Source organism: Chlorocebus sabaeus, chromosome 2 (genome assembly GCF_047675955.1).
Source record: "Chlorocebus sabaeus isolate Y175 chromosome 2, mChlSab1.0.hap1, whole genome shotgun sequence".
Lineage (NCBI taxonomy): Eukaryota > Metazoa > Chordata > Mammalia > Primates > Cercopithecidae > Chlorocebus > Chlorocebus sabaeus.
In genome coordinates, this window is record NC_132905.1 from 7604991 (window position 1) to 7726886 (window position 121896).

General features: G+C 46.3%; 4 protein-coding genes and 1 non-coding gene across 6 annotated transcripts; 1 reads left to right on the forward strand and 4 right to left on the reverse strand.

Annotated features, from left to right (window-relative positions):
• Positions 1-41344: 41344 nt before the first annotated feature.
• On the reverse strand, positions 41345-45319 carry LOC103243877 (protein FAM209B). The gene is made up of 2 exons (XM_008013464.3): positions 44975-45319; positions 41345-42378 (listed from the first exon to the last, which is right to left on the reverse strand). Exons 1-2 carry the CDS (start codon positions 45221-45223, stop codon positions 42112-42114), a joined length of 516 nt encoding a protein of 171 aa, XP_008011655.2. The 5' UTR covers positions 45224-45319; the 3' UTR covers positions 41345-42111.
• A 14614-nt stretch (positions 45320-59933) lies between these two features.
• Positions 59934-61413, reverse strand: LOC103243851 (protein FAM209A-like). Its single transcript, XM_008013441.3, has 2 exons — positions 61020-61413; positions 59934-60271 (listed from the first exon to the last, which is right to left on the reverse strand). The coding sequence occupies exons 1-2, from the start codon at positions 61395-61397 to the stop codon at positions 60008-60010; spliced, it is 642 nt and encodes a 213-aa protein (XP_008011632.2). The 5' UTR covers positions 61398-61413; the 3' UTR covers positions 59934-60007.
• Positions 61414-67584: 6171 nt separating this feature from the next.
• Positions 67585-119853, reverse strand: RTF2 (replication termination factor 2). 2 transcript variants are annotated; one of them, XM_008013434.3, is made up of 9 exons: positions 119703-119853; positions 115050-115144; positions 113654-113747; positions 110987-111126; positions 104020-104098; positions 73249-73362; positions 69482-69536; positions 69270-69362; positions 67585-68375 (listed from the first exon to the last, which is right to left on the reverse strand). In XM_008013434.3, the coding sequence occupies exons 1-9, from the start codon at positions 119769-119771 to the stop codon at positions 68197-68199; spliced, it is 918 nt and encodes a 305-aa protein (XP_008011625.3). In that variant the 5' UTR covers positions 119772-119853; the 3' UTR covers positions 67585-68196. The 2 variants fall into 2 exon arrangements, with proteins under 2 accessions (XP_008011625.3, XP_008011610.3); XM_008013419.3 differs by having other exon boundaries at positions 69270-69365; positions 119703-119851.
• LOC103243819 (beta-1,3-galactosyl-O-glycosyl-glycoprotein beta-1,6-N-acetylglucosaminyltransferase 7) lies at positions 82394-94649 on the forward strand. Its single transcript, XM_037982624.2, has 4 exons — positions 82394-82498; positions 86919-87885; positions 89189-89284; positions 92295-94649. Exons 2-4 carry the CDS (start codon positions 86979-86981, stop codon positions 92519-92521), a joined length of 1230 nt encoding a protein of 409 aa, XP_037838552.1. The 5' UTR covers positions 82394-82498; positions 86919-86978; the 3' UTR covers positions 92522-94649.
• On the reverse strand, positions 112687-112787 carry LOC119618702 (small nucleolar RNA U13). Its single transcript, XR_005235073.1, has one exon. It is a non-coding gene; the product is annotated as a small nucleolar RNA U13 (small nucleolar RNA).
• Positions 119854-121896: the final 2043 nt, after the last annotated feature.

Here is a 121896-nt window from a genome sequence, read left to right on the forward strand (position 1 = left end):
CAGAGTACTGGGATTACAGGTGTGAGCCACCGCGCCCGGCCTGAGAAGTCTGGCTTTCTACCTTGTTTTCTCTGAGCCTCAGTTTCTTCCTCCCTAAGATAAAGTGGTTAGACATTTACTTATTTATTATAATTTTTTTTAATTTTTTTTAATTTATTTTTTTAAATAGAGATGGGGGTCTCACCATGGTTCCCAGACCGGTCTCAAACTCCTGGCCTCAAGCAATCCTCTTCCAAAGTGCTGGGATTACAAGTGTTTGCCACTGTACCCAGCCCCTATTTTTTGAGATGGAGTCTCACTCTGTCACCCAGGCTGTAGTGCAGTGGAGTGTTTGCCACTGTACCCAGCCCCTATTTTTTTTTTTTTTTTGAGATGGAGTCTCACTCTGTCACCCAGGCTGGAGTGCAGTGGTGCGATATTGGCTCACTGAAACCTCTGCCTCCCGGGTTCAAGCAATTATCCTGCCGCAGCCTCCTGAGTAGCTGGGACCACAGGCACACGCCGCCACGCTCAGCTAATTTTTTTTTTCTTTTTTTTTTTTAGAGATGGGGTTTCACCATGTTGTCTAGGCTGGTGGCAAACTCCTGAGCTCAGGCAACCTTCCTGCCTCGGCCTCCCAAAGTGCTGGAATTACAGGCTTGAGCCACTGCGCCTGGCCTTTTTTGTTTGTTTGTTTTTGAGACAAGTCTCGCTCTGTCGCCAGGCTGGAGTGCAGTGGTGCAATCTGGCCTCACTGCAACCTCCGCCTCCCGGGTTCAGGGATTCCCCTCCCTCAGCCTCCCAAGTAGCTGGAACTACAGGCACGTGCACCCACACTGGGCTGTTTTTGTTTTGTTTTGTTTTGTTTTGTTTGTATTTTAGTAGAGACAGGGTTTCACCATGTTGGCCAGGATGGTCTCAGTCTCCTGAGCTTGTGATCCGCCTGCCTCGGCCTCCCAAAGTGCTGGGATTATAGGCATAAGCCACCATGCCTGGCCTATTTTTTTTTTAATTTTAAATTTTTTATTTATTTTTGAGACAGAGTCTTGCTCTGTTGCCCAGGCTGGAGTGCAGCGGTGAGATCTCAGCTCCCTGCAACCTTCACCTCCTGGGTTCAAGCAATCCTCCTGCCTCAGCCTGTCAAGTAGCTGGGACTAAGGGAGGTCAGACTTAATGATCCCCCAAATCTAGGATTAGGCATCCAAACTACCTGGGCATCTTATTTTCTTGTTTTATGGTAACACTGAAGAAGGATATTCTTATTTATGCCTCAGAAAAATAATACCCACCAACCAAACAGGAGTTTTTACCACATGCCGTGACAGCCGCCATTTCTTTTCTTTTTTTTTTTTTGAGACGGAGTCTCCCTCTGTCGCCCAGGCTGGAGTGCAGTGGCGCGATCTCGGCTCACTGCAACCTCTGCCTCCAGGGTTCAAGAAATTCTCCTGCCTCAGCCTCCCAAGTAGTTGGGACTACAGGCTCCTGCCACCACGCCCGGCTAATTTTTTGTATTTTTTAGTAGAGACGGGATTTCACTGTGTTAGCCAGGATGTTCTCGATCTCCTGACCTCATGATTCACCTGCCTCGGCCTCCTGAAGTGCTGGGATTACAGGCGTGAGCCACCACCCCCGGCTGACAGCTGCCATATCTTACTGGGTCTTCACTGTGAGAGATGAGTGTGTTGCTGTCCCCATGAGTTGGAGACAGAACCTGAATCCTCTTTGGTCATATGGCTGGGAGTGCAGGAACCGGGACTTGAACTTGGGCCTGTAGACCCTGGACTTCGGTGGGAGGAGAGACCTGGGTCCAAATCCTGTCTCCACAACTACATGGAGCCCTGGGGATAGCAAGATGGAAGATGTGCAGTCCTTAGGTTTGGCCACACGATGGCAAGCTGACCCCAGGCATGTGCTCCTAGGCCTTGCCATTAAAGAGGCACAAATGCATGTCACAAATGTGTGTTGATCCCCCAGCCCATACCTTACCTTACTTTCTCTCTCCAGTCCTGGATCTGGTTTTGCAGGGATTGCAATGATCTTAAAAGAAAAGAAAAGAAAAGAAAAGAAGATCAGGCATTATGTTAAAGTCTCCCGGGACTTCTCATCGTATTGAGAATAAAATCAACAAGTCAGGTAAGACCTGGCCCCTGCACACCTCTCCTCCTCCACATTCTTCCATCCTACAGGCAGCCTGCCTGCTGTGGGTGAGCAATGGCTTAGCTGGCTCAACTGGTAAATTTGGAGGTTGGGCCCTGCGTGGTCCAGGGATTCTCCCATCCTGCCATCCTATAGTTCCGCGATTTAGAGACTGAGAGTCTTGTGTGTGCTGATAAAATTAACCACTGGCCAATAACATGAAACTCAAAGCTCTGGTTTGAGAGTGATTTCATTCTTTCATTCATTTATTCATCAAATTCTTTTTTTTTTTTTTTGAGACTGAGTTTTGCTCTCATCACCCAGGCTGGAGTGAAAGGGCGCGATTTTGGCTCACTGCAACCTCTGCCTCCTGGGTTCAAGCGATTCTCCTGCCTCAGCCTCCCGAGTAGCTGGGACTACAGGCATGCTCCACCATGCCCAGCTAATTTTTTTTCTTTTTTTTTGAGACGGAGTTTTGCTCTTGTTGCCCAGGCTGGAGTGCAATGGCGCAATCTCAGCTTACTGCAACCTCCACCTCCCGGGTTCAAGTGATTCTCCTGCCTCAGCCTCCCAAGTAGCTGGGATTACAGGCATGTGCCACCATGCCTGGCTAATTTTGTATTTTTAGTGGAGATGGGATTTCTCCATGTTGGTCAGTCTGGTCTCAAACTCCCGACCTCAGGTGATCTGCCCACCTCAGCCTCCCAAAATGTTGGGATTACAGGCATGAGCCACTCCACCTGGCCTAATTTTTGTATTTTTAGTAGAGATGGGGTTTCACTATGTTGGCCAGGCTGGTCTTGAACTCCTGACCTTAGGTGATTCACCTGCCTCGGCCTCCCAAAGTTCTGGGATTACAGTCATGAGCCACCAAGCCCAGCCATTTATTCATCAAATATTGCTCTAGCTCCTCCTCTGTGCCCAGCACTTGAGATACCATTAATAGTGGTGCAGAGAGATGTCAAGAGGAGGTCACAGCCACACTCCAGCTCCAGCCGTGTCCTCAGGCCACCCCAAATAACTGTAGTGATAACAATAATATAAATGAAACAAAACTAGGCAAGGCTGCGTTCAAAATTCCAGGAGATGGGTTATTATTTAATTTGTGAAAAGCAGAAGCCAGTTCTGTAATCTATCATTGGAATAACTGACCACTCACAGAAGAAGGAGGAAGATGAGGAGGGAGAGGAGGAGAAGGAGGAGGAGGAAGAGGAGGAAGCGGCCAGGTGTGAGCCACCACCCAGCACTTTGAGAGGCTGAGGTGGGTGGATCACTTGAAGTCTGGGGGTGGCACTGGAGGTGGGAGAGGCAGGGAGGGGCTGGTTGGGAAGGGTTGTGAAAACCGAGTTAAGGAGGTTAGCTTCACCTGAAGAGCAATAGGGAGCGTGAAATGGTTTTAAGCAAGGGACTGGCTTGATTTGATTTTTATTCTAGTAAGATCTCAATGGCAGCAGCGTGAAAAATGGGGGATGTTGATCACTTAGAAGGCTGTCACAGTGTCCAGGCAGGAGCTGATGGTGGCCTGGCCTAGGGTGACAATGCGAGGATGAAAAAAGTGAGGTCTGAGGAGGGGAGGGTTTTGGGAGGAGGAGGAGGGAATCAAGCTTGGCAGTCGGGCACATGCTGGAAGGTTGGCACCAGTGCCTGCTCCAAGGGAGACTGGGAACAAACCAAATGTGGAAGGCCCTGGACAGTCTGGTTTAGGAAGCGCTAAGTGTGGAATGCCCAAGAGCCAGAACAGGGGTATCCAGCAGGCCAGGGACATGTGAGTTGGCAGCGAGACCAGAGTTGCAATATGGGAGTCTCAGCTTCTAGATTGTGTTAAAAACCTTGGCCACGGATGAGATCATCCCGTGAGAGTCTAGCTAGAGGGGGACCCAGGGCCAAGCCATGCAGAAAGCCAACATTCAGAGAATAGAAAGAAGAAAATTCAGAAATGAAGATTGAGAAGAGGTGGCCAGGGAGGAGGTGGGAAAGTCATGAGCGTGTTCCAGGAGAGGAGGGAGGAGAGCATCCTGGGTCAGAGGAAGGAGGCAGGAGGGTCAGAGGGAGGAGGCAGGAAAGCCATGCATGTGTCCCAGGAAGGGACGGAGGAGAGTGCCCTGGGTCAGAGGAAGGAGGCAGGAAGCCATGCATGTGTCCCAGGAAGGGAGGGAGGAGAGTGCCCTGGGTCAGAGGGAGGAGGCAGGAGGGTCAGAGGGAGGAGGCAGGAGGGTCAGCGGGAGGAGGTGGGAAAACCACGAGCTTGCCCCAGGAGGGAAGGGAGGGGAGCGCCCTGGGTCAGCTGTGTCAAGTGCAGCTGGTAAGACCCATCCAGCGAGGACATGGAAGTGCCTGTTGTACTGTGCACGGGGTATTCCTGGTGACCTTGACAAGAGTGAATCAGAGGAGGGGAGGAAAGGGGAGGGGAGGGGACGGGAGGGGAGGGGAGGGGAGGAGGGGAGGGACCATAGGTGCCAAAGCCAGCTAGAAGTGGGCTGGAGAATGGACGGGAATTTAGGAAAGGAGGCAGGGGTTGCAGAGAAGTTTGTCTCTGAGGGAAAGCAGGAAAAAAGGGTGGAGGGGGTGGTCGGAGGGGTTTCTGTTTTTGTTTTAATCTGGAAGCAGGTCTGTAGGCTGCTGAATTGCAAGGGAGAGGGAGAGATGGGTGAGTCAGGAGAGGGAGAGGATCATTAGAGACTTGAAGTCCTTGAGAAGGTCAGAAGGGGTGGGATGAGGGCGCCCATGGAGGACTGGCCTTGTGTAAGAGCAGGCGTGCTGTTTCTTCACAAGGGAGGAGAAACCAAGGTGAGAAGGGAACGCAAAGGGAAGAGAAGGCTGGGTTGGCTATGTGCCTGCAGCCTTGGGCCCTGGAACTGGGGGGAAAGCCTCTCGGCGTGATGTGGCTTGTCTCTGAAGTCTGAAGCAACTCGCCCAAGAGGTGAGTTGATTTGGCCCAAGAATGGAGACCCAGCCCAATGCAAATGCCATAGCTCACCTGCTTCAATGCTGGCAGCCTTCGGCCTACCTCCCTGCAAAGTCTGCACACACGGGGTTCCACCCAGCCAGAGGGAAGCCAAACAAGGCCCTGGAGAAACAGTTGTTACCAAGGGCATTCTTTAGCAATCCTTCAGGTCTTGTCCCTGCAGACGGAAGATGAGAAATTGACAAAGGGCCTTAATCCTCCCTTAATCCTGCCCACTGCCAACCGTGAGCAAACTGCCTGTCTTGCTTATTGAGTTACTTAAGAAAAGGTATCAACTGACTTTGGGCATTTAAAGAAGAAAGGGAGGGAGGAAGGGGCGCAGGGAGGACAGAAAGAGGAGCAAAGGAAGAAGATTCCTTAATGTCAAGATGTCTTAAGGGGAGAAGCTTCTGGAGTGATCCTTGTCCCATCCATCCACACACAGCCAAGCTCTGCAGCACTGGCAGCTGCTCGCTGGCATGGGACCACAGGCTTACCTGGGCTCAGCTTGGAGATGCATCAGTAATCACATCCTGGCGCAGTGCCTGCCTGAGCGCTGCTCTAAGTCGGGAGTAACTATCACAAGTTCCCTGTATTGAGCACCAAGAATTAGGTGCTTCAAGTGCTTCTCAACAACTCTGCAGTTACCCTCATTCTGCAGCAAGAAAACCAAGGCTCTAAGAAGGCCAATGCCTAGGCTTGCCCAGCTAGTGAGAGGCAAACCCCGAATCTGAGCCCCTCTGAAGCAGAGGGAGGCAGCTTTGCAGAGCGGTAATGGGACTCTCTGCGACGAGGCTGCCTGGGTTTGAAGCTCTCACACTTGCTGGTGTGTGGTGTTAGAAAGGCCACTGTGTCCTCACCTGTGAAATGGGGGTATTAAAAAGACCTGCCCCATAGGGTTGTGAGGAGGTTGAAATGAGTTCACACTAATCAAGTTCACAGAAAATATCACAAGTGCTATGTTGTGTTTGGCTATTATTATTGGGAGGATATTTCTCTGCCTCCCAATCTCCATCAGCACCCCCATATCAAGCCACACCAGATAAGCATACAATCTAAATAAAAAATGTATGCTTTCTGGCCAGCACCGTGGCTCACACCTATAATCCTAGCACTCTGGGAGGCCGAGGGAGGCGGATCACTTGAGGTCTGGAGTTCACAACCAACCTGGCCAACATAGTGAAACCCTGTCTCTACTAAAAATACAAAAATTAGCCAGGCATCGTGGTGGGTGCCTGCAAGTCCAGCTACTCAGGAGGCTGAAGCAGGAGAATCTCTTGAACTCAGGAGGCAGAGGTTGCAGTGAGCCGAGATTGCACCACTGCCCTCCAGCCTGGGTGACAGAGTGAGACTCTGTCTCAATAAATAAATACATAAATAAATGTATGCTTTCTAAGAAGACACGGTTTTAAGACAAATGCTCAATAGTACAAGTAGGTTGCCACCCTTAATCCCTTCTTCCTTTACCCATAGAATTTCTAGAAGTCAGTCTATTTGTATTCTCTTCACTTTATTGGCTTCCAGCCTTCTATCCAGTCAATACTGCAAGATCCATTGAAATAATTTTTTTTCTTTTCTTTTTGTTTTTTTGAGACAAAGTCTCGCTCTGTTGCCCAGGCTGAAGTGCAGTGGCATGATCACGGCTCACTGCAGCCTCAACCAGGCTTAAGCAATCCTCCTGTCTCAACCTTCCAAATAGTTGGGACTACAGGCACGCCAATATGCTTGGCTATTTTTTGTATTTTTTGTAGAGATGGTTGTGGAGGGGGGGCGGTCTTACTACATTGCCCAGGCTGGTCTTGAACTTCTGTTCTGAGCTCAAGATATCTACCTGCCTTGGCCTCCCAAAGTTCTGGGATTATGGGCATGAGTCAATGCATCTGGCCCAGCTGTTCTTTTAATTGTCTGTCTCTTTTTTTTCCCCCCATAAGGGTCTGCCCTCTTTTCTCCACTTTTCAAATACATTGTAGAGATCATTTCAGTGCAGAGCCATCAGCCTCGTTCGCTCTTTCTTTTTTTTATTTTTTAAGTTTTTTACAGAGTCTCACTGTGTCACCCTCAGGCTGGAGTGCAATGGTATGATCTCGGCTCACTGCACCCTCCACCTCCCAGGTTCAAGTGATTCTCATGCCTCAGCCTCCCAAGTAGCTAGGATTACAGACACACATCACAACATCTGGCTCATTTTTGTTTTTAGTAGAGATGGGGTTTCACCATGTTGGCCCGGCTCATCTCAAACCCCTGAATCTCAGGTGATCTGCCCACCTCAGCCTCCCAAAGTGCTGGGATTATAGGTGTGAGCCACCACGCCCGGCCAGCCTTGTTCTTTCTTAAAGGGGCATCCTGTCGCCCCATTGACTTATGCTTTGCAGCTGGTGGAATTTAGGTGGTTTCCCGCCTTTGCTATTACAAATAGCATTGCAATTAATATCGTTGTAAGTAGAGCATCTCAGGCTTTGGGGGAACTGTCTTTAGGACGAATTCCTGTAAGTAGAACTGTCTGGTAAAGAGCTTTTGTAATGGGAATTTCACTCTAGATTGGTGTTGCATTTGTATTTTGGTTCGTATTGCATTTTGCTTTGTAATGGGAATAGAGTGGAAGCCAGCTTTGAGCACACCCATCTCTGCTAAGTCTCTGGTTTCAATCACTCAGCAAAACTGCTACTAACAGACATAAAATGGGCACATGCCATGTGCAAAGCATGGTCCCAGCTTCTGGGCAGAATATCAGGACAAAGGGAATGAAATATGAACAAGCAAAGTGGCTCAAGAAAGGTACGAAGCTCACTAAAAACTTCCATTTTGTTCATCTAGCAGCCACGCACTGGTCACCTTCTTATTCTTAATTTCTCAGCAGCCTTTGGAATTGTGGAGTGGCGCCTCTTTGAAACAATAACTTCACTTGGTTTCTTAGCATCTTTCGATCGTTTACCTTTGTTAGTTCTTCGTCTGCCCAGCTCTCCTAAATATTAGTACTCCTCGGAACTCCTTTGCACAAGGTTTTTATGAGCGTCAGGTGAGATAATGAAAGAAAGTAAGATTTCATATAGGTGTGAGCAAATTTCTAGAAATGTCAAAACATTTTCCTCTTTATCTCATTGCCCATAATTGCATTCTGTTAAAGTAAATTCGGACTGGGTGCAGTGGCTCACACCTGTAATCCCAGCACTTTGGGAGGCTGAGGTCAGGAGTTCGAGACAAGCCTGACCAATATGGTGAAACCCCGTCTCTACTAAAAATACAAAAATTAGCAGGGCGTGGTGGCATGTGCCTGTAGTCCCAGCTACTCGGGAGGCTGATGCAGGAGAATCGCTTGAACCCAGGAGGTAGAGGTTGTAGTGAGCTGAGATCATGCCATTGTACTCTAGCCTGGACAAGAGTGAAACTCTGTCTCAAAAAACAAACAAACAAAAATAATAAAAGTGTGTGGCGGTTCCCCCTTCACTATCTCTTTCTCCTGCCGCCATTGTGAAGAAGGTGCTTCTCCTTCACCTTCTGCTGATTGTCTGTTTCTTGAGGCCTCACAGTTATGCTTCCCATTAAGTTTGCAGAACTGTAAGTCAGTTAAATTAATTTTCTTCATAAATTACCCAGTCTCAGATAGTTCTTTATAGCAGTGTGAGAACAAACTACACAGAAAATTGATACCAGGAGTGGGGTTTTACCATGTTGGTCAGGCTGGTCTCGAACCACCGACCTCAAGTTATCCACCCACCTTGGCCTCTCAAAGTGCTGGGATAACAGGTGTGAGCCACTGCTCCCGGCCTCCATTAGAGACTTCAACGTAAAGCTAGCTGGGGAAAATTTCTCCCTAGAAGCAGATGATGTTCTAGACCTGGACAGCTTTTCCAAGATCAAGGCTCCTCTGCCAATCAGAAAAGCCTTATTCCCTCCCTCCCTCCCTCCCTTCCTTCCTCTCTCTCTTTTCTTTCTTTCCCTTTCTTTCTTTCTTTCTTTCTTTCTTTCTTTCTTTCTTTCTTTCTTTCTTTCTTTCTTTCTTTCTTTCTTTCTTTCTCTTTCTTTCTTTCTTTCTTTCTTTCTTTCTTTCTTTCTTTCTTTCTTTCTTTCTTTCTTTCTTTCTTTCTTTCTTTCTTTTTCCTTCCTTCCTTCCTTCCTTCCTTCCTTCCTTCCTTCCTTCCTTCCTTCCTTCTTTCTTTCTTTCTTTCTTTCTTTCTTTTTCTTTCTTTCTTCTCTCTTTGTCTCTTTCTTTCTCTCTCTCCTTCCTTCCTTCCTTCCTTCCTCCCTTCCTTCCTCCCTCCCTCCTTCGTTTCTCTCTCTCTCTCTTTCTTCCTTTCTTTCTTTCTTTTTTTTTTTGATGGAGTTGCACTCTTGGTTGCCCAGGCTGGAGTGCAATGGCATGATCTCAGTTCACCGCAACCTCTGCCTCCCGGGTTCAAGCAATTCTCCTGTCTCACCCTCAAGTAGCTGGAATTACAGGCATGCGCCACCATGCTCAGCTAATTTTTTTTAGTAGACATGGGATTTCTCCATGTTGGTCAGGCTGGTCTCGAACTCCCCCCAACCTCAGATGATCCAACTGCCTCGGCCTCCCAAAGTGCTGGGATTACAGGCATGAGCCATCGCACCCAGCATTCTTATTCTTTTCTTCCTCATTTTTTGCTGTCTTAATCTTTTCCTTTACTCTCGAGGCAAATCCATGGGACCATAATTTATGAACGGCCTTAGCTAAGGTTTGTGCTTTATGGAGCAATTATGGGGTTTACGAAGACAAGTTAGTTTCCTCGATGAAAGAGTCCAGTGAGGTTTCTGGAGGCTCACCCTTGGCACTTGTGGGGTACTAGTAGTATAGAATTTGAAACTGATCTGTAAATTGGGGAAACATCTTGGATCTTGCAGTCAGCCAGACCTCCCCACTGTTCAGAGGGGTAGAAACCACTTTCTAAAAGGTAAGTGATAATACATATGTTCAACAAAAACACCTAACAGAGCATCCTGCTTTAGATCTCCTTTAGATCTCCTTCTGTCTCAAGTTGGAGCCTTGTATTTGGTTTTTAAGGAAATGGAATGTTGTATCTATTTTTCTTTTGATTTTCCTACTACAGAAAGCTTAATTAAAAAGGTGACTGAAGCCTGGGCACAGTGGCTCATGCCTGTAATCCCAGCACGTTGGGAGGCTGAGGTGGGCGGATCATGAGGTCAGGAGTTCGAGATCAGCCTGACCAACACAGTGAAACCCCATCTCTACTAAAAATACAAAAATTAGCCCAGCATGGTGGTGTGCACCTGTAATCCCAGCTACTCAGGAGGCTGAGGCAGGATAATTGCTTGAACCCCAGAGGCAGAGGTTGCAGTGAGCCGAGATCATGCACTCCAGCCTGGGCGACAGAATGAGACTCTGTCCACCCCCCTCCCCCCAAAAAAGGTGGCTGATACTGTTGTTTCTTTAGACACTGCTACCAAATACACCAAGAAAATTTCTCAAGGCATGACCGAGTGCAGTGACTCTTTCCTGTAATCCCAGCACTTTGGGAGGCCAAGTTGGATCACTTAAGACCAGGAGTTCGAGACCAGCCTGGCCAACATGGGAAAAACCTCGTCTCTTATAAAAATACAATTAGCCAGGTATGGTGGTGTGCATCTGTAATCCCAGTTGCTCGGGCTGCTGAGGCATGGGAATCGCTTTAACCCGGAAGGCAGAACTCGCAGTGAGCCAAGATGGCGTCACTGCACTCCAGCCTGGGCGACAGAGCGAGACTCTACCTTAAAAAAAAATTAAAATTAAAAAAATAAAAATAAAAATAAATTGCCAATGTAACCACAACAATATGAAAGAAAATTTCTCAAGGAAAAGAAACAGGTGATGTGTTTATGGTCCCCGGGCCTCCTGGGTGGTGGATGGCCAGCTTGGCTCTTGCAAGGTTTTCTCATCTTCATGTTCTTTTGGTAAGTCTCTATATTATACAGCCTGTATTATCAGGCTAACAACAAAAACAGATACTTCTTTAAATCAGGCCGTTTTATACCAAACTATAGTCCTTCATTGCCATCAAATCTGGAATACAGAGCATGGCCAACTGGACTCAAATACTGATGAGCTGTTTATGTTGCCTGAACTTTTACTTGGATTAGTTCAGTTCCTACAGGGTTTTGCTAAGGAGTGCACTTCAGTCTTTTTGGTGCAACCCTCCTGACAGCCATTTTAATAGTCTTCTTGGTGCACCGTATCCTCTCAGGTCTTAAATGTTTGTTTACAATCATTCATCAAATGTTGAACGGTCTCGTTTGAACTAGATCTACAAGAAGAATTGTTCAACTGTTGTGACTTGTGGCTTGTGTACGGAGACTAAATAAGTTCCGTATTTAGTCGGATGATGGTGACAGAGAGTAGTGTCAAGGTTTTGGTCAGTCTCTTAAAATTGAGACTGACCAAAAGGGAGGAAATGTTAAATTAAACAAAATTTGGCCTGAGGAGGCTTCCATACTTTGGCCTTTACGTAATGAACTGTAACCTAACTTAATACATAAATTAACTGAGAAGCTAAATTAGGAGCATATTCTTTTAACAAATAGCTAGCTGAGCTTCAGTTAGTCACAGGCAGCCAAATGTTTAAACTGTGTTCAAATAAGGTAAATGCTGAGGTGTTTCCAGCTGGGCTCTCCTTGTATACAGAAAATTTCCTTTTCCTGTATAATCATTCCTTGGTATCCCTGGGGCAGTGGTTCCAGGACCCACTTGTGGATACAAAAATCCTTGGATTTGGCCAGGTGCGGTGGCTCATGCCTGTAATCCCAGCACTTGGGGAGGCCTAGGCAGGAGGATCACTTGAACCTAGGAGTTCAAGACCAGCGTTGGCAACATGACAAAACCCTGTCTCTACAAAAAATACAAAAATTAGCTGGGTGTGGGGTTGTGCACTCCTGTAATCCCAGCTACTGGGGAGGCTGAGGTGGGAGGATTGCTTGAGCCCTGGAGGTCAAGGCTGCAGTGAGCCATGATGGAACCAATGCACTCCAACCTGGGTGACAGCAAGATGCCGTCTCAAAAAAAAAAAAAAAAAAAAAAAAGGGTGGGGGCAGGCACAGTGGCTCATGCCTATAATCCCAGAATCCAAGCACTTTGGAAGGCTGAGGCGAGTTGATCACCTGAGGTCAGGAGTTCAAGATCAGCCTGGCCAGCATAGTGATATCCTGCCTCCACTAAATTACAAAAATTAGCTGGGCTTGTTGCACGCCTGTAATCCTAGCTACTTGGGAGGCTGAGGCACGAGAATTGCTTGAACCCAGGAGGCAGAGGATGCAGTGAGCCGAGGTGACACCACTGCACTCCAGCCTGGGCAACAGAGGAAGACACCATCAAAAAAAAAAAAAAAAAAAAAATGGAAGGGGAAAATTTGCCCTACAGTGTTATTTATTCTCTAATGATCATTTAATAATAAAAATTATAATATTATTTTAAAGGAGTTGTGGCTAAAACTCCAAAATTAAAGATTAAAAAGGGCAGTTCTGTACATTTAAACAATTAGCATAATGATAATCTTTTATCTCTTTCTGGCTTCACCAATGTGTCTGAAAGTTCCTCGGGAGGTGACAGCTGCATTTGACACATCTGAGGCGATAAATGCAGGGGTATAACTAGGTCTGAAACTCCTGAGACTCCTAGGAGAAGCACTCTTCGGGGTCAGGAGCGGAAAGGCTCCTATTTTTCAAGTGAAAATGCCACCAAGAAAACTTGGCAGTAGTCCAAGGTTACAGGGCGCAAAGACAGTAATCCTTCTTTTATAAAAATAGAAAAGCCTGAGAGGCAACACTTTCCAAACAATGACTGACCCATGGGCCCCAGGGGATTCTTGGGTGACAAAGAGCTCCGTGTCATTTGCAAATCTAGGTAGGGTTTCTACCTAAGAAAAGTAAACCCAGAAAAGAATCCGGAGAGTGCCTCGGAACTAGAAAAACTGGTTCGGAAACAGCCTCTGTCTTGAACCTTCCTCCCTGGATTCAACAAGGAGACCCCCTAACCCAGCTTGATCTTTAATGGCCCTGGGCAAGCAATAAATTCTTTGCTTTCAATAAGACCAGTTGTAAACTATAATTAAAGGGAGAAATAGATTTTAAGGAGCTTTTTGCAAATAGCTGAAAAATAGCATCATGTGAACGGGACCAGGTTACAGGAAAAGAAGAGACTGCGGGAGTCGTCTTAGGACAGGGCCGGCAGGATTGCACAGCAGGTGGCCTCATTTACAAGTTTGCAAAGTTGCAAGATCTTGGATCAGGAGAAATGACTTAGAAAATGCCCATTTTTCAGCCTGTCAGAGCTTAGACGCCAGGGCAGGGCTGGTAGAGAAGTCAGGATTTGCAGACGCTTTTCCTATTGCTATACAAAAGGCGTCTTCTCTTGGCAAATTCTGTTTCAAATGTCGTTACTAAGACAACTTTGGAAGCATCGGTGGAAGGGAAACAAAATGCAGCCGTTAAAAATGGTGGTAACAGCCTGGCCAACATGGCGAAACTCCGTCTCTACTAAAAATACGAAAATTAGCCGGGCGTCATGGCGCACCCCTGTAATCCCAGCTACTCGGGAGGCTGAGGCAGGAGAATCGCTTCAACCTGGATGGCAGAGGTTGCAGCGAGCTAAGATCACACCATTGCCTTCCAGCCTGGGCGACAGAGTGAGACTCCATCTCAAAAAAAAAAAAAAAAAAAAAAAATTGGTGGTAAGCGGTGGGGCTTGGTGATGCGCCTACAGTCCCAGCTACTTGGGAGGCTGAATGGGGAGGATCTCCTGGTCCCAGGAGTTTGTTTCCAGCCTGGGCAACATAGCAAGACTTCATCTCAAAAAAAGATGGTGTTAAGAAAGATGTTCCTACTATATGACAGGGTTGGCAAACGTCTTCTGTAAAGAACCAGATAGCAAATTTTAGGCTTTGTACTCCATATGGTCTTAAAAGCTGCCACAAATAATATGTAAACAATATGGCTGCTGTCACTACAACAAAGTCTAGCACTGTGGTAGAGAACAGATGGCCCACAGAGCCTAAAATATTTACTATTTCTGGCCAATTACAGAACAAGTGTGGTGAGAAGCTCTCTGAGTACACTGGGTGGATCACAAACCAATGAAGCAGCCACCTTGAAGAAGCCCAACCCTTTTGTCATCATCAACATGAGGGAATAAGCTCTCCACGGAGACGGAAACCACAGAACGGTGAGCCACCCAGCCTTCACCACCTGGACCAGGCATCCCCCGCAGGTGCTCTTTCTGGGAGAAAAGCCTAGATTTGGATCCAGGATACCGTGGTTCCTGATCCAGTGATTTGCTTTCTCTGGGGCTTGGACCTGGAAGATACGGGAAATGTCAGCCCATTTCCCTCAGTTGTGTCTAACTGCAAGTTGGTCTCCCTTAGAGCTGGAGGAGTTGGCTTGCTTTTGTGATCCTCCCTGATCCAGCCTCACCCTCCTCCTGAGCCTTACTTCTGCTGCTCCAGCTTTCACTTTGCATTCTCATAATTAGAGTATTTAGTGTGGTTTGTTTGTTTGAGACGGAGTCTCACTCTGTCACCCAGGCCGGACTGCACTGGCGCAATCTCAGCTCACTGCAACCTCCGCCTCCCGGGTTCAAGTGATTCTCCTGCCTCAGCCTGCCGAGTAGCTGGGATTGCAGGCGTGCACCACCACACCTGGCTAACTTTTTGTATTTTTAGTAGACACAAGGTTTTACCATGTTAGCCAGGCTGGTCTCAAACTCCTGACCTCAGGTGATCCACCTGCCTCAGCTTCCCAAAGTGCTGGGATTGCAGGCGTGAGCACCGCGCCCGGCCTCCTGGCTTTAAGGAGCAAGACCAAGAGGACTTTGTGTTGAGTGCTTGGGCTCAACTGTGTCTGGCCCTTCATTCCTGAGTCACATTTCCAGGGGAGCATCTGACTGGCTGCCCTGAACACTCAGCCACCTCTGATGGGACTGAGCAAAGCGTTCTTTTTTTTGAGACAGGGTTTTGCTCTTGTTGCCCAGACTGGAGTGCAATGGCGCGATCTCGGCTCACTGCAACCTCCACCTCCCGGGTTCAAGCGATTCTCCTGCCTCAGCCTCCTGAGCAGCTGGGATTACAGGTGCCCGCCACCACGCCCAGCTAATTTTTGTATTTTTAGTAGAGATGGCGTTTCACCATGTTGGCCAGGCTGGTCACGAACTCCTGACCTCAAGTGATCCGCCTGCCTCGGCCTCCCAAAATGCTGGGATTACAGGGGTGAGCCATCGCACCTAGCCTACTCATTGTTTTTCAAAACTGAGATTATATTAAGCATTCCTTCTTATATCTTGCTTTCCTTAGTTAACACTACCTTGTGGAAAGCTGTTACGGTCAGCTGATAGATAGCCCTAGGTTATTTTTCCTATCCTGCAAAATATTCTAAGATACAACATTCAGTCATTTCTCTATTTATAGGATTGTGTGCTTAGAAAACTCAAAACATACTAGTTAATTTTTTTAAACCCTGGAATAAATAAGAAAGTTTGGTTAGGTGGCTAGTCTCAAGATAAATATACATCAAACAAGGCTGGGCGTGGTGGCTCACTTCTGTAATCCCAGCACTTTGGGAAGCGGAGGTGGGTGGATGGTCTAAGGTCAGGAATTCCAGACCAGCCTGGCCAACATGGCAAAACCGCATCTCTACGAAAAACACAAAAATTAAACAGGTGTGGTGGTGTGTACCTGTAATCACAGCTTCTAGTGAGGCTGAAGCAGGAGAATCACTTGAACCCGGGAGGCAGAGGTTGCAGTGAGCCCAGAATAAGCGACTGCCCTCCCCTGGGCAATAGAGCAAGACTCCATCTTAAAAAAAAAAACAAAACCAAAAAACACACACAATAGTTTTCCCATACTGTAGCAACAAACACCTAGAAATTTAAATAAAAAAAGTTGTTCATTCAGCATGCAGACAGAAACTATGAAACACTTAGAAATAAATTTGGCTGGGCGCGGTGGCTCACGCCTGTAATCCTAGCACTTTGGGAGTTGGAGTGGGTGAATCACCCGAGGTCAGGAGTTTGAGACCAGCCTGGCCAACATGGCAAAACCCCATCTATACTAACAATACAAAAAATAGCTGAGCATGGTGGCGGCCGCCCATAATCTCAGCTACATGGAGGCTGAGGCAGGAGGATCACTTGAACCTGGGGGGCAGAGCTTGCAGTGAGCTGAGACTGTGCCACTGCACTCCGGCCTGGGCAACAGAGTGAGACTCTGTCTCAAAAAAAAAAAAAAAAAAAAAAAGTCATAAATTTAAGAAGAAAGTCATGGGCTTTATGAGGAAAATAATAAAATCTTACTGAATGACATGACATAAACTAGAAACCAAAAAAGAGACACAAGAGTTCTTGAGTAAGAAAAAGTCAGAGGCCAGGCACAGTGGCTCATGCCTGGAATCCCAGCACTTTGGCAGGCCGAGGTAGGCGGATCACTTGGGGTTAAGAGTTTGAGACCAGCTTGACCATTCTGGTGAAACCCTGTCTCTACCGAAAATACAAAATTAGTCGGGTGTGGTAGCACATGCCTGTAATCCCAGCTACTCAGGAGGCTGAGGCAGGAGAATCACTTGAACCCAGGAGGCGGAGGTTGCAGTACACCGAGATCACGCCATTGCACTCCACATTGGGCAACAAGAGTGGTACTCCGTCTTAAAAAAAAAAAGGAAGGAAGGAAAAAGTCAAAACCCCATCTCTACTAAAAATACAAAAATTAGCCAGGCATGGTGGCAGGCGCCTGTAGTCCCAGCTACATGGGAGGCAGAGGCAGGAGAATTGCTTGAACCCGGGAGGCAGAGGTTGCAGTAAGCTGAGGTCGCGCCACTGCACTCCAGCGTGGGCGACACAGCAAGACTGTCTGAAAAAAAAAAAGTCAAAGTCCCCAAATTATGATATAAATTGTTAAATTGAATATAATTCCAATTAAAATTTCAATAAGATTGTTTTTCTTGGAGAGGTTGTGTTAGGCATTGAATAGTTTCCCCAAAAACCTATGCTGAAGTCCTAACCCCCAGTACCTATGAGTGTGACCTTATTTCTTTGAAGATGTAATTAAGATATCATTTAAGATGAGGTTATACTGGATGAGAGTGGACCCATAATCCAATATGACTGGTCTCCTTAGAAGAAAAGGACTATAGCACTATTCACAATAGCAAAGACAAGGAATCAATCTCAATGCCTATCAATGAGAGACTGGATAAAGAAAATGTGCTACATATAGACCATGGAATACTATGCAGCCATAAAAAGGAATGAGATCATGTGCTTTGCAGGGACAGGGATGGAGCTAGAAGTCATTATCCTTAGCAAACTAATGCAGGAACAGAAAACCAAATACTGCATATTCTCACAAATGGGAGCTAAATGATGAGAACACATGGACACATAGATGGGAACAACACACACTGGGGCCTGTCAAAGGGTGAAGTGTGGGAGGAAGGAGAAGATCAGAAAAAATAACTAGGCTGGCTACGGTGGCTCATGCCTGTAATCCCAGTACTTTGGGAGGCCGAGATGGGCGGATCACCTGAGGTCAGGAGTTTGAGACCAGCCTGATTAATATGATTAAACCCCATCTCTACTAAAAATACAAAAATTAGCCGGGTGTGGTGGCACGCACCTGTAACCCCAGCTACTTGGGAGGCTGAGACAGGAGAATCGCTTGAACCCGGGAGGCGGAGGTTACAGTGAGCTGAGATCACGCCATTGCACTCCAGCCTGGGAAACAAGAGTGAAACTCCATCTCAAAAAAAAAAAAAGAAAAAACAACTAATGGATACTAGCTTAATACCTGGGTGATGGGTGATGAAATAATCTGTAAAACAAACTCCCATGACACAAGTTTACCTGTATAACAAAGCTGCACATGTACCCCGAACTTAAATATTAAAAAAAAAAAAAAAGAAAAACAACAACAACAAAAAACAAACAAACCAGAAAAGAGAAGGAGGGCCCGGCCCAGTGGCTCATGCCTATAATCTCAGCACTGTGGGAGGCTGAGATGAGTAGATCACTCGAGCTCAGGCGTTCGAGACCAGCCTGGACAACATGGTAAACTGCTGTCTCTACTAAAACTACAAAAAATTAGCCGGGCGTGGTGGCATGAGCCTGAAGTCCCAGTTACTCGGGAGGCTGACATAGGAGGATCACCGGAGCCTGGGGAGGAGGAGCTTGCAGTGAGCCGAGACTGCACCACTGCACTCCAGCCTGGGCCACAGAGTGGGACCCTGTCTCAAAAATAAAAAAAGAAAAGGAGAAGAGGCACAGTGAGGAGAGAGCCATCTGACCCCAGGGCAGGTGCTGGAGTGATAAGGCTACACCCAAAAAGTGCCAAGAGCTGCCAGCAACACCAGCAGCGAAGGGAAAGGCGTAGAAACATTCTCCCCCAAGAGCATGTGGAGGGAGAACACGGCCCTGCTGATGGTTTGATTTCAGACTTCTGGCCTCCACAACTGTGAGAGGATACATGACTGTTGGTGGTGGTGGTTTTTTTTTTTTGAGATGGAGTCTCACTGTCACTGCAACCTCCACCTCCCGGGTTTAAGCAGTTCTCCTGCCTCAGCATCCCGAGTAGCTGGAATTACAGCCGTGCGCCACCACCATGCCCAGCTAATTTTTTTTGTATTTTTAGCAGAGACGGGGTTTCACTGTTTTGGTTAGGCTGGTCTTGAACTTCTGACCTCAGGTGATCTGCCTACCCACCTAGGCCTTCCAAAGTGCTGGGATTACAGGTGTGAGCCACCACCGTGCCTGGCCACGGGTCTGTTGTTTTACACCACCCAGTTTGTGGTACTTTAGGGTTACAGCAGCCGTAGGAATCTAGTAGAGAATAGAATCAAATAACTGTTGAATGAAGTTAAATACCTGATTTCATTGGGCGGATACAAATTTTCCTCGCCAGAAAAGAGAATACAGTTGGCAAATCTTCCCCAAACCACAAAAAATTAAAATTAAAATTAAAAAAGCTGATCGGAGGGGATTATCAGCATTCTGATAATCCTGGGCTCAGAGTGGGATCCTCCCTTCTTCCACAGGATAACTGTAAAAACTGCTGCAAGAGGCCGGGCGCGGTGGCTCAAACCTGTAATCCCAGCACTTTGGGAGGCTGAGACGGGCGGATCACGAGGTCAGGAGATGGAGACCATCCTGGCTAACACGGTGAAACCCCGTCTCTACTAAAAAATACAAAAATCTAGCCGGGCGAGGTGGCGGGCGCCTGTAGTCCCAGCTACTCGGGAAGCTGAGGCAGGAGAATGGCGTAAACCCGGGAGGCGGAGCTTGTAGTGAGCTGAGATCCAGCCACTGCACTCCAGCCGGGGCGACAGAGCGAGACTCCGTCTCAAAAAAAAAAAAAAAACATAAAAAAAAAAACAAAAAAAAACCTGCTGCAAGATTTGCATCTTGGTGGGACCAGCAAGTTTCAGGAATTCATTCCCAGCAACAGTGGCTCCTCCTGCCCTGACTTCCTCGGCCACCCCAACACACCCATTCCCAGCTTGTGTTCCAACACCTCCCTTTTACGTGAACGATTCAGAGAAAGACAAAGTTGATTATATGATTATCAAAGCAGAGGGAGCTGTGACCAAGAAGAATTTAGCGTCTCACAGCCACACCAAAGAATTTTTCCTACCTGGAAATTACCAGTTCTTTCTTCTCCCTGAGATTACTCTGCCCTTGTTTCCCAGAGGCCTAAATCAAGGGAGCAGGTGTGTCTCCAATCACTCATTCACCAGCTGTGAGCGGGGCAGACAACCAGTGGTAAGTCAGACAAAGCTCAGTGCCTGCATGGAGCGTCCAGTGCACTGAAGAGTCCAGTGGGCTGAAGAGGGACACGGATTTTCTGTAAATAAACAGTATAATATCCTAATCTGATCAATGTGGAGAAAGTCAGGTGGTGTGATTAAGAATGAGTGGGGGCAGCCGGACGCGGTGGCTCACGCCTGTAATCTCAGGACTTTTGGGAAGCCGAGGTGGGTGAATCACCTGAGGTCAGGATTTCGAGACCAGCCTGGCCAACATGGTGAAATGCCATTCTACTAAAAATACAAAAATTACCTGGGCATGGTGGCGGGCGCCTGTAATCCCAGCTGCTCGAGAGGCTGAGGCAGGAGAATTGCTTGAACTTGGGAGGCGGAGGTTGCAGTGAGGCAAGATCGTGCCACTGTACTCCAGCCTAGGCGACAGAGCAAGACTCCATCTTTTTAAAAAAAAAAAAAAAGAAGAAGGAGTAGGGGCTACGTATGGTGGCTCGCACCTTAGCATGTTGGGAGGCTAAGGCAGGAGGATTGCTTGAGCCCAGGAATTTGAGAGCAGCCTGGGCAACATAGTAAGACCTTGCCTCTACAAAAAATAGAAAAAATTAGCTGGGGGTGACGGTTCAGGCCTGTGGTCCAAGCTGCCCGGGAGGCTGAGATGGGAGGAGCACTTGAGCCCAGGAGGTTGAGGCTGCAGTGAGCTGTGACCACACCACTGCAAAAAAAAAAAAAAAGGAAAGAAAAAGCCTGCACTCCAGCCTGGGCAACTGAACGAGACCCTGTCTCCAAAGAAACATGTTCATCACCTTAAAAAGAACCTCAGGGCCATTAGCCCTTCCTCTCCTGAGCTCTTGGCAATCACCATGCTACTTGGCTGCTCCATGGATTTGCCTCTTCTGGACATTTCACACACGTGGAATCAGCTAGTATGTGGCTTTTGTGTCTGTTGTAGGTTCCAGTACTTCATTTTTTTTTTTTTTTGAGACGGAGTCTCACTGTTGCCCAGGCTGGAGTGCAGCGGCACGATCCCAGCTCACTGCAACCTCCACCGCTCTTTTTCAAGTGATTCTCCTGCCTCAGCCTCCCAAGTAGCTGGGACTGCAGGCGCCTGCCACCACGCCTGGCTAATTTTTGTATTTTTAGTTGAGATGGGTTTCACCATGTTGGCCAGGATGGTCTCGATCTCTTGACCTTGTGATCCACCCCCCTCAGCCTCCCAAAGTGCTAGGATTACAGGCATGAGCCACTGCACCTGGCCCTCCCACTCATTCTTTTCTTTTCCTTTTTCTTTTTTTTTTTTTGAGACAGGGTCTTGCTCTGTCACCCAGGCTGGAGTACAGTGGTACGATCACAACTCACTGCAGCCTCAATCTCCTGGGCTTAAGTGATCCTCCTGCCTTAGCCTCCTGAGTAGCTGGGACTCCAACAGGGCACCACCACACTTGGCTAATTTATTTTTTATTTTTTATTTTTTTGTAGAGACAGGCTTTCACCATGTTGCCAGGCTGGTCTTGAGCTCCTGAGTTCAAGCAATCCTCTTGCCTCGGTTTCTCAAAGTGCTGGGATTACAGGCATAAGCCAGTGCACCCGGCCTACACAGTGCTTGAATAATTATTCTGGCAGTGTCTCACACATCCCAAGCAATATGGAGTTCTAGGGATAGTTCATGTTTGACACATGAATGACTTTGGTTGCTGAATGAAGACTAATGTAGGGTTTCTAAATACTGGCAAGCTTTGCACTCTGAGGAAATTTTTGTCTTTCTTTTTTTGAGATGGAATCTTGTTCTGTCACCAGGCTGGAGAGCAGTGGCAACATCTTGGCTCACTGCAACCTCCGCCTCCCAGGCTCAAACCATCTTTCCACGTCAGCCTCCTGAGTAGCTGGGACCACAGGTGCACACCAAAACACCTGGCTAATTTTTGTATGTTTTTAGAGATAGGGTCTCACTTATGTTGCCCAGGCGAGTCTCAAACTCCTGGACTAAAGCGATCTGCCCACCGAGCATCCCAAAGTGCTGGAATTACAAGCGTGAGCCACCATGTCTGGCCTGAATATTTGTCTTATGAGACATGATCTTGCACCATCAAAAAAGGTTAAAGGATGTTCAGTCTATTCTGTTGAAAAGGCAGGATAATACACAGTACAGTTCATAGTGCAGTTATTGTTGTATCGGCTTTTTCTTTTTTCCTTTTCTTTTTTTTTAGAGACAGAGTGCTCTGTCACCTAGGCTGGAGTGCAATGGTGCGATCTCGGCTCACTGCAACCTCCGCCTCCAGGGTTCCAGCGATTCTCCTGCCTCAGCCTCCCAAGTAGCTGGGATTACAGGCACCCGCTACCACGCCCAGCTAATTTTTGTATTTTTAGTAGAGACACGGTTTCACTATGTGTTGGCCAGGCTGGTGTTGAATTCCTGACCTCAAGTGATCCTCCCGCCTTGGCCTTCCAAAGTGCTAGGATCACAGGCAGGAGCCACTGCACTCGGCTGTATTGGCTTTTAAAAATATTTTTTCTTTGAGGTTGATTGAAGTCGAAGGCCTGAAACCCTTGAATATGGAGGGCCAACTGAATATGTTGTTTAAGCCACCTGGTTACCTAAAATGATATTTTGTTACAGCAACCCGAACAGACTAAGACGACCTTCGTTAGATGATGATTTGAGAATATTTTCTTCCATTCCCTTAGTTGTTTTTTCACTTTCTTTCCATTTCCTTTGAAGCATAAAAATTTTTCATTTTGATGAAGTCCAATGTATCTATTTTTTCCTTTTTGATTTCATGTGCTTTTTGTTGCATTGCTTTGTAATAAGAAAAAAAAAAAAGGAACATTTTATGAAAAAAAAACAAAAAAAACAGGCCCAGACGTACTGCAGCCTTTTCATGCAGCGACATTCCTGTCCACGGGGAGCTAACACTCAGTCGGCATTCCCACGGGGTTGACTCCTCCATTTGTCTTCCTCTCTGGCCTTTTTCCAGGTTGCGGGTGAAGTCTTTTATGTTCTGGTGAGCCAGATGGCACAGCAAACAGCTTTGAATTTAAGTGGGATGAGTCATCACTTAAAAGTACTTAGAAATTCTAAAATTAGTCCAGTGTAAGCCGTTTCTGCTTTCTGTTTTCAGTTTCTCTGACTGGCTGTGCCAACAGTGTTTGCTGACTGTAGAATAAACTCCAACACTGGCAGATGGTGGTTGTGCTGCGTGAAGTGGAGATCAGCAAACCCTGCCCGATCTAGAAAAACGTGTACCATATGTGTTCATAATAACAAAACATCAGGGAAGCCTAGACGTCCACCAGTAGGGAACTGGTTAAGTTAGGATACATGTAAACCAGAATAATAACAGCCAAATATATTGAGGGTAGAGAGTTGAATATGTTAAGCAGAAAAAACTTTTCTTCTACCCTCTTTAGTTCAGCACCTGGGATCTGCAAATTAAAGTAACAAAAGACAGATTAACAGGAGAAAAAACATATAATTTTTGTTAATATTTACATGCACGAGAGTTTATAGAAAAGAAGTAAAACTCAAAGAAATGGTTAGATTCAGGCTTATATAACTTTTTTTTTTCTTGACACAGAGTCTTGCTCTGTTGCCCAGGCTACAGTGCAGTGGTGTGAGCTCGGCTCACTGCAACCTCTGCCTCCCATGCTCAAGCCATTCTCCTACCTCAGCCTCCTGAGTAGCTGGGACTACAGGTGCCGCCAACATGCCCAGCTAATTTTTGTATTTTTAGTAGAGACAGGGTTTCACCATGTGGGCCAGGCTGGTCTCAAACTCCTGACCTCAGATGATCCACCCACCTCGGGCTCCCAAAGTGCTGGGATTACAAGTGTGAGCCACTGCGCCTGATCTTATATAACAAAGGAAATAAGGTTTGGGTTTCAAGCAATGATACATTGTCGGAAAGTAACCAGGAAATGAGAGAACTAATGGAAGATAAGGGCTAATTTAGTAAGGTTGGCATATGCAAATTCATATCTTAGTTTAAAAAATGTATGGAGTGGCTAGGTGCAGTGGCTTATGCCTGTAATCCTAGCAGTTTGGGAGGCCAAGGCAGGAGGATTGCTTGAGTTCAAGAGTTTGAGACCAGCCTATGCAACAAAGTGAGCCCCCTGTCTCTCCAAAAAATTTAAGAATTAACCGGGTGTGGTGGTATGCACCTGTAGCCCCAGCTACTCAGGGGACTGAAGTTGGAGGATCGCTTGAGCCTAGGAAATCGAGGCTGCAGTGAGCCAAGACCACATCATTGTACTCCAGTCTGGATGAGAGATTGAGACCGTGTCACCAAAAAAAAAGAGAAAAATTCGGTTAATGTTTTGAGGTCACATCGCCAAATTATTAGTTATATTTGTGATATTAGTTATGTAATATATAAAACTAATATATAATATTAGTTATATAATAAATGAGTTATTATAGTAATTTATTTTCATATTTTTGTATTATAGTAACTCATTTATTAAGCATTTACTGTGAGGCGGGCATTGCCTAGGCTTGGCAGTGGAGACCCAATGGTGGTGGATTCTGCCCTCCTGAAGCATCTCCTTTAATGCTGTGAGTCAGATAGAAACCCCATTGCAATGGTAACGAATGTGTCATTAAGGGCAGTGTGTACCCTTGGTGGGAAGGAGCGGAGCTCTGGACCTTTGCACGTGCTGTGCATGCTCTGTTCCAAAGTGCCCTCTTAAAGGTCTTCCCTGACCATGAAGCTCAGGAGCCCCCTCGTCCTGTGCATCCTTCTTTCTAGGCCGATCCTCTGCTGATGTGCTATTGTATAGTCACGTGTCATTGCTGTTGTCTGCTCCCCACTGTCTAACAGCCTCTAAGAGGCTGACAACTCATAGGATTCTATTACCTATGCATGCTCAGTGCTGAGAGCCTGCTTGGCTCATGGGAGTCAGTTAATATTTAGGGAATGAATGGATGTCTGGCAAGGTAGGTGGGCTGAGACCAGACTGGATGGGCAGGGTGGGGAACCCAAAGCTATGCCCACTGTCCAAGTCACACAGTTTCTGTTCTCTTTTTTTCTTTTCTTTTTTTTGAGATAAAGTCTCACTCTGTGGCCCAGGCCAGAGGGCAGTGGCATGATCCAAGTTCACTGCAGCCTCCACCTCTCTGATGCAAGTGATTCTCCTGCCTCAGCCTCCCGAGTGGTTAGGACTGCAGGCGCCTGCCACCACACCTGGCTAATTTTTGTATTTTTAGTAGAGATGGGGTTTCACCATGTTGGCCAGGCTGGTCTTGAACTTCTGACCTCAGGTTATCCGCCCACCTCCGCCTCCCAAAGTGCTGGGATTACAGGTGTGAGCCACCGCGCCCAACCTACAGAACCATTAAGTAGCTCAAACATGATCGCAGGCTGAGGACCCCCTGAAGGGCACCCTGCCCAGGCTAGTTTTCTGCCAATGGCCTCCACAGACCTTCCAGTCCGTTTCAGAGCAGTGCACAGCCCTTCCTGACTGCACGCGTGCCCTTTCTGGGAAGGAAGGTTTGTTGCCCACCACCCCCAGATTGTCAGAGCCCGCTGGGTCCAGAGTCCAAGGGTTACAGGAAAGGGGTCCCGATCCAGACCCCAAGAGAGAGTACTTGGATCTTGTGCAAGAAAGAATTCAGGTGAGTCAGCAGTGCAAAGTGAAAGCAAGTTTGTTAAGAAAGTAAAGGAATAAAAGAAAGGCTACTCCGTAAACAGAGCAGTCCCGAGGGCTGCTGGTTGCACATTTTTATGGTTATTTCTTGATGACATGCTAAACAAGGGGTGGCTTATTCATGCCTCCCCCTTCGGGTAACTTCCTGATGTTGCCATGGCGTTTGTAAACTGTCATGGCGCTGGTGGGAGTGTAGCTGTGAGCACGACCAGAGGTCACTCTTTTCGCTATTTTGGTTTTGGTGGGTTTTGGCCGGCTCCTTTACTGCAACCTGTTTTATCAGCAAGTCTTTATGACATGCATTTTGTGCTGACCTCCTATCTCATCCTGTGACCTAGAATGCCTTCACCATCTGGGAATGCAGCCCAGTAGGTTTCAGCCTCATTTTACCCAGCTCCTGTTTAAGATGGAGTAGCTCTGCTTCACACTCTCTGACACACGATCAAATCCTCTCACGATCAAATCCTGGAATCAGGTCTGGCCCGTGGTAGCCATCAGTAAGTACCTGGTGAATGGGTGATCTGTGGTGAGGGGAGTGAGCTGAAGACAGCCACCTTCTGGGCTTCTGAGGGATTTGATTTACTCTCCCACGGCTCTCCTTTCACAGGAGGACAAATCCAAAGTCCTTTCAGTAGCCTACGGGGCCTCTATGGTCCACACCCTGCTCCACTGCTGCTCATGCCTTCTCTCCCTGCACTGGTGCCTCCGTCATGCCAGGCTGCTCCGGCTGCAGGCTCTCTGCCGGCCCATTCCTCCTGCCAAACAGCCTTCCCTCCCAGTTTGTCCTTACAGTTTCCTCTCTCAGTCAGCTGCTTCTCAGTGAGCCCTTCCTAATCACATTGTTTAAGGTTGTAAACTAACTGCCCTGCTCACCACATACACACACACGCACACACACGCACACACATGCACGCTTGCACACATATTGCACACACATGTGCACATACACGCCCTATTCCCCTTCTATACACACACACATATGCACACTTGCACGCATATGCGCACACATGCACACACACACGCCCTATTCCCCTTCTCTACACACACACGCGCACATACGCACACACATGCATGTACACACGCCCTATTCCCCTTCTGTGCTCTTTCTCCATAGCACCTCCGCCCCCCGATAGAGTACGTATTTGGCTTTTGTATTTCCTGTCTCTCTCTCCCAGGAGAATGAAAGCTCTATGCAGGCTGATGGTTGTGTGTGTTTTTAAATCTCTTCATCCCAGTGTCTATAACAGCACATAGAACAAATATACACTTATTGTATGAATAAATAATCAAATGAAAAATGGTACTTGCTAATGAAAATAATGTTACTATTACTACTAGTATTACAAATGCTAGTTGTGGCCAGAGCGGTGGCTCATGCCTGTAATCCCAGCACTTTGGGAGGCCGAGACAGGAGGATCACTTGAGGCCAGGAGTTTGAGACCAGCCTGGGCAACAGAGTGAAACCCCATCTCTACAAAAAATTAATAAAATTAGCTGGGCGTGGTGGAATGTGCCTGTAATCCAGCAACTTGGGAGACTGAGGCAGGAGAATCACTTGGACTCAGAGGTAGGTAGAGACTGCAGCGAGCCAAGATCACGCCACTGCACTCCAGCCTGCGCAAGAGAGTGAGACTCTGTCTCAAGAAAACAAAAAACAAACTCCAAAACAGCTAGTTGTTGTGTTATTAGTCGTTTAGAAACATTCTATTACTTCAGCTTACACAACTGTTATCACAGGTCCATCAAGCAAAATCTGGAAAAAGGTGTGATCACTGTTCTCTGTGATGGGCTGTATCTGCCATCTAGTGGCTCTCTCTAGTAACTGCAAGCCGTATAAGCGCCGGTTCCAACATTGATGCTGCGAGGTGAGCTGTCTGCCAACTCTCCAGCCATCTAGCCACACGTCAGTCTCAACACTTGTACTAGCATCTCTTGTGAGAATGCAAATTGGCACAATCCTTTTAGAGGGAAATTTGGCAATACCTAACAAAACTGCATGGGCACTTACCTTTCTAACCTACAATCACTCTTCTAGGTATCTACCCTGAAATTACTGCTTCAGCAATAGCAAAATACATAGGCACAAGGTTAGGCGCTGCACCATTGTTTGTAATTTCAAACGTTTGGATGCTCCCTGCGTGTTCATATCTGAGAGCACAGCTGTGTAAACTATGGCACGTTCACACAACGAAGTTCTGTAAAGCTGGAAGAAAAGAAGAGAAAGACCTCTGCGAGCTGACATGGAGTAACCTCTGGACATACTGCTAAGTGAAAAGAAGCAAAGTCTGAAAGAACAGCCATAGTGTCTACTCCTTTTTTTTTTTTTTTTTTTTTCTTGAGATGGAGTCTCACTCTGTTGCCCAGGCTGGAGTGCAATGTTGAAATCTTGGCTCACTGCAACCTCTGCCTCCCAGGTTCAAGCAATCCTTGAGCCTCAGCATCTCAAGTAGCTGGGATGACAGGTGTGTGCCACCATGCTCAGCAAATTTTTGTATTTTTAGTAGAAACAGAGTTTCACCATGTTGGCCAGTCTGGTCTTGAACTCCTGACCTCAGGTGATCCACCCACCTCCGCCTCCCAAAGTGCTGGGATTACAGATGTGAGCCACCGCAGCAGGCCCATAGTATCTACTCTTCATGCAAGAAAGAAGGAAACAGAAGAAAATATATTTGTATCTGCTTGTTTGTGAAACACAAAAAGTACAGGAGGAAGAAAGCAGAAACCAAAGAGACTGGTTACTTACACTGGCTATATGGGAGAGAGGTGGGAAGGAGGGAATGGTATGGGGAGCAGGAATAAGGAAAGAGACACTTCTCTGGATGTATCTCTCCCTGGCTCTTAGGCTAATCATGATACTTCACATAACTTCACATATCCAAAAGGAACCCAAAATGAAATACAAACACTAACAAATGAACCTAACAAATAAATGAAATGAGACCCCATCTCTACAAAAAAAAAAAAAAAAAAAAAAGCCAGGCGTGGTGTTGCATGCCTATAGTTCCAGCTACTCAGGAGGCTGAGGTGAGAGGATAGCTTGAGCCTGGGAGGTCAAGGCTGCAGTGAACTATAATCATACTGCTATACCCCAGCATGGGCAACAGAGCAAGACACTGTCTCTAAAAAACCCACAAAACTACAAACAATAACAAATAAGTAACACAACCACCTGAAGGGCCAGAGAAGGAAAAACTCACTAACTAACTTTGTTTTTTTTGTTTTGAAACTGAGTCTCGCTCTGTCACCCAGGCTGGAGTGCAGTGACACGATCTCAGCTCACTGCAACCTCCACCTTTCGGGTTCAAGTGATTCTCCTGCCTCAGCCTCCTGAGTATCTGGGATTACAGGTGCGCACCACCACGTCCAGCTAATTTTTGTATTTTTAGTAGAGATGGGGTTTCACCATGTTGGTCAGGCTGGTCTCAAACTCTGACCTCAAGTGATCTGCCCCCCTTGGCCTCCCAACGTGCTGGGATTACAGGCGTGAGCCACCGTACCTAGCCACACGGAGTAACTTTGGAAAACAGCATTGTGACTGGATACTTTGAGGCTCAAGATGAAATGAGCTGTCCCCAAATATGCAGTCTAGTTAATACATGTGTTCTTAATGGGCTATGGGTCTGCAGTTCTTTATGTGTGTACTAGAATTGAACACTGTATTAGGATTGCTATAAAGAAATACCTGAGACTGGGTAATTTGTAAAGAAAAGAGGTTTAATTGGCTCACAGTTCTGCAGGCTGTACAGGAAGCATGGTGCTGGCATCTGCTGGGCTTCTAGGAAGGCCTCAGGAAACTTACAATCACAGTGGAAGGAAAAGGAGGTGCAGCTACATCACATGGCCAGAGGAGGAGACAGGGGGTGAGGGGAGGTGCCACACACTTTTAAACAACCAGATCTCACAAGAACTAACCCACAAGAACAGCACCAAGGGGATGGTGCTAAACCATTCATGAGAAATCCACCCTCATGATCCAATCACCTCCCACCATGCCCTACCTCCAACACCGGGGATTACACTTCAACATGAGGTTTCAGCGGGGACACAGATCCAAACTATATCAAACATATAAGTAAATATAGATCATTAAAGCCAGGTTTCCTGCTGTTGGAGAAAGAAGTTGTAAGGAAGGGGAAGGAGGATGGCTGGAATGAACCTGAAATGTCTTTCTAGAATTGGAGAGGTCAGCATAGAATCACGGTATTTCACATTCATATACCCAGACAGATGCAGAACCACAGCTGTGTTCGGGGAGAGGCTTCATACACCCATTTATATTTCCTACAAGATGGCCTAAGAGAAATAGCAGCCCAATAGCAACAAGCACACCTGGTAACCAGGTCCGGCTTCTAAACACCATTCTCCAAGAAAAGGAACCTGGCCCCTTGGGGAAGTGGCTGATTCCAGCATGAAGGCAGGCAATGAACCAGATGAGCGTGGAGCATCTTGGGTTGCCAGAAAGTAAGAAATTGCTCAGAAGAGGAAGGGGCTTGCTCACAGAACACAAGTGCCAACCCAGAGGAGCTCCTAATGCCAAAGGTGGTAAGGTTGAAGCCAGAAAATAACAAAAATATCAGATTTTAATAGAATAAAATAAACACCCATAAGTCCATACTGAAATCCATCCATCAATCAACAGCGAAGGAACAGCTCTTCCTTACAGCAGAATTCCAATCAACAAAAAATGTAGGAGAGGAAAATTGAAATCACCCTTAGGCAAGCACCAAACCCTGCGGAAATAATTGTCACAGCCAAGGCCCACCGATGCATGCTCAGCTTAGTGGGTAGAAGGCTAAGGAGGCAGGACTGGTGCAACCTCAAAGTAGTTCCCCTAATGCATTTATTAACAACAAGGGGAAAAATACCCTTCCAGAGCAGACATCCATCATAGCCCAGTGAACACCAGTATTGTCCAATGAGCACAGCTAATGTCCACAGTGTGAGGCACGAACACAACACGAACCCCTGGTCCGAGGCACTGAGAAGGCCACCATAGTGTTTCTCCAGTATCACTTCCACACACGCACGACCACATTCCCATCATGAAAAAACACCCTTCAAACCCACATCGAGGGACATTCTACCGAATAGCCGATCGCTGTTCTTCATTGTACAATTGACTGTTGAACCACACATGTTTGAACTGCGGGTCCACCTCTGCTCAGATTTTTTTCTTTCTCCACCACACCTGAGACAGCAAGACCAACCCCTCCTCTTCCTCTCCCTCCTCAGCCAACTCAATGTGAAGATGACAAGGACGAAGACCTTTATGATGATCCACTTCCACTTTGTGAATAGTAAATGTATTTTATCATCTTTGATTTATGAATAATTGTTTTCTCTAGCTTACTTTATTGTAAGAATATTGTATATAATCCATATAATATACAAAATATGTATTAATCAACTGTTTATGTTATCAGTAAGGCAATCAGTAGTAGGCTATTAGTAGTCACGTTTTTGGGGAGTCCAATGTTAAACATGGGCCAGGCACAGTGGCTCACGCTTATAACCCCAACACTTTGGGATGCTGAGGTGGGAGGATCACTTGAGCCTAGGTGTTCAAAACTAGCTTGGGCAACATAATGAGACCCTGTTTCTACAAAAAATTTTGAAAAAGTAGCTGGGTGTGGTGGTGCATGCCTGTAGTCTCAGCTACTCAGGAAACTGAGGTGGGAGGATAATTTGAGCCCAGGAGGTTGAGGCTGCCGTGAGCCGAGATCACACCACAGCACTCCAGTTTGGGTAACAGAGCAAGAGCAAGACCCTGTCTCAGAAACAACAAAAACCAAATGTTAAAACATGGTGGCTGGACGTGGTGGCTCGCACCTGTAATCCTAACACTTTGGGAAGCCAAGGAGGGTAGATTGCCTGAGCTCAGGAGTTTGAGGCCAACCTGTGCAACATGGTGAAACCCCATCTCTACCAAAAAATACAAAAATTAGCTGGGCGCGGTGGTGCATGCCTGTAATCCCAGCTACTTGGGAGGCTGAGGTAAGAAAATTGCTTGAACCTGGAAGGCAGAGATTGCAGTGAGATGAGATTGCGCCACTGAACTCTAGCCTGAGTGACAGAGCAAGACTGTCTCCAAAACAAAAACAAAAGTTAAACATGGATTTTTGACAGCATGGGGGCTAGGGGTGCCCTTAACTTCTGTGTTGTTCAAGGGTCCGCTGTACCAAAAAACTGATCATGATCAAGGTCATACAAGACGAGGGAAGACTGAGGACTGCTCTAGGCTGGAGGAGTCTAAGGAGGGATAAGTCAATACATTCTGGGTGCTGGTTCTGGAACAGAAAGAACATATTCATGGAGTGAATTTTATTCATGAAGGAAATTCAAATAAAATTGTTAACAGTGCTGTACAAATATCACATTTCTTGGTTTTCACGACTGTACCGCAGTTGTGTAGGCTGTTAAGTTCAGAGACAGCTGGGTGAGAGGGGCACAGGAACTCTGCACTGTTGCAACCTTTCCATAAGTCTTGACAGTTTTTAAAACTCGGCCAGGCTTCGTGGCTCACGTCTGCAATCCCAGCCCTTTGAGAGGCCAAGGCAGGTGGATCACCTGAGATCAGGAGTTCGAGACCAGCCTGACCAATATGGTGAAACCCTGTTTCTACTAAAAATACAAATACTAGCTGGGCATGATGGCATGTGCCTGTAATCCCAGCTACTTGTGAGGCTGAGACAGAGTATCCTTGAAGCTGGGAGGCGCAGGTTGCAGTGAGCTGAGATTGAGCCACTGCACTCCAGCCTGGGAGACAGAGAGAGACTGTCACTCAAAAGCAAACAAACAAACAAAAAGCAACAACAAAAAATAAGACTTTATATTGAGTACCTGTTATATGCCAAGCCCTGTCCCAGATGTTGAGACTATGGCAATAAACACAATAGATACCCTCCCTGTAACAGACAAGAGAGTCTAGGTACGGTGGCTCATGCCTGTAATCCCAGCACTTTAGGAGGCCGAAGTGGGCGGATCACTTGAGGTCAGGAGTTCAAGACCAGCCTGGTCAACACAGCAAAACCTTGTCCCTACTACAAATACAAAAATTAGCTGGGCGTGGTGGTGCACACTTGTAATCCCAGCTACTCAGAAGGCTGAGACAGGAGAATCGCTTGAGCCCAGGAGGTGGAGATTACAGTGAGCCGAGATGGCGCCACTGGACTCCAGCCTGGGCAACAGAGTGAGATTCCGTCTAAAAAAAAAAAAAAAAAAGACAAGAGAAACAAAACCATTGTTCACGCTCTCACACTTACCACATTCTACCTCTGGTGACTATAATGTATATGTGTGTGTCAGTGGGGGTGTTTCCTACACGTCAAGCAGTTCCCCAGTGGACACCAGCTGGGGGTCTTCCAATTCAATTCTGACACTACTTACCTGGAGATAGCATCAGATCCCACAGGATGAAGACTCAGTCCTCAAGACTGGCTCCCACTTCAGGCGACACCCACAAGTCCCAGGCTGACCTGAATCTCTAACCAGCCGGGTAGAGATTGAGAGTTTTCATGACCTGCTCCTCTGGCTTGATTCATTTGCCACCGTGGCTCACAGAACTCAGGGAGACACTTTCATCATGTTTTCTTGTTTGTTTGTTTGTTTGTTTGAGATGGCGTCTTGCTCTGTTGCCCAGGCTGGAGTGCAGTGGTGCAATCTCGGCTCACTGCAACCCTGCCTCCCGGGTTCAAGTGATTCTTCTGCCTCAATCTCCCGAGTAGCTGGGACTACAGGCGCCTGCCACCAAGCCCAGCTGATTTTTTGTATTTTTAGTAGAGACAGGGTTTCACCGTGTTGGCTAGGATGGTCTTGATCTCCTGACCTCATGATCTGCCTGCCTTGGCCTCCCAAAGTGCTGAGATTTTTTATATTTTTAGTAGAGATGGGGTTTCACCATGTTGGCCAGGAAGTTCTCAATCTCTTGACCTCGTGATCCGCCCGCCTCAGCCTCCCGAAGTGCTGGGATTACAGGCTTGGGCCTCCGCGCCCGGCCATCATGGTTTTTTATTGTAAAGGATATTGCAAGGGATACAGATGATCTGCCAGCCAGAAGAGGTACACAGGGCAAGGCGAGGGGGAAGAGGTGCAGAGCCTCCATGTCGTCCCCAGGCGTGCCACCCTCCAGGAACCTCCAGATGCTCAGCTATCCAGAGGTTCCTCACACTCTGTCCCTTGGGTTTTTATGGAGGCTTTATTACATAGGCATTATTGATTGCATCACTGGTCAATGGAGGTCAAAAATTTCAGCATCTCTCTCCTCCCCAGAGGTTGAAGGGTGGGACTGAAAGGTCCAACCCTCCAATCACAGATTTTTTAACGTGTGATTAAAAAATCACAGGTTATTCCATCCTGAGGTTGTCCAAGTGCCCTTAGCCACCAGACATCACTTTGGAAATTCTAAGGGGTTTAGGAGTTGGATGCCAGGACATGAGGAGGGATGAAGACCAAGTATTTATTTCTGATTATGAATTACAATATCACAGTCCCTGTCTATGGAGAGAAGGCAAAAACAAGAAACAGGTTAACAGAAAGCATAATGTCCCATAGTAACAGGTGCTGCAAAAAGAAAAAGAAAAAAAGGAAGTCGGAGGATGTGATAGGAGAGATGGGAGGGGGCCCGTTAGCTGGGTGGCCAGGGAGAGCTACCCTCAGGGGTGACCTCTGAGCAAAGACCACAGTGACAAGCCTAGTAGCTAGCAATGTGGTATCTGGAGGAAACACGCCGGGGAAGGAAGCCTGTGCAAAGTCCTGAGGCAGAAATGAGCTTGGCACATGCAGCTGGGAGGGGACTATTCACAGAGCTGGGAGGGAACTAGTCACAGAGCTAGGAGGGGACCAGGACCTGTGGGCACCTGCAGGCCAGGGGGGTGGGATTGAACACCACTATGAGCACAGTGGGAAACTACAAAGCGTTTAAATGCATTGTGATGCATCCCCCATTATAATCATTTGCATATTATAGGTACTTATGGTTTGCTGTCTATGTCTCCCATTAGAATATATTAGAATATAAGGTGAAATTTCATTATCAAATGTTGGCCACTGTGTTAGTTCATTCTCATGCTGCTATAAAGAAATCCCCAAAACTGGGTAGTTTATAAAGGAAAGAAGTTTAATTGACTCACAGTTCCACAGGGCTGGGGAGGCCTCAGGAAACTTACAATCATGGCAGAAGGCGAAGCAAACGCATCCTTCTTCACATGGTGGCAGTAAGGAGGAGAATGACAGAAGTGCAGAGCAAAGGGGAGAAAAGCCCTCACGAAACCGTCAGGTCTCATGAGAATGCAGTCGATATCATGAGAACAGCCCTGGGGAAGCAGCCCCATGATTCAATCACCTCCCACAAGGTCTGTCCCCAACACATGGGGATTACAATTTGGATTACAATTCAAGATGAGATTTGGGTGGGGACACAGAGCCAGACTCTATCAGCCTCTAATTCAAACTTTCAAAAAAATTACTGCGGGCTGAAACGCGCTTACTCCATTATCCAGAAATCGTACTTCTGGACGTTTATCCCAGAGTCATGAAGACGCGTGTCCACACGAGAGCCTGTGCGTGATTCTCCATAGCAGCTGTTTATAATACCAAAGCTTTTGGAAACAACCCACATGTCCCTCCATAAGGGGGTGGTTCAACAAGGTGGGGCACGTGGTACTCAGTGACAGAAAGGCTTGAACTCATGGTGTGGGTAACAGCCAGGATGGACCTCAAGGAAGTTAGGCTAAGTGAAAAGAGCCCCTCTCAAAAGATCGCAGACTGTATGATTCCACTTATAGAACACTCTCAAAACGAAATTCTAGAGATGGAGATTAGTGGCTGCCAGGGGTTAGGGATGCTGGGGGAAGGCAGCTTGGTGCACAGAAATCCCTGTGGTGACAGGACACTTCTGCGTCTTTTTTTCCTTCTTTGTTTTTACGTAGCCCTAACAGAAAGATCATTTTTTAACAAAAATTTTTGAGGCAGGGACTCACTCTGTTGCCCAGGCTGGAGTGCAGTGGTGCAATCTCAGCTCACTGCAGCCTCGACCTCCCAGGCTCAAGCAATCCTCCTGCACAGCCTCCTGAGTAGCTAGGACTACAGGTGCATGCCACCACGCCCACCTAATTTTTGTATATTTTGTAGAGACAGGGTCTCACTATGTTGCCCAGGCTGGTCTCAAACTCCTGGGCTCAAGTTATCTTCCCACCTAGGCCTCCCAAAGTGCTGGGAGGCGTGCACCACCGTGCCCAGCCCTTCTGTATCTTGTTGTTGTTGGTGATTACCCGAATCCATGCAGGGTATACAACGGCCCAGAGCTCTGCAGGCACACGTTGCTCCATGTCAACTCCGTGGTTTTGGGGTTGACTTACCTAAGATGCAACCACAGGAGGAAACTGGGAAGAGCACATGGGACCTCTCGGTGCCACCTTTGCAACCTTCTGTGAACCTATTATTATTTCAAAAGAAAAAGTTGGCCGGGCGCGGTGGCTCAAGCCTGTAATCCTAGCACTTTGGGAGGCCGAGACTGGCAGATCACAAGGTCGGGAGATAGAGACCATCCTGGCTAACACGGTGAAATCCCGTCTCTACTAAAAAATACAAAAAACTAGCAGGGCGTTGTGGCGGCGCCTGTAGTCCCAGCTACTCGGGAGGCTGAGGCAGGAGAATGGCGTGAACCCGGGAGGGGGAGCTTGCAGTGAGCTGAGATCCGGCCACTGCACTCCAGCCTGGGCGACAGAGCGAGACTCTGTCTCAAAAAAAAAAAAGAAAAAGTTAAGAAAAATTACTGTGGCCCAAACAAACATGGCACAGGCAGGTGAGGTTTGGTGTCTGAGCCAATAGTTCATAGCCTCTGCTTTCAAGGGACTGGGCGTTCTCATTCTTGATCCATGGCTGCTGTTTCTTTGGTCTCATTTCTCTGGTTCAGAGACCCAGTGACTAGGTCGAAGGGCAAGGTGGACGTGTCAGCTGTGGTATCAGAAGTTGCAGATGGAAACATTTTGTGTGTTTGTATGTGTGTGTGCATGATGTATTCATTTTTAATTGCTGTGTAAAAACTTCGCCATAAGTGTAGTGGCTTACAACAATGCCCACCTCTCACACAGTTTTTTTGTGGGTCAGGAGTACATGTAAGGCTGGCAGGGTTTCTGCTTAGGGTCCCACCAGGCAGAAATCAGGTATCAGTTATGGCTGCTCTACCATCTGAGGCTCAGGCTCCCTCTTCCAAGCCACTGGTTGTTGGTGGAATTCATTTCTACTATAGGTGGAATACAGTTCTACCAACTGTAGGACTGAAGTCCATGCTTTCTTCCCAGCTGTTGTCTGGGCTCTCTCTCGGGTCTTAGGAGCCACCCTCATGTCCCTACCATGGGACCCCCATGGTCTCACAATACTGCAGCTTCCATCTTCAGGCCACCAGGGAAGTCTCGTGGCTACTATGGGGTCTTATGTAAGACAATGTCATCATCTTCACAGCTCCCACCACACTCAAGGGAAAGATTACAAAAGGTGAGTGCCAGCAGGGGACGGTGGCTCACGCCTGTAATCCCAGCAATTTGGGAGGCCGAGGTGGGCAGATCATCTGAGGTCGGGAGTTTGAGACCAGCCTGACCAAAATGGAGAAACCCTGTCTCTACTAAAAATACAAAATTAGCCAGGTGTGGTGGCGCATGCCTGTAATTCCAGCTACTCTGAGGCCTGAGGCAGGAGAATTGCTTGAACCTGGGAGGAGGAGGTTGTGGTGAGCCGAGATTGCGCCATTGCACTCCAGCCTGGGCAACAAGAGAGAAACTCCGTCTCAAAAACAAAAACAAACAAACAAACAAAAAACCCCCAAAAACCAAAAGGTGAGTGCCCCTTAGGGCCATCTTAGAATTTAGCCCATCACCTGCATCCAGGTTCATGAACAAGGCCCTGTCCAGTGGCCATGTCCCCTGTCTAATGCTCAGTGTTTTGTTAGCACCAGCGCGATGCCTCCATCACCTCGTGCTGGAGCAGCCTCTTTGAAGCTGGGTCTCATTCCTGGTATTCACACCCTTGAGTGTGTTGTTTCTACCCAGTAGAGCATGGCAGAGCTTATATCCATGGCTCCCACAATGACATCACATTGTGAGGTCCCTGTTGTGTTAGTGACTCGCTCTAGAATCTTACTCTCCTTATTGGTTTTGAAGATGCAAACTGCCATGAGTCCTACAGCTGCAAGGGAATGCATGCTGCAGACAGTCTGAGCTGTCAGCCTGCTCTGATAAACACTTTAGGGTTTAGGCAACTGCAGTGATCAGCGGTTATCATTTACGTATCAACTTCTCTTTTTTGTTTTTCATTTCCTTTTCTCTTATTTATTTATTTATTTATTTTTGAGATGGAGTCTCACTCTGTTGCTCAGGTTGGAGGACAGTGACATTATCTCGACTTGCTGCAACCTCCACCTCCCTGGTCAAGCGATTCCCCTGGCTCAGCCTCCTGAGAAGCTGGGACTACAGATGCACACCACCATGCTCAGCTAATTTTTGGATTTTTAGTAGAGACAGGGTTTCATCATGTTGGCCAGGCTGATCTTGAACTCCTGACCTCAGGTGATCCACCCACCTCTGCCTCCCGAAGTGTTGGGATTACAGGCATGAGCCACCGCACCTGGTCTTATTTATTTATTTATTTATTTGAGACAGGGTCTCACTCTGTCACCCAGCCTGGACTGCAGTGGTGATATCACAGCTCACTGCAGCCTCGACTTCCCGGGCTCAAGTGATCCTCCTACCTCAGCCTCCCTAGTAGCTGAGACCACAGGCACGCACCCCCATGCTCGACCACTTTTTTTTGTTTGCTTGTTTTTCGTTTTGTTTTTCTTTTTCTTCTAACCTTTTCTCCCAAGGCTCCATTATCCAGACTAGTCTGTATATTTTTTGTAGAGTTACAGTATCACCATGTTGCCCAGGCGTGTCTTGAACTCCTAGACTCAAGGGATACTCCTGCCTTGGTCTCCCAAAGTGCTGGGATTACAGGCTTGAGACACCGTGCCAGGCCTCAATTTCTCTTTTTAAACCACAGGGTGTGGTAATAGAATTTGAGTTTATGCTGTAACAACAGAGTTGAGTAACTTTAAGTTATGGCTCCAAAAATGACAACTAATGCATTTTAACGTGAAAATACTGCATGAAATTGACTGGATCGAGAAAACACTATTTTCTAGGCAAAACTATGGTCTGCAAAGTGTGTCTTAAGTTAGGTCAAAGACATGGGGGATACCATTTTTGAGGAATTGTGAAATCCAAATGTACAGCAGATTTTGTTCTAATTTACATCCTTGGTGCACTTGCTCTAAGGAGTTTTGGCAATTTCCCCTTTTGGAGGATCCCCATCTTTAGCTGGTAGTGCCCTGGATGGAGCTATACACAAAAATACAGTTTATAGGCTGGGTGTGGGAGCTCACACCTGTAATCCCAGCACTTTGGGAGACTGAGCAGGAGGATCACTTGAGCTTGGGAATTCAAGACCAGCCTGGGCAACAGACTCTATAAAAAATATCTTAAAAATATTAGCCTGGTGTGGTGGTGCATGCCTGTGGTCCCAGCAACTAGAAAGGATGAGGTGGGGCCAGGCGCGGTGGCTCACCCCTGTAATTCCAGCACTTTAGGAGGCTGAGGCAGGCGGATCACCTGAGGTCAGGAGTTAGAGACCAGGCTGGGCAACATGGCGAAACCCCGACTCTACTGAAAATACAAAAATTAGCCAGGCGTGGTGGTGGGTGCCTGTAATCCCAGCTACTTAGCAGGCTGAGGCAGGAGAATCGCTTGAACTCAGGAGGCAGAGGTTGCAGTGAGCCGAGATCACACCACTGCACTCCAGTCTGGGCAACAAGAGCAAGACTTTGTCTCAAAAAAAAAAAAAAAAAAAAAAAAGGAAAGGCTGAGGTGGGAGGATCGCTTAAGCCTGGGAGGATGAGGCTGCAGTGCGCCATTATCATGCCACTGCACTCCAAACTGAGTGGCAGAGGGAGACCCTGTCTCAAAAAATAAAAATACAAAAAAAAATTTATAAAATTACATTTTTGTCCTCCAGACAAATATGTTTGTGAAGATGAATATATCTACTAATGAATACATTTCCTGGTTTTTGTTTTGTTTCGTTTTGAGATGGAGTCTCGCTCTCTTGCCCAGGCTGGAGTGCAATGGTGCAATCTCGGCTCACTGCAACCTCCACCTCCCGGGTTCAAGCGTTTCTCCTGCCTCAACCTCCCAAGTAGCTGGGATTACAGGCACCCACCACCCTGCCTGCCTAACTAATTGTGTATTTTTAGTAGAGACGGGGTTTCACCATGTTGGCTGGGCTGGTCTCGAACTCCTGACCTCAAGTGATCCACCCACCTCAGCCTCCCAAAGTGCTGGGATTCCAAATGTGAGCCACTGCACCCACCTTCTGCTTGTTAACATATGAGATTAGCGTAAACTAGGGGTTGGCAAACTTGTTCTGTAAAGGGCCAGTTAGTAAATATTTGTGGGCCATGTTGGTTTCTGTTGCAGTAATTCAAGCCTGCCATTGTAAGCACAAAAGCTAGAGCCATAGACAATGTGGAAATTTTGTGGCATGAAAGCAGCCATAGATAACATGTAAATGAATGAGTGTGGTTGTGTTCCAATAAAACATCATAGGTGCTAAAATTTGGATTTTATGTAATTTTCATGTCATCATATATATATATATATATATAGCCATATATACATATTTATAGCTACAGGGTCTCACTATGTTGCTCAGGCTGAACTCAGACTCCTGGGCTCAAGCAATCCTCCTGCCTCATCCTCCAGAGTAGCTGCTACTACAGGTGCACACCACCACGCTCTGCCTGATATTTTTAACCATGAAAAAATATAAAAATCATTATTAGTTCACAAGGCCATGCAAATATAGGCAGGTGGCCAAATTTGGCCCGTGAGCTGTAGCTTGCTGGCCGCAGATCTAAGTATCTACTGGCTAAATGAAGACAATCTAAAACCTGCCCCAACTTGAGATTACTGGTTACAACCAATGTTTTTTCTTATCTGGATTTCTTCAGAGTGGGCTGTGACAATAACTCACATACTCCAGTTTGCTTGAAAACACTCATAAATAATCTGGAAGGCAAAGGAAGTAATCTTGGCTCCTTCTATTTCCGCTATATCGAAAGCTGAGAGTTAAGACAAAAAGCAAAATGTTCAAGGACCTTTTACAAGAGGTCCACCTCCTACACATGGAGAAAATCATCTGTGTAGGGAGGATCCTGAAAGCCTTGTGCAAATAATGGGAGTGGACTTTGTGGTTGGCAAGGAAGGTGGCAGAGATTTAGGACTTCTCTGTCAGGCACCAGAAGTTTCGACTGAAATGAAACAAAGGATCCCACAGCTAACTGTTCTCTCCAGACATGCACAGGTGTGTCTACGAAACCATCAGGTTGGCCTTTATTTATTTATTTATTTATTTATTATTTTTTTGAGATGGAGTCTTACTCTGTTGCCAGGCTGGAGTGCAGTGGCGCAATCTCAGCTTACTGCAACCTCCGCCTCCGGGGTTCAAGCCATTCTCCTGCCTCAGCCTCCCAAGTAGCTGAAACTACAGGCACTCACCACCACACCCAACTAATTTTTGTATTTTAAGCAAAGATGGGGTTTCACCATGTTGGCCAGGATGGTCGCGATCTCTTGACTGTGTGATCTGCCCGCCTCAGCCTCCCAAAGTGCTGGGATTACAGGCGTGAGCCACCACACCCGGCCTTAGGTTGGCCTTTTAAATGAGGAAAAATGGGTTCGGGGTCAGTAGGGGCCTTACAGCCGTAAGTATGTGCAGAGTCAGCCACACTAACATGCAAAATATCCACATTTTAAATAAGTATGATAAACTACGTATCAACTGATTGGGGAGCCCCTGGTTAGCACATCTGTATCCAAAACCCCAATGATATAGAAAGCACTATTTGTTTTTCCCTTATTTTTCTAATTTAAAAATAATAGAGAAGGAATCTCACTATGTTGCCCAGGGTGGTTTCAAACTCCCGGACTCAAGCAATCCTCCCGCCTTGGCTTCCCAAAGTGCTAAGATTATAGGTGTTAGCTACCGTACCCGGCCTCTCCCTTTTCCTTAATCCAACTATTGACAAATGTAACTGCTAGTTTGGAAGAAGGAAAAGTCAGTACATGGAACCTTTGAAACCGAATGAGTGAAAGGACTCTTGTGAGAGAATCAGATGACTCTAGAATACACCCCTCCTAATTGAATCATTTTACCATTTAAAAACTATCATTAAAGCCGTCTTTTGTAATATATCAAAGATAAAAAGCAGTTCTGTATCTTGCACAGATAGATACTATAGAGAACAAGAGTTTGTATGGAAACGACGTCAGCATCTTATCCCAGATTTCCCCAGCTCCGTCATCCACCCGCCGCCATTGCACGGAAGCACGAGCTCATCACATACTATTATGTAGCTTTCGGTGCTCTTCTCACCACCCACAGCTCTAGAGGACGTGAGAGGGGCAAAAACAAAACCATCACTGCTATGGCTGCTGGTCTCACATTCACTTTTTCTTCTAGTGAAAAAGAGAAAAGAAGCAAGATCTCAAACGTGGAAGTTCTTTTCTTCAGAATACTTTTATTGATTTGCATACAGTTTGTCAACACTCAACTTTTTTCTCTCCTACTTTGACGCACAAATCCATTCAGCTAGAGCTTTCTTCTCCCCATATGTCGTAGACCGTGACATGGTATGGATCTGCAGGCATCTCTGACCTTTGAAGCTTGAGGTTACTGATATTGCCTGTTGCCATGGCACCTTTAAGACTCCGCACTTTGGACATAAATCTCACAAGCTCCACGTCGAGTTCGTGTAAGGTATTGAATGTACAGTCTTTGAAAAAAGAAGCATTTTGATTTTTCTTTAGTGGAGTGCGAAATGGGAAGCATCGAAGGCTAGGAGGACTCTGCTCCTGTCGAGAAAGATATTCAAGGTCAATAATATCATGGACTTTGCTGGTTTTGACACAGTTCCAAGAGAGTTGGGCTCATTTAAGAAAAGATGGTTCTAGCATTGCTTGAGTGCAGGCATCGGCAGACTATGGCCAAATTTGGCCCTCCACCTGCTTTTGTAAATAAAGTTTTATTGGCATACGTTCATGCTCACTCATCTGTATATTGTTTAAGGCTGCCTCATGTTACAACAGCAGACTTCAGTAGTTGCAAGGAAGACCATACTGCCCATAAAGCTGAGCTGTAAATATGCACTCTCTGGCCCTTTACAGAAAAAGTTTGCCAATCCCTCCTCTAACCAGTTTGGGCACAGGATCATGAAATGCTGGGTCTTTCTAGGGGAGAACACGCTTTCTTTCCCTTTCTCTTTCTGCTTGAAAGAGTTGTTTATGGTCACTTTGAGGCCCAGCTGTTACTACTTTACACCTTTATCTCTTGTTTTTGTTTGTTTTTTTGAGACATAGTTTCACTCTGTCACCCAGGCTGGCATGATCTTGGCTCACTGCAACCTCCGCTTCCTGGGTTCAAGCAATTATTATTATTATTTTTTTTTTGTGAGACGGAGTCTTCCTCTGTCACCCAGGCTGGAGTGCAGTGGCATGATCTCAGTTCACTGCAACCTCTGCCTCCCAGGTTCCAGCAATTCTCCTGCCTCAGCCTCCCAAGTAGCTGGGATTACAGGCACCTGCCATCATGCCCAGCTAATTTTTGTATTTTTGTAGAGACGGGGTTTCATCATGTTGACCAGGCTGGTCTTGAACTCCTGACCTCAAGTGATCCACCCGCCTCGGCCTCCCAAAGTACTGGGATTACAGGCATGAGCCACTACCCCTGGCCCGGGTTCAAGCAACTCTTATGCCTCAGCCTCCCAAGTAGCTGGAACTACAGGTGCCCACCATCATACCGGTTAATTTCTTTTCTTTTTTGAGACAGAGTCTCACTTACCCACGCTGGAGTGCAGTGGCACGATCTCAGCTCACAGAAACCTCTGCCTCCCAGATTCAAGTGATTCTCCTGCCTCAGTCTCCCGAGTAGCTTGGGATTACAGGTGTGTGCCACCACACCTGGCTAATTTCTGTATTTTTTTTTTTTGGAGACGGAGTTTTGCTCTTGTTGCCCAGGCTGGAGTGCAATAGCGCGATTTCGGCTCACCACAACCTCTGCCTCCTGGGTTCAGGCAATTCTCCTGCCTCAGCCTCCCGAATAGCTGGGATTACAGGCACGCGCCAACACGCCCGACTAATTTTGTATTTTTAGTAGAGACGGGGTTTCTCCATGTTGGTCAGGCTGGTCTTAAACTCCTGACCTCAGGTGATCCTTCCACCTCGGCCTCCCAAAGTGCTGGGATTATAGGCGTGAGCCACCGTGCCCGGCCTTTTTTTTTTTTTTTTTTTTTGAGACAGAGTCTCACTCTGTCACCTGGGCTGGAGTGCAGTGGCTCCATCTCGGCTCGCTGCCACCTCTGCCTCCAGGGTTCAAGTGAGTCTCCTGCCTCAGCCTCCCGAGTAGCTGGGATTACAGGCGCCTGCCACTACACCCAGCTAAGTTTTTGTATTTTTAGTAGAGACAGGGTTTCACCATGTTGCCCAGCTGGTCTTGAACTCCTGACTTCGTGATTCACCTGCCTCAGCCTCCCAAAGTGCTAGGCTTACAGGTGTGAGCCACCGCACCTGGACTAATTTCTGTATTTTCAGTAAAGACGAGGTTTCACCATGTTGGCCAGGCTGGTCTCAAACTCCTGACCTCAAGTGATCCATCTGCCCCAGACCTTCCAAAGTTCTGAGATTACAGGCATGAGCCACTGTGCCTGGCCTACACCTTTATCTCCTTACAGAAGTCTCATATTTTGTTGGGATGATACCATTTCCATTTAGCTCAGGAATTTGCAGTAAGTCAAACACTAGGAAAAATGTAAAAAGCAAGGGGGAACAGTGAATCTGGCCCTGTGAATAATTTTGACCTTCTAAAACACACCATAAGTTCTTTTTTTCTTTTTTTTGAGACAGTGTCTCACTTAGTTGCCTAGGCTAAAGTGCAGTAGTATGATCTCAGCTCACCACAACCTCTGCCTCCAGGGTTCAAGCCATTCTCCTGCCTCAGCCTCCCGAGTAGCAGGGATTACAGGCGCACGCAACCACACCTGGCTAATTTTTATACTTTTAGTAGAGACGAGGTTTCACCATGTTGGCCAGGCTGGTCTCAAACTCCCGACCTCAGGCAATCCACCTGCCCTGGCCTCCCGAAGTGATGGGATTACAGGCATGAACCACCACGCCCGGCTGAGTTCTTGAATCTATCCTACATTTGAAAAAATCCATCTAACAAGAGGAACTCTGAGCCAATAAGCTAGAGGTCATCTTCCACTGTTTGTCCCAGTATCTGTGGATCTGGGGACTATTGTCTTCATAAGGATACATCAGGATTGCCAACTTTGCCCAGGACCATGAGGTCAGTTCATTATACCCAGCGGTGCCACCTAGACTCACTAGAACATCCGTTTCCCTGAGACTCCTGAGATTGAATCAATATGGTGTAGAAACACGGAACCATCCTTACCTTATTCTTCTCACTGTCTCTTTGATACTTCAGTATCACAAACAGCACAACAACAAACAAAAACCAGAGCCATTTGCTCCCAAGCCAGCCTTGGGCGTACTCTGGTAGATTCTGCCGAATCCGAAAGTGCCCTCCGCACGGCACCTTCCCCTGGGGTTCGCTAGTTTTCTCTCTCCGAGAAGAGAACATAGAGGCATAGCTGCAGGTGAGGCACAGAAGCAGGACCAGGAACCATTTCAGCGTCCACATGGTGAGCAGAGATGGGGAAGGGAGATGCTCATGATGGGTTTGCTTGCCCTCGCAACTGGGAGACTGGGCACCTGGTGCCAGGCCCTTGGTGATGTCACAGAGGCCCTGAGCTGAGGCCACCCTGGCCATTGTGATGATTTCAGGACAGAGGTTAATGGGGCTCACAGGGGTCCCCCAGGAGGAGGACTCAAAGGGAGATGGGGGCCTTTCCAGCAGGCAGTGAGAGAGAGAGGATGGGCATGACGGGGTGCCAATTCCCTGCCAGGGGGCTCTTTCCAACCCTGGAGCTCTGCTGGGAGAGCCCATCATGTTTTTGTTTTTCATTTGTTTGATGCAGACATTGTGATGAGCAGAGGGAGATGCCATGTGCCCCGTGGAGCTGAATTAAATGGGAGAGAAAGGTATTAAACCACAGGCCGCCTACAAACTCAAAACACCTATGTGTTTTGTTTGGCCTACATTGTTTCTAAAAATTATTTGTCAGTACTTCAATGTTGCGGTGGGGGGCACTTCACTTTAAAAGTTCAGGTTTCTGGCTTCCTTTGAAAATATGAGAGTGTGGCCGGGCGCGGTGGCTCACGCCTGTAATCCCAGCACTTTGGGAGGCTGAGGCGGGCAGATTACGAGCTCGAGAGATCGAGACTATCCTGTCCAACGTGGTGAAACCCTGTCTTTACTAAAAATACAAAAATTAGCTGGATGTGGTGGCACACGCCTGTAGTCTCAGCTACTTGGGAGGCTGAAACAGGAGAATTGCTTGAACCCAGGAGGCAGAGGTTGCAATGAGCCGAGATCGCGCCACTGCACTCCAGCCTGGCAATAGAGCAAGACTCAAAAAAATAGAGCAAATCTCCAAAAAAAAAAAAAAGAACGAAAGAAAACAAAAAACGAAACGAAAAGAAAATATGAGAGTTCTGGAAGCACTGGGCCCACACTGTCATAGAACCAGTCTCCTGCTGCAGCCAAGTGAAGCCATCCATCCTGTGGCCATATTGCCTCCACGGTCCCCACCACTCCCTATTACCTCACACCATCATGGACAGCAGCAGTATGTGCCTGCCTTGGGTTAAGAGTACACTTTGGAGCCGGGCCTGTTGGCTCACACCTGTAATCCCAGCCTTTTGGGAGGCCAAGGCGGGCGGATCACCCGAGGTCAGAAGTTCAAGACCAGCCTGGCCAACATGGTGAAACCCCATCTCTGCTAAAAATACACAGATTAGCGGGGCATGGTGGCATGCGCCTGTAATCCCAGCTACTTGGGAGGCTGAGATAGGAGAATCACTTGAACCTGGGAGGCAGAGGTTATAGTGAGCTGAGATCATACCACTGCACTCCAGCCTGGGCAACAGAGTAGGTCTCAGTCTCCAAGAAAAAAAAAAAGAAAAAAAGACTATACAATTGGGCCAGGCGCAGTGGCTCACACCTGTAATCCCAGCACTCTGGGAGGCCGAGGTGGAAGGATCACCTGAGGTCAGGAGTTTAAGACCAGCCTGACCAACATGGAGAAACCCTGTCTCTACTAAAAATACAAAATTAGTCGGGTGTGTTGGCGCATGCCTGTAATCCCAGCTACTCGGGAGGCTGAGGCAGGAGAATTGCTTGAACCTGGGAGGCAGAGGCTGCGGTGAGCTGAGATCGCGCCATTGCACTTCAGCCTGGGCAACAAGAGTGAAACTCCCATCTCAAAAAAAAAAAAGAAAAGAAAAAAAATTGTGATAAGAACAGGAAGCTTTAGAGACTAGCACGAGGGGACTGCTCCAAACTAGGTTATTCAGGAATAGTGTCCAGAAAAAGATGGCTGAGTAGAGGAGGGGAGATGATTAGGAGTTGGTGGGTAAAATGGGAAGGGGCTGAATCCCCCAAGTGAGAAGGAACAGCTGGCTTGACAACTGAGGCCAAGGCTGGGAATAAACCTAGGACTCCACACTATACCAGAACCCATGAGTTCTTTAAAATGACATGAAACAATAAATCCTGGGTGCTGGAACGCACAGCTTGTACTTGTTCCCCTGGGTCATCTGTAGAGGTGTCTTCCCGAGGAAGGCTCTGATTCGCAGATTTACTCCCGAGGAGCAGAACTTTATGCTGCATAGGAAATAAAGGCCTGCTGGGCACCCTCGCTGTGGCTTAAATTGTGCTGAGCTCTGTGGAGTGACAAAGAAGTTCTACAAGCTGTGGCCAGAGGCAGTGGCTCATGCCTGTAATCCCAGCACTTTGGGAGGCCAAGGTGGGCAGATCATCTGAGATCAGGAGTTCAAGGCCAGCCTGGCCAACATGGCGAAACACCGTCTCCACTAAAAATACTAAAAAAAAAAAAAAATTAGCCAAGTGTGGTGTTACATGCCTGTAATCTCAGCTACTCAGGAGGCTGAGGCAGGAGAATCGCTTGAGTCCAGGAGTTGCGGCTACAGGGAGCTCAGATGATGCCATTGCACTACAACCTGGGCAACAGAGCAAGACTCCGTCTCTAAAAAAAATAAATAAATTCTGCTGAGTAGTCTAGGGGAAAAGAAAAGAACACATGTGGTATAGACCCTAGTTGCTCAATGAATCCTTCTGTAAAATTATGTCTGATCCGGCCCTTATCAACCCAGCAAACCCAGCTTCCTCCATTCCCACCTGCCCTGCCAGCGTCCTCTCTGCTCCTCCATATGACAAACTTGAGCAAACGCTTCCCTTTGTCCTGACATCTGCCTGGACCACTTTTCCACAATCCTTTTCCTGCCTACGACTTTGTCCTCCACTCCTGCTCCTTGCCAAAATGGCATACAGTATATACTCAGTATGTTGTTGAATGGATGGATGAATGGGTGGGAGGGTGGATGGGTGGGTGGGTAGATGGATGGGTGGGCTAGTGGGTGGGTGGATGGATGAATAGGTGGATGGATGGGTGGATGGTTGGATGGATGGGTGCGTGGGTGGGTGGGTGGCTGAGTGGATTTTTGTTGTTGTTGTTTGAGACAAAGTCTTGCTGTGTCACCCAGGCTGGAGTGCAGGGGCACTATGTCAGCTCACTGCAAGCTCTGCCTCCCAGGTTCAAGTGATTCTCACTCCTCAGCCTCCTGAGTAGCTGGGACTACAGGTGCATGCCATCACACCTGCTTAATTTTTGTATTTGTATTTATTATTTGTTTATTTATTTATTCTTTTTTGAGATGGAGTCTCACTCTGTTGCCCAGGCTGGAGTGCAGTGGAGCGATCTTGGCTCACTGCAACCTCCACCTCCTGGGTTCAAGAGATTCTTCTGCCTCAGCCTCCAGAGTAGCTGGGATTACAGGCGCGTGCCACCACACCCAACTAATTTTTGTATTTTTAGTAGAGATGAGGTTTCACCATGTTGGCCAGGGTGGTCTCAAACTCCTGACCTCAGGTGATCTGCCTGCCTTGGCCTCCCAAAATGTTGGGATTACAGGAGTGAGTCACCGTGCCAGGCCTGTATTTTTATTTTTTAATTATTATTATTATTGTTAGTTTTGAGATGGAGTCTTGCTCTGTCACCCACTGGGGTGCAATGGTGCAATCTCATCTCACTGCAGCCTCCGCCTCCAGAGTCCAAGCAATTCTCCTGCCTCAGCCTCCCAAGTAGCTGGGATTACAGGCACCCACCACCATGCTTCGCTAATTTTTGTATTTTTAGTAGAGACAGGGTTTCACCATGTTGGCCAGGGTGGTCTTGAACTCCTGACCTCAGGTGATCCGCCTACCTTGGCCTCCCGAAGTGCTGGGATTACAGGTGTGAGCCACCACATCCAGCCTAAGAAGATTTTTTTTCTTTTTTTTTGAAACAGGGTCTTACTCTGTCACTCAGGCTATAGTGAAGTGGCACAATATCGGCTCACTGCAACCTCCACCTCGTGGGTTCAAGAGATTCTCCTGCCTCAGCCTCCCAAGTAGCTGGGATTACAGGTACGCACACTGCGCCCAGCTAATTTTGTATTTTTAGCAGAGACGGGGTTTCACCATGTTGGCCAGGTTGGTCTCAAACTCCTGACCTCAGGTGATTCGCCCACCTTGGCCTCCCAAAGTGCTGGGATTACAGGTGTGAGCCACTATGCCAGGCCTTCTTTTGGGTTTTAATGGTGGCTTCATTAAACAGGCATGATTCACAATCATGAAGAAATGTGATTGGGCCAAAAATTGATAAGATCTCGTATTAACAGACTGGGGAACCCAGCAGGGCCTGTCCAGATTCCTCTTGGTCTCTCTGTGCAGCTTTCCTTCCTCTAGGGTATGCGGCATGACCCTCTGGAATGAGGTCTTTGTCTCCCAATCAGATTAGAGTCTGCCTTGGGCAGGGAAAGGAGGACAGAAAGTCAGAGGGAGAGATTCTGTTTCCCTAGGACTACTCCTAAGGACTAAAGCACTCCAACTTTTTTTTTTTTGGACACAGAGTCTGGCTCTGTCACCCAGGCTGGAATGCAGTGGTGCAATCATAGCTCACTGCAACCTCCACTTCCTGGGCTCAAGGAATCCTCCCACCTCAACCTCCTGAGTAGCTGGGACTACAGGTGCATGCAACCATGCCCGGCTAATTTTTGTTTTTGTTTTTGTTTTTTGGTAGAGAGGGTTTTGCGTGCTGTGCAGAGTGGTCTTGAACATCTGGGCTCCAGCGATCTGCCTTCCCCAATCTCCCATAGTGCTAAGATTACAGGTGAGAATCACTTTGCCCAGCCCCCAAACATTATTTTTATTTTGAAGACAGGGTCTCACGCCACCACCCAGTGCCATGGTACAATCATGGCTCACTACAGCCTCGACCTCCCAGACCCAAAAGAGGCTCCTACCTTAGTCTCCCAAGTAGCTGGGACCACAGGTGCACACCACCACAATCGGGTAATCATTACTTTTATTTATTTATTTTTTTGAGACAGAGTCTAGCTCTGTTGTCCAGGCTGGAGTGCAGTGGTGCAATCTCGGCTCACTGCCACCTCCACCTTCTGGGTTCAAGTGATTCTCCTGTCTCAGCCTCCTGAGTAGCTGGGATTACAGGTGCCTTCCACCATGCCCAGCTAATTTTTCTATTTTTGATAGAGACAGGGGTTTCACCATGTTGGCCAGGCTGGTCTTGAACTCCTGACCTCAGGTGAACTCCTGACCTCAGGTGGACACACCTCGGCCTCCCAAAGTGCTGGGATTACACACATGAGCCACCATGCCCGGCCACCACATTCTTATTAAAGAGTTGATTGGGGCCGGGCACAGTGGCTCACGCCTGTAATCCCAGCACTTTGGGAGGCCGAGGCGGGCAGATCACCTGAAGTTGGGAGTTTGAGACCAGTCTGACCAACATGAAGAAACCCCGTCTCTACTAAAGATACAAAATTAGCCGGGCGTGGTGGCGCATGCTTGTAATCCCAGCTACTCGGGAGGCTAAGGCAGGAGAATCGCTTGAACTCGGGAGGCGGAGGTTGCGGTGAGCCGAGATTGCACCACTGCACTCCAACCTGGACAACAAGAGCAAAACTCCATCTCAAAAATAAGAAAAAAAACAAAGTTGATTGGGAATCCGTGTCATGGATACACCAGAATTTATTAATTTTCTAGTCTTCTCATGGGTTGCATGACCTGGAAGAAGTTCGTTAACTCTATGTCTTAGTCCATGTTGTGCTGCCATTACCCAAAACTGGGTAATTTACAAAAAACAGAAACGTATTTGCTTTGAGGCAGAAGGGCAAAAGGGAGTGAACTCTGTGTCTTCCTATGGCAGAAGAGGAGAGTGCATCCAATCCCTTAAGCATTTTACAAGGGCTCTAATCCCATCTGTAAAGTCTTCACCTTTATGACTTAATCACCTCCTAAAAGGCCTCACTTCTTAATATTATTCTACTGGTAATTAAGTGCATTAGACCATTCTTGCTTTGTTATGAAGAGAAGTACAACCAGGCACAGTGGCTCACGCCTGTAATCCCAGCACTTTGGGAGGCACATGCCTGTAGTACTTGGGAGGCTGAGGCAGAAGGATCTCCTGTGCCCAGGAGATAGGGGCTACAGGGAGCTAAGATTGCGCCACTGCACTCCAGCCTGGGTGACAGAAGGAGACCCTGTTTCAAAAAAAAAAAAAAAAAAAAGGTTAAACTTACAAGGTTTGACAATATCGAGCATTGTGGGGATGTGGAGCAACTTGTATACATGCCAGGCATGAGTATAAAACATCACAAGTATGTCAGAAAACTGTGTGGCAGTTTTCCACCAATGCTAGCACACATACGTTCTATTACCCAGTGAATCCTCTACTGTTCCCAACAGAAATGCATAAATACAGCCACCAAAAACATGGAGCCACCACGCCCAGCACTTCCTTTTTTTTTTTTTTTTTGAGATGGGGGTCTCACTATATTGCCCAGGCTGGCCTTGAACTCCTGGGCTCAAGCAGTCCTCCCTAAGTGCTGGGATTACAGGTGTCAGCCATGGTGCCCCACCAGGATATAAGGCATTTGTCACATATATGTATTGTAAATATCATACCCCAGTTTTTTTTTGTTTTTTGTTTTTTCTGAGATGGAATCTTACTCTGTTGCCTAGGCTGGAGTGCAGTGGCACGATCTTAGCTCACTGCAAACTCCGCCTCCCGGTTTCAAGCGATTCTCCCGCCTCAGCCTCCTGAGTAGCTGGGATTACAGGTGCGTGCCATCAAATCCGGCTAATTTTTGGATTTTCAGTAGAGATGGGGTTTCGCCATGTTGGCCAGGCTGGTCTCAAATTCCTGGCCTCAAGTGATCCACTCGCCTCAGCCTCCCAAAATGCTGGGATTATAGGTGTGAGCCACCGCTCCTGGTCTTTTTTTTTTTATTTTAAGACAGAAGCTTGGCCAGTCACAGTGGCTCACCCTGTATTCCCAGCACTTTGGGAGGCCAAGGCGGGTGGATCATCTGAGGTCAGGAGTTCGAGACCAGCCTGGCCAACACATCTGTACTAAAATACAAAAACTAGCCAGGCATGGTGGTACACACCCGTAGTCCTAGCTACTCGGGAGGCTGAGGCAGGAGGCAGGAGAATTGTTTGAACTCAGGAGGCAGAGGTTGCAGTGAGCCGAGATTGCGCCACTGCACTCCAGTCTGGGTGACAGAGTGAGACTCCATCTCCAAAAAAAAAAAAAAAAAAAAAAAAAGAATAAGAATCTTGCTCTGTTGCTTAGGCTGAAGTCTGAAGTGCAGTGGCGATATCATAGCTCTCCGCAGCCTTGACCTCCCGGGCTCCAGCGATCCTCCTGCCTCAGCCTCTGATGCAGCTGGGACTACAGGCGTGCACCATCATGCCTGGCTAATGGGTGTGTGTAGAACTGTTCTCGCTATGCTGCCCAGTTCGTCTTGAACTCCTGAGTTCAACTGATCCTCTTGCCTCAGCCTCCAAAGCTTTTTTTTAGTCTTAATGATGTATCTCGGAGGGCAGAGACTCGGTATATCTCATTCACTGCTGAATGCCCAGGGCCCCTTACCCTGCCTGGAACGCAACAAGCCCTCGACAAATGTTTATTGAATGAATGATTATGTTGAAGTCCTGCCTCTGGCCTCATTTTCTTCCTTTGGGCATGTTACTCCCTGTCTTGCCCATTTCACAAGATTTTGTGAAGCTGCGGAAACCACAGGATCCGTTCCCCCTACCCTGGCGTTGGGTTTGGTGGCTCTCAGGCCGCGTCAGTTTTTACATTCAGAAAAGGCAGAGCTCTGTTCTTCCCCGGTAACTTAACAGCTAAGCTCCACGTGGGCGCCCCGCCCACCTCAGGGCCCGCCCACACCCAGCCACGCCCACACCTGTCAGTTGACGGGAGGGTCAGAACCACTCTCTAAGGGGCGTAGCCAGAACCCAGAACGAGGAAAAGGGTGGAGTTGCGAGGCCCCTGACCAATGAGAGCGCAGAGTTCTGGGCCGGAAAAGGCGGGGCCGCGCGCTGGAGAGGGCGGTGTCCACATTTCCATTGGGCTACCTGTCGTCGTCAGGGAAACGTGGTGTCCCGGAGTTGGGGGGCGGGCGTTACTGGAAGGCGGGGCTTCTGGGGCCGGCTCGGCTGGGACTGGACGCTTGCGGTCAGCTGACCCGCCGCCATCATGTTCGCCGTTTGCAAGTGTCCCGGAGTGGGATCGCGGACCCTGGCTAGCGGGTCGTCGCCTCTGCCGCGGTCCTTGGACGCCGCCGCCCTGGCCTGGGAGCCTGCCCCGCCACAGGAGCCGGCAGTGCAGCGGTCCACGGGCGGCGGGCGCGGCCCCCGGACCCCCTCACGGCGACCGGTCGCGGGCGGCCCGGGGCAAAAAGCCCGTGGGCAGCCGCGATGGCCCTCAAGATGGTGAAGGGCATCATCGACTGCATGTTCGACAGTAACCCGCAGGACTAGGTCCGCGGCATCTGCAACGACAAAGGAGGACGAGGTGAGCCCGGCGCGCCACAGGGGCGGCTCGGCCTGGTCACCGCCCCGGACCCGGGCCCAGCCACCAAGCATCTGTCTTCGTTGAAGGATGCCTGTGCAGCCCTTGGGCAGTGGAAGCCTTAGAAAGTCTACCCGAGTGACTGCCTGCATCCCTGCGTGGACAGCAAGGCCGGTCTGAAGGAGAGCAGCCCACTGATACCACAGCCGTCCCAATACCAGAGGCTGTGTCGGGCATGAGGTGCCAAGAGGGCAGGGAAGTTAAGGAATTTGCTTGCAGGCACCAAGTCAACCTCAGCCCATGTCCCTCTCCCTGGGAACCTGAGTTCTTGCCTTATTGTTACACTTTTCCAGAAGTGGTGTGGCTTCTCCTGCCTCTGGCTTAATGAGGTCATTTTTGTTCATCTCCATCCCCTTTCCCTTGGTTTTTATCATCTCAGAAGCTCTCCCTAACTGCTTTGGTTACAACCTGTAACTAACTTATGTACTCTTCAGATTCCTTTTGAGTTGAGGGCATAGCTAATTAGCCTGGATTTTATTTTACTGAGCGTGGTTCAGCAGATTGGAAATGTGGTTTGCTTCCTGAGAGGACTTTGTCTGCACGGGCAGGATCTTCCAGCGCCTGTCCCTGCCCCCTTCAGCGCATGTCACTGAGCAGCCTGTTCTAGGATCCTGAGGAGGAGCCACGGGGTCTGTCCAGTGGAGGACCTTACACTCTAGTCTGGGGCGTGGTTTTCGGGGGGCGGGGCTGTGTGCTTGTCTTCACTGCGAAGCCCCTGAGCCTGGGTTTCTTCCTTTGGAACTGGTGTGAGTTGATAGTGCCTTTCCACAGGCATGGGCCCATTCAAGTGGGTATTGATGGTGGAAACATTTTTAGAATAGTGCAGGGCCGTCCTTGAAAGTCCCAGGCTTCCTCGTGGGCCCTGCCGTTGGCCAGACAGCGATTCCATGCAGGACACGCGGTGTCTGGGAGCCCTGGTTTTCTCATCGGAAGACCATCTTTATGGCCTGGAGGGTCATTACTCAGGTGTTCACTTCTGATTCCAGATATTGTCTGCAGCTGCTGGCGTTTCCTGGAGAGCAGCAAATGACTGTTGAATGATAGTTCTAGTGGTCCTCCCAGCGCCCCCCGAAACTCGCTTTTAAAAGCAGCTACCCTGTAGACTCCATGCTGTAGGTTCTTCCCACCCGCTGCACCTGAAGCGAAGACTTTTGACAGTGTGCTTTTTCTGCAGCAGTATAGTTTCCAAAACAAGTTTCCATTTCACAGTAGATTTTCACTTAAAACCTGAGTGTGGCATTATGGAAACAGGGCTGAGCAATGACTTTGAAAGCTGCGTGGAAAGTTAGTGTGATCGAGTGGAAATCGCGTGAAGTTTGGGCGATCTGAGTCCAAGTGCTCCGACTGACTTAATGGGGCAGTCCACGGAGAGCCCCCTGTTCTGTCTCCTGTGTAACGTGGGGACCTAGGGCTGAGTTGCCTCCCTCCTTGCTGAAGCAGGCTGAGGATGCTGCAGCGACACATGGGTTTCTGGAAGAGCTAGAGTGCTCAAAGAGGTTGTTTAATTCACTGTTTTCCAGTCCTCAGGCTGTGACTTCTTAGTGGGTTGTAAATTCAATTTACTAGGTTATACTAGATAAGAAAAAAGAAAACAAACTCGAAAATACCCGAGTGCGGCCGGGCGCGGTGGCTCACGCCTGTAATCCCAGCACTTTGGGAGGCCGAGGCGGGCGGATCACAAGGTCAAGAGATCGAGACCACGGTGAAACCCCGTCTGTATTAAAAATACAAAAAATTAGCCGGGCGCGGTGGCGGGCGCCTGTAGTCCCAGCTACTCAGGAGGCTGAGGCGGGAGAATTGCGTGAACCCGGGAGGCGGAGCTTGCAGTGAGCCGAGATTGCGCCATTGCACTCCAGCCTGGGGCACAGAGCGAGACTCTGTCTCCAAAAAAAAAAAAAAAAAAAGAAAAGAAAAAAGAAAATACCCGAGTGCAGGCACATGCAGTAGCCGTCCTGTCTTGAAACGTTGATTTCTGCATGTGATGCTTGTGTGCATGTGTGAGCATATTGGGTTGCCATGCACAACCCATTAAAATGAGTCCAAAAAGTATGGGAAGTAGTGGTCTGATTTGCACGTGTCTTGGTCTACTTGAGTGTGCCTGAATCCTTAAGGAACAGCAAGGATGATGTTGGCAGGTAGGTGGAAATCCACCTGGGGGTGTCCGCAGTTACTAAATCTCGATAGAACTGGGACAAAAGTCAAATGATTTTTAATATTTCATTCTCAGAAGTCCTTTTCATAGTTTTGGGAAAGTTTTCTGCTTTTTTTCTTTTTATTATTTTTAAAAAATCTCCATCTTAGAGACAGGGATGAGAAAATTTTCTTAATCTTTTTCTTTACTATAAAATCTAGGCTGGGGCTGGGCGCAGTGGCTCACACTTGTAATCCCAGTACTTTGGGAGGCCAAGGTGGGTGGATTGCTTGAGCCCAGGAGTTCGAGACTGGCCTGGGCAACAGAGCAAGACCCCCGTCTCTACAAAGAAACACAAAAAATTACAAAGAAACACGTGCTGCTAGTCCCAGCTGCTCAGGATGCTTCGGAGGGAGATTGTGTGAGCTCTGAGAGGTCAAGGCTGCAGTGAACCCTAATCATGCCTCTGCACTGCAGCCTGGCAAGAGAGCCATACCCTGTCTCAAAAAAAAAAAAAAAAGGCATAAAATCTACCCGTACATTTAAAGCTTTCTTTTTAATGAGCTCAGTGTTATTAAGTAAAAAGTGAACATGTCTTCGCATCTAAATATCCCCACTCCTTCAAAGCAACCATTTCTACCGGTTTGGTGTCTACTTTTTTTTGAGACAGAGTCTTGCTTTGTTGCCCAGACCGGAGTGCAGTGGTGTGATCTCAGCTCACTGCAACCTCTGCCTCCTGGGTTCAAGCAGTCCTCCCACCTTAGCCTCCCAAGTAGCTGAGATTACAAGCCTGTGCCACCATGCCCGGTTAATTTTCATATTTTTAGTAGAGATGGGGTTTCACCATGTTGGCCAGGCTGATCTTGAACTCCTGATGTCAAGTGATCTGCCCACCTTGGCCTTCCAAAGTGCTGGGATTACAGGTGTTAGCCACCATGCCTGGCCTTTTTTTTTTTTTTAAATTTTTTGAGCCCAGGTCTCACTCTGTTGATCAGGCTGGAGTACAGTGGCACGATCTTGGCTCAGTGCAGCCTCCAACTGCTAGGCTGAAATAATCCTCCCTTCTCAGCCTTCTGAGTAGCTGGGACTACAGGCATGTACCACCATGCCTGGCTAATTCTTGTTTTGAGACCGAGTCTCACTGTCACCTAGGCTGGAGTGCAGTGGCGCAGTCTCAACTCACTGCAACCTCTGCCTCCTGGGCTGAAGTGATTCTCCTGCCTGAGCCTTCCCAGTAGCGGGGACTACAGGCGTGCGCCACTATGCCCAGCTAATTTTTTGCATTTTTAGTAGAGTTGGGGCTTCACCATGTTGGCCAGGCTTTCTTGAACTCCTGACCTCAAGTGATCCACCTGCCTCAGTCTCCCAAAGTGCTGGGATTACAGGCGTGAACCACTATGCCTAATTTTTGTATTTTTGTAGAGATGGGCTCTATGTTGCACAGGCCGATCTTCAACTTCCGGGCTCAAACAGCTCACCCTCCTCGACCTCTCGAAGTGCTGGGATTACAGGCATGAGCTACTGCACCCAGCCTGGTGTCTGTATTGTTGAAATTTTGCCCATGCATGGAGATGGCGGGTATTTCTGCGTGTGCACGATCTTGCTCGGCATTCCAGTCATCACTGACGGCTTTCTCTGCACTTGGAGGAAGACCTAGCTTGTTATTTCCAAATCCCCCCAGCATGGGCATCCCGTAGGTTTTTTCAGTCATTCCCCCCTTGATGGGCATTTCAGACAGTGTCGCTGTTCACGTTGTGGAGCATTGTCTGTGCAGATCTGTATGGGACAGATCCTCAGGCAGCGTGGGGAGTCAGAGTTCTCTGTGTCGCTGCCCATCCCCCTCTTCCTGGCTTCTGTGCTTCCAGGGCTTGGTGTCACCTCCCCGCTGGTGCCTCTTGGTAACACCAGCAATGGGTCTCCCAGACCTCCAGTCACGGAGGGCAATTGACTTGGGCCTGGTTCCCGGGCTCTGAAGCTTGTCACCTTGTTCACCAGAGGCCACACTGCCAAGGCCACTCCCACCCAGTGACAGAATACCCAGGGAGACGCAGGTAGGTCTTGAGGGGCTGTGGTCTTCCTGAGCTTCCCTTAGGCCACAGGGCCAGCAGCACAGGACGCTCTCAGGAGCATTCTCTCACTGGAGCAGTCCCTGAAAACTAGAGGCACATGCAGACCCCGCTTGGGGTCACTGCTGCTGGGGGCCTTGGATTGATCTTTCCCTTTGCACGTTTGCTGGCCCAGCTCCTGGTAGGCTGGGAGCAACCAGCTGGCACCCAGGGCTGTAGATGCATAGCTACTCCCACGGGCGTGGCCTTAGGGCAGACCTGTGTGGGGCTGCATGGAGGCTGGGCCCTCCTCTCCCCTGCCCTGGCCACTCCTTGCTCCCTGGCCCCCTCATTCCTGATCACAAACCTCCAGGGTCCTCTTTGGCGCCTTTCTCCTTGCTCAGCTTGCCTTCCCAGGCTGATAAGTGCGCCTTCCTGAGGACATATTCCCCTTGCCCCCCCCAGGAAGATGCTGCCCACCCTTCAGGGCCCGGGGTTGGGACCCTTGAGGGGTGCCTATGCCTTCGAGGCAGGGCCTCCTTCCCCTGAGGCCCCAGGCATCTGGGCTGCTCTCTGCCCTGCCTCCGTCTCCTGCGAAGCCATGGCCTCCTGCCTCATGGTCTTGGTCTTCCCTGGGCCCTGGGTGACTTGGATGCTTGTGAGGGTGACAGCACTGGTCAGCTGGGTACCGGCCCCAGAGATGCCCACGCACTAATTCCTGGGACCTGTGGGCCTGCTTTCATGTGGCAAGAGACATTTTGCAGATGAATTAGATTAAGGATTTTAAGATGAGCCTCCTGGCTCCAGGAGGGCAGGTCACCATTCTCCAAGAAAGGGAACCTGGGCCCCTTGGGGAAGTGGCTGATTCCAGCATGAAGGCAGGCAATGAACCAGATGAGCGTGGAGCGTCTTGGGTTGCCAGAAAGTAAGGAATTGCTCAGAAGAGGAAGGGGCTTGCTCACAGAACACAAGTGCCAACCCAAAGGAGCTCCTAATGCCAAAGGTGGGAAAGGTGGAGCCAGAAAATAATGAAAATATCAGATTATTTAGAATAAAATAAACACCTGTAAGTCTATACTGAAATCCATCCATCAATCAATAGCGAAGGAACAGCTCTTACAGCAGAATTCCAATCAATAAAGAATGTAGGAGGGAGGAAAATTGAAATCAAGCACCTAAGTATGTACAGAGATGCCATCAGCTGCAGTAACATGTAAAATGCCCACGTTTTGAATAAGTAGGATAAAGAACATGTCATCTAATCTGGGAGCCCCTGGTTAGCACATTTGTATCCAAAACTTCAATGGCATAGAATGAACGAATTCTTTCTCCCTTTTCTTTTTTGTTAACTTAAAATAATAGAGACGAGGTCTCACTGTGTTGCCCAGGCTGGTTTCAAACTCCTGGGCTCAATCAGTCCTCCCGCCTCAGCTTCCCAATATACTAAGATTACAGGTGTGAACCACCGTGCCCGGCCTCTTTTTTTTTTTTTTTTCTTTTGAGACAGAGTCTCGCTCTGTCACCCAGGCTGGAGTGCAATGGTGCGATCTCAGCTCACTGCAACCTCTGCCTTCCGGGTTCGAGCGATTCTTCTGCGTCATCCCTATTTTTTTTTTTTAAATCCAACTATTGACAAATGTAACTGCTAGTTTGGAAGAAGGAAAAGTCAGTACATGGAACCTTTGAAACGGAATGAGTGAAAGGACTCTTGTGAGAGAATCAGATGACTCTAGAATACACCCCTCCTAATTGAATCATTTTACCATTTAAAAACTATCATTAAAGCCGTCTTTTGTAATATATCAAAGATAAAAAGCAGTTCTGTATCTTGCACAGATAGATACTATAGAGAACAAGAGTTTGTATGGAAACGACGTCAGCATCTTATCCCAGATTTCCCCAGCTCCGTCATCCACCCGCCGCCATTGCACGGAAGCACAAGCTCATCACATACTATTATGTAGCTTTCGGTGCTCTTCTCACCACCCACAGCTCTAGAGGACATGAGAGGGGCAAAAACAAAACCATCACTGCTATGGCTGCTGGTCTCACATTCACTTTTTCTTCTAGTGAAAAAAGAAGCAAGATCTCAAACGTGGAAGTTCTTTTCTTCAGAATACTTTTATTAGTTTGCATACAGTTTGTCAACACTCAACTTTTTTCTCTCCTACTTTGACGCACAAATCCATTCAGCTAGAGCTTTCTTCTCCCCATATGTCATAGACCGTGACATGGTATGGATCTGCAGGCATCTCTGACCTTTGAAGCTTGAGGTTACTGATATTGCCTGTTGCCATGGCACCTTTAAGACTCCGCACTTTGGACATAAATCTCAGAAGCTCCACCTCGAGTTCGTGTAAGGTATTGAATGTACAGTCTTTGTTGAGGGAAGCATTTTGTTTTTTCTTTAATAGAGAGTGAAAGTGGCCGCCTCGAAGGCCAGGACTCTGCTTCTGTCAAGAAAGATACTCAAGGTCAGTAATATTGTGAACTTGGCTGGTTTTGACACAGTTCATGTTACAACAGCAGACCTGAGTAGTTGCAAGGAAGTCCATACTGCCCACAAAGCTGGAAACATTCACACCCTCCCCGGCCCTTTACAGGAACGGTTTGCCGAGCCCTGCTCTAATCAGTTTGGACACAGTATTATGAAGTGCTGGGTCTTTCTACGGGAGAACACACTTTCTCTCCCCTTCCCTTTCTACCTGAAAGAGTTGTTTGTGGTCACTCTGAGGACCAGCTCAAACTACCTTACACCTTTATCTCTTCAGTACAAGTCTCATATTTTGTTGGGATAATGATACCATTTCCATTTAGCTCAGGATTTTGTAGTAAGTCAAACACTAGCAAAAATTTAAAAACAACGGACAGTGAATCTGGCCCTGCAAATAATTTTGACCTTCTGAAACACACCATAAGTTCTTGAATCTTTCCTACATTTGAAAAAATCCATCTAACCAGAAAATCTGTGAGCCAGTAAGCAGAGGTCATCTTCCACTCTTTGTTCCAGTATCTGTGGATCTGGGGACTATTGTCTTCACGAAGGATACATCAGGAAGTGAATTTGCCAGCTTTGCCCAGGACCATGAGTTAGGTTCATTATATATAACAGTCCCGCCTAGACTCACTAGAACATCCGTTTCCCTGAGACTCCTGAGATTGAATCAATATGGTGTAAAAAAAAAATGGAGCCATCCTTACCTTATTCTTCTCATTGTCTCTTTGATACTTCAGTATCACAAACAGCACAACAACAAACAAAAACCAGAGCCATTTGCTCCCAAGCCAGCCTTGGGCGTGCTCTGGTTGATTCTGCCGAATCCGAAAGTGCCCTCCGTACGGCACCTTCCCCTGGGGTTCGCTAGTTTTCTCTCTCCGAGAAGAGAACATAGAGGCATAGCTGCAGGTGAGGCACAGAAGCAGGACCAGGAACCATTTCAGCGTCCACATGGTGAGCAGAGATGGGGAAGGGAGATGCTCATGATGGGTTTGCTTGCCCTCGCAACTGGGAGACTGGGCACCTGGTGCCAGGCCCTTAGTGATGTCACAGAGGCCCTGAGCTGAGGCCACCCTGGCCATTGTGATGATTTCAGGACAGAGGTTAATGGGGCTTACAGGGGTCCCCCAGGAGGAGGACTCAAAGGGAGATGGGGGCCTTTCCAGCAGGCAGTGAGAGAGAGAGGATGGGCATGACGGGGTGCCAATTCCCTGCCAGGGGGCTCTTTCCAACCCTGGAGCTCTGCTGGGAGAGCCCATCATGTTTTTGTTTTTCATTTGTTTGATGCAGACATTGTGATGAGCAGAGGGAGATGCCATGTGCCCCGTGGAGCTGAATTAAATGGGAGAGAAAGGTATTAAACCACAGGCCGCCTACAAACTCAAAACACCTATGTGGTTTTTTGTTTTTGGTTTTTTTGAGACGGAGTTTTGTTCTTGTTGCCCAGATGGGAGTGCAATGGCGTGATCTCAGCTCACCACAACCTCCGCCTCCCGGGTTCAAGCCATTCTCCTGCCTCAGTCTCACAAGTAGCTGGGATTACAGGCATGTGCCACCACGCTTGGCTAATTTTGTTAGTAGAGATGGGGTTTCTCCATGTTGGTCAGGCTGGTCTCAAACTTTCGACCTCAGGTGATCCACCCGTCTCGGCCTCCTAAAGTGCTGGGATTACAGGTGTGCGCCACCGCGCCTGGCCCACCTATGTGTTTTGTTTGGCCTACATTGTTTTTAAAAATTGTCAGTACTTAAATATTGGGGGGGCATTTCACTTTAAAACTCCAAATTCTGGCTTCCTTTGAAAATATGGGAGGTCCAGAAACACTGGGTCCACACCCTCATAGAACCAGTCTCTCTGCTGCAGCCAAGTGAAGCCATCCTGTCTGCGGCCATATTCCCTCCACAGTCCTCGCCACTCACTATTACCTCACACCATCATTGATCGTAGCAGTGTGTGCCCACCCTGGGTTAAGAGTCTACTTTGGGCCGGGTGTGGTGGCTCACACCTGTAATCCCAGCACCCTGGGAGGCCAAGGCAGGTGGATCACCTGAGGTCAGGAGTTCGAGAATAGCCTGGCCAACATGGTGAAACCCCATGTCTACTAAAAATACAAAAATTAGCCCAGCATGGTGGCGTATGCCTGTAGGCCCAGCTACTTGGGAAACTGAGGCAGGAGAATCGCTTGAACCTGGGAGGCAGAGATTGCAGTGAACTGAGATCGCACCACTGCACTCTAGCCCGGGCAACAGAGTGAGACTCCATCTCAGGAGGAAAAAAACAAGAGTATACTTTGATTAAAATTGTGATAAGAACAGGAAGCTTTAGAGACTAGCACGAGGGGACTGCTCTAAACTAGGTTATTCAGGAAGAATTTCCAGAAAAAGATAGTTGAGTAGAGCGGGGGAGATGATTAGGAGTTGGTGGGTAAAATGGGAAGGGGCTGAATCCCCCAAGTGAATAGGAACAGCCGGCTTGACAACTGAGGCCAAGGCTGGGAATAAACCTAGGACTCCACAGTATACCAGAACCCATGAGTTCTTTAAAATGACATGAAACAAGAAATCCTGGGTGCTGGAATGCACAGCTTGTACTTGTTCCCCTGGGTCATCTGTAGAGGTGTCTTCCTGAGGAAGGCTCTGATTCGCAGATTTACTCCCGAGGAGCAGAACTTTATGCTGCATAGGAAATAATCAAAGGTCTTGCTGGGCACCTTCGCTGTGGCTTAAAGTACTGAGCTCTGTGGAGCGACAAAGTAGTTCTGCAAGACTATGGCCAGGGTGGTGGCTCACGCCCGGAATCCCAGCACTTTGGGAGGCCAAGGCATAGATCACCTGAGGTCAAGGAGTTTGAGGCCAGCCTGACCAACATGGTGAAACCCTGTCTCCACTACAAATAAAAACAAATTAGCCAGGTGTTTTGGTGCACACCTGTAATCTCAGCTACTCGGGAGGCTGAGGCAGGAGAATTGCTTGAATCCAGGAGGCAGTGGTTGCAGTGAGCTGAGATGCCAGTGTACTCCAGCCTGGGCAACAGAGTGCGACTCTCTCTCAAGAAAAACCAAAAAATAGTTCTGCAAGACTATTCTAGAAAACCAAAAGGGGAAAATGGTGTTGGGCTCTGCTGCACAGTTTCTTCCTCCCTGAGCGTGGTACAGTGTCGGCTGGGGCTTGGGGCTTCCTGCCAGAGACTGGGCAGGGCGGAGAGATGCAAATCTCCGGGTTGATCAGAAGATGGGCACTTCTCTGCTTACAAGTGCCCACTCAGCTCGGCAGCTACTGCTTGGAATTACGCCCACTGTAGAGGCAGCTGCCCTGATGACCAGGGCCTTGGGCCACCCTGTGACCTCAGTTTGTAGGTCTGTCCTTGGCATCACGCTGCTCCCTGTCCCCAGTCTTCCCCATTCCAGCAGCTTTGAGGGATGGCTAATTATTTTCAGGGGCCCCCTGTGTCATTTTTTTAGAGATAGGGTCTTGCTATGTCACCCAGACTGGAGTGCAGTGGAATGATCTTGGCTCACTGCAGCCTCAATAATTTTTAGTTTTTGTTTTTTGGTAGAGACAGGGTCTGGATAATTTTTATTTAGTTTTTGGTAGAGACAGGGTCTCCCTGTGTTGCCCAGGCTAGTCTCAAACTCCTGGGCTCAAGCAGTCCTCCTGCCTCGGCCTCCCAGAGTGCTGGGACTGCAAGCAGGAGCCACAGCACTCAGCTAGCCTGTCTCTCAAGTCGGCTGGGAAGTTTGGTGGCTGTGGAGCAATGGAGCAGTAAGGGGCAAACAGACGTGGTTTACAGGAATGGCCCCAAACAACAGAAATGCTCGGTTTTGCCACGTGATTTTGTTATTTGGAAATGTTCACATCTTTAATGGGGAATCACTTTTTCCTATATGTATTCAAAAGTCTAGAGCACTCTCCAATAGAGCAGAACCAGTGGGAAAGCAGATCAGATCTTTGAGCCAAACTTCTGTCTGAACTGTGGGGTGGGGTGGCATTCCTTTCATTCATTTTGGCATGGCTTTCATTTCATTTGTTGGAAATGAAGTGCTGTGGTGTGGCGGGAAGTCAGGGGCCCCGAACGGAGGGACCGGCTGAAGCCAAGGCAGAAGAACATAAATTGTGAAGATTTCATGGACATTTATCACTTCCCCAGTCAATACTCTTATAATTTCCTATGCCTGTCTTTAATCTCTTAATCCCATCATCTTTATAAGCTGAGGATGTATGTCGCCTCAGGACCCTGTAATGATTGCATTATCTGTACAAATCATAAAATGTGTGTTTGAACAATACGAAATCTGGGCATCCTAAAATAACAGGATAAGAGTGATTTTCAGGGAACAAGGGAGATAACCATAAGGACTGACTGCCTGCAAGGCCGAGCAGAACAGTCATATTTCTCTTCTTGCAAAAGTGAATAGGAGAAATATCGCTGAATTCTTTTTTTTTTTTTGAGGCAGAGTCTCGCTCTGTTGCCCAGGCTGGAGTGCGGTGGCCGGATCTCAGCTCACTGCAAGCTCCGCCTCCCGGGTTTACGCCATTCTCCTGCCTCAGCCTCCAGAGTAGCTGGGACTACCTGCCACCTCGCCCGGCTAGTTTTTTGTATTTCTTAGTAGAGACAGGGTTTCAGTGTTAGCCAGGATGGTCTCGATCTCCTGACCTCGTGATCCGCCCGTCTCGGCCTCCCAAAGTGCTGGGATTACAGGCTTGAGCCACCGCGCCCAGCCTGAATTCTTTTTCTTAGCAAGGAACAGCCCTGGGAAAAGAATGCATTCCCGGGGGAGGTCTCTAAAATGGCTGCTCTAGGAGTGTCTGTCTCATGCAGTTGTAGATAAGGGATGAAATATGCCCTGGTCTCCTGTAGTGCCCCCCGGCTTGCTAGGATTGGGAAATTCCAGCCTGGTGAAATTCTAGTCAGACCGAAATTCTAGTCAGACCAGTTGTTTGCTCTCGAACCCTGTTTCCTGTTAAGATGTTTATCAATGACAATGTGTGCACAGTGGGACATGAAACCTCATCAGCAATTCTAATTTCACCCTGGACTTGTGATCTCGCTCTGCCCCCATGTGCCTTGTGATATTTTATTGCCTTTGAAGCATATGATCTCTGTGACCCACACCCTATTCATACACTCCCCCCCAACCTTTGAAAATCGCTAATAAAAACTTGCAGGTTTTGCAGCTCAGGGGCATCACGAAACCTGCTGAGGTGATGTCACCCCTGGAGACCCAGCTGTAAAATTTCTCTCTTTTGTACTCTTTATTTCTCAGACCGGCCGACATGTAGGGAAAATAGAAAAGAACCTACGTTGAAATATTGGGGGCTGGTTCCCCGGGTACTGGGGGAAATTGAATAGATGCTATTTTGGAGAATTTCAACATCTTTTCAGTTTTCTCCTCCCAGCTCCCTCCTTGGTGGAAAGCAGCTCGGGTCCTGGGGGTGGACAGGGGAGGAGGGAGAGCTAGGAGATGCTCCACTTTCCTCTTGGGCACAGCACCTGAACCCGTGGTCTCGGCGCCCTGGGTGGGAGCCTGCCGGAGCTGCCACTGATTCATTTGGTAAGGACTGAATGGGGGGAAGGTGCGGTGTGGCCAGGCAGAACTGCAATTCACCTCGCGGCTTTGGGCCTCAGGCACCTCACCTATAAAGTGGGGGATGGCCATCTTCCCATCACACTGGGTGGCTGGGGAGTCCCAGGGGGAGAAGCCTGTCAAGGGCTTGGCTGTTCAGTGAGCCCTAAAAGCAATGCGAATGATCAGCCCTCCCCAGCCGCTGGTGTACTGAGGCCTCATGCCCAGCAGGAGCACAGACCATGGATACCTTCTTCCCTCATGCTGGCCAGGAGCCTTGAAGAGCGGTGCCTTAGCAAAATATTAAAGGCCTGGCTACAAATCTCCAAGGAAGCCCTGATCCCTCCTGCGTGGATAGTCCTGAGGGCAGCTGGAGGGAAGCCCACAGCCTGTTTATTTCAGAGAGGCCCAAAGCAGAGGACTTTGAGATGCTGGAGTTTTTGTGTTGAGGATGCTGTGACTCAGTTACCAGAAAAAACTGGACACAGTCAATAAACTCAATGCAAAATCAAACTGATTCAGGCTAACATTAAGAAAACTGAACCTGGTAAAAATAATGGTCATTAAAAGAAAAAAATGCCTCACGACGGCAGAAGCTACAATTAGTAAAATGTGACTAAAAGGATTAAGTTTTCTCAGTAAAATTAAAATAGGGAAGAAGAGATAGTGATAAAAAATAGTGTTATCCAATTGAAGAAGGAACTGATTGTTGTGAAAATAAATTAACACAACAGGCGGGGTAGCTCACGCCTGTAATCCTAGCACTTTGGAAGGCCGAGGTGGGCAGAGTGCTTGAGCCCAGGAGTTTAAGACCAGCCTGGGCAACATGGCGAAACCCCATCTCTACAAAAAATAGAAAAATTAGCCGGGTGCGGTAGTGTGCACCTATAATCCCAGCTACTCGGGAAGCTGAGGTGGGTGGATCACCTGAGTCCAGGAGGTCAAGGCTATGGTGAGCCATGATCATGCCACTGCACTGCAGCCTGGATGACAGAGTGAGACCCTGTTTCAAAAAAAAAATAGAAGAAAAAGGGAAATAAGAACAATAAGAAAATGGTTGAATTTGGCTGTATAGAAAATTGGGGAAATTAAATGGCTAATTCAGGTTTGTTCTGGAAAAGTCCATGACAAAAATTCATCACTTAATGTAATTTTTATTAAAATGCTCTATACTCACAATGTCAAAATATCCTTGGGGCCAAACTTTCCCATCACTGTGAAGCCGGGAAGCACACAGGGTTTGAGAAAAAGCAGGGCCACACATGGTTCTCCCTTGCTGACCTCTCCCTGGAGTTCTCCCGACGTGTCTGTCTCCCACAGAAGCTGCCTGCTCACCTCCCACCATTCACCTCCCACAGGTCCTTCTCCTGCTTCTGAAGGAAACCCAGGGCCCCGGGGTCTGGTTTAGAGAACCAGTCACTATCTCAGTCATACCACCGTGTGCAGAAAGCCACGCAGAGGCCTGGGGCTCTTGGTTCTTCATTAGGAGTCTCATGAGAAGTTCCACTAACTACTGACGTCAACATACATTACAGGCAGATAAAATGCACCTCTTTTTGGGTACAATTCTCCCTTTACCATCTGCTGGAGGAGAGAAGGGTGGGTTCCTCTGACTTCATGGAATGACTCCTATAATCACCAATGCAGTGGCTGCAACGTTCTTACCCAAGCATGAGCAGAAGGTAGAAAAGATAAAAACACAGAGGAGGGAAGAGGCAGACCAGCTTTATTTTTGAACCCAATCACTGGGTGCTCAACTAAGACTCTGCTATCTTCAAAATGATGAGATGGGGCAGACTCCCCTAATAGTGTTTAGCTAGACCAACAAGGATCCTGGCTCGTCCCAGGGCTGTAGCAGAGGGACGAGGCTCTTCAAAGCTTCTAGTGGGCACAGTGTATTTGAAATCCATCCTTTCTAAAGCCCAGTTTCACTTGGCCTACTTAATTTATTGCTGGTAGCAATATCATTAGAATTGTAGTTAATACGTGCCAACTCTGCACCAGTGAGGACTCCGGAGTCTCTTGTTACTGCAAGCATAAAAAGTGCAGCCCACAGGGCTTCCTGGCCGTGGAAAGGACCAAATGCACCTGCAGGTGGAAGCAAGTGTGACCTCGGGCCACAGTGCAGCCCCTCCCATGTCCCCCCTGGAACCCACACGCCTCACAGCAAGAGTGACCACACCATCTCGAAGGCTGGCCAGGACAGCTTTATGACACAGAGCTAGAGAGAACACACAGCAGTGCACTCAGAGGTGCACAGCGACCTGCCTACGTGGAAACTAAACAACCTTCGGGGGCAGGAGCTGTGGCATTGTGGGCTTCAGAAGCAGTAGGACGTGTGGGTGACCCAGTGGGCGGACTCCTCCTTGGAGCGCTTGGCGGAGCTGTGAGTGGTAAAGAGGGACTTGTAGGCCTCAGATTCTTCACTGTCAGCGATGGACCTCTTTGTGGCTCCACACAGAGGCTTCCCAGCTTTTCCAGAAGAGCTCTCATTTGTTGCTAGAAAAATGAAGAGTCAAAACTGTCAGGGCTGGGATAAAGATGACTCTAAACTTCGAATCCTCAGAAGGGAAGCGTGTCAGTCACTCTGTCCCAGACGTTCTCTTGCTGGCTGTGTGAGTGCTGATGGACATCATCTTAATTGCCAACTCCAGCAAAGCAGACACAGCACGACACATCTATCATTTACTGTCCCACCAACTACTTGCTCTGTCGCAGACACTGGTCCCAGCCCCACGAATGACTTAGGTTGTCCCAATGAGGCAGGGCCTGCATTCCAGGGGAGGAAACGGGCACAGGAACCTGAGTGGCCATCCCATGTAGAGTTGGGATAGGAGCCTGTCAGCCTCCCTGGATGCTACTTAGAGCACAAGATCACACATTCTTAACAATCAATCTGTATTTTTCTTTTTGTGAAATAAATGCTATTTGAATTAAGGAGAGTGAGTTTTAGGAGAAACTTTGATCCTTGGTCAAGAGGCAGCAGAGAGGGGACTCTGAGAGCCACACGTGGAGCCCACGAAAGGCCCAAGGGTAAAGAAACTGGGAGCATTCCCCGCAGGCCCTGAGCCACAGTCCCTCTGACAGGCTCTGTAACATCTGAGCCAGTTCTCAGCACAGCCTTTTTTGCTTGGCACCAGGCACTTGCTTACTCGAAGGAATCTAAACAACTAGCATTTGTGCCCAGACCCCATCAATCCTGCCAGGGCTCCTGATGAGGGTGTGTTCAATATTTCTTAGTTACCCCCCTAAAGAGAGTTCAGTGCGCTCTCCGGAGACATGACACAGGACAGGCTTGGATTTCTCATCCGCCCACTCCCGTGAAACCTGGACTCAGCCACCTGGGTTTCCAGCCTTCTCGCAACAGCTCCCTGTAGCTATAACAGGACCCACCTGTGCTTTTGGGAGCCAAGTTGTTTTTCTTCTCTCTAGAATCAAGGCTGGTTTCTTCAGGCTTCTCTGTCTTAACTTTTGACGGTCCTGGGGCTTCTGTAAAAGAAACAAAGTAGGCAAAGCAAAAACAATGCAAAACAAAGCATGAACATATTAGCAGACTGCCTTAGAGTCGTATTTTGCTAAAACAAGGATCGCCTGAAGGATCTTACCTTCACTGACATCTGGTTTTGAAACAGACTCTGCTGCCTTGGGTTTCTTTGTTTTCTATAAAAAGAAAGAATGTTGGAGGATGTGCCCGGATTCACTCCACTTCATCGTCAGTATGGCTGCCCACTGTCCCGGGGGCCCTGTCTGACCGGCCGATGCCACTCACATGAGACAGACAGTCACCTGAAGAAGGCTTTTGAGGTTCTGTAACTCCTGAGCGTTCATCCTCTGCATGTGACTCCAGTCATGTACTTCTGCCTCACACAAAAATGTATCTGCACAGAGCTGCTCACTTTTATATTTACATCTCCCAAATCACATTTGCAAAAATTTCAAATGAGGCTGACAGATTTCAGTAATAAGGGCCAAGGTTGATGGTGACAATTGTATACAAAAGCACACTTAAATGAATAACACAGAGTATATATGGGTATGTGAAGTCCAGCCAGCATAAACACAAACTAAATCTTGCACATTCCACTAACTTTTTTTCACAGTTGTCAAACTGCTTTGGTATTTGTTATTCAAGTATAAGGCCTTGAAGTTTACATTAAAGACAGTTGAGCTAATTCTTCTAAAGTCAAAACTACTCCTGTTAGATTTCCAGACACCAGAATGCTGTTACTCATAATAGTTATTTTGATCAGCAATAATAAAATAAACCATTCTACAGATACACAGCTGTGTTGGAACTGATTTAATCGTAGAAATGACACGTAGGACTATGGTCATTCAATTTACTTTAAAATGCAATTTCCTAAGCATCCAAAAGGTGGCACTAAAGATAAGCAGCCTGATTACTTCAGCCATCCCCCAGCACCGAGCATTAAAGACAGACCTCTCAGGCCTTGAATTTGTAACACAAACATGCAATGTGATTTATAACAAAACATAAAGACCTTCTGCGCATCTCACACCTGCAATGCGAGCACTCACATCTGTGAAAACTGATACTCGGGCCTTCAAACAAGTAAGAGACCACTGTTTATTTCTAAGCCCTCCATTCATGGCTGAGGTTATTTGAAAAGCACAGGCAAGAAGGAGTTAGAGAGGAAATGTTGTATCTTGCTTCCAGCTGCAAGTGTATTTGGGAAATATTGTGGTATCCTGGCAGCAGTAGCCGTGAGGTATTCCCAGAAGCTCTGGAGAATATTTTGCAGAGAAGGGCATGTTAGTCCCACTGTTCTTTCAATTAACTTGGCAGGAAACCTGTGACAGAAAACTCACGAAAGCAAAACGGTCAACGGGAACATGAATATTTCTAGTAGCTTCCTTTAAAATGCATTTTTTCCCCATTGTGTGTGCGCGCATGTGTGTGTGTGTGTGTTTGAGACAGAATCTCACTCTGTTGCCCAGGCTGGAGTGCAGTGTTGCGATCTTGGCTCACTGCAACCTCCACCTCCCAGGTTCAAACAATTCTCCTGCCGCAGCCTCCAGAGTAGATGGGATTACTGGCGCACCCCACCACATCCAGCTATTTTTTGTATTTTTAGCAGAGATGGGGTTTCACCATGTTGGCCAGGCTGGTCTCGAACTCCTGACCTCACGTGATCTGCTTGCCTTGGCTTCCCAAAGTGCTGGGATGACTGGTGTGAGCCACGGCACCCAGCCACCCTTTTGTGCTTTTCAAAACTGAGCTTGATCAATGGTAGCAATGAAGAACAGGGAGATGGCTTTTGGCAGCTGTCCTTAGTTAAAAACTCCTCAAACTTAGTTTCCCTCTTACAATAATGAAATCATAGTAATTTAGAAAACCAACTTAGAATTAACACATTTTATATAAGATATACATGTATTTACTTTTCAACCTTAACACAGCATTTAAACGGCTAAGTGGCTTTTTTTTTTTTTTTTTTCTGAGAGAGTCTGTCAGGCTGGAGTGCAGAAGTGCGATCTCAGCTCACTGCAACCTCCGCCTTCACGGTTCAAGTGATTCCTCTGCCTCAGTCTCCCCAGTAACTGGGATTACAGGCACATGCCACCACACCTGCCTACCAAGTGGCTCTTTAAATAGTTCTTATGAACGTTGTATTAACATCTTATAATATTGTTCCATGGAGTATTTCTACTGGCATCTGAATTCAAAGTTTGGGCACAATTCCTTGAACTACAGAGCCATTTTCAGACATTATTTTCTACGTAAAGTAAGATGATGAAAGGAGAAAATACAAATGCTTTTGGCTCTTTCTGATCATTCTGGATCCATGCGTAATGATAATACTGCTACCATGTGCTCAAGCCTCGGCTTCTTTAAGCCTTACAACCATGAATTACACATTATTCCAGGGTGATACAGTCCTGTCTTATCTGTTACGATTTTTTTTTTTTTGAGATGGACTCTCGCTCTGTCGCCCAGGCTGGAGTGCAGTGGTGCGATCTCGGCTCACTGCAAGCTCCGCCTCCCAGGTTCACACCATTCTCCTGCCTCAGCCTCCCGAGTAGCTGGGATTACATGTGCACGCCACCACGCCTGGCTAATTTTTTGTATTTTTTAGTAGAGACGGGGGCTTCACCACATTAGCCAAGATGGTCTAGATCTCCTGACCTCGTGATCCACCCATCTCGGCCTTCCAAAGTGCTGGGATTATAGGCGGGAGCCACCGCACCCGGCCTGTTATGATTTTTTAAAAACCCCAAACCTCTGAAAAATCTTCAGGTACTCCATCATTCTCACCTCAGAGTGGCACTGGTAAAACGCACGCCCACGTGAGGACAGACGATTTGTTTCATAATTTTATGTCCTCAGCGTACTGGAGCTCATTTTCTAGTACTTCAAGCATTCTTTTGCCTTAGTTCTGATCACATAAAGTTTTCTCCCTAGCTTATCCTGAACCTTTTTTTTTTTTTTTTTTTTTTTTTTTTTTTTTTTAAAGAATAAGAAACTTGCCACTCACCAAAGGCCTGTATTCCACAGCTATCATCTATAAACACGAACATGTACTGCTAGATGGGGAATCGCCAGCGCACGGAAGAACTCCTGGCGGATGCACTGTCTGGAGCCTGCTCGCTCTGCCACGTTACTCAGCAATGGTTTCCCTGTTTCTGGGTGCCAGGCTCCCTCCCGGACGCTGAAGCACTACATTCCATAAAAGACCCTCCCTCTCCCCGTGAGAGGGCTCAGGAAGGTGAAGGATTTGGCCCCCATTTTTGGGAAGGCTACTCATTAGCTCCTTGCTATTCAAAGTGCGACCCTGAGGAGTTGCATCCACATGCCCTGGGAGTGGGTGAGGCACACAGGCGCCCAGGCCCACCCAGGCCTACTGGAGCCCAGACTGCCAGGGCATTCCCAAGCACATTCCAATCTGGGCAGCAGGGGAGCCTTACATTTGCTGGAATGATGGTGACTTTTCATTTTTCCTTTGTTTTACAAGCTATGAGACCCGAGTATACATCAAGAGCAACGGTAAGTGACAGCAGCAGCAATGGTGTAGCTGCCTTTCCCCAAGGGCTTGCTGGGGCCGTGTCACTGTCAGTGCTTTACGGCCATGGTCTCTGGAGCTTGCTGACAGCTCCATGCCCTCACATGCTATCACTACCCCACCTCACTGATGAGGAAACTGGGCGGAGAAGAGCAGAGCTGCTGTGCCCACCACAGCCAGGCAGTGCCTGAGCCACAGCTGGAATCTGCTTCTACAGTCCAGGCCCTTCTAGGTTGTAAAAACTGCCTTGATCATGCAAACCCCTAAGTAGCTGCCAGCTCAGTTCAGTGGTTTGCAGTTGGCTCTGGAGCAGAGATGGGTGCTGGGCAGAACCTGAAGACTCCCATTACCTTTTCCAGCTTCGCTCTCAGCCTTCTCTCCTCCATCCTGGCCTTCAGCACATCCACATCCTCCTTGGTGCCATTGAGCACGATGACATCATCATCCTGGAAGGCAGCCCCACACTGGAGAGGGCAAACAAGAGAGGGCAGATTCCGTCACCACTCAGTGGGGAGGTCACGCTTCAGTCCCCCACTCTCAGCCCCAAGCAGTGGCCCCCAGACTCCTATTACTGGCTTTCTGGTCAAAACCTTGGTTTGGAAAGTTCCTGCACACAGCAAAGGGTCAGCGCAGCAGGTTAAGAGTGCTATCACTTGCAAGGCTGGTGTCTGGGAACTTGGATTTTGGGAGGGTTCCCACCATTTTTTAACTGACAAGAGTAGCTCGGCTCACGTGCCCAGACCGTTTCTATGAACAGTGTGGTCTATGCTGACACCTACCCTCCTTATGGGAGTGTGGAATTCTGGAACATGCTAGGCCAAGGGTATAAAGCCGGCTCTCAGCCAAAACACTGGGTACTGAGTCTCTCATTTGCTTCCCTGGGCAAAAACATCACACATGTTGCAGTTTCGTTGCGGGGGGGAAAGTATTCACTTCATGCAACCCCTTGAGGGAGGGAGTGTGCATAAGGAAGCCCCACGTGGATCCTTCCAGACTCTGCTACCTGTGCCTTTCCCTTAACACCCAGCTCTGTATCCATACCACACTGCTGCAGTGAATCTTAGGTGAGTACAACCATATGCTAAGTCTCGAGTCTTTCTAGAAAAAGCCCAAGCATGATGGCAGCCTTGGGGGTCCTCAATACACTCCAGCAGAACAAGACTGTGAGCAGGGTCCAGGCCACCCTGACAGCATCATGGTGGTAGACACGCACACCGCACACACTCAAAGGCATGCCCACACTCACAGAACTGTCAGTGAGCGAGCCACCTCAGCACAGGCTCCCTGTGACCATGCCGTCACTGGTGGGATCCCAGCACTCTTTCTGTTTGCTCCATGGCACTAATCAGGACCTGGAGTCTCGTCCTCATCACTTTGTCTATGTGGTCTTCTTCCCTGCTGTGGCCCCAGCAGCTACCCAGTGCCTGGCACAGCAGAGGTACCCAGGGCTGGGGACAGGAAAAACAGGAAAAAACGAGAACCAGGAGTGAAGGTTCCCAGTCGTGCATTCTGAATTGAGATTTCTGCCACCATCTGTCTAGGCCAACTTGCTCAGGCCACACCATCTCTCTGGGCCTCAGTTTCCTCAGCTGCAAAAATGAGGGGGTCTAAGACTGGGTGTGGTGGTTTATGGCTGTAATCCCAGCACTTAGGGAGGCCGAGGTGGGTGGATCATCATTTGAGCTCAGGAGTTTGAGACCAGCCTAATCAATAGGGTGAAACCCTGTCTCTACTAAAAATACGAAAACTGTGTGTGGTGGTGCTGGGTGTGGTGTGGATGTCTGTAGTGCCAGCTACTTGGGAGGCTGAAGTGAGAGAATTGCTTGAATCTGGGAGGCAGGGGTTGTGGTGAGCAGAGATTGTGCCACTGCACTCCAGCCTGGGCGACAGAGCGAGACTACGTCTCAAAAAAAAAAAAAAAAAAAAAAAGGGGGGTCTAACCCAAGTGCAGTGGTGATCCCGCTCCCTAGTGGACATTTGGCGATGTCTGGAGACATTTTTAGCTGTCACATCTGGGATGCAGGTGCTACTGGCATCTTGTGGGTAGAGGCCACGGATGCAGTAAGCATCATACAGTGCACAGGACGGCCCCCAACAGAGAGTTACCCAGCCAAGATGCCCCTGTGCTGAGGTTGAGAAGCCCTGGACTAGGGTTATAAACACCTACATGTAAAAAAGGAAAGAAGAAGAATTTATAGGAACACGTGTTTTATAACTAGGGTAGGAAATGTCATCTAAAACAGCAGTCCCCAACCTTTTTTGCACCAGGGGCTAGTCTCATGGAAGACAATCTTTCCACAGATGGTGGGTAGTGGCAGGGAAGGTTTTGGGATGAAACTCTTCCACCTCAGATCATCAGGCATTAGATTCTCATAAGCAGCACGCAACCTAGATCCCTCACGTGCGCAGTTCACAACAGGGTTTGTGCTCCTGTGAGAATCCAATGCCGCTGATGGAGCCCCGGCACTCACGTTCCCTCGCCCGCAGCTCACCTCCTGCTGCGCGGTCCGGCTCCTAAGAGGCCACGGGCCGCCGCCGGTATGGGGGCTGGGGAACTCTGATCTAAAGCTAGTACAGTTAATAAGTTTTACTATGTAAAAAAATTACAAACTTTTACATGACAATGTCACAATAACAACAAAAAACATAAGCCAAAGGCTAAGCGAAATATTCGTAGCATATATAAAATTCAAAGGATTAATTTACGGAACATACTCATAGTCACGTAACTTTTTTTTTTTTTGAGACAGGGTCTCACTCAGTCACCCAGGCTGGAGTGCAGTGGCGCCATCACGGCTCACTGCGGCCTCCACCTCCCAGGTTCAAGCCATCCTCCCACCTCATCCTCCTGAGTAGCTGGGGCTATAGGTGTGCGCCACCATGCCTGGCTAATTTTTGTACTTTTTGTACAGACAGGGTTTTGCCATGTTGTCCAGGCTGGTCTCGAACTTCTGGGCTCAGGTAATCCACCTGCCTCAACCTCCCAAAGTGCTGGGATTACAGGCGTAAGCCACCACACCTAGCCTCAGTTTAAAGATTTCACTGATTTTACCCGGAAGCTGGTAGGCCCTGTGTTATTTAAGACACAGTCCTCTGCCCTCTATGAGTTGGGTGGCCAGTTTTTAAAAATAAAAAATGGAGAAGCAGTGAGCTTACCATTACCATCTTGTCTATGAAACTTCTGTTCTCCCCTACCTGAGGAAGTCTCTTCAAACTTTTATTTACTCTGTAGCTAACTCTTAGAAGAGCATTCTGGGTTTCTGTTTTACATCTTCTGATCTCCTAAACCCTTTCTTAGGTGTGGGGGAAGCAGAAATCATGTTCTGTCTCTTAGTTCACAGTACAATGCTCAGGACATAGAATGCTCAGGACATAGAATGCTAAGAGCCGGCTCTAAAAGGAACAGCTTCAGCACCACGTGCATTTGTTACCTAACTCACCTTTTCAAAAAACAGGCTTTCTGAAATCTCATTTACATAACATAATGAAGTGTACAATTCAATGGCTTTTACTATAGAGTTGTGCAACCATCACCATAATCTAATTTTACAGTATTTTTATCCCTTCCAAAAGAAACCCCATACCCACTGGCACCCACTCCATTACCCTTTCCTCAGTCTTAGGCAACCATTAATCTACTTTCCATCCTACAAATCTGCCTCTTCTGGACATTTCTATAAATGAAATCATACAATATCCGTGTTTTTTTGTGTGTGCGTGACTGGACTTTAGCATAATGTTTTAAAGATTTATCCATGTTATAGTATGGATCAGAACTAAATTTCTTCTTATTGCCAAATAAAGTTTCATCTATGAATCAGCTGACAAGAGTTGTTTCCACTTTCAGACTAAGAAATTCGCATGGAAGTCTTTTGTGGACAGTTGTTTTCATTTCTGTTGGGTAGATACCTAGGGTTGGGATGACTGGTCATAAGTTAACTTTATGTTTAACCTTTGAAGGAAATGCCTTTCCTCAAATGATGAATTTCCAAAGTGGCTGTGCCATTTTACATTACCACCAGCCGCATCTGAGGGTTCTCATTTCTCCACATCCTTCCCAACACCTGTCACTGTTTTTCTTTTCTTTTCTTTTTTTTAAATTTGAGATGCAATCTCACTCTGCCACCAGGCTAGAGTTCAGTGGTATGGTCTTGGCTCAATGTAACCTCCACCTCCTGGGTTCAAGCGATTCTCCTGCTTCAGCCTCCTGAGTAGCTGGGATTACAGGCACCCACCACCATGCCCGGCTAATTTTTGTATTTTTAGTAGAGATGGCGTTTCACCATGTTGGCCAGGCTGGTCTTGAACTCCTGACCTCAGGTGATCCACCTACCTCCCAAAGTGCTGGGATTACAGGTGTGAGCCACTGCAACTGGCCGTTTTTCTTTTTAGTTATAACCATCCTAATGGGTGTGAAGTGTTGTCTCATTGTGGTTTAATTTGCATTTCCCAAATGACCAGTGATGCTGAGCATCTTTTCGCGGCTAACTGGCCATTTGTATACCTTCTCTGGAGCAATGTCTGCTTAAATCCCTGGTCCATTTCTTAATCATATTATTTGTCTCTTTGATGTTGCAGTCTAAGAGGTCTTTATACAGCATATTCTGGATATAAGTTCTTAGTCCAAGACTGTTACGACAAAATATCTTACACTGGATAATTACGAAGTTTTTTATTTTGATGAAATTGGACTTACCAATTTTCTCTCTTATTGCTACGTTTTTGGTGTCATATTTAGTAAGTCATAGTCTAACCCAAGATTGTGATTTACTCCTGTGTTTCTCCTAAGTTACAGATTTAGGTCTGTGATCACTTTGAGTTTATTTTCACATTCAGTGTAAGGTAAGGGTCCAAATTCATTCTTCTGCATGTGGATATCCAGTTACTCCAGCACTATTTGTTGAAAAAACTATTCTTTCCACCATTGAATTGTCTTGGCCCTTTTGTCAAAAATCAATGACCATACATGTGAGGGTTTATTTCCAGACTCCCCATTTTATTCCATTGATGTATATGCCCATCCTCATGCCAGCACCACACTATCTTGATTCGTGTAGGTAACGTGACTTCAAAGAGTCACATATTGAGTGGATAAAATTTTTTTTTATTTTTTTTTATTTATTTTTCTAGTATCTATGAAAAACTCTTATTAAATGTTGTAGTCACAGATATTTGAAAGTATGCCAAATAAGGTCTGTTGTTAACTAAAATATTTAGTTACTCAATAAGACGCTGCCTTTGAAAAACATCAAGGTAGGCAACCAAATAATCAACAAAATTCTTTAAATAACTGTAACAGTAATTTTAACAGACCTACTGTGCCTAGAGCAATAACAGACATACTATGCCCGGAATCTCTTTTGTACAAAACATTATCAGCACAAGAAAAGCCATAAAAGTACTTTTTTTCCTGAAGTTGCCAAGGATTTTCCAGCATCTCCCAAATGCACAGAAGATACCAACAACCATTTGCTGACCCCCCTCAGCCCGTGCCTTAGCTGGGTTATTTAATGCAGTTCTTGTCTCCAAAAGTGATTTTCAGGTTAAGATCAGCTTTTTTTCTAGGGTGGGTCTGGTAAATTTTCATGGCTGAAGACACCTTTTTGACCCACAAATCCCTGAGGGTGGTGCCACAGAGAAGTTACATGAATGACTGAAGCAGGTGCCCAATCTAGCATTTAACTGGTACAGCCCTTGAAGAAAAGGAGCTTGTTTTTAGCCATCATTGTAGAGAGCTGGGCCTACAGGAGTAACAGCCTGCTCTGCTACAGGAGGTCCCCTGGGAAGTCTCACGCTATGGGAGGTCTGAGTAGAGCTTTCCCGTGGCTCTGGAAGATGGTCTCTTCCTTGGAATGAAAAAGAATCTGCAGGAACAAAACCAGCTGGTAGTTAAGGCCCAGTGGGGCCTGGAGCCACAGCTATGGCATAAAGGGCCAAGGGGTGAGGAGGAACCCAGCGTCTGCTCCCTGTGGGTGCTGCCCCCACCTTTCTCTCTCCTCCCGGGTTTCTGCTGCTGCTTCTTTCTATCACTCCTTGCTGCCCCTCCTTCCGACAGCGTTGGGGTGAGCGGTCTCCTTCCTCTAGACCAGGCTGTTCAGAGGCCATGGACCTTATTCTGCATACAGGTGTGCTGTGTTGTGCCCAGACTTATTGTACTTTTAAAGTTGAATCGGCCACTGACAATAAGAAGTTAGGAACCCCTCACATTAGAAATTGAGTAATCTTGCTCTTTCTCACAAAAATTCGAAAGATCCATTAATCCCAAACCCACACCCTCAAGGGCCTCAGTGGCTTGGACCTTGGTAGGAACTGCCCCTGGAGACTGGACAGAGTCCTCCCAACCATTAGGGGCCCCATCACTTGTTCTGGGTAGGTGCTTGACCCGAGAAACCTGAATGCAATGGTTCATCCCTTAACAAGGGCAGGGGGCTGCCGCAAAGTCACAGCTGGTCCACAGGGACCTGCTCCCCACCTCTTTGGTAAATAACATGTATTATACCAACAGAAAAAACACCCATATCTTCCTGCTAATGCATTTTTCTTGAGTATTGTTATTGTACAGTAGAAATTACATATCCATTTAAAATTTTATTTTCATTCTTTTTATCGCTTGTAACTCAGATGTCCAAAGAATGGGGGAAATGGTTAAAAAAATCATGAAATACATTCCCAAAAAGGAAGATTATATCGTTAGAGTTTGGGGCAATGTAGAAAATGCTTATTATAAGTTAAAGGAAAAAGTAAACTAGTAATTGTATATTTATATTCATATGCCCTCTCTGGATGCTTTTTTTTTTTTTTTTTTTTTGAGACAGAGTCTTGCTCTGTAGCCCGGACTGGAGTGCAGTGGCCAGATCTCAGCTCACTGCAAGCTCCGCCTCCCGGGTTTACGCCATTCTCCTGCCTCAGCCTCCAGAGTAGCTGGGACTACAGGCGCCCGCCACCTCGCCCGGCTAGTTTTTTTGTATTTTTAGTAGAGACGGGGTTTCACCGTGTTAGCCAGGATGGTCTCGATCTCCTGACCTCGTGATCCGCCCGTCTCGGCCTCCCAAAGTGCTGGGATTACAGGCTTGGGCCACCGCGCCCGGCCTCTGGATGCTTTTTAAAAGTATTTTTAAAAAGGCCAGTAGGGAAAATGCCAAGAGGGGAACAGTGGTCAAATTAGGAGCAATATGCTAATGCATCTAGATATTTATATCACTTTAACAAATGGAACAGTGGCTTCCCAATCTTTGTCCTCACCAATAATATTAGCAATGAACAGCTGACTGCATGTATCTCTGACCTAGGAATTCCACTTCCGAGACGTGGTCATTCTCTATCATGGAATCCTGTTTTTGTTTCCTGTGCAGTACCCTATGGCTTAGAGTAAATGAGTGTGTGTCTGCATGTTTGTACTGATTTTCAAAACAGTATGTTTCCTCCACTACACTGTTAGCCCCAAGCGGGAGGCATTTTGTCTTCATGTTCCATGGTGGGAGCCTAAGGTTCTGCCCACAATGGATACAGTGAACAACTGCTGAATGAATGAATAAGAACAGAGCCTAAGGAAATATTTCAAAGTAGGATAAAAGGAGATGTAAAGCCAAGTAATTCTCCCAAAACCTTGCATGAAAATATACATCCCCATCAATGAGCGTCCCCATCGCACCATATGTTTTGAAGAAAAACTTATGCTAATCTGAATGGCAAGGGAAACAGCTCCTTTTTGGCTCGGATGAAGAAACATAAAAAAACCCCACTGCATTCACAATACCTGTTTCGTAAATTATCCCTATGTCCTTTTGTTTATTAGGGATTTCATTTTTTAAATGTTTTAGTCAATCTGTGTAAGAGGTTTACACATCAAGCTGATTTACCCTTTGTCCATTTATTACCAATAGAAATGGGTGGCACAGCTCCTCTAGTACATTTGCTTCTTGTGCTGGCATTTCCCGCAGCAATGTGGAAGTGTAACGTTTAATGTGGGCAACACTCCCCAGCATTTCCTCAGCTGCTTCTTCCACTGCTGTTTGGCTTAGAACGGCTTCCTCCTTCCAGATGTAGAATGTGAGACGAGGTGAAACCCAGCACCAACCCTCGACCCCCAGGAATGGGCCAGTATGAACAGATCTGCCGTCTAGTCCAGGTGCACCCACAGGACAAATATTATTGTTATTATTATTATTATGAGATGTCACCTCACTCTGTTGCCCAGATTGCAGTGCAGCGGCACAATCCTAGCTCACTGTAACCTCAAATTCCTGGGCTCAAGCAATCCTCCCACCCTAGCCTCCTAAGTAGCTGGGACTATAGGTGTGCACCACCTTATCTCACTAATTTTAAAGAATTTTTTGTAGAGACAGGGTCTTGCTATGTTTCCAGGCTGGTCTCAAACTCCTGGCCTCAAGCAATCTTCCCACCTCAGCCTCTCAAAGTGCTGGGATTATAGATATGAGCCACTGCACCCAGCAAGGACATGTTTCAAAACAAGCATTCACAAGATGCAGGAAGAGATGGCACAGCAAGACCTCACAAGCTGGCAATGACTTTTCCACACATAAAAGGACTGACCTTTTCTGATTCTTGCTACATAAAATCAGAACCTTAACTCACAGACTCTGAACATCACACAAACAAAATGTATGGGGTCTCCCCACTGGAAGGCCACATGAATGCCCCAACCCCTGAAGATTATGGGGACCACATTCTGTCTGTTCAATGTTTCTAATACTCTGTGCTATGGCAACAACATCTGTTCTGCAAAACAGCAGCATGTATCTCAGAGGCAGCCCACGAGCAGGCGAGGAGAATCTGTATTCATCTGACCACACATCCCGCTTACGCGTCAAGGCACACAGAAGATAAGAAATCTCTACGGTGTGTGATCTATGTCTCTTGGTGCCGATATTCTTAATAAAGCTGTCTGTGGCAACCCTGCAGAGAGTACCAGCAAGCAGAGAACCTTTAAAACCAGAAAAGGAAAGGATGTTAAGAAGAAAAGTACCCAGAGGTGGAGAAAGAAGGGAAGAGGAAAGCCTAGTGAAGGCGTGTCAGACCCCACCTTCACCACGTGCTATGGCGCAGACTCACCCTTGGGGATGCTACAGAGCACAGAGAAGGCTCAGGTCCTGCCTTGTGAAATGTCTGGATCTTTCTGAATGCTGTTTATGGAGAAACGGGATTTTTAAGTGACTTTTATTTATTCCCTTCATGAGAGAGGGTCTGGTAACTAAATCATGCCTCCTGTATTTAAAATCATCTCAAGACTCTGACCCACGAATACCACGATTTCATCCTTGCAGTTTTCTGAATGTGAGTGGCTGTGCGCCCTTCATCTGGGTCAGGCGTCTTCTGTTGTCTCATTTTGTTTTTCAGGAGGGATCCGGTCCCAAGGAAATACTCAGAGAAGCAAAAGCAGCAACGACTTTTCAATCTGCAGGTCAGAACTAACAGGAATTAAACTCTCCAGGGACAGACAGCAACAAAACCTGCCAGGCAACTCTACTCAAGTGACTGAAGCAGGCGCTGCTGCTGGGGAGGAACCGATGGGAGAGAAAGGCGAGGCTGGGCCCTGACACCACCAGGACTCCCACTCCAGGAACCAGGGGGCTTCTCCTGGTAAGCGTCTCAGTAGCTATGCAAGACCCACCAATGGCAAAGGTTAAGCAGATAGGTGTGTGTGTGCGTGTGTGTGTGCATGTGCGTGTGTGTGTGCGCGCGTGCACGTGCGTGTGTGTGTGTGGCAGGGTCTCACTTCTTTGTCACCCAGGCTGGAGTGCAGTAGTGCAATCTCAGCTCACTGCAACCTCTGCCTCCTGGTTTCTAGTGATTCTCCTGCCTCAGGCTCCAGAGTAGCTGGGATTACAGGCACACGTCACCATGCCCAGCTGATTTTTGTATTTTTGGTAGAGATGGGGTTTCACCATGTTGGGCCAGGCTGGTCTCAAACTCCTGACCTCAAGCAATCCGCCCGCCTCAGCCTCCCAAAGTGCTAGGATTACAGCTGTGAGCCACCACGCCTGGCCACAGGTACACTTTTTGAAGTAAATAATGTTTTTCTTGGCTCTATGTTTTTAAAATATTAGAATATGAGTAATATTTGAAATGTAGGTGTTGCAGGTGTCTTTTTCTCTCAAAAATAGCCCCCACTTTTTGTTTAAGCCAAAGAAAATAAAAGTAGAATATTTTCCCAGTATGGCATCAACTAGATTTTTAAATATAAAATGCTACCATTTGTTAACTCCTTACATGAGAGGCAGATTCAAGATCATGTTCAAATCCTCAGCTCTCATTTTGTAAAATAAAATGTTCTATTTCTTGTGGTTGTTTTGAGTGGATATCTTAAAGTTTTCTTCTTTCCATCAAAATGGCTAAAATAATTTATACATGTTTTAGGAATAAGCTTTTTGTAAAAGGCATCCATTTTACCAGACAGCTAGCTAGCTTTTGAATTCAAAATTCGTCCAACTCATATTATCATCTCAAATAACTCAGGAAAACACTGTACTAACATTGAGGCTGGTCTGGACAGCATTCTAAGCTGCGAGAGAGAGAGACACCACATTTTCGTTGTGCGGCTACAGGGACTTTAGGACAAGGGAAGAGAACACCTGCAGTTACGGTTTCGGGGCCGCATTACTCCAAGGGTGAGCGCCAGTGAGCACGGAGCAGCTCCTAGGGCCAGGCTCAGTGTGAAACTCACATCCTTCACTCCTGCACCTCCTCCCAGTGTCCCTGTGAGGCAGACACTACCATACACCACGTCCACAGTCAAGAAAATGGACACTCAGGGAGCTTCCCTTACTTGCCTGACAGATTCTTAAGCGCTAGGGCTGTGAGCCTAACACCGGGGCCCTGATTCAAAACCCATTTCCTGAAGCTAAATATGAGGTTCCTAATAAGGTAAATGCAATATTGAGCTTCCCTCAACCCCCACCCTTTTTTAAAAGTAAAGCTCTCAGAAACTTTCTTTGGGTGCTAAAAATCAACTGCTTATGCTGGTTAAATTAATGTTAATGCTTTAAAACAATAATATTCTAGAATATATGGCAAAAGATTTTGAGTTCACCCTTAAAGGTTCCCATCCATTATCTATTTACTCATAGGAATTTCCTTTAAAATATATACATATAAAAAATTCAGCAAAAGAGTATATATGGGATGTTGCCAACTCACCCTAAAAAGTCTCTACCACAAATGAAATCCCATCCTAACAAATTCTCAGAGACTATGTCCTTCAGCGAACTGTTGTGGAGGCAATGTGATATCAAACCCATGTTGCTGACTTTTGCTACATTGGCTGTGAAGGCTTGTTGGGAGTTGGGAGAGGAAGACTGTAGAAGAATTACCAGAAAAAAAGAACACAGGCACTGGCTCTAATTAGAAGAGCAATGTGTTCTGAAACAACTCCCTGGAAGTACTTTAATCTTGGCCTCAAGACAAAACCTTGGCCTTTGAGGTTGGAAGCTGTTTTGTTCCACTGTACACTATATACATATAAGGCATGCATTATTATGTTTTTGGTACCATTGTTATGTTTTTGTCCCAAAGGCCAAGGTTTCGTCTTGAGGCCAAACCTCCGCCTCAAGAGTGAAACTCCTCTAAAACAACAACAACAACAACAACAACAACAACAACAAAAACCCAAAATAGGCTGGGTGCAGTGGTTCACGCCTATAATCCCAGCACTTTGGGAGGTCGAGGGTGGATCACTTGAGGTCAGGAGTTCGAGACCAGCCTGGCCAACATGGTGAAACCTCATCTCTACTAAAAATACAGAAAATAGCTAGCATGGTGGCACATGCTTATAATCCCAGCTACTCAGCAGGTTGAGGCAGGAGAATCACTTGAACTGGGGAGGCAGAGGTTGCAGTGAGCCGAGACCACACCACTGCACTCCAGTCTGGGCGACAGAGACTCTGTCTCAAAGAACAAACAAACAAAAAACAAAATAAAAGGACAACAGACAAAAAACAAAAACAAAACCAAACCCTTCTTCCTATACTGAAGTCATAATACAGAGGAAGATATGACAAACTACGGCACATGGTTTATCTTTAATCAAAATTCTTACAGGAGAAGTAGTAAAAAGCTTTACTTTCAAGAACATTTTTCTTTCCTATTCAGTTTCTATAATCAGGTTTATTTTAGAAATCTCATATAAAATGTATAAATTATGATGGTTTCATGTTTATAAAGATAAGTATTACATAATTTATAAGAATGTCTTTAAATTAGGCTATAAGGTTTCATGTTTGGGACAGAAACCATTTACTGAACCAGTGGAACACATGCAGCCTGACATACCTCAGCAGTGGTGCTTTTTATTTTGGAAGCATGATGGGTAGAAATAAACAGTACAATGAAAATAAATACAACAGCTTTAAAAATCCACGGTCAATGTTAATAGTTTTTGTTGGCTCAGAGTTTAAGAACACAAGAATAACTAAAAATGCTGCCTGGTTGAGGCATTATCCAAACACCATTTGTAAAAATGATGTGGAAAGGCAAGGAACCAGTGTCCAACCTGAGCTCAAACACCAGTCACATGTATATGGGCTTTTGAAAAATAGGAAATAGGAATAACATGCAACTTTTTTTTGTTGTTGTTTTGTTTTTTTGAGAGGGAGTCTTGCTCTGTCGCCCAGGCTGGAGTGCAGTGGTGCAATCTCAGCTCACTGTAAACTCTGCCTCCCGGGTTCACGCCATTCTCCTGTCTCAGCCTCCCGAGTAGCTGGGACTACAGGCACCCACTACCATGCCCGGCTAATTTTTTGTGTTTTTAGTGGAGATGGGGTTTCACTGTGTTAGCCAGGATGGTCTCGATCTCCTGACTTTGTGATCCGCCTGCCTTGACCTCGCAAAGTGCTGGGATTACAGGCGTGAGCCACCACGCTGGTCAACATGCAACTTTTAATGGAAACCAAATCAAGATTCATAAACAAGAAAAACAAATACTTTCTAACAATATAAAGCTTGACATGTTACCTATTCAATCTTCTTCCCTAAATTCCAAAGAATGATCCTTGCATGTAATAATTACTTAACTGAAACCTTTTGGTCACTTTTTGCTACTGCCACACCTATTCATGTACCTCTGTAGACTCAAGACAGACAACTACATGATTATCAAATAATGTTATTAAAGATATCTTTTTTAAATCTATGACATCTTTCCTAAAAATAATTCAGAAACTCTTTTCTTTCTTTTGGGAGATAGGGTCTCACTCTGTCACCCAGGCTGGAGTGCAATGGGATAATCAGGGCACCACCACATCTGGCTAATTTTCAAATTTTTTATAGAGATGGGATCTTACTATGTTGCCCAGGCTAGTCTTGAACTCCTGGGCTCAAGTGATCCTCTGCCTTGGCCTCGCAAAGTGCTGAGATCACAGGTACGAGCCACTATGCCTGGCCCAGAAACTCACTTTGACAGGTTTAAGTGTATAATCATAAAATTCCTCTTAATTTGTCACTTCTTTTGTTGGAAATATTTAGTCTTATATGCAGAATAATGGCATAAAATGAACTTTGAATAATGCAGAACAGGACAATGTCTATGTATAAAATAAATATTTGAGATTTTTCATCTCCCTAAATAAGGGCAATAACATGAAAATATGCTCAACATCATTAGTCATTAGGGAAATGCAAAGTAAAACTACAGGAAACTAACATTACACACTCATTAAAAGGTAAAAATTAAAACATTTGACCACAGCAAGTATGCATGAGGCTATATAATAAATGGAACTATCATACATTGCTGGTACAACCACTTTGGAAAATCAGTTTGGCAGTTTCTTAAAGAGTTAAACACACCCTAACAAACTACAGTGACAGAAGGCATACTGGCAATTGCCAGAGATGGAAAGAACGGATGAAAAGGAGCGTTAAGAACACTTTGAGGGGTGAGGGAAATGCTTGTTATCTTCATTGCTGTGATGGTTTCATGGGTGTGTATATGTAGCTTAGTGTACTTCAATAAAGTTGGGGGGGAGAATTACAACACCCTAAATTGTCTCTGTTGTTCTTTTAGGAAGCTTAAAGGAAAAAATACTCAAATTATGGTAATAAGAATGCACTTGGAGCTCAAGATATGAGCCAGCTTCGAGTCACAAAGTCTGGACTTGTCGTAAGCGCAGTCATTTGCTTCTTCATTTTTCTTTACTTAAGGAATCCAACTCCTGCGGAACCAGAGGAAGAACCTGTCCATTCAGAAGTAGTAGAATGTGGTTTTTATCCAGATGAACTGTGCTCCGCTTTATTTGAAGGGAAAGGGGTGGCCCCCCAAATTGCAAAATTTTGGAAAGCCCCTCATAAATCTGAAATACATGCTCATTTACACACACCAGGAAACTGCTCCAGGATTTCTCGGGGGCTGCATTTCATAACCAGACCCCTGTCTACAGAAGAGGGTGATTTCTCTTTGGCATATATTATAACTATTCATAAGGAGCTGGCCATGTTTGTGCAGCTTCTCAGAGCTATTTATGTACCTCAAAATGTTTATTGTATTCATGTTGATGAAAAGGCCCCAAAGAAGTATAAGACTGCTGTGCAAACCTTGGTTAACTGTTTTGAAAACGTTTTTATTTCCTCCAAGAGAGAGAAGATGGCTTATGCTGGCTTTACAAGACTACAGGCAGATATTAATTGTATGAAAGATCTAGTGCATTCTAAATTTCAATGGAACTATGTCATCAATCTTTGTGGACAGGATTTTCCCATCAAAACCAACAGAGAAATCATACACTACATCAGAAGAAAATGGAATGATAAAGATATCACTCCTGGAGCAATCCAACCACCACACATTAACAACAGATTCAAAGACAAACCACCCCATAACTTCACCATTTCTTTTGGAAGTGCTTACTATGTGCTTACAAGGAAGTTCGTAGAGTTCATACTGACTGACATCTGTGCAAAAGACATGCTTCAGTGGTCCAAAGACATCCGCAGCCCAGAGCAACACTACTGGGTGACCCTGAACCAACTAAAAGGTAAGAAAGACCCACCGATATGGATGTCTGTGCAGTCAGCAGCAACCAGCAGAAGATTTACTTATTTATTTTGAGACGGAGTCTCACACTGTCACCCAGGCTGGAGTACAGTGGCACAACCTCGGCTCACTGCAAGCTCCGCCTCCCGGGTTCACGCCATTCTCCTGCCTCCACCTCCCAAGTAGCTGCGATTACAAGTGCCTGCCACCACGCTCAGCTAATTCTTGTATTTTTGGTAAAGACGGTGTTTCTCTATGTTGGTCAGGCTGGTCTCGAACTCCCGATCTCAGGTGATCCGCCTGCCTCGGCCTCCCAAAATGCTGGGATTACAGGTGCAGGTGACCTCACCTGGCCATAAGATTTATTCTTAACTGAAGATTTTTTCAATTCAGCTGTGGTTTTTTTGGCTTTGTAAATGTTCCACATTTTGCCAGACCTTCCACTTAGTGAGACAGGAAGTTCTCTGATTTTAGGAGTCTGAAGTTAGCTGAAAGATAACTTCTTATCTTTTGTTCCCTCTCTAGAAGGAAGTACTGGCATTTTGCATTTCCTCAGACTTTGGAAAATTCTGAGCATAAATCTTTAGAAAGTTCTTCATTTATTTGATAAATACTACTGGATAACTACTAGCGCCAGGCATTGTGCTAAGGGCTCTGTAAGATGGAAAATATTAAAGCTAGTAATGATTTTGTGGCAAATTTGATACTTCAGATGGGTTGTCTGAGAGGGAGAGGGAAATCAGATACCATGCTTTAAGTGGACTTCAGTATTTTCTTTGTAAAAGGTGGACTGGCTCCTATAGGGAGTGTGGCTTCAAGCCTGAACAACTAAGCTAATCAGCCTAGATAGTAGTGCACAATGAATCCAGTAGACATTAGTTAGGATTTTTTAATATAATCTCATATCCATTGCAAGTTCTATTTTCAAATAATCTCCAAAGGCTGTTACAGAGAAAACACAATCCAAAGAACCCCAAGAGAATCACAAACAGTATTCTGCATACAAGGGAGTAACAAGGGATGGAGAAAGGGCTGAAAAATGAAATCCAAGTACAAAGATGGCAATCCCCAACCTTGGTCCACCCGGATGCTACCGCCAGTGTAATACAAGCTCCCACCCCCAAAAGCACTAGCCTTTGATCAAATGTCACAAGTGAAACATTTCAAGGAAGGTTGGACTTTCCCCTCTACTTTTCTCAGACTACCTCATCTAGAGGAAATGGAAATGATAGCACAGAAGAACTTGTACTAAAATAACTGGGAAGCAGATTCCACACTGTATGCTGGTTTTGTTTTCCTCTTAGATGCTCCAGGTGCTACATCAGACGCTGGCTGGGAAGGAAATGTTCGAGCCATTAAATGGAAAAGTGAGGAAGGAAATGTTCACGATGGATGTAAAGGTAAAAAGAAAAACAAAACAAAACAAAACAAAAAAGGCTTGAAATTGTACAACAACTATAAAACTGCTGCCTCAATTCTAGTGGGAAAGACCGAGGACCATGTTTAAAGTAATCTGGAATTAGTGATGATCCAATCAGCATAGGTTGAGTCAATTTTTAAAAAAACTTTTTATATAAGATTCATACAGAAAAGTACACAAATCACAAAAAATACAGGTTGATAAAGTTTCCCAAAGTGAATATACCCTCTGTGGCAATAGCTAGGCCCTGCGTGTGTCTCCACACAGCTTCCTACCCAGCGGCAGGAACTACTGCACAGAGATACAGTAACTGATTTTAACAGTGCTTTTGGGTAGGGACCTCGGGTTTGGGACTAGATATTAAAAATAAACTAGGTTTACCCAGTTTTTCAGCTGTTTAAAAGACTGGCCTAAAATAGACAGATTGGAGACAAACAAAAAATGTAAATCAAATACCAGACTAGTTCAAAGACAAGTAAGTCCCACTGCCAGTGTGCACAGCCACCCTCCGGACGCACAGGTGTCAGGTTAGAGGGCTGGAACCATTTCCTAGTGAAGTGGTTTTTTCAAAAGTAGATATGATTCAATTAGGGATCCATTTACATGGTAGAAAAGCGACAGGTAAACAACAGGTTAACGAGCTCTGCCCTTTCTTTAGAAAGCAGGGCCTCCCTGTCATTACACACGGGGGTGTGTCAGGACTAGTCAGTAAATGCTCAGAAAAAGCAGGGGGCTCAGATTCTTCCTGAAAACAGGAGCCCCTTAGGTGTGTACATGGCGTAAGAAGTCATGATGGGTTGACGCTATCAATAATACCTTAATGATTCAGAATTTTGAATGAAATCGGAACGTTTCAACAATGTTTGAAAAAAACCCTAGTTAGTATAAATCCTAACAAAGTCCTCATTCCCTAAAAGTAAACACTTCAGAAAGTTCTTACTGGCTTACTAGTTCACACTAGCTTCAGTACGAAAACGGTTCTCACAGTTAGGCAGTAGCGTGGCCATCGTGCCCAGCATTCAGAGTCAGCACCCAAAGTAGGCCAAGCCCTGGTGTGTAGGGAGGCGGTAAATCTTCCAGGGCCCCGGCTTTGGGCCTGCCCTCAATCCTCACAGCAATTCTCAGGTAGAAACAATTATTATTCACCCTTCCTACTCATGTGGAGCCCAAGGCTCAGGTAAACGAAGTCAATCCCACAGGCAGAGGGAGGAGGGGCAGGGCTGGGGCTCAGGCTGGGAGCAACCACCTGCCGCCACAACAATGGGCGAGTTCCCAGCCCGACTCTGCGTGCAGAGGGACGGCTATCCCATTAGAACCAGCAACAAAGAGTTTATTTTTAATCACCCAAATAGCATTAACACAGCTCTGAAAATGGTCCATTTATTTGTATTCCCTTCCAGTTCAACTTCATCTGTGTCTAAATGGCACAGCTGTATCGTTATAATCAAGGTGTAGCTGAGCTGCTTTTCACTTATGTCCTAAGTTTCTCCCACTGATAGTCTTCACATTTGTAACCTTTTTTTTTTTTTTTTTGAGACAGGGTCTCGATCTGTCACTCAGGCTGGAGTGCAGGTGGTATGATCACAGTTCACTGCGGCCTCCACTTGCTGCGCTCAAGTGATCTTCCCACCTCAGTCTCCCAAGTAGCTGGGACTACAGGTGTCAGCCACCAAGCCCAGCTAATTTTTTATTTTTATAGAGATGGGGTCTCACTATGCTGCCCAGGCTGGCCCTGAACTCCTGGGCTCAAGTGATCTTGCCGCCGTGGCCTCCCAAAGTGCTGAGATTACACACATGAACCACTGCATCTGGCCCATATTTACAATTTTAAAGCAGTTAAATGTAACTCTACTGAGATTCTACCACATTGTAGCAAATACGTCTATCAGGTAAACTTTTTAAAATCATGGTAACAGCTGCCGCTTATATAGTCTTACAAACAACACTGGACATTTTGTGCATATATCCCCCTGCCCCTTTTACAAATAGTATTTCCTTAAGATAGGTTTTGTTTTGTTTGAGATGATGGAGTCTCGCTGTGTCGCCAGGCTGGAGGGCAGTGGTGTGATCTCGGCTCACTGCAACCTTTGACTCCCTGGTTCAAGCAATTCTCCTGCCTCAGCCTCTCGAGTAGCTGGGATAACAGGCACGCACCGCCACGCCCAGCTAATTTTTGTATTTTTAGTAGAGACGGGGTTTCACCATGTTGGCCAGGCTGGTCTCGATCTCCTGCCCTCATGATCCACCCACCTCGGCCTCCCAAAGTGCTGGGATTACAGGCATAGGCCTCCCAAAGTGCTGGGATTACAGGAGTGAGCCACCATGCCTGGCCTGTAATTCCCACTTCAATGTTTGTATCAAATGTTCACTCTGAAAAACAAATAAAAAGCAATGCCAGGCACAGTGGATCACACCTGTAATCCCAGCACTTTGGGAGGCCGAGGTGGGCGGGTCACCTGAGCCCCAGAGTTTGAGACCAGCCTGACCAACACGGCGAAACCCTGTTTCTATAAAAAATACAAAAATTTGCTGGGCACCGTGGTGCATGCCTGGGGTCCCCCAAAAATATAGAAGCAATGACTTATTTAAAATCCATACCATTCTTATGAACTACTTACAACCAATGAAAAGACTCAGAAGTTCATGGAACTCAGAATCTATGGGAACTGAGATTTTACCAGGTACATGAGTGCTAGCTCATCTCCCTTGTGTCCATGGTGAGCTAAAATTCCATGGTATTCACCCAAAGCAGTAACTAACAAAGATTTTAGAAATCACTAAAAGAATGAAAGCGTCCCTTTCCACCGTAAGTTCAAAATTCAACATAAAAGCCCCTGTCAAGGCACTCATGGAAGTGCTGTTTGATGTGAACTCTGGTGAAGCCGAGGCTCACCACTGACACTGGACAGAGCATGCGCCACTTCTTGCGTGTGAATAAAATGGGTGAGGAAACAGAGGCAGCAGCTAGGTTTTTGTGTTTCTTTCTGCAGGCCGCTACGTCCAAGACATCTGTGTATATGGACCAGGACACCTGCCATGGCTCATTCAGTCGTCTTCTCTGTTTGCCTACAAATTCGAACCCTCGACAGACCCGCTTGTAGTTACCTGCTTAGAGCGGCGGCACAGACTTCAAGTGCTGAGGCAGGCAGAAGTTCCCATAGAGCCACACTGGCATTTTCAACAGCAGAGTCATTTCGACATGAGACTGAACCGCTAGGGTACTGTCTGCTTTCTTACTGAGTGGTATCATTCTGTTTCCTGGACTTGAAACAAGAGAACATCGAACCAAAGAAAGTGGGAAGATGATTCCTTGATTCAAATTATTCCTAAAATGAATTCAGAAACATGCTACTGACAAGACTTTACTATTGATTACAGGCCACTTTTATAGCTTTGGGAAAGAAATCACAAGACCAAAAAAACTCAAGCTACCACTGGTGACACATAGCAATGCACTTAGAAGGCCAACTGCTTCAGTAAAAAGCTGCTGAAAACCCAAATTCTGCAAACACCTGGATCCAGGCTGAAGCTGAAAGAAGAACGACACAGCCCGTTTTGAAGACTCTGATATTACTGTGTATGAGATACTAAGAAAGAACAAACTCCCAGTGAAAATGAAAATATGCTTATCTGAAACAGTCCTCACTGGCTGCGAGCCATGTAACTCTGTTCTGGCGGTCCTAGAAAAATACTGACGAGCGTATTTCTTTGGGTAAAATGGAACTCATCTGGAGTAGAAAACACACCTTGTTAAAAAGGGTGCCCCAAGTGTCTGCAGTCTTGACATGTCGTCTTCTAGCACCTTCTGTGATGGTGGACATTCCACAGTTGAGCTGTCCAACACTCACCACAGCCACAGGGGCTCCTGGGCATTGCAGACATGGCTAGAGCGACTACAGAAGTGAATCTTTCTTTCTTTCTTTCTTTTTTTTTTTTTTTTTTTTTGAGATGGAGTCTCACTCTGTCGCCCAGGCTGGAGTGCAGTGACGCAATCTCTGCTCACCACAAGCTCCGCCTCCGGGGTTCACACCATTCTCCTGCCTCAGCCTCCCGAGTAGCTGGGACTACAGGCGCCTGCCTCCGCGCCTGGCTAATTTTTTTTTGTATTTTTAGTAGAGATGGGGTTTCACCATGTTAGCCAAGATGGTCTCAATCTCCTGACCTGTTGATCCACCCACCTCGGCCTCCCAAAGTGCTGGGATTACAGGCGTGAGCCACCGTGCCCAGCCCGTGAATCTTTATTTTTATTTAATTTTTAAAAATTAAGTTACATTTATTGATTTATTTTTAAGACGGAGTTTTGCTCTTGTTGCCCAGGTTGGAGTGCAATGGCACAATCTCGTCTCACCCGCAACCTCCGCCTCCCAGGTTCAAGCAATTCTCCTGCCTCAGCCTCCTGAATAGCTGGAATTACAGGCATGCGCCACCACGCCCGGCTAATGTTTTGTATTTTTAGTAGAGATGGGGTTTCTCCATGTTGGTCAGGCTGATCTCGAACTCTCGACCTCAGGGGATCTGCCCGCCTTGGCCTCCCAAAGTGCTGGGTTTACAGGTGTGAGCCTGGCCTTAAGTTCCCTATAAATGGGCATGTGTGGCTAATGGTACTATGCTGAACAGCACAGATCTGAGACACGAATGGCCGCGATTATCTCTATTCACAGATCTGGGTCTCCTCCCTTAGAAAGTCCACAACTTCGATGCTGCTGCTGCTGCTGCTGTGGAGAACTTTATATATATCCTCTTTCTCTAAAACAGTTCATACGGCATCATATGAAACAAGCGTGTGACTGTTAAATAGCACAACATACAAGAGATTTAAAAAAGGGAACACGGGAACCAGAGGAGAGGAAATTTAAGAAAGATAATTCCAACGCAAAGTGGAAGCACCTCAGTAAATGGAAGCTTCCCATGCATAGAAATGAAGTCTAGTCACTGTGTGAAATAGCCCTGGGAAAACATCATAGCTAGACAGAAGGAAAAGGGATTTGGTAGGCAGATCCCACACATCAAACATCAAGGAACCACAGAAAATTAACACCTTTGTTTAAACAAACCTTTCTTCCCCTTGGATATCTAATCCAAGGAAAGCACATATGGAAACTATTAATACTTTCAAAAAGAACACAAGAGCCCCATGACAGCACGTCACCGCCTTCCTACACATTTTTACAGGCAAACACAGCGCCTCCAAAGGTGACAGCTGGCTACATGCTGACGGGCTGTTCATTCAGAAAGCTCAGATTAGCCATGATTATGTCCCCAGTAATTTATAACTCAATAGCAACTGAATGCAAACCCCATTAAAGGAACAATAAAAAAGCTTACATCTTTCAAGTTACTTAAAATACCAGCCTGCCTTCACTTCATTCCAATGTCAACCCGTGGCACACCCAGTCACATACTATGAAGCGGCCCGTAAGAGCAGCCGCGCACCAGCACTGTTGGGAGGACATGGGTGCTCCTGGGTGGGGAAGCGCTCAGAGGAATGTCTGACACTTTTAATGGATGAGAAAATCGAGGCACAGGGGGACGATGGGATGTTCCTGGGACCACAGGTGGGAAGGTGGGGCTGGTATTTGGACCAAGCAGCTACACTCTGCAGTGTGACTGCTGAGTCCCAGGAAGCTACACCACCTTACCTTACACAAAAAAGCAAAATGGAAACAAACACCTGCCCCCAACAGGCTTAAATGCTATAATGAAGACGTGTCCTGAACAAATCATTTCAGTACGGCCAGGCGTGGTGGCTCACGCCTGTAATCCCAGCACTTTAGGAGGCCAAGGCGGGCAGATCACAAGGTCAGGAGTTTGAGACCAGCCTGGCCAATATGGTGAAACCCTGTCTCTACTAAACATACAAAAAAAAAAAAAAATTAGCTGGGCATGGTGGTGGGTGCCTGTAGTCCCAGCTACTTGGGCGGCGGAGACAGGAGAATCGCTTGAACCCGGGAGGCGGAGGTTATGGGTTATGGTGAGCCGAGATCATACCACTGCACCCCAGCCTGTGCAACAGAGCAAGACTCCGTCTCAAAAAAAAAAAAATCATTTCGGTAACAGCGGGATAAAGTAGAATAATAAAAGTACACTAAATGCACGGTGGAATGCAGCAGCCTGAGACTGGGCTTCAGTGGAGAGTGGGGACAGCAATGGAAAACAAGGCCAAGAGTCAGAGAGGTGGGGAGGCCAAGAGTCAGGGAGGCTGAGAGGGAGGCCAAGAGGCAGGGACGCCGAGAGGCAGGGAGGCTGAGAGGGAGGCCAAGAGACAGGGAAGCCAAGAGGCAGGGAGGCTGAGAGACAGGCAGCTGTGACAGGCCAGGGAGGCCAAGAGAAAGCAGCCGCCTCCGTGAGCATGAAAACAAGAAGCCTAGGCTCACTCTCTCCTGATCAGACCCTCAGTGTGTTCATGGGTAGAGTAAAAGAACAAAATTAACACGTGAAAGTTTAAGGCTGCCTATTCTGTGTCTTACATGATTTCTTGAGGCTAAATATTCACAGAGACTATAAAGATGGCAGAAGGCTAAGATAATCTGAAGAAGGCCAAAGCCTGAAAACCAGAATCAGCTGCACTGACCACTTCTGATGACACTCATTTTCCCTAACTTAACTTTTTCTTTCTGCTCCACCTCCTCCATGAAAAGCAGGTAGACAGTGTGAGCATGTATTTTTGGACTTCTGACTTTAAAACATTTACACATCCCATTCGCCTATCTACAAAGCCTAAATAAATGAAGCCACAGAGGTAGCAAGTCCAATGCTACTGATCACAACTTCAATACTCTACATCGGCAGTGTTTTTTTTTTTTTTTTTTGAGACGGAGTCTTGCTCTGTTGCCCAGGTTGCAGTGCAGTGGCGCGATCTCAGCTCACTGCAACCTCTGCCTCCCGGGTTTAAGTGATTCTCCTGCCTCAGCCTCCCAAGCAGCTGGGCCTACAGGTACGCACTACCATGCCCAGCTAATTTTTGTAATTTTTTTTTTTTTGAGATGGAGTTTCGCTCTTGTTGCCCAGGCTGGAGTACAATGGCGCAATCTTGGCTCACCACAACCTCCGCCTCCCAGGTTCAAGCAATTCTCCTGCCTTGGCCTCCTGAGTAGCTAGGATTATAGGCATGTGCCACCAAGCCCAGCTAATTTTGTATTTTTAGTAGAGATGGGGTTTCTCCATGTTGGTCAGGCTGGTCTTGAACTCCCGACCTCAGGTGATTCGCCTGCCTCAGCCTCCCAAAGTGCTGGGATTACAGGCGTGAGCCACCGTGCCAGGCTAATTTTTGTATTTTTAGTAGAGACGGGGTTTCACCATGTTAGCCAGAATGGTCTCGATTTCCTGACCTTGTGATCCGCCCGCCTCAGCCTCCCAAAGTGCTAGGATTACAAGTGTGAACCACCGTGCCCAGTCCTACATCGGCACTTTTCAAATTTTACTGTGCATACAAATCATCCAAGGATCTTGTTAGAATGCAGATTCTATTTCAACTGGTCTGGGGTAGGGCCTGAGAGTCAGTCTTTCTTTTCTTTTCTTCTCTCTCTCTGTTAACTTTTAATTTTATTTTGTTTTTGTTTTTTTTTGAGACAGGGTCTCACTCTGTGTCACCCAGGCTGGAATGCAGTGGCACCATCACAGCTCACTGCAGCCTTGAACTCCTGGGTTTAAGCCACCCACTTGTCCTAGCCTCTCAAGGACTACAGGTGTGTGCCACCATGGCTATTTTAAAATTTGTTGTAGAAACAGGGTCTCCCTATGTTGCCCAGGCTGGTCTTGAACTCCTGGCCTCAAGTGATCCTCCCGCCTCAGCTCCCAAAAAGCTGGGATTACAGGTGTCAGCTACTGTGCCTGGCCTAGAGTGGGCATTTCTTAAAAAATAAACAAAAAAATCTCTCAGGTGATGACAATATTGCAGGTCTGTGGGTCATGCTTTGAGTAACACACCCATCATTTATTTGGCAGCCTGTAATTACTCCAGTGTAGTTCTTTGTATTACAAGAAGTGCACAGCACAGTAGGGAATAAAATTAATTGTTTTGGCTAGCGATTTGTTTCTAGTAAACACAAAAACACCTAGCAACAACATCTCTTTGGACCCTGTTTACTGAAATCAATGTGCATACCATGTGTTTTAGAACATGGCACCAAAGCCATTTCCAACCCTCAAGTCTCTTCCAGTGAACTGAAAAGCCAACTGTTGGTGAAACTGCAGACCGAAAAGTGGAGAAAATGTATACCCAAAATACCACTGGGGTTCCTGACGTTCTTACAACACTGGCTTCTCTGAATTTTAGCCATTACCTAAAAAGTGAAAATATTTGTTTTAGACTTTAACACTGACTCCCTTCATTCATGTTTTGTGATGCACTACAGGTCCTGAAACTGCACCATCACTTTTCTTTTTGGCAGAGTTTGGCAGGAATGGTTAGTGTTCGCCTCTTCTTACTGGGCATCCAGCTAGACTACATTTCCCAAGCTACCTTGCAGGTGTGACCATGTGACTGAGTTCTGGCCAACATAACACGAGTAGAAGCCAAGCGCATCCCTTCCAGGCCTGGTCCATAACAACCTCCTAAAAGAGATGTTCTTTTCTCTTTCTGACCAAAACAAGAGGTCAGAGCTACAAGGCAGCAGCAGCCTGAATCTTTACCTTTGGAAGAAGGCTGTCCACTGGATTAGCCCCTGGAACTTTGGGGTTGTTTGTTATAGCAGTTAGCCAACTCTGACCAAAACACAAGTTAAGATTTTCCTTATTGGAAAATCTGAAATGCTTCCAAATCTGAAACATTCTGAGTGCTAACTTGGTGTCACAAATGGGGAATTCCACACCTGATCTCATGTGATGGGTCACAGTCAAAACTTTCATTAATGTACAAAATTATTAAATATATTGTATAAAATTACCTTCTATATGAAGAAGGTGTATATGAAATGTAAATAAATTCAGTGTTTAGACTTGGGTCCCATCCCCAAGATGCCTCATTATGTTTATATAAATATTCCAAATCCAAATAAATCTGAAATTCAAAACACTTCTGGTCCCAAGCATTTCAGACAAGGCACATTCAACCTGTACTTAGTATTATTAAACTTCAGAAATTTGAAATTAGAAATTGGAGTTTGATTCTTGATAAAAGTATATGAATTCGCCATTTATTTCCTCATTTTATAACGTTATTGTTTAGAATTTTGTGTCTAAATAAAAAGCATCTGAAAATTTACTACAATTCCTTTGTTTTAGATATTAGAATCTCAGGGTTAAAGGGGTGAAGTGATTGATATTCCCAAAGCCAGAGCTGGTGTGTGAGTCCAAACTGTTGTACTGGTTGTGCTATGGTTTGGATGTGTCCACTAAAGTTGATGTGTTGGAAACCTGATCCCTAATCTGTGGTGTTGGGAGGCGAGGCATCATGGGAGGAGCTGGGGTCATGGGGACACTGCCTGCACGAATGGATGGATGTGGGAGTGGGGTCCTTATTAAAGGACAAGGCAGGCTCCCTCTTATTCTCGTTCTCTCTCCCTCCTTCCCTCCTTCTCCGTGTGATGCATTCATCATGTTACAGCCCAGCAGAAAGGCTCACACCAGACGCTGTTGCCTTGATCTTGGACTTGTCAGACTTTGGAGCTATGAGGAAATAAATTTCTGTTCTTTATAAATTACCTATTCTTGGGTATTCTATCAGCAGCACAGACCAGACTAAGGTTGCATGCATAAAGAATGATTCCTACTCTAATGTGCCACTGACTGTCCCATGCTCTCTACTTTTTTTTTTTTTTTTCCGAGAGCCTTGCTGTAGTGCAGAGGCATGATCTCAGTTCACTGCAACTTGCACCTTCCGGGTTCAAGCGATTCTCCTGCCTCAGTCTCCTAGGTAGCTGGGACTACAGGCATGCACCACCAAACCCAGCTAATTTTTGTATTTTTAGTAGAGATGGAATTTCATTATGTTGGCCAGGTTGGTCTCAAACTCCTGACCTCAAGTGATCCACCCACCTCAGCCTCCCAAAGTGTTGAGATTACAGGCATGAGCCACCGCGCCGGGTCCCACGCTCTCTGATTTTATCACAGGCGTGAACCACCGCGCGGCCCCCCGCTCTCTGATTTTATTACAGGCGTGAGCCACCGCGCGGCCCCCCCGCTCTCTGATTTTATTACAGGCGTGAGCCACCGCGCGGCCCCCCGCTCTCTGATTTTATTACAGGCGTGAGCCACCGCGCGGCCCCCCGCTCTCTGATTTTATTACAGGCGTGAGCCACCGCGCGGCCCCCCGCTCTCTGATTTTATTACAGGCGTGAGCCACCGCGCGGCCCCCCGCTCTCTGATTTTATTACAGGCGTGAGCCACCGCGCCGGGCCCCGCGCTCTCTGGTTTTATTACAGGCGTGAGCCACCGCGCCGGGCCCCGCGCTCTCTGGTTTTATTACAGGCGTGAGCCACCGCGCCGGGCCCCGCGCTCTCTGGTTTTATTACAGGCGTGAGCCACCGCGCCGGGCCCCGCGCTTTCTGATTTTATTACAGGCGTGAGCCACCGCGCCGGGCCCCCCGCTCTCTGATTTTATTACAGGCGTGAGCCACCGCGCGGCCCCCCCGCTCTGTGATTTTATTACAGGCGTGAGCCACCGCGCGGCCCCCCCGCTCTGTGATTTTATTACAGGCGTGAGCCACCGCGCGGCCCCCCGCTCTCTGATTTTATTACAGGCGTGAGCCACCGCGCGGCCCCCCGCTCTCTGATTTTATTACAGGCGTGAGCCACGGCGCCGGGCCCCGCACTCTCTGGTTTTATTACAGGCGTGAGCCACCGCGCCGGGCCCCGCGCTCTCTGGTTTTATTACAGGCGTGAGCCACCGCGCCGGGCCCCGCGCTTTCTGATTTTATTTTCTAAATTGTGTATTATGGGTTGAATTACGTCCCCCTGCAAAAATCCATATGTTGAAGTTCAACCCCTAGTACCTCAAAATGTGACCTTATTGGGAAACACAGTCACTGCAGATGTAATGAGTCAACATGAGGTCATTAAGTTGGGCTCTAATCCAGTATTGGGACTGGTGTCCTAATCACGGAAAATTTGGACACAAAGACAGACATGACAGAGGGAAGATGATGTGAACAGGGCGAAGGCCGGCTATAAACCAACGAGAGGCCTGGACCAGATCCTTCCCTCAGAAGAAGCTAACCCTGATGACACCTCGATTTTGGACGTTAGTCTCCAGAACTGTAAGACAATGAATTTCCGGTAAGTCTTGGAAAGTAAGTCTTCCGGTAAGGCTTGGCTACTTGATTACAGCAGCCCCAGCAAACCAGCAGAGTATTCAACACAGCTCTGCAAAGGCAGCTTTGATGTACAGCATACAAGTAAAAAGCATTCATTATCTCGTTCATTCTCTGTTGGCAACGGATTTATTTTTAAGACAATTTCCTGAGGTATTCCTGAATTTCAACCAGTATCCTGTCCTAACTGCAGAAGGTCGCAACAGCCAAGGCGGCCTCCATGAGGAGCCAGGAGGAGCCTATGCTCCTGTTCATCACCTGGTCTCTACTGTCGCTGTGCAGTCCTGACACGGCCCTGTTCCTCTTTCCTCCTGCCTCCTTCCCTTCCCTTGAAGTGCAAGGTACAGACTGTTGAAAGCTTACTAGCTTTCAGTAAAATTTCCCAAGCATCAACAATGAGTTCCCTCGTAACGTTGTGTTTCCATGGAACAGAATCAGCTTCTCTGTGAAGCTCGGCAGACAGTGTGATTTTACTGCGCACACGTCATTATGGTTATTAGTATGGATGTTTTAGGCCAACCAACGCAAAGGACAACTGTGCACCCATCTAGGAGATGGGTACTATTATGGGCGTAAGAAAAAAACTGGATTGCTTTAGATCAGTAGGTCCCCCAAGCCTGGTTACCCATTACAATGATTCTGAGAACCCTTAAGAACTAGAACTCCTTCTCCTCCTTCTGGTATTCGAAGGTTTCCCCAGTCTAGTCCAACTCACACCTCGGCCTCTCTCCCTGCTCCCGTACCCCACCCCACAGTCCTGACAGGACCAGGCCTGGATCACACCTGCCGTTCATCTCAGTATGGCTGTCCAGCTGCTTCCGCCCATGAATACTGCTGCTGCCCCTCTTCCTCCCACTAACCAATCACAGTTCCAGCAGGACTTACAACAGTGTTTTGCAAACTTCAGTCATTCCCCTGCTAACTGTACTGTCAATATCTTAGTATTTTTATTTAAATCTACCAGTTGTTTCTAGTTAATTTTAACCATTAACTTTATTATTATTATTATTTTTTGAGATAAAGTCTCACTCTGTCACCCAGGCTGGAGTGCAGTAGCACGATCTCGGCTCACTGTAACCTCCGCCTCTTAGGTTCCAGCAATTCTCCTGCCTCAGCCTCCCGAGCAGCCAGGATTACAGGCACATGCCACCACACCCAGCTAATTTTGTATTTTTAGGAGAGACGGGGTTTTGCTATGTTGGCCAGGCTGGTCTTGAACTCCTGACCTCAGGTGATCCACCCGCCTTGGCCTCCCAAAGTGTTGGGATTACAGGCGTGAACCACCATGCCCAACCTAACAGTTAACTTTATATTCCTAGGATAAATATATAAAAACAGTACTCTTTGCCATAAATATAAAGTTACCATAAAAATCCAGAGAATACCAAACAGTTTTGTTAGATCCTGCCTGCTAAAGCTCTGAGCTTAAAGTCTACTTTCTTAGGCAGTCAAGAGAGTGTTACAGACATATGAGGATCAAAGGGAGAATTTCTCCCCAAAGCAAGCAGAAGGTCTGAAGGATAGCAAAATGGGCGTCACTGTCCTGCCAGACAACGCCTTGCAGAGACACCCGGTGCCTGGCTGTGCGCCTCCCCAGGGCAGCACCACTACCACCAGCAATCTCTCCATCCCTGGGAGTGCAACCAATAACCATGCTCTTCCTTTGAGGCCCAGAACAAATGCCCCTCCCTTTATAAAGCCATTTCTCACCAGCAGACTAAAGAAGGTTCTCTGGCCCCTTAATGCCAGTATCTTTACCATCTATTTGGTACCTGGCCTCAAAAAGCAAAGTAGAGCATGATGTTTCCTATAACTTATGATTCCTGTAGGACCGCAATCTCCCTGAGCGCAGGAACCGTGTCATCCACATCTTACTTTCCCTTGGAATCTATGGCATCATCTTAATACAGGAGACAAATACTTCTGGCTGAGTATCAACCGATTCCCAAATGTCTTCTTTGAATTCTTTTCTTGAAAGAAAGCTTAATAAGACAGACTCCTCATTCTAAGAAGCCTTTATTCACAGTCACCCCAAAGTGGACACAACTCACCGCCCGCACTGACCTCTTCCCCACTCACCTCTGCCTGCCTCTGGGCCTAGACAATGGGAGCCACCCAGTGTCCTCCTCCACAGCTAGGATTTTTAGAATAAAACTAATGCACATCCCATCTGGCTTAAAGCTGCCTTCTGACTTCCTGCTGCTCTTAGAATAAAATCCGTAAGCCCCAATGTGGCCCCCAGGCCCTGTATGAGACAACTCCTGCCTAACTCTTCAATCTCATCTATTCCCCTCGCCGGCCCTCCATTCTCACACTTTCCGTTCCCTGAACTCGCAAAGTCCTCTGTCACTTCTGAGCTTTTGCACATGCTGTTCCTGCTGCCTAAGAGGCTGCTACTCAGGCTGTGCGCAGCTGGCTCCCTTGTGCCCTGCAGGTCTGAGCTTAAACCTCCAGAGATGCCTCTGCCAACCACCACTATGCCAGCCTCTCTCCCTCCAACACATGGCCTCATGTCTTTCCTTCCTAGCATCGGTCACAATCGAGTCTGCCTTGCTCATCTAGCTGAGTGTCTCTCTCTCCAATCAGGATGTGGGATGCAGGAGAGCAAGGGCCTTCGTGGATCTTCTTCAGCATGCTATCCCACAGATCAGTGCCCAGAAGAGGCGCTGGCCCCTAACCCTCACTTAGTGAAAGCTGCTGGCTTTCACAACAGGGAGCAACAACACAGGGGGAGGGGAATGAAATACAAACAGGGTTGATACAGGCAAAAACAGTCAGAAGCTGCTGGCATCCATGACATTAAATGAAGCAGCACGCTTTCGACGGGTCAACAGTACACCCAAGACACACACACATTCTGGCTTCAGCAGCAGCCGCACCATTAAAGCAAAGCATCAGTATTTCCTCCACATGAGCTGAGGCTAGCTCTCATGTCTAGTTACTTGCCAACCGCGTGAGTATTTACTGAGGGCATGCTACATGCCCTGGAGAGAATAAGTCCTGCAGATAAAGAGATGAACAAGCCTTGTTTCCTACCCTCGAAAACTAAGTCCGGTGGGGAAACAGACACACACATATGCAACTACATGACGATGGGAGGAGTGAGATAACCAGGTGCTTGGGGAGTGGAAGGAGGTTTAGCACCAGGGAGTCACAGAACAAGTCAGAACTATAGAACTGAGGCTCACGGGGGAGCAGGCCCTCCAGGACAGCAGGTCCACTAGAGGAAACTGAGGCAGCGGCACGTTCAGGAAACAGCCCTCGGGTGGTCTGACCCGGACTGGCAGGCAGTGGTCAGGTGATAAGAGGTCACTGGGGTCTGTACTCCAGCAACCAAGAGCCATGGAAGCAGAAAAGCAACTTATGAGAGCTGATTTCAGAAAGAACAAATGGAGGGAAAGAACCCTAAACCATCTGATTTCCTCAGCTATGGAGAAGGAACAAATGGTATATGTCAGGAACTCACCGTGTGGCAAACTTCCGCTTTTATCTCTTTCAAGGCTCGCTCAGAAAACACACAGCCGCAGCACCGAAGGAAGCAGAACCTGGAGAAATAACCCAGTGGGGAAATGACTGTATTAATCACACGATCAACTCACATTTATTCGGTTGATACAAAGGCCACGACCCACAAAGATTAAAATAGTTACATTTCACTCCATTAAAAAAAATCAGTACGTTCTCATAGAAAAGGGCCAGAAAAAAAAGAAAGAAATCAGTTATATCCAAAATAAAAAAAAGATCAAAACTGAAACCACAACCATAAAAAGTCAAAAGAACAGGAACTCAGGAAGGAAATATTTTCAATAAATATAAGATTCAGAGCTTATTTTATGAATATTCAAAAAGGTCTTAGACAGCAACGGCCAACATCATAATAGAAAAATGGCCAAAGAGGACTAACATGCAGTTCACACAAAAAATATATAAAGACCAAAGGATTCTTAACCTCAAATGTTAAAAGAAATGCCTTTTAAAACCATGACACATCAATGTTTTATCTATGGGGCAGTAATTCAAGAGATTGGGGCTGGGCACAGTGGCTCACACGTGTAAATTCCAGCGCTTTGGGAGGCCAAAAGTGGGAGGATCACATGAGGCCAGGAGTCTGAGATGAGCCTGGGCAACATACTGAGAATCTATCTTTAAAAAAAACTTTTTAAAAACTTAGCCAAGTGTGGTAGTGGGCTCCTGCAGTCCCAGCTACTAGGGAGGCTGAGGTGGGAGGATGGCCTGAGCTATGATAGTGCCACTGCACTCCAGCCTAGGTAACAGGGACAGATTCTGTCTCTTTAAAAAAAAGAAGAAGAAGAAGAAGAAGAAGAAGAAAAGAGACTGAAAGTATCCAGTTGGAAACTGAGGACACAGGCACATTTGTTGTCAGGTGGATACAACACAGTACAACACTTTATGAAGCCAATTTGGCAGTACCAAATAAAGTGTGACTTTTAAGAATTTCTCCTACAGAAACATGCCCACAAGTGTGCAAACATACAAATGTGTGTTTAGGAAGTTGTGTAGTATAGCAAGGTAAAAAGGAAAGGAAGGAAGTCACCTCCATGTTCCTCAGTAGGGAAATGGTCAAATAAATTATAAACATCCAAACAGCTATTAAAAAGAAAGTAAATAGAAATGTCTATATGCAGAGGCGTGGAGAAGCGTGGATGTGGGTGTGTGGTGGGGGGAAGGTGGCATTAAACATCAAACAACGAATAATGCCACCACCATGGCTGGAGAGCAGCATAAAGCACTTTCACATTTCACTTTAAGCATTCCTTGAAAAACGCCACAGGACAAATTTTCTCTAATTTCCCGGGGATTATAGCAGACGCAGATTGGCCTAACCAAAATCCAGTTCATAACACTGCACTAAATTCACTGAATGTTGTTTAGCATTTTTAAAATCCTATTTTATAGATACTTACAAATTATTAATTAGGAAGCTATTTTTCTTTTTACAAAGGCCCAATGTTTTTATTACAGTAACAGTTTATTTCTACTTTTCTATATATTTAAATCTTCATTATACAAACTTTACTAAATACAGCTGGTCCTCTATACCCACGCGTTCTGCATCTGTGAATTCAACCAACCTGGATCAAAAATCTTTGGGAGGAAAAATGAATGCATTTGTACTGAACGTGCACAGACCTTTTTCTTATCATTATTCCTCGAACAATACAGTATAACAATGATTTACACAGCATTTATATTGTATTAGGTATTATAAGTAATCTAGAGTTGATTTGAAGTATACAGGAGGATGTGTGTAGGTTATATGCAAATACTGTACCATTTTATATCAGAGACCTGAGCATCCATGGATTTTGGTATCCACAGGGGATCTGCGAACCAGTCTCCCACATATATCAAGGGATGACCATATACAAACTAATCCAATCATCCATTTCAAGTGTGGAGGCTCTTATCAATAACAGATGGACAAAGTCAAAATAAGCAAAGCTCAATTCATTGGGTAAGAGAAAAAGGAGAAGAGACTGACCAGCAAACCAAAGGAGAAACAACAGAGGAAGCCATAATCAGAGCAGCAGGCTGCAGGGGACTCCTACTTGAGACCCCACTGTGGAGCTCGTTTCTGCTCAGTTCCTCTTCTGGGGTGAGCTACAGTTTTCTTAAAAACAAGTGGGAAGCCAAACACGAAAGGTTACATATTGTATGATCCTATGCATATGAAATATCCGGAAAAGGTAAATCCATTGAGACAGAAACAGACTGGAAATGGGAGTACCTATGTAGTGGGCAGAGGGTTTACCTTTTGGGGTGATAAAAATGTTCTGGAACCAGATAGAGGTGGTGACTGTACAACACTGTGAGTGTACTAAATGCCACTGAAACATAGACTTTAAAATGGCCAATGTTATATGACTTTCACCTCAAATACAAACATGTATGTGTATATATATATACATGCATGCGCACGCACGCACACACACACACGCGCACACACAGACACACAGAAGTGGGACATGGTTAGGTAAATGAGTCTGGTTCCCCAGAATATGTCCTACTTGACCCCAATGGTGGTTTAAAGAGAGACCTAAATGGTTTAAATTCAGATTATTTGAAGAAGAGTGTAGTATTTAAAAGCAAAAGGTCCTGGGCCCTAAACTGTACTTCTCTCCAAATTCCTGAAGCCCCTAGTTGTTCCATTTCAGGACAGGACAGTTAGTTGCCCTGGCAGAGTCTGCCACATACAACATTCCTTGGCACACTGACAGGGTGTCCATGTACCCCTGTTAAATAAACGGACACCAATGGGCCAGAATGCTCAAGATTAAAAACTGCTGGTTCAATAAAACCGTTCTTACTTATTCATGATGCTTTGCCCCACGCCTTTCCTGAATGAAAGTAGTAAAAAATGCGACCTTTCAATATGTCATATGTTTGATAGAAGATTCCAGAGGGCAGTCTGGACTACCAGCTATTAAGGATACAGGCATACCCTGTTTCATTGCGCTTTGCAGATACTGTGATTATTTTACAGACTGAAGGTTCACGGCAATCCTGCATCCGGCAGGTCTGTCAGCATCTTCCAGCAGCATGTGCTTATGTCATGCCTCTGTGTCACATTTTGGTAATTCTCAAATATTTCAAACGTTTTCATGATTACTACATCTGCTATGGTGATCTGTGCTCAGTGACGTTTGATGTTACTTTTGTAATTGTTTGGGGTGCCAGGAACCACACCCATAAAAGATGGTGAACTCAGTTAATAAATGTGTGTGTTCTGACTGCTCCATGAACTGGCCATTCCCCCACCTCTCTCCTTCTCAGTTCTCCCTATTCCCTGCGACACAACAATATTGAAATTAGGCCAATTGAGAACCCTACCACGGCCTTTAAGTGCCCAAATAAAAGGAAGAGTTACACATATCTCACTTTAAATCAAAAGCTAGAAATGATTAAGCTTAGTGAGGAAGGCAGGTCCAAGATAGGCCAAAGGCCAGCCTCTTGAACCAAACACTTAGCCAGGCTGTGGATGCAAAGGAAAAGTTCTTGAAGGAAATTAGAAGTGCCACTCCATAAACACAGGAATGGTAAGAAAGTGAAGCAACCATATTGCTGATAGGAAGAAAGTTTTAGTGGCCTGGACAGAAGATTAAACTAGCCACAGTGACAGATCCTTAAGCCAAAGCCTAATCCAGAGCAAGGCCCTAACTCTTCAATTCTGTGAAGGCTGAGAGAGGTGAGGAAGCTGCAGAGGAAAAGCTGGAAACTAGCAGAAGTTGGTTCATGAGGTTTAGGGAAAGAAGTCGTCTCCATAACATAAAAGTGCAAGGTGAAGCAGCAAGTGCTGATGGAGAAGCTGCAGCAAGTTCTCCAGAAATTCTAGCTAAGATCATTAAAAAAGATGGGTACATTAGACAACAGATTTTCAGTGTAGATAAAATAGCCTGTATTGAAAGAAGATGCTATGTAGGACTTCTACTGCTAAAAAGAAGTCAATGCCTGGCTCCAAAGCATAAGGACAGGCCAACTCTCGCTAAGGTCTAACGTGCCTGGTGACTTTCAGTTGAGCCAACGTTCATTTACCGTTTGAAAACCCTAGGGCTCTTAAGAATGATGCTAAGTCTACGTTGCCTGTGCTCTCGAAATGGAAGAACCAAGCCTGAATGACAGCACATCTGTCTATAACATGGCTTACGGAATATTTTAAGCCCAATGTTGACACTTACTGCTCAAAAAAAAAAAAAAAAAAGAGATCCCTTTCAAAATATCACAGCTCATTGATAATGCACCTAAGTCACATAAGAGCTCTGATGGAGATGTACAAGGAGATTACAGTTATTTTCATGGCTGCTAACACAATGACCATTCTGCAGCCCATGGATCAAGGTGGAATTTTGACTTTAAAGTCTTATTATTTAAAAATACATTTCATAAGGCTATAGCTGCCATAGCCTTCCTCTGCCATTCCTCTGATGGATCTGGGCAAAGTAAATTGAAAACCTTCTGGAAAGAATTCACCATTCTAGATGTCATTAAAAACATCTGTATTTGGCTGGCTGTGGTGGCTCATGCCTGTAATCCCAGCACTTTGGGAGGCTGAGGCAGGCAGATCATCTGAGGTCAGGAGTTTGAGACCAGCCTGGCCAACATGGTGAAACCCCATCTCTACCAAAAATACAAACATTAGCCGGGCATGGTGGCGGGTGCCTGTAATCTCAGCAACTTGGGACGCTGAGGCAGGAGAACTATTTGAAACCAGGAGGTGGGGGTTGCAGTGAGCTGAGATTGTGCCACTGCACTCCAGACGGGGAAACAGAGCCGGACTCCATCTCAAAACAAACAAACAAAAAAAAGAACAACTGTGATTCATGACAGGAGGGCAGAATATCAACATTAACAGGAGTCTGGAAGAAGCTGGTTCCACCCCATGGATGACTTGGAGGGTTTCAAGACTTTAGTGGAGGAAGTAATGCAAGTGTGGTAGAATAGCAAGAGAGTGAGTTAGAAATGGAGCCTGAAGATGATGGAATTGCTGCAATCTCATGATAAAACCCAAATGGATGAGGAGTTGCTTCTTATGGATGAGCAAAGAAAGTGGTTTCTTGAGACGGAGTCTGCTCATGGTGAAGATGCTGTGAATATTGTTGACATGATAGATCTGAAATATTACATAAGCTTAATTGATAAAGTAGTTGCAGCGTTTGAGAGAATTGATTCCAATTTTGAAAGGTCTACTATGGGTGAAATGCTATTAAACAGCATCACATGCCACATACAGAGAAATCTTTCGTGAAAGTCAGAGTCAATCGATGCAGCAAATTCTATTGCTGTCTTACTGTAAGACACTGCTACAGCCACGCTAATCTTCAGCAACCACCACCCTGATCAGTTAGTAGCCATCGACATCAAGGCAACATCGAGGCTCCACCAGCAAAGATGATGACTCACTGAAGGTTCAGATGATTGTTAGCATTCTTTAGCAATAATTTTTAATCAAGATAGGTACTTTTTTTTTTTTTGACATAATGCTATTGCACACTTAAAAGATTAGAGTATAAACATCTTTTTTTTTTTGAGACAGGGTCTCGCTCTGCCACCCAGGCTCTGCAGTGGCAAGATCATACCTCACTGTAGCCTTGAATTCCTGGGCTCAAGCAATTCTCCTGCCTCAGCCTCCCAAGTAGCGAGGTCTATGGGGCATGCTACCACGGCTGGCTAATTGAAAAGAAATTTTGTTTTGTAAAGACAGGGTCTCACCTTGTTATCCAGGCTGGTCTCAAACTCCTAGCCTCAAGCAATCCTCCTGTCTCGGCCTCCCAAAGTGCTGGGATTATAGGTGGAAGCCAGCATGCCCTGATAACTTTTATACGTACTAAGAAACCAAAATTTTCTGTGACTTGCTTTACAGTAATATTTGTTTTATTGTGGTGGTCTGGAATAGAACACACAATATCTCCGAGGTACACCTGTACTTCTCAACAGTAGGGGAAAGGGCTTAACACTTTTGCTTAGTGAGACATCCTACGAAAAAGCATGTACTAACCCATTCAACTCTTCATATTTTTGAAAGAGGAAAATATACAGGTTGCTTACATTTGCTCCAAAAAATCTCAACCATGAGATTCCTGGTGCTATAGCCAGGGAATCTGTTACATATTCAAGGTAAGTTACCATTTTTTTGAGCCTTTGGTTGACTGATTAACCACAGGTTCCATAACTCTGCCTGCTACTGCATAATTTTCAGCATTTGTGACCAAGTGCAGTGGCTCCCACATGTTATCCCAGCGTTTTGGGAGGATCATTCAAGGCCAGGAATTTGAATCCAGCCTGGCCAACATAGGGGGACCCTATCTCTACAAAAATAAAACTTAGTGGCTGGGCGTGGTGGCTTACGCCTACAATCCCAGCACTTGGGGTACTTGGGCAGGAGGATCACTTGAGGCCAGTAACTTAAGACCAGCCTGGGCAACAAAGTGAGATCTCATCTCTACTAAAACCAAACCAAACCAAACCAAAACAAAACAAAACAAAAAAAGGATACAAATAAAACTATAAAACATAATAAAAATTAAAAATTAGTAACTAGCAGGAAATGGGATTTGCTTGATGGGAAACATTTGCCCTTTGCTTTCTGTCCCACAGGAAAAGATGATCTAAGAACTAAACTCAGGTTTCATAAGCGTCACATGAGAACTTTTCAGAATCCCACTTCACTTCAGGTTTTGTTTCCCTACCTCAAGAACAGAAGGCCACAGACTAGGCTAGGTCTTGCAGGAAGTCCTGTAGCAATGGCTGATGGAAATGAATGTGCTCATGACCGAGCACCATTTCCTCTAAGGCGCTACCAAACCAAGGACACCAGAAAGAAAGCCACATGATTGCTAAGCTATGGCACCACTGCTACCAAGACCGGCATTATTCCTCCAGCCTCCCACATCATCTGTCCCAGGTGCGTCACTAACCTGTGTCGGCCATTCATCTCCAGGCCCACAACAGGGCAGATGAAACGTGCCCGCTGGAGGTCATCATGTTTGTCACCTTTAGTGTTTCCTTTATCCCCTTCCCAGGCAGGATTATCAGAAAGCTTCAGCTCTGTCACATTCTGGGAAAAACCATTAATATTTTAACAATTCATTTGATAAATAGATCACCCTTTGCCTTAACCACCTAAGTCAACAAATTGTTATTCTAGCCCTTCCCATCAAAATCTCTTCCTCATAGTTACTTTCCTCTGGTCCGTAAGAAACACAGATATAATATTTTTGTTTTTTTTTTTTTTGAGACAGAGTCTCACTCTGTCCCCCAGGCTGAACTGCAGTGGCCGGATCTCAGCTCACTGGAAGCTCCGCCTCCCGGGTTCACGCCATTCTCCTGCCTCAGCCTCCCCAGTAGCTGGGATTACAGGCGCCCGCCACCTCGCCCAGCTAGTTTTTTGTATTTTTTAGTAGAGACAGGGTTTCACCGTGTTAGCCAGGATGGTCTTGATCTTGTGACCCCGTGATCTGCCCGTCTCAGCCTCCCAAAGTGCTGGGATTACAGGCTTGAGCCACCATGCCCGGCCAGAAACACAGATATAATATTAAACCATAAACTGAAAACAGAAAACAAGGCTGGGACATGGTGGTTCACGCCGGTAATCCCAGCACTCTGGGAGGCTGAGGTGGGCAGATCACCTGACGTCGGGAGTTCAAGACCAGCCTGACCAACATGAAGAAACCTTCTCTCTACTAAAAATACAAAATTAGCCAGGCATGGTGGAGCACGCCTGTAACCCCAGCTCCTTAGGAGGCTGAGGCAGGAGAATCGCTTGAACCCAGGAGGCGGAAGTGCAGTGAGCTGAGATCGTGCCATTGCACTCAAGCCTGGACAACAAGAGAGAAATTCCATCTCAAAAAAAAAAAAAAAAAGAAAAGAAAACAGAAAACAAGATCTTTTCAATTCACTGACTAGCAAGTAAATTAGTTATTTCTACTATACAAATTTTTTTAACTTAAGGAAAAGGACCTTCTCACATAAAAAATTACTCCACTAAGAGAAAGTTTTGCATGGGTTCCACCCAGAACGGAATGCTTTCTCTCTTGAGGCTGCTTCATGTTACCGACCATCTATATTTATATAATTGTTGAAAAAAGCAAAACAAACAAACAAAAAAATATATATATAAATCATTGAATAGACAGTAAAATCTGAGGCCATGGCCTAAAAGCTAAGGCAGAATATTAACCAGAAAATACTGTCATACTCCAAGACACAGCCATTCAGGTTTTCAAGAATTTCCAACTTTACAAAGAATTTGATACAATAGCTCTACTTTCGCATTCAAGGCACTTCTTCATATTTAACGAGACCGTTTTGACTTCAACACTATAGAGAGCAGCTGAGTGTCTCCAAAGGCAAATCACCATTCATCCAATCACCTTCCTGGCTGAGAATCAGCACGTGTCTCACTGAGTTCTCCGCTCCGAGTATTTGTGGACTATCAATTGACAGTAATGACAATCTTATGTATTAGCATTGTTTTATTTGTATCCTTTTTTTTCTTTACCGTTGTAATTTCCTGGAGATTTTTTCCATTAAAGATTCAACCACATAAAACTGAATATTACATGTATTTTAAGTATAGAACTGTAAGAATTAATTTCAATAACTGCAATTTTTTTCTCATCAGATGGGTAATGTGCTGATGTCACAAGGTTTGAGAGAGGCACATCTTACACATGCAAGTGAAAACCCAATCATAGCACTTATGAACTACTAAAGAATCGTCCATCACATTTTTGATGTAAGACGATTCATACTACCACAGGTTTTTCAGGAATAAATTCTCTTCCACAAGGTAAAACACCACTAAAATCAGAATAATTTCTACAGCACTATCATTAGCTACATTTCAGAATTACAAATTTGCCTGAAACGAACATATCCTGTAATCAATCCCAAGAATTGGAACAAAAAGCCTAATATAATAATACGAAAGAAAGAAAAAGAAGGCAAAACCCAGAGCCTTAGACTGGGAGTTAAGGGATCTGGTTCTGGTTTAAGTACTTCACTAGCCACGTGGCCTCAAGTAAGTCATTTACAGTGAGACGAAGGTTTGACTAGCCTCATGGTTCTCAAATTCTTCACTACCTTTCTTTTCTCCCACCGACCACATTTAAAAAGCTGTGTCCTCTCAAGAAACTTCCTTTATCAAAAAAACTTGTTTTTTCAACTTTTATGGAAGAACTTTAACTGTCAATCAGAACCTCTAATCACCAGATGGTAACCACATGATTTAACAGTGATCCATAAAATTCTCTAATTCTACAAAAGTACCTTCCAAACCCAAAATCCAAGTAGGTGAATCTTAATTACAAAAATAATGCCTCCCAACATTAATACAGAACATCAAAATTTTCAAAGCACAGCACACAGGTGAAATCACAACAGATTTATAATGAAGGAAGTACGCATGGTGGAACTCGTGGCTTGAGATTTACGTGACCTCCCAAGATCATATGTGTATTAGATGGCCGGGTGGGAATGGAATCCCAGATTTCTGAGTTCAGTCTTTAACGTGTATAAATTCTATAAAATAAACCTCAGCCACTTTTCAGACCCTCACAGCACTTCAGAATCACTAGTGTTACCTTAATGCTTTTAATGTGAGATGCTGCCTTCCCAAGAGCCTTTTCTGCAGATTTGTCCAAGAGAAACTCAATGACGGCATCTTTGTTATAAAGTCTGCAATAGTAAGTATTAGAATATTATGTCAACAAGCAACTTTCAAATAACCAAAGGAGGAAGAATAAACTGACCACAATCCAAAAGTCATTTACATTTGATAAGAGAAATGCCCTGAATTATTAAAAAGTAAATTTAACCCTGTTTCAACTATTTCCAAGCATACAAAGAAGGAAATTATTTATTTATTTATTTGAGACAGAGTTTCACTCTTGTCGCCCAGACTGGAGTGCAATGATGCCATCTCGGCTCACTGCAAACTCCGCCTCCCTGGTTCAAGCAATTCTCCTGCCTCAGCCTCCCAAGTAGCTGGGATTACAGGTGCCCACCACCATGCCTGGATGATTTTTGTATTTTTAGTAGACATGGGGTTTTACCATATTGGCCAGGCTGGTCTCAAACTCCTGACCTCAGGTGATTCGCTTACCTCAGCCTCCCAAAGTGCTGGGATTACAGGCATGAGCCAATGCGTCTAGCCAGAAATTAGTTTAAATCAAAGGTGGCAAACTGGCAGTTAGAAGGCTGAATGTAACCTGAACAAGGATTTTTTTAATTGGAAAATTTAATGTATAAGTACACATTTCCTATTTTTCTTTAAAAATTAAAACCAGAAGGTGTGGAATCACTAGGCCCACATCACTGAGCTGTAAAAACTGGCTGGAACTGAGTGGCAGCTCCCACTTTGGACAGGACATGGACTCTCCAGTATTCTCCATTCCCTGCCATTCTCTCCTGTTCCTCGCATGGCTCCTTCATGTGTTTATGCTTATAACTTAGCTTCTATTGGCCCCTGAGTTTGCTTTTTTTTTTTTTTTTTTTGAGACAGGGTCTCACTCTTGCACAGGCTGGGGTACAGTGGTGGAATATAGCTTACTACAGCATCAACCTCCCAGACTCACAGGCTCCTCCTGCCTCAGCCTCCTGAACAGCTGGGACTACAGGAACATGCCACCATGCCAGGCTAATTTTATTTTTTTGTAGAGGTGTGGTTTCACTATATTGCCCAGACTAGTCTCGAACTCCTGGACTTAAGTGACCCTTCCTCCTCAGCCTCCCAAAGTGGTGGGATTACAGGCATGAGCCACTGCGCCCAGCCTGGCCCCTGAGTTTTCAAACCATGGATTAAATAAACCAAACTGACTAGAAGAGTGCAGAACTATGTTCAGAGACAGGGAACGGCAGCCTATGCCTCACAAATCTTGGGATAATTCACGCTTGATGAAGGGAAAACTGCATTTACACATCAAAATTCTCCTCAAAATCACTTCATAAACTCATCTTCATTAACTGTAAAAACCATACCTGCCAAGTTCACAGGCAACTATTGGTCGTCTTAATATTTCCTGACTTAGAGTACAATAGTTCCATTGGGCTACTAATTCAGCATCTTTGTCGACCTAATAAAAAACAAAAAATTCAATTAATTTTCATCTCTGAAAGACACATGGTTCACAATTCTACATATAAAAGTATATTCGGGAATACCACACTGTAATGATTTTTCTTTTTTAAATCAAAGATAATGAAAATGACATAGGAAGTTGGGTTTTGTTTGTTTTTGAGACGGGGTCTCACTCTGTTGCCCAGGCTGGAGTGTAGTGGCACAATCTTCGCTCACTGCAGCTTCCACCTCCCGGACTCAAGCAATCCTCCCACCTCAGCCTCCGGAGTAGCTGGGACTACAGGTGCACACCACCACGCCTAGTTAATTTCCGTATTTTTTGTAGAGACGTGGTTTTGCCATGTTGCTCTCAAACTCCTGGACTCCACTGATCCGCCATCTCAGCCACCCCAAGTGCTGGAATTACAAGCATGAGCAACTGTGCCTGGCTGAAGTCAGGATTTTAAAAGTCACAAGTAATTGATACTACATCAAATGAAGGCCCATCTACATATGACATGTACAAAGAAAAAGAGTTTATATAAAATTATTAAACTATTCATGCAAGCCACATACAAATATTAACATCTGAATCTTCGTAATAAATTAGGGAGGCCATACAAAAGTACAAAAGAGAAAAACAAAGTGTGTTAGATTAATTTCTAACAATGGGAAAGCCCCCTCAGTTATGGCAGATTTTAAAGACTTAAGAACTCAGAAGACAAGCATTTTTTTAAAAAGTTCAGAACAAAGACTACATAACACTTTATAAAATGTTCGATTTAACAGAAATAAGTGTTTTGGGGCTTATTTACTAAGGGATACATCAAACTTTATTCACAGTATGAAAATCCAGACATAAGACCCTCCCTGGCCCTCGAATGACATTTCCACATACATCATATTCCACGTCCTACTCCTTCCCATTCCTGTTTTCCCTTCACTGTTAGACTGCACCACTCTTTCCCAGTCTTCACTGTTAGACTGCACCACTCTTTCCCAGTCTTCAAATGCCAAACCTGAATAATTTAACAGGACGGCACATTTGGAAGACAACAGGAAGAGAAAAGAAAAAAAGACAACGAAAACAATCCCGCTGAATTTATTTTATTAATTTGTTTTTTGAGACAGGGTCTTGCTCTGTTGCCCAGGCTGGGCTGCAGTGGCACAATCACAGCTCACTGCAGCCTCAATTTTCCTGGGCTCAAGCAATCCTCCCCCTCAGCCTCCAAAGTAGCTAGGACCACAAGCAAGCGCCACTATTCCCCGCTAACTTTATTTTATTTTTCTGAAGAGATCTCCCTGTGTTGCCCAGGCTGTTCTCCAACTGCTGGGCTCAAGTGATCCTCCTGCCTCACCCTCCCAAAGTGCTGAGTTTACAGGTGTAAGCCAACACGCCTGGCCCTCTGAATTTAATTTTTAAAGTAAAAACTGCTTAAGCGCTTACTGTGTGCCAGGCACCGTGCTAAGCAGTTTCCATGACTTAACTTTTTAATCCTCAGAAAAACCCTATGAGTTAGTATTTTCACTTTTGTAGATAAGGAAAGCGAGGCACCAAGAGGTTAGGTTACATTCAAAAAGCACCTCAGAGAGTTGGGGACAGGGAGAAAAGTGACAAATCACTCCTTATCCAGGCCTTTAAAACTTAGTTCCCCCCAAAAAGCAGTAAAAACTGTCTTTACCAGGGTCTCTCTTCTTTTCTAGGGTCTTTCATCTTTTAAGTTTTTTCATATCTGTGCTGGAAAGACAAGTGTTTTTTGTTTTTTTTTTCTTTTTTGAGTTGGAGTCTCACTCTGTCGCCCAGGCTGGGGTGCAGTGGCGCTATCTCGGCTTACTGTAAGCTCCGCCTCCTGGGTTCACGCCATTCTCCTGCCTCAGCCTCCTGAGCAGCTGGGACTACAGGCGCCCGCCACCACGCCCAGCTAATTTTTTGTATTTGTAGTGGGGACAGGTTTCACTGTGTTAGCCAGGATGGTCTCGATCTCCTGACCTTGTGATCCGCCTACCTTGGCCTCCCAAAGTGCTGGGATTACAAGCGTGAGCCACTGCGCCCGGCCAGACAAGTGTTTTTTCTATACTTTCACTCACAACACTCAATACTTCCAGAACACTTCTGACAAAATGTATGGGATTTTCCCCACACCAAGCAATTCTCTGATAGCAGCCAGATGTCTCACAATTAAACTCAACTCTGATACCACCTATTTGGATATGGCCTCAGATCCCAAAGGTTAAGGGCTCAGTCCCATAATACTGTCCCCTACCCCGACTTTAGATGCTAATCACAAGTTCAAAAGTTGTCACCTGTGCTTCTGACTGTCTATAAATCAAAGGCTACCACGATCCCCCACTCAGGTTTGATAATCTGCTAGTGTCTCACAGATGTGGGAAAACAGTTCAGTTACCATTGCTGATTTATTACAAATACATTTTAAGGGCACAAACAAATAGCAAGATAAAGAAGCGCATAGGGTATAGTCTGCAAGGGTCCAAAGTGCAGGGCTGTCCCCATGGAGCTGGGATGAGTAACTCTCCTGGCGTGTGGATGTGGTCGGCAATCCAGAAAATCTCCAAACCTTCAACTTCTTTATGGAGACCTCCCCATGTAGGCATGATGGATTATTAACTCCATGCCCAATTCCTCTCCTCCTCCCTAAAGGATGGGGGTGAGGCGGGGTTGAAAGTTCCAAGCTTCTAATCTTGGTTTGGTGTTTCTGGTGACCAGTCCCCATCCAGGAGCTCACCAAGAATTGCCTTATTAGAACAAAAGATGATCCTGTCACCCAGGAAATTACAAGGAATTTAGGTGCTCTGCGTTAGGAACCAGGGCAGATTTCACAATACTGATTTGAAATGTAAGCTCCACCAGGGCTAGACTCTGTCTTGTTCACTGCTATATCCCTGGGGCCTACAACAATGTATATATGGTAACCACTTATTAAGCATTTGTTGTGTGAATAGTGACAACAAAAATCCATCCTGCCTAGGCATTCTGGCTTTTTTGAATCGTTCTTCCTTCTTTTCTACCCTCTTCCAACACCTGTTTCTTGTGAAGCCTTTCATTAAGCTACTCTTTTTCAGCCCAGGGCACAAGAAAACAAAACTGAGCGGAACACTTTTTTGGTAAAAGCCAAAAAAGCACTCATGAATGCTAATTATCCAGCATTAGCCTGTTTAAATGTAGGTATGATCAGAGGATACACTTCATCCTCTTGGGTATTCATTCATTCTCACATTCACACATGTATTTTAGGTGTCTATTATGTGGCAGACACATGGTAGGGGTTACAGACAGGACACCCAAGGTTCCTGTCTACGTGGGAAAGAGACAATAAACAAATAACACAGTGGTAGGCACTGTAAAGAAGAGAAGAGACAATATTGGAAGTGAGCCACATTTCAGCTACAGTGGACAGATAACATCTGAGTAAAGAACTGAATGAAGTAAAGAAACTCATCATGTGACAGTCTCAGTGAAGAATATTTCAGATGGATGAATTCACACTCCAAGTTGAAGAACAAGAGGCCTGTTTAGCTAGAACAGTATGAAAGAGGTGGAGAGGAGCAGAAGATGAGGTCAGAAACACAGGCTGGGTCTGCTCACAGTGCCTGATGAGATTTTATTCTTAATGTGATGGGAAGTCACTGGAATGCTTCAAATGCAATAGTGACATAAGGGGTTCACCTTTTAAAACAAACTCTCCGGCTCCTGAATCAGAATACATGAAGTCTCCACGTGTGCCAGGCACTCTACTAGGTGCTTTACAAATATTTTATCATTAAAAAGTAATTACTAGTGCTAACTTTGAAATCCCAAATAAGTGGATGGGAATCCTGGCTTCACTACCTACCAGCTGTGTGATCTTAGTCACTTTAATATCCCTGGACTCAGTGTCCCTGTTAGTAGCAAAGAAATTATTATAATTTCCTCGATTGCTTGTGAGATTAGGGATTACTCACTTACTTATTTATTCAGAATATTTACTGTGCCAGGAACTATGCTAGTTGCCGAGAAAAAAAGGGACAGCCTCTGCTATCAAGAACTTACCGTCTAGCGGGAAAGACTGATACAAATCAACCACGAACAGCCGTGTGCAGGGTGATAAGACAGTCTATAAAAGGATGTGCTAAGGGAACAGTTTGAGAAGGGCTTCTCTGAGCAAATGAAGTTAGTGCATACAAAACTCAATATACACTAGGTATTTGCATTATTGCTACTAGCCGCAGGTAGGGTTCAAATCCTAGCTCTGCCATTTACTAGCTTTGCAACTTTCTCCTTTTGAGCCTCAACTTCCATGTCTGAAAATGAGGATGACAGTATGTAGCCACAGGGCTACTGTGATAATTACATGCGATATCCCCTCTTAAGATTACTGTCCAGTGAATGGCAATAGTCAGCACCCATTAAATGTCCACTCTTAATACTGTTGTTAATTTTGAGTCCTGTGAATGGAATAAAAGACCGCAGCTAGGTCTGGAATCCCGCTAGCTCCCTCTTCTTACTTCCTCTTGTTTCCTGGGGTCGTCAAATTCCCACCATCCCCGGTCCCCAACAGCCAGCCCACATCACTGACCTTCTCAACCTTCTTCGGCCCCTTCACCAGTTCATGCCTCTTGGGGATTGTTCCCCCGTCGCAACCCATCGCAGGACGGGAGTCAGAGCCAGCAGCAAAATCCTAAAGCTGCCACTTCCGGGATTTCTGGCGCAATCCTCAGCCACTTCCGGCGCACCGCCGTGACGCAGACGCTGGTCGCGACGTAGCGGGGCGGGGAGGCACGCTAGTCTTCACGTAGCGGGGCGGGGCGGGGCTGTTGCCAAGTGCCGGTTGTCATGGAGAGCGTCGCTTGGAGGCTGGGCGCCGGCGGGTTTCCTCTTTCCCGTGAGACCCTGGGTTTCTGCTGCACAATCGGAATTACTCGCCCACGCTCCGGGAGGGCAGCGAGGGCGTGGGCGGCCCGTGCGCACCCACCGCGCTTTGACCTCTTTGACCCTATCCCACGACAAGTTGTGTGGCTGCGGAGCGGGCACATCCCTGGACTGAGAGCGCCTTGAGAAAAAGGGCCGCCCTCTTGTTTCTGCGATTAATGATGCCTAAGAACAGAATCTGCCGTATCAGTGGACATTTTTGTGTTTAAAAGGAGAACGCATCTTTATTGAGCGCCAACTGTGACTCAAGCACTTACAACAAATCCTGTGAAGTGATGTTACAGCAGATTCTAGGAAGTAAGACCCTCCGTAAGGCCTGGAACTTTCTGGTGTTACCATGCATATTGTAGATGGCGTGTGTGTGAAATTTTGCATACAGTTTGTGCGTGTGTGTATTTCATTCACGGTTTCCTGAAGCCTAAGCTAAAAAAATTTTATTAACCATCAAGTATCATTAATAGACGATACAATCGTTCTTATAAAACATATAGTGACGTTGTTATGCCCATTCCAAGAGACAGGCTGTATTTTTTCTATAAGAACACAAATCCCTTGCTAAAAATCCATGATTGTCTGTCGGCTCTTAGGCGATTGCCTATCTATTTGTTCCTTTAATTATTATAAATATTATGGGAAAGTGCCTATAATCCCAGCACTTTGGGAGGCCGAGACGGGAGGAGCACTTGAGCCCAGGAGTTCCAGGTCAGCCTGGACAACATGGTGAGACCCCATCTTGAAAGAAAAATTAGAAAAATTAGCCGGGCGTTGTGGTAAGCTTTTGTAGTCCCGGTGGCTCCGGAGGCTGAGGTGGGAGGAAGGATTGCCTGAGCCCAGGAATTCAAGGTTGCAGTGAGCTATGATCATGCCACTGCACTCCAGCCTAGGCAACAGAGCATGACTCTGTCATTATGTATGTATGTGTGTGTGTATGTATTTGTACATATATATGATGGGAAAATTTCTGCATTGCCAAGAAGGCATATCTTTATGATTGGATGTTGCCCTATTGACCTACGTGAAACTAAAATGCTGAAAATATTTTTTACTTGGGAAGAGTTGCCCAGAAAATATGTGGATGTGAAAACTTAAAGGGCTATATGTCAGCTTGGGGTACTTGTTACTGTGATTAATGGGAATTAAAAAAAATCGCTTTAATTAGTTGGTCTCTGATTGATTTATGATTTGTTTCTATGCTAACCACAATAACTGTAAGCTCTATGAGGGTAGGGATTTCGTTTTTATTTTTTATTTTATTTTTTTATTTTTTATTTTTGAGACAGAGTTTCGATCTGTTGCCCAGACTGGAGTGCAGTGATGTGATCTCGGCTCACTGCAACCTCAACCTCCCAGGATCAAGCGATTCTCCTGCTTCAGCCTCCCCAGTTGCTGAGATTACAGGTGTCCACTATCATGCCTTGCTGATTTTTGTATTTTTAGTAGAGACGGGGCTTCACCATGATGGCCAGGCTGGTCTCAAACTCCTGACCTCAGGTGGTCCACCTGCCTCGGCCTCCCAAAGTGCTGGGATTACAGACGTGAGCCCCCAAGCCCAGCCAGGACTTCATTTTATTCCACATTGTATCATCAGTGCCTAGATGTCTTTGGCACACTCAATGTATGAGTACATTTCCTCAGTAAACCAAAAGAAAGTACAGATTCATTGAGAAAGGGGTCAAAAGCCTAGTTTTGGCAGATACTAAAACTGGTTAATACTATTAGAATTCCATTTACTAGTGAGGAAGCAGAAGCGTGGAAAGATCAAATGACTCCTTCAAGGTCACGTGGCTAATGAGAGACCCGGGAATGAGTGCTGGGATTAGTTCTTTCTCACAGCAAAGGAC

What these genes read in the sequence shown, in the direction of transcription:
- LOC103243877 (XM_008013464.3), bottom strand. Translation starts at nt 45,223, where the DNA reads ATGTGGACGCTGAAATGGTTCCTGGTCCTGCTTCTGTGCCTCACCTGC. An exon ending in GAGACAGTGAGAAGAATAAG is followed by an intron (nt 42,379 to 44,974) that starts GTAAGGATGGTT and finishes CTTTCTCGACAG; the next exon opens with GAGCAGAGTCCTCCTAGCCT.
- LOC103243851 (XM_008013441.3), bottom strand. Translation starts at nt 61,397, where the DNA reads ATGGCCAGGGTGGCCTCAGCTCAGGGCCTCTGTGACATCACTAAGGGC. An exon ending in GAGACAATGAGAAGAATAAG is followed by an intron (nt 60,272 to 61,019) that starts GTAAGGATGGCT and finishes CTTTCTTGACAG; the next exon opens with AAGCAGAGTCCTGGCCTTCG.
- LOC103243819 (XM_037982624.2), top strand. Translation starts at nt 86,979, where the DNA reads ATGAGCCAGCTTCGAGTCACAAAGTCTGGACTTGTCGTAAGCGCAGTC. An exon ending in GACCCTGAACCAACTAAAAG is followed by an intron (nt 87,886 to 89,188) that starts GTAAGAAAGACC and finishes TTTTCCTCTTAG; the next exon opens with ATGCTCCAGGTGCTACATCA. An exon ending in TGTTCACGATGGATGTAAAG is followed by an intron (nt 89,285 to 92,294) that starts GTAAAAAGAAAA and finishes TTCTTTCTGCAG; the next exon opens with GCCGCTACGTCCAAGACATC.
- RTF2 (XM_008013419.3), bottom strand. Translation starts at nt 119,771, where the DNA reads ATGGGTTGCGACGGGGGAACAATCCCCAAGAGGCATGAACTGGTGAAG. An exon ending in GGCCGAAGAAGGTTGAGAAG is followed by an intron (nt 115,145 to 119,702) that starts GTCAGTGATGTG and finishes GTTTTTTATTAG; the next exon opens with GTCGACAAAGATGCTGAATT. An exon ending in CTTGGCTCCCAAAAGCACAG is followed by an intron (nt 68,376 to 69,269) that starts GTGGGTCCTGTT and finishes TCATTTTTCTAG; the next exon opens with CAACAAATGAGAGCTCTTCT.